The following is a 121,896-nucleotide window of genomic DNA, read 5'->3' as shown; positions in this document are numbered from 1 at the left end:
TACTGTAAATCCACATCTTGAATGCTACCCACACAATACAAGCCATGAGTACATTGGATTACTTTTCTTCAATTTATAAGGGACATAAAGTTGTTTTATATCCTGGTATATTCAATGTGGGTGGAATTATACTCTATCTAGAAATACATACAGCGCTGGCTCCCTTAAAGACCACCATTGATATAATTTTTCCACAGCATGTAACTGCAATCTGAAGCAGACCAGGGCGTCACCAATTTCTTATCCACACTGAATTTAATGTGATCAGTGGCATTTTCTGTTATTAAAATGCAGGTGACTGAAAGGGATATACAAAAATTTGTTGATCACTTCACAAAAACTGCTGAGCAAGAGGGAAAAGTGGGATAATGAAAAGTTGGAGGAGGAGCGAGGTGGCCAGCTTGAAAGGTTGTGGGATGGACTTCCAGAAGAAAGTAGCATTGTGGCTGATGGATCAGAGAAAGTAGTAGCCAGAAGTAGCACCCCGTGACAGAGGAACAGGTGGTGTATTTATGCAGTACAGCTGGAGGTTATTGCTGAGATAGAGTGCGAGGAAGCTGTGGAGTGATCTGAAAGTAAAAATAAGGATGTAGACCATGTTATGCTGAATGAGCTGAAATTTGTGGTACTGCTGGAGAGCATTTGAAAATTGAAGGCAGCAGGTGATAAAGGCATGGATTTGGGCATCAGCAGAGGGGGTACGTGAGGGCAATGTTATGTTGGTGAAAGGTGGCTGTCTTAGCAACGGAAAGACTGAAACTCAGCTAATGGTGAGCAGTATGCCAAGACTGCACGCCTCAAAACTGAACCAGAGATGCCAGCCAGGGACGTTAGTGGAGTCAAGGGCAGAATCCCAATTGCTAGCTTGAGCCAAAAAGGATGCTTTTGGTCTGATCACCATTAAGCTGGCACAAATATTGGATTGCCTAAAGTATTGGCAGCAGTGAATATGTAGCAAAAACCTTGGGTAAATAGAAGCAGAAAGGTCAATTTTTTGGGTGCCATCCGTGTACATGTGGAATCTGATCCTGTTTGGCCAGATTGGATCAGTAATGCATAGCATTTAAATAATGGAAAGGACAAAGGATGGAGCCATGGATACACCACAGTTTATGTTAGTATGAGAGGATAAATGTTTGGAAGAGATACAAGGGTTAAATCTGCAACTGCATGCTCCCAGCACAGAAGCATGTTCTCAAAGGGAGCCTGGGTCAGATATAGGGCTTCAATGTTTTAGCCCTGATTTTCTGTAAGCAAAACTCCCTGCTAGGTGCACAGGATTGTCAAGATACCTGTAATGTTTAGATTCCATTCATACCAGTCACATTGGTACCTTAAAAAATTAACACATTTAATACTTCAATTAAGAGGCCTCAGATATTGGTACTAGTCTGTACACTTTACTATCCATTACTGTAAAACTGAAGTCATCTTCTGGTAAATGGTTATATTACAACAAAATAAGTTATATTATTGCAATACATCAGTTATGAATGCTTACAATTAGAAAAAGTTAGGTGGATCAACAATTTGGTTTGTAGAATGCAGCTCTTCAACCCTGTTGCAGTGAATAAAAAATTAATTTTGCATTAAGTTTGCTTGTGTTACACAATTGGCCTTTACAGTAGAAAATTACAAATTGAAGACCACAGTCACTCAGCAAACAAATGAAACTAAAACTGCTTTGTTTCCTAATATCACCATATCCATGTCAAGATTAGATTAACATGATGGTCTTTTATTTTAATCTTTATTACCCATGGTTTTAAAATATATTACTCAAAAATATGCTGCACTGCAGACCGTTTGGTTTAAACCTGAATATAAATGTCATATTCCTTTACTACAGGAAGTTTTTTTTTTGGAAAGACAGTTCCCCACCTAGTTTTCTCCCCTCCCTGCTAGGTTATGGTCCCCTAGGTGTGGGGTATGGTTTTAATATCTCCCCTTGTGGCCATTGTTCTTGGGCAAGACTAGACAAGAAACAGCAAATAATGCTACCATGAGGAGGACCATAGGAGAGCCTGATCTGTTCACATTGCAACTAAATGAGATTGTCATCCACGAACGAGATGAATGGTCTGTTTTCGGGAGTGTTGGTGGACGTTAAAGGTTAGCCAGGACATCAGAAGAACTCTCCGCTTCTTGGGGGAAAAAAGCCATGGGATCTTCGAAGTCCAACTGAACAGGACCTTTGTTTAACGCCTCATCTAAAAGGTGACGCCTCTCACAACACACTTGCCCCTCAGTACTGCACCGAAATGTCAGCCTAGATGTGCTCAAGTTCTGGGGATTGCCCCTACAATCGTCAGACTTAGAAGTAAGAGTGTCACCACTGAGCCAAACTTACAAGTGCAAGAACTTTTGTTGCTTGAATAAAAATAGCACATTTATAAGAATTTTAAAAGGACATTCAGCCCTTTGAAATGCACAGAATTTGTAATTCCATCAAAATATTTTAAAAAACCACCTCACTTTTCCAACAATATTTCAAAATGGTTGTCCATGCCCCAAGAGGAAATCAGGTGTCAATTGGATTGGAGATCATTCTCAGTTGAATAGCTTGCCAGTACTCACCCTCAAGGCTGACAAATGAATAATGGCCACTTGGGCAAGGTACTGGAAGACATTGTGTCTATGGAACCATATTCCAAAATGAAAGATCAAATATATTCAGGAGGAAAGAAAGAGCAAAAACCTTCCAGATGTATTTGACCAACAAGTTTCCAACCACAGAAAAATATTGGTTAATTACTCAAACATTTTGATAACTGACTAACTTATGAAGCTTCAAAATATTCAGATACAAAAGGCAGATACAATATTAAAGAGTCTAATTATAAATGTTATATAAATAAAGCAGTATTAAATAACTTGCACCATTAAATGTTTGCACAATAGTCTTCATGTTTCAGTATATATAGATAGCCGATTCACCCTTCTGCAATGTACCAACCCCCCAGCAAATTTAAAATCACATTAACTGATTAAAGTCAGAAAGGGCAGTAAACATTCAAGTTAATAATAAAGCAGTTTATTTCCAATATTTTAACCTATGAGTCGTAGTCACCATATTACTATATTAAAATACAATGAAATTTGAAAACTGATCAATACAATTATTTTAATGTACAAATTTTTAATTACTGGAGCACATAAATCAGCTTCTCAATATCTGCTAGCATTAAAAACAAAGAAAAAGGCAGCCCTTTAGACCACTTTATTCAATTTAGCATTTAAAATATTAGAATGGTTGAAATTCTACATCTTGAATCTTGTCTACACAACACAATGTATGTTTACAGTCCATTGTGCACTGTATTTTAAGATTTTTTTTTTTTTTTTAAACCGAGAACAAAATATATTTTAAAGGAAATACGGTGTTGTTGTTCTTGGTGGAATTACGCGCTCGGAATCTGGAACTGCACGAAATAGCTTTGGCTCCCTGGAGTTTACGTTGTTGAAGACCATGATTGATGCAATATTTCCACAACGGTAGCAATAGTTAGGAGCAGACCACACAGTCACCAACTTTTCATCAAACATGAATTTATATCCTTCGTGAACTAGCTGATGTGCTCGGCAGATTAGTTTCAGGTTGTTGATGTGGACAAACTATAAAACAAAAGAGAAAAAAAAAGTTATAATCTAGAAAAGGAAATGCCCTTGGTTGAAATTTATTGTATTTAGTTAAAATACCAAAGTTGAAAAGCAGGAGAGGAGCAGAGCGCCACTTATGTTCCATTACTGAATTAAAGAAAAGTTTGAAGTAATGGCCATTGTAGACCAAGAGGTGTGTGCAGTGTTGTCACCAGGCTCATGGTGCATATTGCACTAATACATTTTGAAGGAGGGGGAAAAAAAATCCTTAAAGTAAATAAGCTTTTCCAACAAGCAGCCAATACATATAGACCAGAAAGTCTAATCTACAGCCTGTGCTGAGTCAACCTCGGCCAGGATAGCAATAAAGGTTAGTGTGATTTATTTCCGAGCTAAGTTTGGGAGAGGGGAGGGAAAGGGAAAGAGTAGAGGAAAGCAAAATCACTGTAGAGTGACCTTAAGGCATCCTGAATGGCTCTCATCATAGTGACACACCTGTATCGATCAGGACTGACCCTTTTGTTTTACAGTTCAAAATCTCCAGACACCTTTAATAGTCATGTCTCCCAATTTCAAAATGAAACCCAAGTTACAAAAACACTTAGTAGATTTCAGAAAAAGGATCCTTTTGAACTGTGTGAAGCAAGGCAGAGAGAAATGATAAAATGGGGAAAATAGAACAGTAAGTATGAAACTATAGTTTGAGCAGAATATTCTAATCTTCAGAAGTATTTTGGTAAAGCGCAGTTAATACTGGTAATTCTTTTTAAAATTGGCTTTCCTTCCTACCCCTAAAATACAGTAGTGTGACTCAGTTTGCATAACTTCTCAATACACAACGACTTTATTGAGAGTCTGTAGTTTGACAGCTTACCTCATTTGTAACCTTTGCCCCAAAGAGCCAGCCTGCTCCTCGAGGACTGATGGCCCAGGTGTCCACATCCTCAGGATCTGACCATACCAGGTCACAGAAGGCTCCTTTGTGTGGGATCTCCTGGTTACGCTCAATGGTTCGGATTTGATCTAGAGTTTTGATATCAGGAGACAGTCCACCATGCACACACAAGATCTGTTCATCTATCAACTGATATGGAAAAACACAAATTAATTGCCTTTGAAATTAACTGTCCGATAAAAATATTATGGGCAAATGTTCAAAGTATATACATATTTATCTATAAAGCCATGCAAATTGACAACACAAAGAAGCCATTCAACCCATATCCATGCTGGCTCTTCACTAGAGAAATCCAAACTAGTCGTACTGATACACTCTCCCCAGAGTCCTCCATCTTCCTCTGCTTCAAATATTTATCCAATTTTCCCTTCAAAAAGAGTGCGATAGACACTGATTTCAGGGTCCAAAAACCCCTTGAAGAAATTCCTCCTAACTTCTCTGCCCATTTTAAAACTGATCACCGCTCAATGATCCCACATTATTCACTCAAATCAAAACCTCTCAGAACTTTAAAAACTTGTTAAATCTCCGCTTAACCTTTTCTGCTCCTGTGCAATACCTCATAAGTATAGTTCCCCAACCCTGGCATCAACCTGGTCAATCTACATTGTGCACTATGGTTTTAACATCCTTTCTATAATAGGGTGCCCAAGGCTGCACATAACATCCCAACTGTAGTCTAACAAGGCTAGATTCAAAAGGAAAAGGGCAGTTCAGGTTGGGGATGGGGTAGAGTTGTGCTGGAGGAGGCCATGGAGGATGAATATGTTAAATTTGAGGCACTCTTGAGCCAATATAGGTCAGTGTGGACATGGATGATGTGTCAGCTACGCTTCCAAGCCTTTGTTCTTCTCTCCCTCCCAGAGTTCATAGCAACTGAAAATTAAAATTTTAGCTCAGTCAGCATAAAACTATACTGGCGCTTTTTTTTGCTGTTAAACATGCATTGAAGTACTGTACTAATTATACATTTGTATGCATAAATTTTGTTCAGATTTATTAGTACCATGCTTTGGAAATAGTACATTACACAGAACAGGCAATTCAGTCACAAGATAAAGCTTTTAAAAATGGTCTGATTAATTGAACCATTTCTTCTTACAAGCACTATTTTCCACACTCAAGTCAAAGGTGGTGACATCATCCTTCCTTAAAGTAGACATGCTCATCCCCTACACCCAATGCAGCAACTACAAAATCCTTATCCTAAGTTCAGTGTTGTCCAATACATTGGCTACTGGCCACATGTGGCTAATTGGGAAGCCAGATGCATTTCTGATTAGCAAATAAATCAAAGAGTAATCGACAATTCTTGGGCATATTATCTCAGTGCACACTTGCATGGCCTATGCATGTATAGGTCAACCTTTGTGCGTTTGTTGGTAAAATGGCAAGACAAAAAGCAGAGTGTGCAAATGTTTTGATCGTCAAGTGCTTTACTTCCTTGGTTACTGAATGGTGATATGTAAATATATACACACATGAACATTTACTTGTACCGTGCACGTGTGGAAGGCATTTCTTTTAAACGTAGTGCATGTGGCTAAAACGGTGTCGCTTTGCCACACCTGTTGCTAGACAGCAATTTCTACCCAACTTGTAGACAACTTTTTTTTTTATTAGTTTATGGGATGTGGGCGTCGCTGGCAAGGCCAGCATTTATTTCCCATCCCTAATTGCTCTCAAGGTGGTGGTGAGCCACCTTCTTGAACTGCTGCAGAGAGAGTGTGGTAAAGGTACTCCCACAGTGCGGTTAGGGAGGGAGTTCCAGTATTTTGACCCAGTGACAAGGATCGGCGATATACTTCTAAGTCAGGATGGTGTGTGACTTGGAGGGAAACTTGAGGTGGTGGTGTTCCCATGCGCCTGCTGCCCTTGTCCTTCTAGGCAGAAGAGGTCGTGGGTTTGGGAGGTGCTGCCGACAAAGCCTTGGCGCGTTGCTGCAGTGCATCTTGTAGACGGTACACACTGCAGCCACGGTACCCCGGTGGTGGAGGGAGTGAATGTTTAAGGTGGTGGATGGGGTGCCAATCAAGCTGGCTGCTTGATGCGCTATTAATTACTCATAAAAGACGGAGAGCTAGGAGAGTAACTAAAAGGCTTTTATTAACAAAGAACAGAGCATGCCTCTCGTGGTTGACTGGTATCCAAGGCGGCAGGGGGCTGCAGAGCAGTCACCTTTATACCTGGGCATGTGGGTGGAGCCAGGGGCGGAGCCAGCGGAGGCATGCATAGATACAACAGTGTGCAACAACAACGGTGAACAACAACAACAGTGGTTTACCACACTGCTTTGACCTGGATGGTGTCGCACTTGTGTTGTTGGAGCTGCACTCATTGCATGAAAGTTATCTGCCACTTATCAGCCCAAGCCTGAACGTTGTTCAGATCTTGTTGCATGCAAGCATGGACTGCTTCATTATTTGAGGAGTTGAACACTGCAGTCATCAGCAAACATCCCCATTTCTGACCTTATGTTGGAGGGAAGGTCATTGGTGAAGCAGCTGAAGATGGTTGGGCCTAGGACACTGCCTTGAGGAACTCCTGCAGCAATGTCCTGGGGTTGTGATGATTGACCTTAAACCACCACAACTATCTTCCTGTGCTAGGTCTGACTTCAGCCAGTGGAGAGTTTTCCTCCCCGATTCCCATTGACTTCAGTTTTACTAGGGCTCCTTGAGGTCAGTCAAATGTTGCCTTGATGTCAAGGGTAGTCACTCTCACCTCACCTCTGGAATTCAGCTCCTTTGTCCATGTTTGGACCAAGGCTGTAATGGGGTCAGGAGCCGAGTGGTCTTGGCAGAACCTGGGCAGTGAGCAGCTTATTGGTGAGTAAGTGCCGCTTGATAGCAGTGTTGATGACACCTTCCATCACTTTGCTGATGATTGAGAGTAGACTGGTGGGGCGGTAATTGGCCAGATTGGATTTGTCCTGCTTTTTGCAGACAGGACATACCTGGGCAGTTTTCCACATTGTCAGATGGATGACAGTGTTGTAGCTGTACTGGAACAACTTAGCTAGAGGGCCGGCTAGTTCTGGAACAAGTCTACAGCATGACAGCCGGGATGTTGTCGAGGTCCATAGACTTTGCTGTATCCAATGTGCTCAGCCGTTTCTTGATATCACGTGGAGTGAATCAAATTGGCTGAAGTCTGGTTTCTGTGATGGTGAGGACCTCAGGAGTAGGCCGATATGGATCATCCACTCGGCACTTCTGGCTGAAGATGGTTGCAAACACTTCAGCCTCATCTTTTGCACTCACATGCTAGGCTCCACCATCATGGAGGATGGGGATATTCATAGAGCCTCCTCCTCCAGTCAGCTGTTTAGTGGTCCACCACCATTCATGACTGGATGTGGCAGGACTGCAGAGCCTTGATCTGATCCGTTAATTGTGGGATCATTTAGCCCTGTCTATAGCATACTGCTTTTGCTTTTTAGCATGCACGTAGTCCTGTGTTGCAACTTACCCAGGTTGGCACCTCATTTTTAGGTACACCTGGTGCACAGGGTTGGTCCCCTGGCTTGATGGTAATGGTAGAGTGAGGGATATGCCAGGCCATGAGGTTACAGATTGTGGTGGAATACAATTCTGCTGCTGCTGATGGCCCACAGCGCCTCATGGATGCCCAGTTTTGAGCTGCTAGATCTGTTGAGTCTATCCCATTTAGCACGGTGGTAGTGCCACACAACACGATGGAGGGTGTCCTCAGTGTGAAGACAGGACTTAGTCACCACAATGACTGTGCGGTGGTCACTGCTGCCAATATGGTCATGGACAGATGCATGTGCGACAGGTAGATTGGTGAGGACGTGGTCAAGTAGGTTTTTCCCCTCGTGTTGGTTCTCACCACCTGTCACAGGCCCAGACTGGCAGCTATGTCCTTCAGGACTCGGCCAGTAGTGGTGCTACCGAGCCACTCTTGGTGGTGGACATTGAAGTCCCCACCCAAAGTACATTCTGTGCCCTTGTTGCCCTCACTGCTTCTTCCAAGTGGTGTTCAACATGGAGGAGTACTGATTCATCAGCTGAGGGAGGGCGGTAGATGGTAATCAGCTGGATTGACCTGAAGCCATGAGACTTCATGGGGTTTAGAGTCAATGTTGAGGACTCCCAGGGCCACTCCTTCTCGACTGTGCTGCCACCCCTGGTGGGACAGGACATACCACCCAGCGATGGCGATAGGGGAGTTTAGGACATTGTGTAAAACAGGAAAGATTAATAAACTAGGACAATCTTAATTTTGTAACGAAGCCATACATTCCAGCTTGCACCGCCGCAGTTCTAACTCCAGCCCAATATGCATTCTTCCCATTCCCTCTGCCCTGTGTGGCAGAACTTTCAGCCAGCCATTCTATTACACACTCGGGAGTTCTCCTCACCTTAAAAAGCCCCAAAGGGTCTTAAGTTTCAGCCGCCGACCTTGAACGCCTGTCCATATCTCCTTCTCCCCCCAACCCCTTTTTTGTTAAGTGTCTTGGCTTGTTTTGCTATGTTAAAGGCACTATACAATGGCAAGTAATAATAAAGCATAGGTTAGATGCAGTGTAATCTCCCTCCACATGTCCATGTGTCTCACATGTAAATTTTGAAATTTTACAATTTCCATTACTGGATCCTGCTGGCTGAAGTAGGATGGCATAAGCAGTGATGCAACTACAACCAGTACTAAGCGAAGACTGACTGTTACGGGTACTGAATGGTATTGGTTTGGATAGGCACATTTCATCCATCTGGGCTGGGTTTAACAAAAATCAATAAGACTACAACAGAACATGATGGACTAAAAAATCAATTTGGCTGTATTACAATTTGACAGTCTAAATTCTGTTTATTCTTCCATTACATAAAATGAGTTTTTCCACATGCAAGATCTGCCAACCTAATTTAAGTAAATTTCTCAAACATGGGCAATTCATAATAATCTTGGAACCAAGTACAGAGCAGAATTTTGCAATTCTTTATTTCTGGCAGTGACTAATAGCTTACATTTAAATTCTTATTCTGTGACGAGATTTGTCTCACAGGAACTGAACCGAAGTCCAGATGGCCTGAAAAGTGACCAACTTAACAACGGATCTTCCTGTGAAATCTCGAGTTAGTATCAGCATGTCAACTTCACTTTAAAGCGCAAATGTATCTTATGACCAAAGGATTAAAAACTACAATAGACTTGAATTACAATGATCAATTTTTTCAAGTGCACATTTCATCTTAAAGACTGATTAATATAGACTCAGATATTGTGATCAAAGTATGCGGTTCCACTTAAATATCCTTTGATCTCAAAAGTATCTTAATATTCTAAATTGTGGAGTTACCAGATGACACTGTTGAATGCACCAATGCACTAATGTATATTCAACATCTGCTCTGCTCATTCACCCTTTAGAATGCACTCATGTTTAAAGTGCCCAGTGAGAAGAGCACTTGCTGAATCTACAGTAACCTGCTGGCATACTCCACTCACCAGAGAGAACTCTAAGCTTCACTTAGAAGTTGTCTTCTTCTCAGCTAGTGGTACAGTACCTCTAAACATTTCAATTATATCAGCAGAGAATATTTTACAACCAGATCATCAAACCAGCTGTGAAGGGCTTTCCAGTGCTGAAATAGGCTGTTAAAAAAGGTATAGTACTACTCCTGCGAATAATGCAACGGATGTCTACTGATTATGAAACAAATGGAACCACAATTCTTTTGCAGGGGTGGGCAGGGAAATTTGAAGAACAGGCAAAGGAATCGATCATTTGGTGTCCATCACTGCTATTAAACTGATTAAGAATGCAAACGAGTTCAATTTGGGATTATCTAAATTTGTGTCTCTTCCTCAAAAATATAGCCTCCACTTGGTAGCTTCCCTGACAAATGGAACAGTATTCAGCAGAAAAAACCCACCAGCTTAGGTTATTCTTGCCAAACCAGGAGTTCAGTTCAGTTTCACTACTGTGGAGCCCCCTAGTGTTACCAAGTCTTTTGTGCAAGGGGTGCTAATTTCCTTACATCCAATTTTAATAGAATACATCCCAAGTACTTTACAAAATTTCTCAACATAAACATATCTACTTACAGCTGCTACTGTGAGCATGTCGAAGACTTTGGTACAGTACCGCCAAGCATTAGCATTTCCATACTTTGTTTGGCACTCATCTGTTAAAGCAAACCATGTTTAGTCTTGTTGAACATTCAAAATACTGGAATTTGACAAAACATTGATAAAGAAATCTTGGGTTTCTTTCCCCCCCAGCAGAGAAGCTAGTTTCTCCAAAACTTAAAAAAACCCCACTCAACTTTAAACTATTTACTAATTACCATAGAACCCGTAGACTTGAGTAATCTGTCTGCTTTCATGATTTCCTCGGAGGAGTGTGATGCGATCAGGCCATTTCGCCTTCAATGCAAGGAGGTAGGTGAAAGTTTCAAGACTGTAATACCCTCTGTCCACAAAGTCACCCTGTTAAAGTGGCAACGAGGTTAGTATTACAGGCACTTCATAAAAAGAGAGCAGGTAAATAGGACTATTCCTGCAATCAATAGTCAAGCAGTGCATCTGTACAATCTTTAAACAATGCACACAAATTTAAACTTTAAAAATCTTAGTACAATATGTAGTTTGAATAATCATTTTTCATGTTTAGGTGCACATTTAACAGCCCTTTTGTGTCATATAATATGAACAAGTTCTCTTGTTTTTGTAATGTGGTGTCTCAAAAAACCACCTGATCAATTTTAGACACAAATGCAAGATCAACCACCAAGGCCAGAGAGCCATTTTCTAAACTTTACAACTGAACTCATTTTTGAAAAAAAAAAAAAAGGGTTTTAAAACTCCAAGGAATTCACGGCACAATAACTTAAACACATACTTACCATAAAAATATAATTAGTGTCAGGAACCTGACCTCCAGTTCTAAACAGCTCACCCAGGTCATAAAACTGCAAAAGCATTTAAAAATGTGTTTGTCAATATTGAGTTGAACATTTTGTACATTCTAAACATGAAGTCTATTGCAAAAGAAGGGAAATAAACCAATAGTTGTACATTAAACATTAGTTCGGAATAGCCCCATTACTCCAACATGCATATCCTGCACATCACAAACTACTGCACCCAAATTACTAACTGCGCTAACACAAATATGTTAGCTTTTCACATGATGCAATCTGTAGGATTTCTATAAAACTCCTTCTCCAGGATACTAGTAAGCTTTTAGATGTAGATAATAGAATTAGATGCTCACAGCAGTAACCCCAATGGCTGCCAAGAACATTCAAACATTTACTCCCGTTGAAATTCTAGTTCAAGTACATCTAGCAATATCATTGGTGCTGCGGAATAAGGGGGAAATGATTTAGAGTAACCGCTTTGTTTCATGGGTTATACACTGGACTCTGGTAACCCTGCTCAAATCCAGCTCAGACTCACAGGGTATAAAGGGATGTTCCTTAGGGAAAAATGTCACACTGATGCACTGGAGGACTTCTTGTGGAATACACAGTACCCAAAAAATAGAAAATATTTCATTACCAAGCACCAATATCCCCACCTTGATGAACAGAAAACACCTTTAGGTCATACAAAAACCAAAATGAACCCAACTTTAAACAAATCTGCACCAACCATTAGTCACCGATGTGACATGATAAGCCACTATTTGCAGCTCTGAAGTAAACACCTGACTGCAGCCTAACTTGCGTTAAAGTGGGAAATTCTAAATTGGCATTTAAGAAACAAATTCAAAGGATAACTAAAAATTAAGCAGCTATACATTTCTGAAATCAGTTATGGTCAGCCTGGTGTAGCTACCCTTCAAGGAACAATTGATTAAATCACAAATCAATTAAAATAAACTCACTTGTCCATGTATGTCCCCACAGACAGTAACTGGTGTAGACACTGGCTGAACATTAGACTCTTCCAAAAGCAAGTCACATACATAGTCACACAGTCGCTAAAAGAGAAAATAAATTACTTCAAGCAATAAAATTAAAACCACCAAATTTCTAACTAGTCAAATACACAGGCTCTGGAAAATAGGTCAATAATTATTCAATATAATTATGGTTAAATGGATTACACAAACAGCTGTGCTGGAGTCTTTTATGGAAGTTAATTGTTAGTCTGCCTATCCCCATCAAGTGTCCTGCTTACAGATAAAAGTTACAAAACTAGTACATATTTTCTTCAGAATGACATAACTGCAATTCTTGACTCTTGCATAGTTAACACCACTGCCCTTATCAATGTAAATATTAAAGAGCATTTCTTGACTTAGTAAAACATCTACAACAGGGCTGGTTTATGAACTGTGGTCTCTCATAGCACCCCAACCTCATTTACAAGGACTCACCAAACGCCCTTTTGAAAACACAAGATTACATTTTAAGACATCTACATTTCTCTCCACAGCAGGAAATCTTCCAGTCCTCTGCAGGAAATCTTCCAGTCCTCTGCTAGTACCACAGAGATTGCAGTGACTGTGACCTGGAGTGACTCCTCTAGTCTCCCCACCCCCCCTTCAATTACCACATTGGAGCATACCAAAGTACAGAATGCAATACAATACAAACACAAATAAAGCAGCTGAATGGAAATTAAGCGGTTTTAAAAATAAAAAACTTTCCTAACCTTCATTCTGTCTAAATATAGAGGTCACTTTGATCAGAAAGTCGTCAAAGGAATCCATTTTGTGCACCAGTAATGTATGCACTAAAATCAACATCCCAACATTAACAAATTATTCAAGAATTGCCTTATAATTAATCTGCCTTCCTTCACCAAAATAAACCCTTTAGTTTTCCAACATTTATAATCTCAGTGGAATGGATAACAATCAGACCTTTTAACAAAGGAAAGAGGAAAAAGCTCCAAACCCAACAATGTCCCTGAAACTCTCGTGGATGGCTACTTGGCATGAAAGTGCTAGGTGTCATTAAGGAAAAACACCACTTAGCATGCCGCTCAGCTATACAGAACAGAAAGGTCCCAGATTCAATCCCTTGTCGGTTTTAAATTGCTGATCTCAGCTTGGGATGTAGGAAGGGTCACTGCCATTTTTCAGTGCCAAGCTAAGTAGGGAGCAAAGTTATGCTGCTTGAGGCTCAATTGCTATTCTGTAACTCCTGCTGCAAATGATTGACTAATGCCAGGTGAGGAGGGATCTGGTGTGGTTGTATTGGCGCCACTCAAAGCAATTTAGAAGCCTGCTGACACTTACTGAACCCATCCTCAGCACAAGTCACTGCCTTTAGGGCAAGGCAAGAAAAAGTAAACAAATGAAAAAATAAGGTGCATTGAATTCACTATCATTCTTGATTACAAGTTATTTGTAAGGTCAATGCATTCTGCAGTTACTCCCAGTCTCAAAATACATGACATGCAAGAGTACCAAAGAGAGCAGACAGGTTTTTTGGGGGGGGGGGGGGGGGGGGGAAATAGCAAGGAGGAATGTTTGAATAAACAAACAAAACAGCCTAGATACAAAGCAGCAAAGACAAAAATTAATTAATTAGCACAAAGCATCTATTGTTAATTATTGAAAATATTTAGTTTGATTAGCCTACAAGACAATATAAAAAAATATTCTTCTGCACAGAAATGTAACCAACTACCAGAACTGCAAGGTGAACCACTTCACTTCCTCCCCTTGCCTGTATTCCCCTGGATTTAAAGCAGAACAAGCAAATATCTAATTGAGAAAATAGCCATTATTGCTCCTATGTAAAAGGAAGTTACCAGCTAGAGACAAAATGCAAAATTGTTTCACATTACTAACAAGCAGTTGGACAACATGCAAAAATGAATCAGTAGTGCAATCCATAATCACCATGGGTGTTAAATTGCAACTGACATATTTCCTTGTGTGCAGCAAGGAAGTGCTCCACAATACATGTAGGAGTTGTGCTCAATGTTAGCCTGTAGCAAACCTCACTTTAAAAATGAAGATACTTGCATTTAAAACTGGAAATTTGACTTTGAAAGTATAAAATGTACTAAATTCAAATAAGGTAATTGAACTGTAATACACAACATTCCTCAGCATTTCTCTATTCACTTATACTCAAGTAGAGAAACCCCTTTTCTACCTTTACGTACTTATTTACCTGGCCTCATTTTTTGGCTAGTGTTTACACTAGTGCAAATAAGGATCACAATTATGATTTGTAGATACTCAGATTCCAATCACGTCTTAACAGGAATTGTTGTGTATGTACCTTTAAGAGAATAACTGGTCTCAGGCTGCAGTACCGGCAGTGACCACCCCTGTATAAAAGGCGCTAGAGAGCCTCTGTTTGTTAGTTTCACTATTGACTTCCACCAGTAAAGACTTGTTTGTTTTCACTCCTGCTGGTCCGTGTCTCAATCATTCACGGACTTAACACTGGCGACGAGTAAGAAACGTACCTGCAACTCGGCAGCACCTCAGACGACGTTGCTGAAGGTTGGAGCCAGAAGAAAAAAAAGAGCCCAAAGAAACTCGGGAAACGGGCGTCGACCGTCAATCATCGGTTTGAAAACTTGCAGGAGAGACTGTCCAGAGCCAGGCTGGGTTCCTTGGTCTGTGGTTTCCCAGCTAATCGGGCTGGTGGCAGGTAGTGCTCTGATCCTTCCCGGGCTGCGGCGGGCTGAAGCTCGATCGGGTGGCTTTTCAACGGGGCCGGGCAGCGAGTCGGGAAGCAAAGAGAGGGTGGAGCACACAGGGCGCTGCCGGTGCTTCGAAGCCGGGCAGCGTTCGGACCTAAGAAGAGGGAGGGAAGTGTCCCAGAGGGTCCGCTCCACGACGGGAAAAATAATAAAAGAAAAAGAATCAATATTTAACGCGCAAGAAACCGTGGAAAGCAGCGCTAGCAACAGCGGGAAAGAAGGTAAAGCGCAGGAGGCGCCATTTTAGATTTGCAAGATGCCGAAGACTGGCTGTATCACTGCTTTTGATAATACAATAGAGGACTGGACCACGTATGTGGAAAGAGTCGAGGTATATTTCGAGGCAAACGAAATAGCGGAAGGGAAAAAGGCATCGATATTGCTAAACTTAATGGGCGCTAGAACGTACGGCCTATTGCGGGACCTGATTACTCCAGCCAAACCGAAGGCGAAGAGTTTTAACGAAATTGTTGCTGTCCTACAGGAGCACTTAAACCCTGCACCGCTGTTGATAGCAGAAAGATTTAAATTCCACAGGAGAACTCAGCACAAAGATGAGAGCAATGCTGAGTATCTTACAGAACTACGCAAGCTATCAAAGCACTGCCAGTTCGGAGCAGGACTGGCAGATACCCTACAGGACAAATTTGTCTGTGGACTCCTGAGTGAAGGAACACAGAAGAAGTTACTCGCAGAAAAAGAGCTGACGCTAGATAAGGCTCTCAGCGTGGCAGTATCGTATGAAGCAGCAGCCAGGGGAGCTGCAGAAATTCAACAAAAACTACAGGAATACGGCACCCACGAAATGACACGGGGATTTGCAAAATGTTATCGCTGCGGCAGAACTAACCATGACCAGAAGGACTGCTGGTCCAAAGACAAAATATGCAGACAATGCGGGAAGATTGGACACATTGCACGAGTTTGTAGGTCTGGGAAGAAGACCAGCGACAACAAAAAGGCTACTAAGGAACCGTACAAGAAAGTACAAAAGATGACGGACAGTAGTTCCGAAGACCAGATGAGCGATAGTGAATCCGGAAACAGGAGACTAAGCTGTCTCAAACTTCACAATGTAATCGCAAAAGAGGATCACCGAACCATTTGGGTCACCCTCACGATAGCAGGGTCCCAAGTTAAAATGGAATTGGATACAGGATCAGCGCTAACCGTCATGAATCGACAAGACTATGAGCGGCTATTTTCACACAAACCCTTGAGAGAGACATCCATCGTCTTGACGTATACGGGGCAAAAAGTATACCCCAGAGGAAAAATAAGGGTGCCTGTCGAATACAACGGCAAGAAGATACGGAAATTGTATCTCTACATACTGCCAAATGGTGGACCACCGTTATTGGGACGGGAATGGATCAGGAAGATAAACTTAGATTGGCATTCCATTCATGCAATGACGGTGGACGGTAAAAAAGATGAAGACGTCACTCCTGGACGATTGTGAACAATCTTAGCTAACGCCAAAGAGGTATTTCAACAAGAACTGGGCACGCTTAAAGGCGTAACCGCCTCGATAAAAAAAAGAGAATGCAGTTCCCAAGTTTTTCAAAGCGAGACCGGTACCATATGCAATTCGCCCAGCCGTCGAGGCAGAGCTGGAGAATCTGGAGAAGGCAGGCGTGTTGTCTAAGGTCGACTGGGCGACACCCATCGTTCCTGTCATGAAGAAAACGTTAAGCAATAAGTCCGGAGAGCCAAGGAAGATTCGCATCTGTGGGGATTTCAAGGTGACGATGAACCCTGTCCTTCACACAGTACAATATCCTCTTCCAAGGATAGAAGACATCTTCGCCTCACTGTCTGGAGGGAAGCGTTTTACAAAAATTGACCTAGCACAAGCATATTTGCAGATTGAGGTTGAAGAGTCCTCTAGGAAGTATCTCATGATAAACACCCAAAGGTCTTTACCAGTATCATCGATTGGTATTCGGAGTAGCATCGGCTCCAGCGATATGGCAAAGAGCGATGGAACAAGTCCTGCAAGGGATTCCGGGGACTGTGTTACTTGGACAACATCCTTGTAACAGGTGAAGATGACAGTGAACACCTTAACAACCTAGAACAGGTGCTCACTAGACTACGGGAACATGGGCTGCGAGCCAACCGCCCCAAGTGCGAATTTTTTAAGAAACAGATATCGTATTGTGGCCACGTGATTGATGAAGAGGGGTTACATAAGTCCCCTGACAAAATTGAAGCGGTTGTTAAGGCCCCAGCGCCTGAAAATGTGTCGCAACTGAGGTCATTCCTCGGGTTGGTGAATTACTATCATAAGTTTTTGCCGAATTTGTCGTCAATTCTGCACCCACTGAACGCCCTGCTACAAACGGGGGTAGCATGGAAATGGAACGATGATTGTAAGCGTGCTTTTCAGAAGAGTAAGGACTTAATCACTTCAAGGGAAGTATTGGCTCACTACAACCCAGCACTGCCAATCAGGCTGGCGTGTGATGCGTCTCCCTACGGCATTGGGGCAGTACTGTCACATAAATTCCTTGATGGTTTAGAGGGGCCGATAGCTTTTGTGTCACGCTCGTTAACTTCTGCCGAGCGTAACTACGCCCAGATTGAGAGGCCCTCAGCCTAGTGCGGGGGGTGAAGAAGTTCAATCACTATCTGCACGGTCGAAAATTTACTCTACTAACCGATCATCAACCTCTTGTCTCCATTTTCAACCCTCAGAAGGGCGTACCAATAATGACGGCACAACGGCTGCAGAGATGGTCCCTTTTCCTAGGGGCACACCAATATGACATCGAGTACAAAGGAACTAAACGGCATGGAAATGCTGATGGATTGTCACGCCTACCGTTGCCGACGGTGGAAGAAGACGACCTTGCAGTGGATCCAATGGAGTTATTCCACTCGACCATAGTCGAATGTCTCCCTGTGACGAATGCAAACATAGAAAAGGAAACACGGAATGACCCGACACTATCACGGGTCTATGATTTAACGGTGAAGGGATGGCCAGCACATGGTAAACCACTGCTGCCAGCATTCTCGCCGAGAAGAGAACAGCTGTCAGTGTGCAGAGGAACCTTGATGTGTGGATCCAGAGTAGTAATTCCACCTAAGTTGACGGATAGAGTGCTCAATGAGCTTCATGAGGGTCATCTGGGTGGGGTAAAAATGAAGAACTTAGCCAGAGCGTTTGTGGTGGTGGCCGGGAATCGATAGAGAAATCGAAGAGATGACCAAGAGCTGTGCAGGATGCCAGAAGGTCCAAAACGCCCCACCACAAGCTCCTCTGCATCCATGGGAGTGGCCCTCATCTCCATGGCAAAGGGTGCACATTGATTTTGCTGGTCCCTTCATGGACTTGATGTTTTTAATTGCAGTGGATGCACATTCAAAGTGGCCAGAGGTAATAAAAATGTCCTCAACCACCACGGAAAAAACTATCACAGTTTTACGAACCATATTCGCCAGGAATGGGCTGCCTGAACAGATTTGCTCTGACAATGGACCACAGTTTGTGTCTGAAGAGTTCCGGAGGTTCTTAAAGAACAATGGTGTTAAGCATTACACATCTGCCCCATATCATCCAGCCACTAATGGATTGGCCGAGAGGTTTGTCCAAACATTCAAGAAGGCTATCAAGGCAATGTGTAATGAAGATATACCCCTACAACACAAGGTGGACAACTTCTTGTTTGCCTACCGGAATGCGACACATGCGGTTACCAACCAAACTCCAGCCATGATGTTCTTCAAATCGAAGACTACGATGCCGCTTGGATTTGGTTAAGCCAAACGTCCGAAGAGATGTGGAGAACAGGCAGTTTCAGAATATGAATGAAAGGCCGACCAGGAGTTTTAAGATAGGTCAACCAGTTTTGGCCCGGGACTACCACACTGAGAAATGGCAGCCAGGAACGATTTGTACACGGCAAGGACCTCTCATGTATACAGTGGACGTTGGGGAGAGCATTGTAAGAAGCCATGCTGACCAGATTCTAGAGTCACTGGAAAATGTCAACTCCGCAGCACGATCTGATACACCTGGTAATGAAATTGATGTTCCAATTGCAGCTACCGCAGAACCGGTAATATTGGAAGCAGATGAACCAAACAAAGACATTGATCCCGACGCAACATTGCCAGAAGGACCTGATACCCCAAAGAGGCGTTATCCAGACAGAATCAGGAAGCCTCCTCAAAGACTGAACTTATAATTGCTTAAACTTAACCAATGTATCTAGCAACAGTAATTGTGATTGTAATTCGTTATCGTTTAGTTGTTAAATGAATGTTATGTACTGTTTATCTAAAAAAAGGGGAGGAATTGTTGTGTATGTACCTTTAAGAGAATAACTGGTCTCAGACTGCAGTACCGGCAGTGATCGCCCCTGTATAAAAGGCGCTAGAGAGCCTCTGTGTTAGTTTCACTATTGACTTCCACCAGTAAAGACTTGTTTGTTTTCACTCCTGCTGGTCCGTGTCTCAATCATTCACAGACTTAACAGGACTAATACCAGCATGCCAATAGCCAGCTATATAGTTTGTGGAAAGTCATTTAATGCCTCGATACTATTTGCATCTGTACATCATACCTGAAAATTACAGCACCCCTTTGCTCGGTCAAGCAGCTGAATGCATTCAATGCTAGTGCGCACTATTTCACTTGGGAACCCACATGAAGTGTCTTATACCAATCTGTTACAAAACCTCTTGTGTACAACACATTGCTGTGCATGCCATTCCATATTAACGTCTAGTATAAAGTCAGAGAAAAGCCAATACTAAGAAGTAGATTTTTTTTTTTTTTTTTTTAAATAAACAGTGCATTGCCAGGAAAAGCAGGTCACACCTAAACATGCACAATCACATATGAATAACACTTCAAGTGATGCTGAGTTTCCGAGAGATCATATAACTTGGGCTGTAGAGAGGGCTTTAAACTAACTCGTGTGGGGGGGGGGGGGGGGGGGGGGGGGGGGAGGTTCCTAGAGAGCAAATAATAAAAATGACAACAGAGAAGGTCATCGACTTAGGTAGCAGTGGGGAAATTAAAAACCAGAGCGTGTCAGGAAGGGGCAGAAGGTATGGAGTAAAAGGTAAAGTAATAAAAAGGGCAAAAGCAGGAACTAAGTGTCACAAAACATATTTGAAAGTTCTCTATCTGAATGCACGTAGCATTCGTAACAAAATAGACGAGTTAATGGCACAAATAACTACATATGGGTATGATCTTGTGGCCATTACAGAAACATGGCTGCAGGGTGACAATGCCTGGGAATTAAACATACCAGGTTATTTAACAATCAGGAAGGACAGGCAGGAAGGAAGGGGAGGTGGGGTGGCTATGTTAATAAAGGAAGGAATCACTAATACAGAGAAATGATTAGGTCAAAAGATCAGGATAATGAAACAGTTTGGGTGGAGGTAAGGAATAATAAGGGGAAAAAAACACTAGTGGGCCTAGTCTATAGGCCTCCGAACAGTGGCAATTCTGTTGGACGGAGTATCAATCAGGAAATAGTGGAGGCTTGTAATAAGGGAACATCTATAATTATGGGGGATTTTAACTATCATTAATTGGACAAATCAAATTGGGCAGGGCTGCCTTGAGGATGAGTTCATTGAGTGTATTAGGGATGGGTTTCTTGAGCATATGTAACTGAACCGACCAGGGGGCAAGCAACCTTAGATCTGGTCCTGTGTAACGAGACGGGATTAATTAAAAATGTCCCAGTAAAGGATCCCCTTGGAATGAGTGACCATAACATGGTTGAATTCCATATTCAATTAGAGGGTGAGAAGGTTGGATCTCAAACAAGCGTGCTAAGCTTGAATAAAGGAGACTATGAAGGTATGAGAGCGGAATTGAGTAGAGTGGATTGGGAAAATAGATTAAAGGGTAAGACAATACATGATCAGTGGTGTACATTTAAGGAGTTATTTTACAACTTCCAAAAAATATATATTCCACTGAGAAGAAAAGGGTGTAAAAGAAGACAGCCATCCGTGGCGAAGTAAAGAAATTAAGGATAGTATTCGACTAAAAACCAAGGGCATATAAGGTAGCCAAATCTAGTGGGAGGATAGAGGATTGGGAAAACTTTAAAAGACAGCAAAAAATAACAAAAAGATTGATTAAGAAAGGGAAGATAGATTATGAAAGTAAATCAGCAAAAAATATAAAAAGATACTAAGAGTTTTTATAGTTATATAAGAAAAAAGGTGGCTAAAGTAAATGTTGGTCCCTTAGAGGATGAGACCGGGAAATTAATGGTGGGAAACATGGAGATGGCAAAAACACTGAATGAATATTTTATCAGTCTTTACAGTAGAAGACACTAAGAATATCCCAACACTGGACAAACAGGGGGCTAAGGGGGGAGGAGCTAAACACGATCAAAATCACTAAGGAAGGGGTACTCGGTAAAATAATGGGACTCAAGGCGGATAAATCACCTGGACCTGATGGCTTACATCCTAGGGTCTTGAGGGAAGTGGCGGTAGGGATTGTGGATGCATTGGTAATAATTTTCCAAAACTCCCTGGACTCGGCAAAGGTCCCGGCAGACTGGAAAACTGCTAATGTAACACCCTTATTTAAAAAAGGGCGGTAGACAGAAGGCTGAAAACTATAGACCGGTTAGCCTAACATCTGTGGTAGGTAAAATTTTGGAGTCCATTATTAAGGAGACAGTAACAGGACATTTGGATAATCATAATTTAATAGGACAAAGTCAGCATGGTTTTATGAAGGGGAAGTCATGTTTGACAAATTTGCTGGAGTTCTTTGAGGAAGTAACATATAGGGTGGATAAAGGGGAACCAGTGGATGTAGTGTATTTAGACTTCCAAAAGGCATTTGACAAGGTGCCACACAAAAGGTTATTGCTTAAGATAAAAAAATCACAGGATTGGGGGGTAATATTCTGGCATGGATAGAGGATTGGCTATCTAATAGAAGGCAGAGAGTTGGGATAAATGGTTCATTCTCAGATTGGCAACCAGTAACTAGTGGTGTTCCACAGGGGTCAGTGCTGGGTCCCCAACTCTTTACAATCTATATTAACGATTTGGAGGAGGGGACAGAGTGTAACATATCAAAGTTTGCAGATGATACTAAGATGGGAGGGAAAGTAGTGAGTGAGGAGGACATAAAAAACCTGCAAGGGGACATCGACAGGCTAAGTAAGTGGGCAGAGATTTGGCAGATGGAATACAATACTGGAAAGTGTGAGGTTATGCACTTTGGCAGGAAAAATCGTAGAGCAAGTTATTATCTTAATGGCAAGAAACTGGAAAGTACTGAAGTACAGGTAGACTACCCTTTATCCGAACTTCCGAAAACCGAAACCCTCTAAAAACCGAAGGTTTTTTCGGTCAGCGCAAGTCGTGCGCACGACATAACCAGAGTGGCGCACGACTTACGCTGAGCAGAGGGTCAGCGTAAGTCGTGCGCACGACCCCCCGCCGACTTACTTTGAGCAGAGGGTCAGCGTAAGTCGTGCGCACGACCCCCCCCCCCCCTGCAGAACCACCTGACTCTCTTCCAAAGGCTCGAAAGCAACAAGAGCTCTGAGCCCGCGGCGGTGCCGGCCCGTTCCGACCGAGCACGACGACCTGTTGGTGGAAATGCGGAACTTCATTGCATTCCAGGCTAGCAGCGACGGACAAGCCACGACTGCGGACCCCCGCCGACGCTGACCCCCCCCCCCCCCCACCACCTTCTGAAATCCGAAATTTTCCGAAAACCGAAACACGGCTGGTCCCGAGGTTTTCGGATAAGGGATAGTCTACCTGTACAAAGGGATCTGGGGGTCCGAGTGCACGAAACTCAAAAGGTTAGTATGCAGGTGCAGCAAGTGATTAAGAAGGCCAATGGAATGTTGGCTTTCATTGCTAGGGGGATAGAATATAAAAATAGGGAGGTATTGCTTCAGTTGTACAAGGTATTGGTGAGACCGCACCTGGAATACTGCATACAGTTTTGGTGTCCATATTTAAGGACATACTTGCTCTCGAGTCAGTACAAAGAAGGTTCACTCGGTTAATCCCGGGGATGGACATATATGAGGAGAGGTTGAGTAGATTGGGACTCTACTCATTGGAGTTCAGAAGAATGAGAGGCGATCTTATTGAAACATAAGATTGTGAAGGGGTTGGATCGGGTGGATGCGGGGAGGATGTTCCCGATGATGGGTGAAACTAGAACTAGGGGGCATAGGCTTAGAATAAGGGGCTGCTCTTTCAAAACTGAGATGAGGAGGAACTACTTCACTCGGAGGGTGGTAGGTCCATGGAATATGCTGCCCCAAAAAGCTGTAGAAGCTACATCATTACATAAATTTAAAACAGAAATAGACAGTTTCCTAGAAGTAAAGGGAATTAAGGGTTACGGAGAGCAGGCAGGAATTTGGACACAAGTCTAGGTTTGGATCAGTCATGGCCCTGTGGGTAGCGGAGCGGGCCCAGGGGCCGTGTCGCCTGATCCTGCTCCTATTTTGTGTGTCTAATTCTGTTAGATTCAGGAGATGGTTCTGTGATAGTGGATTGGCAGTTAGGATCTGATCAGCCATGATCTTATTGAATGGCGGAGCAGGCTCGAGGGGCCGATTGGCCTACTCCTGCTTCTTATGTTCTTATGTCTATAGCTATAGCAGTTAGCACAAGTGAAGCAATTTAACAAGCCCCTGGATGAATAGCAAAAAGCACAGGAAGCATCCAACTTTTCTACAATTCTCCCGAGCCTGGTTGTGTCCCCACAGCCTTGAATTCAAGCTGTCCATTATGCAGAATTTAGACATCTAACTTTGTATCTTTAAGTAGGAATTCAGTAGGTTTGCACTTTTTCTGCCCATAGCTTTTACAACATATGTCGTGACTGTCTACATTCTAACCAGCTCTCAGTTTCCAACAAAAGCTTCACTGTACAATTTACGACCAACATAAGCAGCAAACCAAAATGAAAGCTTTCTACACCTTGTGGGGACTGCAGGTTGGTCACTTGCATCATTTTAAGTAAACTGCACAATCGTCTCAGCAGCAATCCAGGGCAGAGGAAAAAGGAAAAGCATTGCTCACACTGCAGTGGTTTTTTAAAAATTACGAACATGCAAAAAATGACACAAGACCAACTGGTCATCAGGCCGTTCCCATGCAGGCATGGTGAAATTTCTGCACACTGCCCCCATCATCCCTTCTCCCCCCAAACCCTCCCATTGCTACAATCTCCTGGACAGACAACACCAGAGGAAGAAACTTATGCCATTTTCTTTTAAATAATTCATTCTCGGGATGTGGGCATCATTGGCATTTATTACCCTATTGATACATGCAGAGTGGCTTGCTAGGTCACTACACAGACGGCAATTAAGAGTCAACCACATTGGTGAGAGACTAGAGTCACATATAAGTCAGACTGGAAAAAGATGGCATGTTTCCCTCCCCACTGGATTTTTACCAAAAAAAACTTCATTGTCACTTTATACCAGTTTTTTTTTCAGATTCATATTCGCAAACTACCATGACAGGATTTGAACTCACGTACTCTGGATTATTAATCCAGGCATCTGCATTACTAGTCCAGTAACATCACTGGTACAGAAGTGTAGTGGTTATCGATCTAGTGGCCTCCTCATCCTCCAGAATGCAAGGGACCAAAACTAGACAATATTCTCTATGTGGCCTGACTACAGCCTTATTTGGAGGAATATTAGCACTTCTCATTTTATGGTTAATGTTCTTGCAAACATCCCAACAGCCTTTTTGCTTTTACAATTGCCTGTGGCACTGGTCGTGGACCTTCAATTACACTTTTAACGCCAAGTACTTCCCCCACTCAGAAGCCTTAAGCACGCAATCATGCTCAAAATATACAAACCATAACAAGCGGTTAGTGAACACAGCCTGGGCCCATGATCGCACTTTGGCCTTTAACTCATTGGCATTTAAATAAACATAAAATAATATGCACAGGGGTAACAGTCTTTCAGCATCTACCCTGTCAAGCCTCTCATTGAAATGTATCAGATTCTGAGATCACCTCTCATTCTTCTAAATTCCAGAGAGTATAGGCCCATTCTACTCAATCTCTCCTCAGATTAATTCCTGGGATGAGAGGGCTGTCCTAAGACAGACTTGTGTTTCTACAGCACCTTGCATGACCACCGGATTTGTTAACGGAAGGTCGTGCCTGACAAACTTGATTGGTTTTTTCAGGTGGTTTTTTCAGGTGGTAACAAGGAGGGTAGATGAGGGTAGTGTACATGGACTTTAGCAAGGCTTTTGAGAAGGTTCCACAAGGCAGACTGGTCACAAAGTTAAAAGCCCATGGGATCCAGGGCGAAGTGTCATGTTGGATTCAAAAGTGGGTCGGAGACAGGAAGCAGAGGGTAATGGTTGATGGGTGTTTCTGTGACTGGAAGGTTGTTTCCAGTGGGGTTCCGCAGGGCTCAGTACTAGGTCCCTTTGTGGTATATATCAATGATCCGGACTTGAATATAGGGGGTATGATTAAGAAGTTTGCAGTGATACTAAAACTGGCTGTGTGGTTGATACTGAAGAAGGAAGCTGTAGACACAGAAACATAGAAGATAGGAGCAGGAGTAGGCCATTCGGCCCCTCGAGCCTGCTCTGCCATTCAATCTGATCATGGCTGATCATCCAAATTCAGTACGCTGTCCCTGCTTTCTCACCATATCCCTTTAGCCTTAAGAAATATATCTAACTCCTTCTTGAATATATTTAATGAATTGGCCTCAGCTGCCTTCTGTGGTAGAGAATTCCACATGTTCACCACTCTCTGGGTGAAGAAATTCCTCATTTCAGTCCTAAATGGCTTACTCCTTATCCTTAGACTGTGACCCCTGGTTCTGGACTCCCCAGCCATCGGGAACACCCTTCCTGCATCTAGTCTGTCTAGTCCTGTCAGAATTTTATAAGTTTCAATGAGATCCCCCTCATTCTTCTAAACTCCAGCGAGTATAAGCCCAATCGACCCAATCTCTCTTCATACATCATTCCTGCCATCCCAGGTATCAGTCTGGTGAATCTTCGCTGCACTCCCTCCATGGCAAGAACATCCTTCCTCAGATAAGGCGACCAAAACTGCACACAATACTCAAGGTGTGGTCTCACCAAGGCCCTGTACAACTGCAGCAAGACATCATAGCGAGAGGATTCAAGTACAAGAACAAGGAAGGCCAACATACCATTTGCCTTCTTAACCGCCTGCTGCACCTGCATGCTTACCTTTAGCGACTGGTGCACAAGGACACCCAGGTCTCGTTGCACTTCCCCTTCTCCCAATCTATTGCCGTTCAGATAGTAATCTGCCTTCCTGTTTTTGCCACCAAAGTGGATAACCTCGCATTTATCCACATTATACTGCATCTGCCATATCGCCCAAATCATACTGGAATTTCTCTGCATCCTCCTCACAGAACACACGTCCACCCAGCTTTGCGTCGTCTGCAAACTTGGAGATATTACATCTAGTTCCCTCATCTAGATCATTTATATTGTGAATAGCTGGGGTCCTTGCACGGATCCCTGCGGTACCCCACTAGTCACTGCCTGCCACTCGGAAAAAGACCGGTTTATTCCAACTCTTTGCTTCCTGTCTACCAACCAGTTCTCTATCCAAGTCAGTACCTTACCCCCAATCCCATATGCTTTAACTTTGCACGCTAATCTCTGCAGGAAGATATCAATAAATTGATATCAGGAGTAGAGAATCTTAGCTATGAGGAAAGACTGGGTCTGTTTTCCTTGGAACAGAGGAGGCTGAGGGGAGACTTTATTGAAGTGTATAATCTACCAGCAGGAAGATATCAATAAATTGGTCAGGTGGGCAGAACAGTGGCAAATGGAATTCAATACGGAGACGTGTGAGGTAATGCATTTGGGGAGGGCCAACAAGGAAAGGGAATACACATTACACTACTTGGTGTCCTACCATTTAGAGGAACAAAGGGACCTTGGAGTGCTTGTCCACAGATCCCTGAAGGTAGCAGGCCAGGTAGATAAGGTGGTTAAGGTGGCATACGGAATGCTTGCCTTTATTAGCCGTGGCATAGAATACAAGAGGTGGGGGTGGGGGTTATGCTTCAACTGTATAAAACACTAGTTGGGCCTCAGCTGGAGCACTGCGTGCAGTTCTGGCCACATTACAGGAAAGATGTGATTGCAATAGAGAGGGTACAGGGGAGATTTACAGGATGTTGCCAGGAGTAGAGAATCTTAGCTACGAGGACAGACTGGATCTGTTTTCCTTGGAACAGAGGAGGCCGAGGGGAGACTTTATTGAGGTGTATAACATTTTGAGGGGCATAGATAAAGTGGATAGAGAGGACCTAGTTTCCTTAGCAGAGGTGTCAAAAACCAGGGGGCACAGATTTAAGTAATTGGTGGAAGGTTGAGAGGAGATTTGAGGGGAAATTTCTTCACCCAGAAGGTTTGAGGTCTGGAACTCACTGCCTGAAAGGGTGGTAGAGGCAGGAACCCAAACCACATTTAAAAAGTACTTGGATGTGCACTTGGGATGCTCTAACCTGCAGGGCTACAGACCAAGAGCTGGGAAGTGGGATTAGGCTGGATATCTCTGTTGGCCAGCACGAACACGATGGGCCGAAATGGCCTCCTTCTGTGCTGTAACTTTCTATGATTCTATGAAAGCTTTACAGCCAATGAAGTAGTTTTGAAGTGTAGTCACTGTTGTATTGTGGGGAATCTAGTGAGCCTTCCTTGCACCCCCTTGAAGCCAAGTATATCCTTCCTTAAGTATGGCACCCAAACCTGTACACAGTACTCCAGGTGTAGTCTCACCAAAGCCCTATACAATTGCAGCAAGACTGCCTTACTCTTGTATTTCAAATCCCTTGCAATAAAAGGCTTTGGAGAGGGTACAGAAAAGATTTACTAGAATGGTTCCAGGGATGAGGGATTACAGTTGCGTGGATAGACTGGAGAAGCTGAGGTTGTTCTCCTTGGAGCAGAGATGGCCAAGAGGAGATTTGATAATCTAAACCCTTCATGATTTTAAACTGAGTAAATAAAGAGAAACCGCTTCCAAAGGTTGAAGGGTCGATAACCAGAGGACACAGATTTAAGACGATTAGCAAAAGAACCAGAAGCAACGTGAGGAACAACATTTTTTATGCAGTGAGTGGGTAGGATTTGGAATGCACTGCCTGATAGGGTGGTGGAAACAGATTCAAGTGGTTTTCAAAAAGGAATTGGATAAATACTTAAAGAAAAAACTGCAGGGATATGGGGAAAGTGCCAAGAATGGGACTTGCTGGATTGCTCTTCGAATGAGCTGGTGCAGACTCGATGGGCCGCGTGGCCTCCTTCTGTGTTGTACTATTCTATGATTAACCACTAGCTACATGTGGCTAATTGGGAATCCAGAAGTGCCTAATTGTATTTTTGATTAGTAAATAGAGTGTAATAGACAGTGTCATTGAGCATTTGACCTCAATACTCATTTCACATGGCCAAAAAAGGTGACTCAACCGTGGCTAACAAGGGAAATTAGGGATAGCATAAGATCCAAGGAGAGGACATAAATTGGAAAGAAAAAGCAATAATCCTGAGGATTGGGAGCAATTTAGGATTCAACAAAGGAGGACAAAGGGATTAATTAAGAGGGGGACAAATAAAGTATGAGATTAAGCTTGCATGGAACATAATAACTGAGTGCAAAAGCTTTTGTTATAGATATGTGAAGAGAAAAAGATTGGTGAAGTCATGCATAGGTCCCTTGCAGTCAGAATCAGGGGAATTTATAATGGGGAACAAAGAAATGGCATACCAACTAAATACATATTTTGGTTCTGTCTTCACAAAGGAGGACACAAATAACCTCCCAGAGATGCCGGGGGGACATAGGGTCTGATGAAAGGGAGGAACTGAAAGAAATCAGTATTTGTAGGGAAATGGTGCTAGGGAAATTGACAGGATTGAAGGCCGATAAATCCCCAGGGCCTGATAATCTACATCCTAGGGTATTTAAGGAAGTGGCCCTAGAAATAGTAGATGCATTGCTGATCATCTTCCAACATTTGATGGAATCTGGAACAGTACCCATGGATTGGAAGGTAGCAGAGCAAAAACGGGGAATTACAGACCGGTAAGCCTGACATCGGTAGTGGGGAAAATGCTAGAGTCCATTATAAAAGATGTAATAGCAGGGCACTTGGAAAACAGTGACAGGATCGGACAAAGTCAACATGGATTCACAAAAGGTAAATCGTGCTTGACTAATCTACTGGAATTTTTTTGAGGATGTAACTGGTAAAATAGATAAGGGAGAACCAGTGGATGTGGTGTATCTGGACTTTCAGAAGGCCTTCGATAAGTTTCTGCATAAGAGATTAGCGTGTAAAGTTAAGGCACATGGGATTGGGGGCAAGGTATTGACTTGGATAGAGAACTGGTTGGCAGACAGGAAGCTAAGAGTTGGAATAAACAGGTCTTTTTCCGAGTGGCAGGCAGTGACTAGTGGGGTACTGCAGGGATCGGTCCTTGGACCCCAGCTATTCACACTATATATTAATGATCTAGACAAGGGAACTAGATGTAATATCTCCAAATTTGCAGACAACACAAAGCTGGGTGGGCGTGTGTGCCGTGAGGAGGATGTCGAGAAACTCCAGGATGATTTGGACATGTTGGGTGATTGGGCAGAAACATGGCAGATGCAATATAATGTGGATAAATGTGAGGTTGTCCACTTCAGTGGCAAAAAACAGGAAGGCAGATTATCTAAATGGCAATAGATTGGGAGAAGAGCAACGAGACCTGGGTGTCCTTGTGCACCAGTCGCTGAAGGTAAGAATGCAGGTGCAGCAGGCGGTTAAGAAGGCAAATGGTATGTTGGCCTTCGTAGCAAGAGGGTTTGAGTACAGGAACAAGGATATCTTGCTGCAGTTGTACAGGGCCTTGGTGAGACCACACCTTGAGTATTGTGTGCAGTTTTGGTCGCCTTATCCGAGGAAGGATGTTCTTGCCATGGAGGGAGTTCAGTGAAGATTCACCAGGCTGATACCTGGGATGGCAGGAATGACGTATGAGGAGGAGAGATTGGATCGATTGGGCTTGTACTCGCTGGAATTTAGAAAAAAAAAGTGACCTCATTGAAACTTATAAAATTCTGACAGGACTGGACAGACTAGATGCAGGAAGGATGTTCCCAATGGTCGGGGAGTCCAGAACCAGGGGACACAGTCCAAGGATAACGGGTAGGCCATTTAGGACAGAAGTGAGGAGGAATTACTTCACAAAGAGTGGTGAACCTGTGGAACTCTCTACCACAGAAGGCGGTGGAGGCCAGTTCATTAAATATATTCAAGAAGGAGTTGGATATATTTCTTAAGGCTAAAGGGATCAAGGGGTATGGGGAGAAAGCAGGGACCGGGTACTTAATTTGGATTATCAGCCATGATCGAATTGAATGGCGGAGCGGGCTCGAGGGGCCAAATGGCCTACGCCTGCTCCTATCTTTCTATGTATAGCCTGCTCTCTGGCTTGCTCCAGAACATGCTGTTCAAAGAAACTATCCCGAAAACATTCTATGAACTCCTCATCTAGGCTACATTTGCCCATCTGATTGTTCCAGTCTATATGTAGATTAAAATCCCCCATGATTATTGCCATACCTGTCTGACAAGCTCCCATTATTTCTTCCTTTATACTCCATCCTACTGTGTGGTTACTGTTAGGGGGCCTATACACCACTCCCACAAGTGACTTCTTGCCAGTGTCATTTTTTATCTTTACAGGTGCAGCAAGCAATTAGGAAAACAAATGGTATGTTAGTCTTTATTGCAAATGGATTGGAATACAAGAGTAAAGAAGTCTTACTGCAATTATATAGGGCCTTGGTGAGACCACACCTGGAGTACTGTGTACAGTTTTGGTCTCCTTACCTAGGGAAGGATGTGCTTGCCTTGAAGGAGTGCAGCAAATGTTCACCAGACTGATTCTTGGGATGGGGGGATTGTCCTTTGAGGAGTCTAGGCCTATATTCCCAGGAATTTTGAAGAATGAGAGGCGATGTCATTGAAACATACAAAATTCTTACAGGGCTTGACAGGGTAGATGCTGGGAGACTGTTTCCCCTGGCTGGGGAGTCTAGAACCAGGGGGTCAGTGTCTCGGAATAGGGGGTCAGCCATTTAGGACTGAGATGAGGAGAAATTTCTTCACTCAGAGGGTTGTGAATCTTTGGAATTCTCTGCCCCAGAGGGCTGTGGAGGCTCAGTCATTGAGTATAATCAAGGCTGAGACAGATAGATTTTTGGGCACATGGGGAAATCGAGCAGGGGGTGGGGGCGGAGGTGAGGTAGAAGATCGGCCATGATCTTATTGAATGGCGGAGCAGGCTCGAAGGGCCGAATGGCCTGCTCCTGCTCCTATTTCTTATGTTAAGAAAGCTGTTTGCTATAGCCTGCTGCACCACGACAAATACACAGAGGATTTCAGATACATGGAGAGGCTGCGATTGTTCTCCTTGGAGCAGAGAAGGTGCAGCGGAGATTTAATAGAGGTGTTCAAAACATGGAGGGTTTTGATAGAGTAAATAGGAGCATGGGAACAGGAGGAGGCCATTCAGCCCCTCCAGCCTGTTCCAACATTCAGTGAGATCATGGCCGATCTGTGTCTTAGCTCCACCCGCCTGCCTTGGCTCCATATCCCTTTGCTCCCTTGTCTAGCAAAAATCTATCACTCTCGGATTTAAAATGATTAATTGAGCTGGCATCGACTGCTTTCTGTGGGAGAGGGTTCCACACTTCTACCACCCTGTGTGTGAAGAAGTGTTTCCCAACTTTTCTCTCCTGAATGGCCTGGCTCTGATTTTGGGGTGATGTCCCCTTGTCCTCGACTGCCCCACCGGCAGAAAAGGTTTCACACAGAATCCCCACAGTGCAGGTAGAGGCCATTTCGGCCCATCGAGCCTGCACCGACACATATCCCACCCTATCCCCGTAACCCCACGTATTTAATCCCCTAACACGAAGGGTCAATTTATCATAGCCAAATCAACCTAACCCGCAAAGCTTTGGACTGTGGAAGGAAACCGGAGCACCCGGAGGAAACCCACGCAGACACAGGGAGAATGTGCAAACTCCACACAGACAGTCGCCCGAGGCTGGATTTGAACCCGGGTCCCTGGCGCTGTGAGGCAACAGTGCTAACCACTATGCCACCGTGCCTAGAGGTTTCTCTCTATCTACTCTACCAATTCCTTTTAAAATCCTCAATCACGCCTTAACCTTCTAGATTCCAGGGAACACAAGCCTAGTTTATGTAATCTCTCCCTCATAATCTAACCCTTGGAGCCCGGGTAACATTCTGGTGAATCTGCGCTGCACTCCTTCCAGGGCCAGTGTATCCTTTCTGGGGTGCGGTGCCCAGAACTGTACACAGTGCTCCTGGGAGTTAATGTGCTTAGGTCCCTGAAGGTGGTGGGACATACTGAGAGAGTGGTTAACAAAGCATATGGGATCTTGGGCTTCATAGGTGGAGGTATCGAGTACAAAAGTAGAGAGAGGTTGTGCTGAACCTTTATAAAGCGCTGGTTAGGCCAAAACTGGAGTATTGCATCCAGTTCTGGTCACCACACTTTGGGAGGGATGTGGAGGCCCTTGAGAGGGTGCAGAGGAGATTTACCAGAATGGTTCTGGGGATGGGGGATCTTGGCTACAAGGACATGTTGGAGAAGCCAGATTTGTTTTTATTAGAGCAAAGGAGGTTGAGGGCTGATTTGATAGAGGTGTACAAGATTATGACGGGTTTGGATAGGCTAGATGGGGAAAGGCTGTGCCCACGAGTTGACGGTACAAGGACTAGGGGACACAGATTTAAGGTTTTGGGCAAGAGATACAGGTTGGATGGGAGGAAAAACTTTTTTACGCAGCGAGTGGTGAGGACCTGGAACTCGCTGCCAACGGAAGTGGTGGAAGCAGAGACACACAATGTTTTCAAGGAGACTTCATAGGCACTGGAGGGAAATAAACTTGCAGGGTCACGAGGATAGAGCAGGGGAATGGGATTGACTGGATTGCTCTACAGAGAGCCGGCACAGACTCGATGGGCTGAATAGCCTCCTTCTGTGCTGTTATGACTCCATGACTAACAGATAAACTTCAACCTTTGTGTGTTTGTTGGCAAAATAAAAAGCAGACTGTGCAAGTGTTTTTTGATGGACGAGTGTTTTATCTCAATTACAGAATGGTGGTAGATGCTAGTTAAATAAAGACACCCGTGCAGTATATGTACCTGTATTGTCTAAGTGTAAACAAGTTGTTTTCCACTCAAATTAGTGCATGTGGCTAAATGGTGCTGCCATAACCATGCCTGTGGCTAATCAGCAACTTCGATTGGGCAATACTGGGTTAGATGCCAGAAAATATTCTATTTTCAATCATCTGGGACAGACCACCCAAAATATCCTGTGGATATTGCTCATCTAAAGTTCTTCACTCAGGAACATGTCAAGTTCCCTTCTAAGAGGTTATGTCCAGTTATAGAGGGAAAGTTGCTAGTTGGCTGTGATTATGAGGAGTTATTATAGACTAACATGGGCTGTTTTTCTAAACTGGCCTCAATTTCTATTACACCTCTTCCAGGAGATTGCATGGTCAGGGAATTAATCACCTTGGGCTGTTTTACTGCGTTAAAAAGGTTATAAAAATGCAAAAATGTAGTTGTTTATACTGGTTTGTGAAACTTTTTTCCAAAACAATACTTAAACCATTTAAATCAATAGCTGTTCAGGGTTTTTTTTTTTTTTTTTAAACTACAGTAATGGCTCATCATAGCATTTTTGAAGAACTCAAAACCGTTCCACACAACTTCGAAAGTTTTCCAGCCCAGTTACAACCAACACGTTAATACAGTCTTTCTTTTGGATTCAACATGCGGTAAAAGCGATCCATCTCGAATCATTTAAAACAAAAGCTAATAGCTCGGATGTGGATCGGAATTAACTGCCTGGTTAAACAGTCAAAAGTGACAAGACAATCTCCCAGCTGAACAAAACACCTGCGAACGATCTGAAAAACCGCGTCCCTTCCACCTTTCGAAAAGGATCCATTCCTTCCGTAACCATTGGGCACCGCAGCAAGTTAATTGTATCGTTGATAAAACACAGATTAATGATTTCGTGTTAGCTTATTGGTACATACCCAGTTTGGACGGGCAAGTTATGCTGGGCCAGTGATCTCCTCCTCCGGGGGGCGGGGGCGACACTTGTGATGTTTTTATTCTGGTAGCATTGGGTTAGCCCAGCGTCACTGCATTGTAATGGTCGGTCCAAAATAGCCCCAAGGGGTCCAGTTCCCCTACATTATATTTATAGATCAAACCCCAGAGTCCCGTGGAACGGAGTATACAAGACCAAAGGCCCCAAACTGCAAAGTTACAACCTACACTTGCAGTCCTGACAGCTCGCACTGCTCCGCGACCGAGGCATCTAACAGATTTAGCAAAACAAGGAGAAGGAATAAAGCTAATAAAAGGATAAAACCAGTCAGCACGTTACCTTCAGGTCATTTTCCGGGAGGTATTTGCACTGCCGAGCTATCTCCACATACTTATCCAGGTCCAGAGGCGCCATTTTGGGACACTGACTGAGCGGGGCCCCGGGCCAATGACGCGTTTCCGGTAGCTAAATGCCGGCCGCCAGTCCCAGTCTCCGGTTGAACCCTTTATCTCCGTCTTTCGACTCCCGCTAACTCTTTCCCGATCGCTTGTTAATGGCCGCTTTCCCTTTTTTAAGATGAACCCGGTTACGCACGTCACGCTGGGACGCTCATTGGCCCCTTGCTCGGGAGTTTAACCCCGCGCTGGCCGGGCGGTTCTCTCTTCCCATTGGTCGGTTTCGGGGGGTGAAGGTGAAAGTTCAAAGGGTCGCGGATTGCCCTTAGCAACGCCAAGGGAAGAAGTTGAAGGAAGAGAATCACAAAGCGCGTTCGTGTCACGGGCCTGCTGGTGTAAGTATAGCGAGTGAAAAGGTGCTGCATCTGTTGGCCACTGTCGTGTTGGAGATCAGTATGGGGGGGGGAAAGGGACCTGGAAACAGACCTGGAGCGTTTTCTGTTGTTATCCTGGAAACAGGTGTTGCCAAGCAAGTCCCTTCAGGTTGGATGCTGATGCGGCTCTCATTTGCTATCTCTCCAGGGACCCAACAGTTTCGAGGTCAATCTGAGGAATGTATGGATGTCAGGGCTGCTGTTGTGGTGTATGTAACCTGTTCCACCTTAAGAGAACTAAAGCCTGTTTCCACCTTAAGAGATGTACTACGTAATACCGGTGGTGACCACCGGTATATAAGCACTGTGTAGTAAGATTGTATTTCATATAGTCCTGACCTCCAACCAGTAAAGACCTGTTGAACTTTAATCTTGTAGTCTGTGTGTTATTAATTACAACTAGAACACACAGACTTTACAGCTGTAAAAGCTTATTCTAAGGGGACGCAACAAGGATTTAACAGTTAACTGGCTATTAAGAGGTAAATTGAAACCCACGGGTTTAAAAGGGCAGTGACTGCGTGGATACGAAATTGGCTGAGACAGAAAGCAGAGAGTCGTGATGAACGATTATTTATCATACTGGAGAGAAGTATACAGTGGGTGTCCCCCAAGGGTCGGCATTATGCATTTTGTGTTATCTGAGTAAGATTTTTATACGTTTGTTTTTGAAACTCAATCCTAAGGAATGATAGGAAAGCTCGAGTGACTGATAAAATAGGGATTCAAAACGACAAACAGCTTTTTGGGCAGGTGGTTTGCTACCTATAGTACATGCCTCGATCTCGATCTTAATGCCAGTGTCAGATTTCCTTAAAATTGTAAATTATTTTAAGGGCACATTAGGGCTCCAATATGCTGTGCCATGGATTGATTTAAGTATTCATGTTAATAAAGTTTAATGTGGATTAAATTATGAAGTAGTTTTTATACAGGACACATAATATGAAAGTTTAATTGCTCAATATCTGGCAGTTTTATTCCAGATTTATCAAGAGGTTATGGAATTGATGACTGTCTTGGAGCCAGAGGAAAGTCCCCAAATAGCAACATGGTAGGATCTCAATGCAGATGCACTATTTAATTTGACTATCAATGGGTATTGTAACTATAAAGTGGCCCTGTGAAACAGGAATAAAATGTTTCCTCTTAATTTATTTTAAACTATACACAAGTAACAAGTTTTTGAAAGATGATATACAAATGTGTACAGTTCTAGTCGCCATATTATAAAAAGGATATAGAAGCACTGGAGAGGGTGCAAAAATGATTTACAAGGATGTGAGGTTATACCTATGAGGAAAGGATGAACAGGCTAGGTCTATTTCTCTTGGAAAGAGAAAGCTGAGGGTTGACCTAATAGAGGTCTTTAAAATTATGAAAGGTTTTGATAGAGTAGACACAGAGAGAGTGTTTCCAGTTGTGGGGAAGAGCAGAACTAGAGGCCATCAATATAAGATAGTCACCAAGAAATCAAATAGGGAATTCAGAAGAAACGTCTTTACCCAAAGAGTGGTGAGAATGTGTAAGTAGTTGAGACGAATAGTATAGATGCATTTAAGGGGACGCGAGATAAGCATATGAGGGAGAAGGGAATAGAGGGCTATGCTGATAGAGTTAGATGAGGAAGGATGGGAGGAGGCTTAAGTGGAGCATAAATGCCAGCATGGACTGGTTGGGCCAAATGACCTGTTTCTGTTCTGTATATTTTATGCAATATGTAATGATAGTAACATAGAGGAGGATTGATGATTGAGTGATAGAACCCGCAGAGTGTTATAATGTCATTTTTTGCCATGTTTCACATTCTTCCTCTTCCCTGAATCATAACTATGTTGAAATAAAGATGCATTACATAGTCTTCTATGGATTAATTCGCAATCTTGTTGTGCGAGGCCCCTTGGGGAGGAGCGATCATAATATGATAGAAATCTTCATTTAAGATGGGGAGTGAAGTAGTTGATTCAGAGACTTGGGTACTGAATTTAAATAAAGGAAACTACGATGGTATGAGGCGCGAGTTGGCTAGAATGGATTGGGGAATGTTACTTAAAGGGTTGATGGTGAATAGGCAATGGCAAACATTTAAAGATCGCATGGATGAACTACAGAATTTGTTCATCCTTGTTTGGCATAAAAATAAAACAAAAAAGGTGACTCAACATTGGCTAACAAGGGAAATTAGGGATCGCATAAGATCCTAGGAGAGGACATATAAATTGGCCAGAAAAAGCAGCAAACCTGAGGATTGGGAGCAGTTTAGGATTCAGCAAAGGAGGACAAAGGGATTAATTAAGAGGGGGAAAATAGAGTATGAGAGTAAGCTTTTAGGGAACATAAAAACTGACTGTAAAAGCTTCTATAGATATGTGAAGAGAAAAAGATTGGTAAAGTCAAGCATAGGTCCCTTGCAGTCAGAATCAGGGGAATTTATAATGGGGAACAAAGAAATGGCTGACCAATTAAATACATACTTTGGTTCTGTCTTCACAAAGGAGGACACAAATAACCTCCCAGAGATGTCGGGGAACATAGGGTCTAATGAGAGGGAGGAACTGAATGAAATCAGTATTTGTTGGGAAATGGTGTTAGGGAAATTGACGGGATTGAAGGCCGATAAATCCCCAGGGCCTGATAATCTACATCCTAGGGTACTTAAGGAAGTGGCCCTAGAAATAGTAGATGCATTGCTGGTCATCTTCCAAAATTCTATAGACTCTGGAATAGTTCCCATGGATTGGAGGGTAGCTAATGTAACCCCACTATTTAAAAAAGGTGGTAGAGAAAAAAATGGGGAATTATAGACCGGTAAACCTGACATCGGTAGTGGGGAAAATGCTAGAGTCCATTATAAAAGATGTAATAGCAGAGCACTTAGAAAAAAGTGACAGGATCGGACAAAGTCAACATTGATTTACAAAAGGTAAAACATGCTTGACTAATCTACTGTAATTTTTTGAGGATGTAACTGGTAGAATAGATAAGGGAGAACCAGTGGATGTGGTGTATTTGGACTTTCAGAAGGCTTTCGATAAGGTCCTGCATAAGAGACTAGCATGCAAAGTTAAAGCACATGGGATTGGGGGTAAGGTACTGACTTGGATAGAAAATTGGTTGGCAGACGGGAAGCAAAGAGTTGGAATAAACGGGTCTTTTTCCGAGTGGAAGGCAGTGACTAGTGAGGTACCGCAGGGATCAGTGCTAGGACCCCAGTTATTCACAATATATATTAATGATCTAGACGAGGGAACTAAATGTAATATCTCCAAGTTTGCAGACGACACAAAGCTGGGTGGGCGTGTGTGCTGGATGCAGAGAAACTCCAGTACGATATGGACAGGTTGGGCGATTTGGCAGATGCATGGCAGAAGCAGTATAATGTGGATAAATGCGAGGTTATCCACTTTGGTGGCAAAAACAGGAAGGCAGATTATTATCTGAACGGCAATAGATTGGGAGATGGGGAAGTGCACCAGTCGCTGAAGGTAAGCATGCAGGTGCAGCAGGCGGATAAGAAGGCAAATGGTATGCTGGCCTTCATAGTGAGAGGTTTCGAGTACAGGAGCAAGAATGTCTTGCTGCAGTTGTACAGGGCCTTGGTGAGACCACACCTTGAGTATTGTGTACAGTTTTGGTCACCTTATCTGAGGAAGGATGTTCTTGCCATGGAGGGAGTGCAGCGAAGATTCACCAGGCTGATACCTGGGATGGCAGGAATGACATATGAAGAGAAAGTGGGTCGATTGGGCTTATATTCGCTAGAGTTTAGAAGAATGAGAGGGGATCTCATTGAAACTTATAAAATTTTAACAGGACTAGACAGACTAGATGCAGGAAGGATGTTCCTGATGGCGGGGGAGTCCAGAACCAGGGGTCACAGTCTAAGGATAAGGGGTAAGCCATTTAGGACTGAGATGAGGAGGAATTTCTTCACCCAGAGAGTGGTGAATCTGTGGAATTCTCTACCATTGAAGACAGTTGAGGCCAATTCATTAAATATATTCAAGAAGGAGTTAGATATATTTCTTAAGGCTAAGGGGATCAAGGGATATGGGGAGAAAGCAGGGACAGGGTACTGAATTTGGATGATCAGCCATGATCGCATTGAATGGCAGAGCAAGCTCGAGGGGCCGAATGGCCTACTCCTGCTCCTATCTTCTATGTTTCTTCTATTCTAACTCATTATTTTCCAGGACCTCAAATCTGCTGAAGTCCTTACCTACCTTAGTCTTTCCTTTCTCCTCGAGTCTACAGGCTTTTGAAACCCAAGCTTGGTGTCACTCGTTCTTGATTTAGCTTATCTTCAATCCTACCCTCTTCAACCTTGGAAATGTCCTGTGCTAGCACCTTTACCCAGATTTCTTGATACTAAATTTCTTGAGGCTTTTCATGCAAAACTACATATTTTTAATGAAAGCAAGAATCCAGGTTAATTATATTATCTGATCAAAAATTAATGGACCTTTCATTAGAAAGTGATATTACAGTATACAGTACAGCGGAGAAAGTACATATAGAAGTTTATACTTATAACATGAAATTTTGTAGCTCAATTATTTTTAGAAATAGGATGAAGAATTTGAAATCTCTTCCGTTTTCCTTCCTCTATACAGACTTACACTGGTGCATGTATCACATGTGTATCGTACAAAAGTTGTACATCATTTGTACAGGAAAAATCCTGGTGTAAGGTACAAATCCCCATAGAACTACCACTATAGCCCAGAACCAATGAGAAATGGGGTTTTACAATGGTTCAGTTGAAACAAATGTGAGCTTAACCCAGTATCTGTCATCAGCAAGAAAGGAGAAAGGATGACCAACCTTAGAGAAATTATATCTAGTCCAGTCAGAGAGAATGTATGGTCATCTCTGATTCAGCCATCCATCAAAGCCTGGGGAATGCCACCTGATACACAGTAGGAATGCATTTGTGAACTCCAATAAAGAATCAGATCCAGGAGACAACCCAAAAGTCTAATCAAGTGGTTTCTAGAGGCTTAATCTTCCCGTACAATAAATTGTGTACAGCTCTATTGGATGATCTCCCAGTATTGAACAACTGTTGGACAGTTCCAAAAGTTGCTTTTCTGTTTGTTCAGCAATGCTGTGCAATGGAGAGATTCCCCCCCCCCCCACTAGGACAACATTTAAGTGATGGTGAAAATTACCTAATTTTTATAGCTAAGTACTGACATTTTTATGGTAATAGCATATACATATGAAACATAGAATTTCCTCCATAATAAACTACAAATTGTAGTGATGCCACAATCATTAACCCTGCAATGTGAACATTATTAGATAGCAACAGTTTTGAACCGTGGCTGAATTGCAGCTAGCTACAGGGAAAAGTCAAAAATGCAAACTATTTGTAAGAAATTATGATCCACCATGAATGAAAATATGAAGAGGGTATGCAGAATTTAATCTGCACACTCCTCCTTATTAGTTTTCTGTGCCAATTTTCATCTCCTTCCCCAAAGCATTGCGCCCCACTGGGCTACTGTTCCACAGGTGCCAGTCGCCCTGTACTACCTCACCCAAGTGCCTACTATTCATGCATTTTTTTAAATATTCATTCCTGAGATGTGGGCATCGTTGGCAAGGCCAGCACCTATTGCCCATCCCTAATTGCCCTTGAGAAGGTGGTGGTGAGCTGCTGCCTTGAACCACTGCAGTCTCTGTGGTGAAGGTACTCCCACAGTGCTGTTGGGGAGGGAGTTCCAGGATTTTGACCCAGCGATGATGAAGGAACTGCGATATACTTCCAAGTCAGGATGGTGTGTGACTTGGAGGGCAACTTGGAGGTGGTGGTGTTCCCATATGCCTGTTGCCCTTGTTCTTCTAGGTGGAAGAGGTCACAGGTTTGGGAGGTGCTGTTGAAGAAGCCTTGGTGAGTTGCTGCAGTGCATCTTGTAGATGGTACACCACAGCCACGTTGTGCTGGTGGTGGAGGGAGTGAATATTTAAGGTGGTGGATGAGGTGCCAATCAAGCGGGCTGCTTTGTCCCGGATGGTGTTGAGCTTCTTGAGTGTTGTTGGAGCTGCACTCATCCAGGCAAGTGGAGAGTATTCCATCACACTCTGACACCTTCCATCACTTTGATGATGATTGAGAGTAGACTGATGGGGTGGTGATTGGCTGGATTGGATTGTGCCTTCGTAGTGAGTGTTAACAAGCTAATCTACCACAGAGGCTACCATAGCCAAGACCAATTCTTTCCTCACCTGGATTTCACCCACATGTACTATTCTGCAGGCCCTGCTGGTGTGAGAACATCACCATTTTTAATCCAGGGTGTTGTTACAATTTTAGGTTTTCATAGAACAGTTTCACAGGGAATCCCTTAATTGGATGTTATCCACTATGCCAGAAGATTTATCTTATTCAGTAATTTGCCCTTTTTCAGTGTTGTGAATTAACAAATACTCCCGTGTAGTGATCTTATTTGGTAGCAGTGCTACCAAATTGAATTCACATTGGAGGATACTGATCAGTTTTATGGACCAAAACTACTAACATTTATTTAGAAATTTAGAATTAAATTGAAATATGAAGTACAATATAATCAGACTAGCTGGGGGGGCCCGGCGTTGCCTAGGCTTTTTTGTAAAACGGCAGTTTACAGGGCCGCGCGGTTGATGGCCGGCCGCGGCCGCTGCCGCTCCCCCGCTCTGTGTCTCGGGCCGAGCGGTTGTCAGGCCCGGACCGAGTGACCCCAACTCACCTCCCGCTCCAGCGGGCCGCCGCAGCTGCCCCGCTCGCTGTTGAATAAAAGCAGTGAAAAAAATGGCGGCTACGTTTCGGGAGGCTGCAGGATTAGGTCCCGCCCACACATGGAATGAAACGCCCCCCGTGACGCACCGATTGGTCAACCATCAGGTCACTGAACTGTAGGATTGGTCAACCATCACGTCACTCAACGCTAATGAGCGGTAGGATTGGTCAACCGTTAATGAGCGGATTTTTGAAAGTTTTTTGTATACTGTCCGAACAATTTTTGTCTGACCAAAAAGTAAATACGCCTATGACACTCCCCTGATCATAACCTTTCTTTTGATATAGCATATGTGTAGGTACGCTCTATAACTTTTGAGTGTATAGCGGACACACAGACAGACAAACCAACTGCTTTTTTTATATATTATAGATAGATATTTAAAACGGTTGGTCTGCCTTTCTGTCTGTTTGTCTTTCCGTCTGTCTTTCTGTCTGTTCGGCTATACAATTAAAAGTTATAGAGCGTACCTACACATACGTTATATCAAAAGAAAGCTTATCATTAGGGGAGTGTAATAGGCGTATTTACTTTTTGGTCAGACAAAAATTGTTCGGACAGTATACAAAAAAGGTTCAAAAAACGGCAACATTCCACTCATTAGCGTTGAGTGACGTGATGGTTGACCAATCGTACAGGGCATTAACCTGATGGTTGACCAATCGGTGCGTCACGGGGGGCGTTTCATTGCGTGCGTGGGCGGGCCTAATCCTTCTGAGCTGAGGTGAGTGGCCGCCATCTTGATTCCTAACGATTTATTTTTCCCACTTTGTGTGTTTATTTTTCCCACTTTCTGTGTGTATGGAGGGGAAATTGTTTTTTAAAAAAGTAAATTAATTTGTAAATATTTTTTCTAAGCTGATTATTTTTCCTACCTTTCGCCCTCTTTTTTTCCTCTTGACTCGCTACCTCCGCCGGCCGCCACAACCTTGGAGGCTTACCCCACCTGCAGGCCTCGAAGCCTTGGCCTCTCCTAACCAGCCACGCCCGAGCTAGGCACCGCCCGTCGCGCCCCGCGATTGCCGCCTTCTTGGTAAAGGCTGGCGGCGCGGGAGTCAGCGCGCGCGACCTGAGCTAAGGTGAGTCCGGCCGGGCCTCACGCACTAGGCCGCGCACCGGCCGGCCCTGAGGCGCTAATCCGCGGAGAGGGGGAGAGGGAGGGAGAGGAGAGGGGGAGGGAGAGAAAGAGGAGAGGGGGAGGGAGAGTGAGGAGATGGGCAGGGAGGGAGAGGGGAGGGAGGGAAAGAGTGAGGGGGTGGGACAGGGAGGGAGAGCTCGCCTTCTTCCTTCGCAGGGGTCGATCGGGCAAGGCCTGAGGCGCTCCTTTCCCCCCCTCTCTCTCCAGGCTAATCCCAAACTAAATCCAGCAGTCTCTCTCTCTCTCTCTCTCTCTCTCTCTCTTCCCCCCCGTCTCTCTCTTCTCCCCCCAGTCTCTCTCTTCTCCCCCCAGTCTCTCTCTCTCTCTCTTCCAACAACAACATGCCCTCAAAAAACCCTCGGCACCGCCGGGCACTCCAGCTAGTAAAGTATAAAATGTAAATTGTCTTGCATACTACTTTTGATGTAAGGAACAACACTTCATGGAATGGAACAGAGTATTCTACAGGAAACTTTGTGCTATCCGGAAGTTGAATGTCCGGCAACTTTGATCTAACAGCAGAAATCAGCAGCCGTTTTGGTTAGGTTTTTTTTCTGCTTTTCACAGGCAGGCTCTGGAAAGCGTCTTTGTCGCTTAGCAACAGCTTCAGAGACGCTTCCAAGCTACTGGGCCGAGTGTTTACAAGCTGTTGCTGAGCAACAGTGTTTGTGGTCAGATACTGCGATGAAAAGCTCCTATCTGATAACATTGACGCTGGTCTATCCAGAGCTTTTAAAAAAACGGCAGTAGCTCGGTCCCATGGGTGCTCCCGGATAGCACAAAGTTTCCTGTACTGATCTGATACCAAAACTTAGAGAAAACTGCAATACTTTTTAAATACAAAAACCAAGTCCTGCACAATACCCTCTTAACCAATAGCCTTACACCAAAGATTGGATTGGGATTTACCATTTTTTGTTGTAGGTTTTCAAATATGATGCCCAAATTGTTTCATTTCAAAATATCTCATGTACTTTATGTCAAAAGTTATTGATAACCAAGCCAGATATGTACACAGCAAGACAGCAGTAAAACAGAATGAATTGCAGCTTTTACTTGGCAGAAGCATTAAATAATGTTAGACTACAAAGATGTATTACCTAAAATGATTTTATTTACCAAAATCTATGATAATACAGTTAATACCATCACAAGATTAAGTACTGATGACTACATCAAAAGTAGATTTATTTTTAATATTTAATAGCCATCATCTAGATCATCATGCACACAATAGTAATTTAAATGTATCATAATGTCTTGGCCATAGTTAGGTTTTACTTAGTAACAATGAAACAAAGTTACATTCATGTCCAAGATATCAGTACAAACCTAGAAAAATTAAGGTAATTGATAGGCTTCCACTGTTCAGGCTGCCACTTTATGACATGAATATAAAATCATACAACCTGTGTCCTTGAGTAGTAGGCTGCTGTGGTGGTCTGCTCTGGCTTTCATTGTTTTCTCAATCATCTTTTCCTAGTTTTAGCTAACTTTGCATATACAGTAGTTCTCTGTTGCTGTTATATTGTATTTCTCTGCTTAGAAGCTTATGCTATTGAATTAGCTGTTGTGACGCACTTTACTGTTTCCATTTTTATTTCTTATTTTCAATTCTTAAACACTGTCAACTACTGAAAACTGTCTAACCTTCTTCAAAAGCTCCCTGTAACTTCACAAAACCTTCTGATTTGAGTGGGAAAAGTTTGACCTAAAAAGAATATCCTATTTTCTTGACTAGTCATCACGAAACAAAATGACCAATTCAACCACCTAGATCAATTTCCAAAGCGTTATTCGACTAAGTAGCCCTGCCCGAAACGATAGTTGCCAAATTTTAATCAGTTGGTCAAAAATCAGGATCCCATTTCTTTTACATCTTCTTCCCCAGTGTCCAGATCACCATAAGGTCGCGAATGGTCCATTAAGTGGTGATTTGCTCAAAAACTACTGCGCATTAATCGATCTTTGCTCTTCACTTTTGGCAGGCCTGAGCTTGAGCTGGTAGAAACAGCAGAATGTGAGAATGCCGTAAAAATATCTGAGAATTCAATGGTTAACTCTTTAATGTTATTCTAGCATGCACATAGTATATCTTATCCCAGAAGGCATGTCTTATGACACTGTTTTTAACCATTCAATTTGTTTGAAATCAAGTTATGAGATGAAGTTAACAATATTACAACTCAAGGATATAAAAGCTATATACAACTATCCAAATATATACAGATGCGAAGGGGTGCTTGAAAGAATTCACGCATCCATCCAGGAACTTTTCATTTTTGTTTGTGACGATTCAGTCAGCATACACGTTCTCTATCAATAGGTTTCTATCAAGAAATGAACAACTGTCAACTCACCCAGAAATGGGAAACACTACTATTTACATTTTGCAGCCATTAACAATTTAAATCAGTGAAACAATCTGATCTAGGATTAAAGTACCACTGTTGATCTCTGAAGCAACAGCCAATTAATATAGAATGAACAAAATCCACACATTGTGATGGACACTACAGCCAAATGTAATACCTCTACCACCATCCCAGCTGAGATCAGCTAAGTCAGCACAGACTAGAGATTAAATCTTGGACCTTTCTGGTCTCTGTGACTTAGCTACTCGCTGCAGGTGTCCGCTGTGGCTCAGTGGTAGCAGTCTCGCCTCTTGAGTCAGAAGGTTGTGGGTTCAAGTCCCAGTCCATGGGACTTGAGCACAAAATCTAGGCTGACACACAAGTGCAGTATTGAGGGAGTGCTGCACTGTTGGAGGTGCTGTCTTTTGGATGAAACGTTAAACCGAGACCCCGTCTGCCTCTCAGGTGGATGTCAAGGATCCCATGGCACTATTTCGAAGAAGAGCAGGGGTGTTCTCCAGGCAATATTTATCCCTCAATCAACATCACTAAAACAGATTATCTGGTCATTATCACATTGCTGTGTGCAAATTGGCTGCTGCGTTTCCACATTACAACAGTGACTACACTTAAAAAGTACTTCATTGGCTGTAAAGCACTTTGGGACATCCTGAGGTTGAGAAAGGCGCTATAGAAATGCAAGTTCTTGTTTCTTTCTTGCATAAACTCGCTAATCTATTGAGGCATCAGTGGGGTAAATTCCAATGCAAATTAGAGTCTTACAAATGGGAGGTACTGTGAAACGTTTTCTCCTTCCCATCCAGGTTTAAAACAATGAGACTGGGTGTGGCTGTGCTGATGCTCTCCTGAAGTGAAACTGAATACTTTGTTAAAATGTGCCACATTAGTGCACCAATGTACTGTTGTAGAGAGGTTCAATATGCATTATTATGTTATTCCACACATGATAAGTTCCTGATCCTGATTGTAGTCTTCGGAGAGGCACAGAATGGAGGCGAGGCACTTGCCCTCAAGGAACAGAAGAAAACTGGTGCCCCTGAGACATCCTGAGCCACAGCCCGGAACAAGATTAGCAGAAATCTAAAAGCTGGTAACTTGCCTATCCTCTTTGCTGGTGCAACATCTTGCTGGCCAGTGGAGAAGAGCATCTCCAGTGAAAAGGCATGATTTCAGGAATTTTCCACTGCACCATTGGGGACCTGGGCAGAGAGTACTGGAGGGTGCAGTAGCTTCGAACATTCTTCTCAGCCACTTCACAGTTATCTGGCCTGCTTTCCCATTCTGCAGCTTGGATAAAGAAAGCTATCATTTTCATTTGCAGTGCCAGAGGTTGCAGCCCATTTCACTATTTAACAGGGCTGCTCCTCAACTTTTGATGCATTGTACTCTCGCACTCCTTATCTTCAGTCACTCCGTGCACAGAGGGATGAACAGGTTGGAGGACATCCTCGTGGGTCTGCTCCTGAGGCTGGCTAAAACTGCCATTCACTGTCCAGGATGTGAGAGATCCATGGAGAGGGTTGCCACAACTGCATAACTCTTCTGCGGACTTGTGTGCACCCAGGTGACCTTGGAGAAGGATCTTGTGGTGTTCACCAGTACATTTGAAGCCTTCCGTGACACTGAGGCACTGTGGGATGCCAACTGTATCTTTGATGAAAGAAACCAAATCGTGATTTAATTTTATTATTAAACATTTTAGTTTGAATGGGCCATACTTATTAGTGGTGCCCTTTTGGTAGTATTGGGCAACCCAGTGCCACGCTATTGGTCCATTTCAAAGTAGTCCTATCCTCAATGCTGTGGAATGACCTAGAGGGGAGAAAGTAAAATAACAGCAATCTAGTAGAGAAAACATTTTGTGCATTAAGTTTCACAATAAATGGTGATCTTTATATGATGTAGAGTCTGACAGAGAACAGAAGGCTGATAATGACACTCTTTTATAAAGTAGGGAACTATCCAGAGGGGCTTCAAGACTAATGCCTATTTTTCATTGAGAGTGAATTTAAATTTGTTGGATAACCATACAGCAATGTTTGAGTTTGTTCTTTTTTTCCCCCCTTTTATAGGTATGCTCTTGTACCAAGTGGGGAGAATCCAGGTGTTCGAGTTGGTCATACTCTCACATACATTCCAGATACCTCTGGGAAAGGGAAGGTCATTATAGTTGGAGGAGCAAACCCTAATGGGAGCTTTTCTGATGCCCATATCTTAGAACTGGGTAACAACACATATTTCTTGATTTTTTTTTTTGCTTGCAACTGATCAATTTGAAATTTTCAGTACACCAGTTTATATTAATATGCAATCCCAGAACTGACTTTGTCAAAGCTGTTATTTTCCCTTCTCTCTATACAAAGCCTAGATTTGCCACTGTAATTTAGTAATTTGTCCAGTAGGTCTGTTGAATAAAAAAATTAAGTGATTTCATTAATAGACTTTAAAAGTAACTGGAAAATAGTTTTATTTAAAAAGGCATGGTGGTGGTACAACACCAGATTGCATCAGCTCAGGACCATGATTCCTCACATTGTGAGTTCACAATCTCTGTTGTGTCTTTGCATTATTCTCAATTATGGGAAAGCACCGAGCAAGTCATGGAAAAGAAACTGATTGTGTCCAAGGTCTTACCCCTTCGTGGATTTGTGTACATTGCCGCAATAGGCCCTAGATGACACCATCTAGAGTGACACTGCAAAGGGATTCCAAATATGTTACAATGTCGGGTCCAGAAGGCCTGGGACATAAGCCGAAGGCCAGTGGATTGCGTAGTGAATATTGTTATCGGCTACTATCAATTGTGATTGATTTAAGCATCTGTGCACAAAATGTATGAATATTGTAATACCCTGTAATGTATAATATGTGATGTGTCTAAATTATTTTAAACAATAAAAATTAGCCATTAAGCTTGTCATTCAAAGATTCACATGCAGTCAGACTAACCTCAATGGGTAAGTTCCTCAAAAAATTCAGTTAGTTTATTGATGAAATGTATGAGACTCTGTGTAAGTGAGGAAAATCTGGATGGTAAAACAGAACTAACAGACTCCGGTGTTACCCAGATCAATAGTTTTATTACGAGTGCACACGGGAGAACCATCTCAGCTACCCTTAGCTAGAGGCATCGTTCTCAGAGGAAAAGTGACAATACAGCTTAGTTTATACAGTTTATTAGACAACACCCACTTATTACTAATGGGGTGTATACATGGGAATATTGATACTTCATTGGTTTACTTGGTTAATCAATCAACTACTAAGCCTGTCCTTCGAACTTGAGTACCCCCTGAATACATCAGTGAGAAACTGATGGGCTGCAAAGGCTTCATTCTAACTTCGCATTCATGAGCTTATCTCTTATTCTTGTTATCAAAATAGGGAGGCAGGCATCTTCAGCAAGATATGGCCTCAGTGAACAAAACCCTAGTCAAACTCTGCAGCCAGCTGACTATTCTCCAAGACCTGTCTGCAAAGGCCTCATCAATGTGCCTTTGTACCCTTATCTCTCAGGAGGCCTCCAAACATGTACTCGGAGTAATTTACAAGCGGAGCTTTAGAATGTCCTTGGTCATCTAAATCTATGTTGGTTTTAGTTTTTTTAAAAAGGGTTAACATAGTCAAGCATCCCATGGTGCTTTGTGTTTCGTTTTCTAGTTAACAAGACTAAATGGTACCTTTCAGACAGTTTTATACCGGTCGAATATTGAGGACCCCTTTATATCCCTTAAACCAAATTTTATCCTAACCCTCTGGAATGCCTCTGCAATGTCAGTGGGTGTTTATCCATTTCTCCAGTATAGAGTGTTTGCAAGTCTATTCATTGTCTGCAAATATGTGTGCATTTGTTCCATTCTCTTTCTCCTCCACATTTCCCTGTTTTATGAGGTTTTCTTTCTACTCCAACTGACTAAGTCACCTTTTGTGATGTTTGTTTTTAATAGCATGTTTTAGTGGCTGGGATCCGATAATGTAGTATTAAGGTAATGTGCTAATGATTCCTGTGTTGTCAGGGCATGCCTGATGCAATACTAATCTAGCGTCTATTCTTCCCGTTTGAAAACTTATTTGTACTGTTATTACCAGGTTTCCTTTTGAGATTAACTCTCTCTTTACTGCTTTGTATCCATAGCTGTACATTCACTGATTGATTTTGTTCCCCATGAAACAGACAGACATGAGTGGGATGTACCAGAGTGGAAGGGGTTACTGCCACGATATGAACACTCCAGCTTCGTTCCAGTGAGCAGACCTGGCGGCCTGTGGCTATTTGGTGGCGCAGATGAATGTGCAAACAGGAACTGTGTCCAAGCTTTGAACTTCGGTAAAGTTACATTAACTCGACTGCCATTAGTCTCATGTAAACAACCAAACCTTCAGGAGCCTAACCACTTTGGTGTAATGTCAGTGTCCTTTTGTGATTTACATGCATTAACATTTTTGAGCAAGAAGACACCTCCATGCTCAAGGTTTTTTTTTATACTTACAAGTCACCTATTCCCTCAAAACTCCATACTACAGGTAATAAAGTATTTATTTAGTAGGTTAATCCTTGCTCAGCAATATTTTATATTGTGAAAAATAGATCAGATTCATCTGTAAATTGTATTTTCCACATAGAATTTAATTGTATATGTATGCTGTTAATGTAATGCATTAAACAGACTTTTATCATTTTTGAACAGAAGAAAAAATGCCCAAAAGGAGCTCTTGGTTCAAAAATAATAAACCTGAAATAAAAAAAAGGAAAATGCTGGAAATACATGGCAGGTCAATCAATATCTGAAAGAGAAAGGTTAATGGGCCAAAATTTGCTGTCAAAATAACGGCGAGTTTAATGCGCACACCGTTATTAGTGTGTAAATAACGCAACAATCTGTGGCGAGAAGAGATACCCCATGAGTTACGAATTGCCACAAATTGCTGGACAATTTGCACTGCTCCGCCATTAGCCTTGCAAAATGACAGCTCACCATTAGCCTTCCTGTGAGTTTCAAGAAATTGCTGCATTTGCTCTGTTAAAACGAATTAAACTCGCTGCAAAAAGTTAGGGCTGGTAAAGACCCTTTTAATGAGGAGATTTATGTTCCTGCAATGCCACTCAACCTCTCCGTACTAGAAAGTGTGGAGTCTCATTCCTGCAGGTAGTAAATTGTTCTTGGAGGTTTTTTTAAAATTTAAAATGTTGACACTTTTCCTTTCTGTCTCTTTTTCTCTCAATCCAATCTTTCTTTCCCTCTCTTTATTTCTCTTTCTGTACCTAATTTGACACTAATTCACCTGATTGCCTTCTCCATCGTTTCTCTGTCCCTAAATCTCATTAAGGAGATAGACTCTTGGTCTTGTTGCTCACCAAGGTCCCAGATGCCCCATTGACCTCACATCCGCTTGCAATTCCAGCATTTTACAGCGCAAATTTTTTTCAAGCTGAAGCGCTAGGAGAAAAAAAACAGCAAATGGGGCACACCCCAAGATGCCTTGCTCCAGCAAATTCTGAGTCATTGTTTTGGGTGTAACTCTTCATCAAATTTTAAAAGATAAGTACGTTTATTTTGCTTCGACATGTCATGTGTTTTGCTGAAGATATACAAGTTGCACCAATTTTACTTGAATACTAATGCCTTTTATTAAAGCTTCAATTCAATTACTAGTTACACAGACTACAAACTTGAACTAACAATAATTGTTACTGGTCAGACATAATGTAATCGTTGCTCTCATCTGTGTGTGCTGTCTAAACCAGAAACTGGAGTGTGGAGAAGCCCAGCAGTAAATGGGACTCCACCAACACCCCGAACATGTCACGGCTCGACTGCAGCTATTGGAGACTGCCTATATGTTTTTGGTGGCGGAGACAAGGGAGCAGAGCCTGTACAAGATCCGCAACTCCATGTGTTTGATCGAGGTACAAATAAGCAGTTTGCCAAGTAAAAAATCTTACTAACAAAACAAAATTTATAAAAGTTATACCAAGGTGCTTTGCAAATGGACACTAATCAGGAATTCGGAGAATAGTTTAGGAGAGTTAAACAAATCTGTGAGTCAAGAGGTATGTTATGAAAAGGTTTTTGAAGATAAGGAGAGATGCAGCAAAGTGGCTTTAGAAGAGAATTTCAGAGTGTAGGGCCATAAAGGCTGTGCCGCCATGGTGGGGACTCACAAGAGCAGAGGGTGCAAGCTCAGATATGGGGCTGGAGGAGGTTACACAGGTAGGGTGGGGTGAGGCCATGAAGGGATTATAAATGAGGATTTTGAGTTTAGTGTGCTGGAGAGCAAGTGAAGGTCAGCTCTAACTAAGCACCTTGAGTATTGTGTGCAGTTTTGGTCGCCTTACCTGAGGAAGGACGTTCTTGCCATGGAAGGACTGCAGCGAAGATTCACCAGGCTGATACCTGGGATGGCAGGAATGACGTATGAGGAGAGATTGTGTCGATTGGGCTTATACTCACTGGAGTTTAGAAGATTGAGAGGGGATCTTATCGAAACCTATAAAATTCTGTCAGGCCTGGACAGACTAGATGCTGGAAGGATGTTCCCGATGGTCGGGGAGTCCAGAACCAGGGGTCATAGTCTAAGGATAAGGGGTAGGACATTTAGGACTGAAATGAGGAGGAATTTCTTCACCCAGAGAGTGGTGAACCTGTGGAACTCTCTGCCACAGAGGGCAGTGGAGGCCAGTTCATTAAATATATTCAAGAAAGAGTTGGATATATTTCTTGAGGCTAAAGGGATCAAGGGGTATGGGGAGAAAGCAGGGACAGGGTACTGAATTTGAATGATCAGCCATGATCTCATTGAATGGCAGAGCAGGCTCGAAGGGCCGAATGGCCTACTCCTGCTCCTATCTTCTATGTTTAAAGGGTCATCGACCTGAAACGTTAACTCTGTTTTTCTCTCTCCATGGATGCTGCCTGACCTGCTGAGTGTTTCCAGCATTTTCTGTTTCAGATTTCCAGCGTCATTGTAAGGTCAGGAGGGACTGGGGTGATGTGTCAGTGGTATTTAGTACAGAATAGCATTTAGCCTGCAGAAGTCTGGATGAGTGGGAGTTTCTGTAGGTAGAATTTGAGAGGCCAAGTCAGAGGGTATTGGGAAAGCTGAGCCTGGAGGTGGTAAAGTTGCCAGTGACAGTGGAGGCAAGGTGCAGACTATGTTATGGTCAGGATATTGGGCCAGCTTAGTTGAAGTAGACTTCAAAGATAGAAGAAAGAACTTGGATTTATATAGCACCTTTCACATTCACAGGATGCTCCAAAGCACTTCATTGCTAATTAATTACTTTTTAGATGCAGTAACTAGTTTTGTAGGCAAGTATGGTAGCTAATTTGTGCACTAGGTTTCACAAACCACAAATGTTCACGTTTTGTTGGTGTTGGCACCTCTGACAATGAAGCACTCCCTATACTACCACTGAGCCAAGTTGACAGTAATGAATGTCTCCCAGTACTTATTTAAAATGTATTATATTTTCCATGTTAAAAAGTGGTCACCCCATCTGTAGATGCCACACCACTCCCTTGCCAGAGGATGGGTAGGCAATTTGTTTCCAGAAATTTGCTGGTGCCACTTGCAAAATGTCGCAGGAGCTGGTTCAAGAGTCGCTTGTCTGTTCCTCAAGCTGGAAATGTGTGCAGCATTTGTTCACTTCCTCCTTCTGTCAGTCAGGAGCAGGAATTCACTTTATGGGCATTTTGGCACCAATCAGTACCGGTGTGCTGCACCACCATTTCATGAGAGAATCCAAGTATGACAAGTGCCACAGTTAAATTATAGTTGATATTTAGCAAATAACAATTTTCTCTCCCCATGAAAATGCTAATTTATCTATCTTGGCCCTTGCATTTTTTAGCCACACTTAGCTGGTCACAGCAATCAACTGAAGGAAGACCACCAGCCCCAAGACATGGCCATGTGATGGTTGTTGTTGGTAGCAAATTATTCATCCATGGAGGATTAGCAGGGAACAAGTTTTTTAATGACATGTATGTCATTGATACAGGTAGGTCATGTAAATAGACATTTATTTTAAGATATGAAAAATTAGTTTTGTAGAAATTCTTATTGTTAATTGAAGTATTTTTAAAACTTTACTGTCTTGGTTTCAGAAAATATATACAAGTATGAAAAGAGCAGCCAGTTACAGGACAGTACAGGAAGGGGACAGGGAGCAGGATGGCTGGCTGCTCTCATCAGATTACTAATCATCCTCAGCACTAGGGAACCTAAAGGAGGGGGAATTTAGAAAAATGTAGGAGATCACTACAAATGCAGCAGGAATTCAGTTCTAAGGGGGAAAAAAACCTGGATAGGAAATATATGGGAATTGATCACTACAAATGCAGCAGGAATTCAGTTCTAAGGGGGAAAAAAACCTGGATAGGAAATATATGGGAATTGAAGTGGTAAAATGTGCTACATTAAGGAGTACTTATCTTTTTTCACTGATACCATATGGTCTTGGAATTGTTTGATGCAGTTACCCATAGAAATTGAAAGCAAGCTAGTATTTTATTGAATGCATTTAAAAAAAAGTCTAGATCTATTTTCTGAAAGAATTTTTCATTTTTTATGTGTCTGTGATGTACAGCTGCAGTTAACATGAAATGGAAAAAAGTAAAAATGAAGGGTGATATCCCAGGAGGCTGTGCAGCTCACTCTGCAATTTCCCATGGAAAGTATATCTACATCTTTGGTGGTATGGATGTCACAGGAGCGGTGAACACCATGTATAAGTATCACATTGGTAGGTGCTTTCAATTCCCTCTGCATCACAGGGTTCTGTAATGGGGTTTGAAAATCTATCCAGCAACAGACCAATCCCATTAACTTTTTACTTCGATCTGTTAAAATGATGAACTATGGTTGATTTTCATTAAACCTCATAAGTGACTTCTCCTTGGACAATAGAAATCTCAAATAAGCTTATGATGAATTACCCATTTGTCCTGTTAAATAATCTGAACAAGGATCTCTCCATTCAATTGGATTTCCACCAAAATTTATCAGTGTACTTAATCAGATGCAAAACTCGTGAGACTTTCTTTGTTACCATACAAAAGAAATACATAAATACTGTGGCAACAAGAGCCGGTCAGAGACTGGGTATTCTGCGGCGAGTGTCTCACTTCCTGACTGCCCGAAGCCTTTCTACCATCTACAAGGCACAAGTAAGGAGTGTGATGGAATACTCTCCACTTGCCTGGATGAGTGCAGCTCCAACAACACACGAAGCTCGACACCATCCAGGACAAAGCAGTCCGTTTTATTGGCACCCCATCCACCACCTTAAACATTCACTCACTCCCTCCACCACCGGCGTACAGCGGCTGTAGTGTGTACCATCTACAAGATGCACTGCAGCAACTCGCCAAGGATTCTTCGGCAGCACCTCCCAAACCCACGACCTCTTCCACCTAGAAGGACAAGGGCAGCGGGCGCATGGGAGTCACACACCATCCTGACTTAGAAGTATATCGCCGATCCTTTGTCGCTGGATCAAAATCCTGGAACTCCCTAACAGCACTGTGGAAGCACCTTCACCACACGGAGTGCAGCGGTTCAAGAAGGCGGCTCACCACCACCTTCTCAAGGGCAATTAGGGATGGGCAATAAATGCTGGCCTTGCCAGCGACGCCCACATCCCATGAACGAATTTTTTAAAAACCATTGTTGTTGCCAATAGTCTTTTGGCATATTACTTACATTATGGCAAAACACTGGGTGAGCTGAATTGGCTTACTGGCCTCCTTGTTCCTTCATTTCTGTTCTTTAAATATTAAAGCCATTGTACTGTTTTGGTTACCATTTTCATTGGGCAATTTATTTTTATATTTTCCATCTATCCCCACCTTATTAGCACATTAAAAAAAAAATCCACCTCCTTTAGATTCCCTGCCCCACATGCCATTTACCAACAGGATGCCAGGCAACCTGTTGCCAGGCCTCTGCCAGTCCTGCTGTGTCATTAAAATAAGCACAGCATACAACTTGTTCCTCCAATGTGTGCCTAGTTGAGATTGGGTGGTTAGCAATGGGGCTAACCAAAGGTGTAATCCTGTCACCAGTTAGCTTTAAGTAGACCTGTTAACCACACATGAATATTAAAATGAAAGGAATACTTAAGGATATGAGTTAGCAGCTATCTTATTCATGTGTATATTAGTTTAAAATATGCCTATGGGGTCTTTTTTGACAAGAAATTTCTTTTTTTCTCTTGCAGTGGCTAGCTTCCTAACCACAGATGTCATTTTTATACCAGTTGTGGGAGTGGACATTTGTAGCATGATATTTAAGTTCTGCACTCCGTAGTCAAGGACAAAACTGAAGTACAGTGTCGTTATCGTACCCTGTTTTGAAGTTTTACTTTAGATTACCTAAGTATGTAACACGATTTAATTTCACCTTTTTACAGAAAAGCATTGCTGGACACTATTAGAATTTGATTCTGCTCTGCCTGCAAGAAGGCTGGATCATGCCATGTGTGTCATACCCTGGAAAATAAGGAGAGAATCTGAAACTTGTACTTCTGCAGCAAATGGTGGTGGTGAACATTCAGCAAAGGGGAACGCACACAAGGAATCTAACCAGCAAAGTGGGAATGATGAAAATCTTACTCCTAGGAATTGTTCAGTAGTTCAAAATCAAACAGAGAATATTGTGCACCTGTGCTTGATATTTGGTGGCATGGACACTCGAGGGGAAATTTATAATGACTGTTTTGTAACTCTAGTTGATAGCTATTAACTGCATGCGACTATAGGTTTTGCATCGGGCACATTGCATTCTACTCGTCTCCTTCGGTTACCGGTCCGCTGCAGCACAGCTCCTACACTTTGTCGGTCAGATGCAACAGCAAAATTGGTGAATAGACTTTGACAAAAATCATAAAATGCTGGAAATATGCAAGTCAGGCAGCATTTGTGGAGAAATAAATGTCAGTCTGAAGAAAGGTTAACAACCTGAAACGTTAACACTTTCTGCGTGACCTGCTGAATATTTCCAACATTTTGTTTTTATTTGATTTCCAGCACACTACAGGAAACTTTGTGCTATTCGGCACCGAGCTGTTGCTGTCCCATCAAAACTGCTGGGCAAACCAGTGCTAATGTTGAAGCATACGGAGATTTTGAGCTCCGTATCTGGCAACAAACCCTGTTGCCAGCTTCTGAACAGTCAGCTGTACCTTGCAAGCGTCTCTAGCTTAGCAACAGCTTCAGCGAGACCTTGCAGAGCCTGAATGGTGAAAAAAAAAAGCAACGAAAAGGAAAAAAAACCTAACGAAACAGCTCCTGATTTTTGCCGGTGGCTCGAGCATTCCGGACAGTTAACCTCCGGATAAACCAAAGTTTCCTGTATTTTGCTTTTGGCAAAATCATGTTGCCAATTCACGGGTTCTTTCCACCAACATATTGGGCTCTTGATGCCTAATATGGCAACATTTTTTGATACCTTTAACTGTTCCTTACCAACTCACTGACAAGAGTAGATGTTCCTATAAATTAGCATCATTTCCCACAATCAACCAGGATTTAACTGCTTTCAAGCTCGCAAGGAACAGTACTCCAAGTCTTCACTAAGGAGCCTTTGTGATAACACGTCCCAGATTGTTGAATCATGACCACTTGCTGAACTGCCACAAGCTGATGTAAAATGCATTAAGGTTATGCAATGTATATGAAGTAGGACATTAGTTAGAAAGGTATAAAAAAGGCAAGTAACAAAGTTAGTAACATATTTAGAAAGTTGATGTCTACATCAGAATCTGCCAGCCCAGGCCATTTATGCCTGTGCCAGCTCATTGAAAAAGAGCTATTCAATTTAATCTCACTCCAGCTTTTTCCCTGATAACCCTTCAAAGGCATCAGCTTGTGCCAGGGTGTTGATGTTCCTCGAACCCTCAAACTTGTAAAAATTTTGACTCGTGTCTAATTTCTGGTACATAGAGTAGGCCTGTATATCTCAAATAGCAATGAAATGAACCCTCAGAAGAAAATTGGTGTTTTGTATGCTTCTACATTTCTCTGCCACACATTGGAATAGTTGTAGGAAATACAAATGTTGCCCTTTGGTGATTCAGCTGTATCTTATGGAAGAGCTTAAACTTCAAAATTTAATTTTATTGCAATATGGTTAGTTTAAGATTGCTATCCACCAGTGTGGTTCATTTGGGATTTTAATATATAAGGAAGCCTTTATCACACCATTGTACATTGGTGAAATGCCTGTTTAAAGTTATCCAAATGTGATAAATGCCAAGACCATCATTGTGTAGATATAAAATTAGTCTCAGCATGTTCATATTACAAAGCATTTTATTGAAATTGTGGTGTTGTCTATACAGAGTTGTATATGTTAAACTTTCAAATAGTTAGTTTAAAAATGGAAACTCTGAATATAAAAGTTGATTGAAACTACATCCCACTTCTGTTCATGTGCCTGATGTTGACATATGTTTTCTATTGCTGGTGTTAATATTGGGAGAATAGCTTCAGCATCGCTTTAACTGAACATTCAAGTACTCTCAAATTGGCTTTAAATAACTGATGCCGAGGCAACTGCTTTCTTTTGTCTATGAAGCACTAGGTAAGAAAACCCAGTGACCAGATATAGGAAAAGCAGCAACCTGTATCCATTCATGGGAAAGCTAAGATATGGATAAAATTGCAAAGGGAACAAGAGCTTTTCCACTTATACTGTGGAACAAGAATCTCAAGGGATTAGTGAAATTTATCACTGCTGTTTTCTAAAGCTAAACATTCCTTTACAGATTTATGCATTAAGTTGTCACATTTAATTGGGTATTACAAGGAAACAGACTACATAATTGATATTTGCAAGTATCTGAAAAGGAATTGCCAGTGAAATGCACTAGAATCAGTGGATGACAATTTCACTCAGCTAATCAGTAATTGTACATTTAATTGTTCATACTGATAGAACTCATCTGTTACAGTTTCATTCAACAAAATACTTGACTTTCCAATGTTGAACTATTTCAATTCTTCCATTAGTAACTTACTGAATCCAATAAAGCAAAACTCTTCATTGGTGATACATCTCAACTAGTAGCTTTCCTCTTTGCTAACTGACAAATTGGAGAATGCAATCGAGACAACTGTTCCAGGCACTGCAATGTTTTATTCAACTGCCCAATACTCTTGGTAGCTACAAGGACATGAAGCTGGAGCATAGCTTGGTCCAGGGTGTTTAATTTTCTGGGTGTTAGTTTGAGATACAAAGCCCTTTCCATATCTCCAAACCCATAAAATGCAACCACAATAAATGAGGAAATTTATACAGTACTGAATTGCCTAGGTTGCCATGGCTTTGAGCACACGGGCTAGGCACCCCTGGCTTAATTACATTTCTAAAAAACATTTGGGGTTTTTGTTAGTCTCTTCCTCTTCCAAACTGAGTACAGAACACCTACCCCAATTTATTATATACTTGTGCTGCATACTTCAGTGATATACTAGAGAGAATTAATTAGAGCTCAAAACAATTTGAAAAAGTTACATTTAGTGAATAAACCTAACTGAAGAGCCAAGTTTATCCAACTTTACTCTGTGGTGTATTACTGCCGGTCACATTATTGATGGATTTTACAATACGCACTTAGCAATCCTGCAATCCCAACTCTGCTGCCACTCCACCTCACTCCGGAAGGATTGGGCAGCTTAGTGTCTTGTATTTCAAATGTAACACCATTTATTCTACAAAAGGCATTTTTAAACTAGCTTAATTCACACCAACATTAATTTAATGGCAAAGTCCAGTACAGGACTGTCATTGATTTAATCAAAACAGAGGTGGAACAGTATGTATTGATACTAGCTCACATCCCATCCGAGGACTGGAAGTAGCAGGGCAGCTAGTGCATGGTGGACCAAAGCGCTCTGAAAGTTCCAAACTGGTAAAATGTAGCAACGACTAAACTAATTTTAAAACTCAACAGCAAGACACATTAGTCATTGTGCTCATCAGTATTTTCTCTTGAAATATCTAAATCCTTAAGACAAGGAAAAGTAAAGTTCATATCAAACATAACATTTATTGGTCAATACAGTAGAAAATGTTTTCTACACTTACACAGACCAAACAAGGGATTTCAAATAAATAGAAAAATGTTGTGTACTTGGAGAACATTGTATTCATAAACCCCCCTTGACACCCCTAATCTCTCAATTCAGTTCTCCAATCTGGATAGTTCATGCTGAAACTGCAATGGAAAGTATTGAGCCATTAAGAATGTTCACTTCACTCAAGTGAAAATTCTGCACACATTCAAGAATTAAGTCCTTATCATTCAGAGAATTTCCCAAACAGTAAAGTTCAGTCCACTATTTACAAATTAACATATCAAGGGTCCATATGATTACAACTCATCCTTTTCAGTCTCCTCCTCCTCTTCTGGTTGGGATCCAGTTGCACTTCCATACAACTTACTAACAATTGGCTGAACAATCTCTTCAAGTTCCTTCTTCTTAGCTTTGAAGTCTTCTATCTCAGAATCTTGGTGACTTTCAAGCCATTCAATCTTTTCCTCCACAGCTTTCTCTATGGTTTCTTTGTCCTCTGCAGACAGCTTGCCACCAAGTTTTTCTTTATCACCAATCTGGTTCTTCAGAGAGTAAGCATAGCTTTCTAGGTCATTTCTGGAATCAATACGCTCTTTAAGTTTTTGATCCTCTTCAGCAAATTTCTCTGCGTCAGTCACCATCCTGTCAATTTCTTCTGGGGTCAGACGGTTCTGGTCATTTGTAATGGTGATCTTGTTTTTATTTCCAGTGCCTTTGTCTTCAGCTGTAACACGTAGGATTCCATTTACATCTATTTCAAATGTTACTTCAATCTGAGGAACACCACGAGGTGCTGGAGGAATACCAGTCAGGTCAAAGGTACCAAGAAGATGGTTATCTTTGGTCAGTGGACGCTCACCTACAAAACAAAAACAATGTAAGCCTGATGTTGCAAGGATAACTTTCAAAACAAACATCTTGTATATGAAGTTTTGAACTGCTTGGAACAGCCAGTACCACTTTAGCACTGGTTACATGCTGTACAATGCAGTCTGGGGCATAGGAACCCATAGTCATGGAACTCAGTTTAACTTGCATGTTAAGCAAAGTCATGGAAACATGAACAGAACAGAAGCATTAATTTTTTTTAAATGAACAGAAAATGCTTTGAATATGCAGGTCATGCATCTGTAGAGAAAGAAAGTTAACATTTCAGGTCGATGACCTCGAAACATCAGCAACCTGAAATGTCGACTGTTTCTCTCCACAGATGCTGCCTGACCAGAGTATTTCCAGCATTTTCTGTTTATTTCAGATATCCAGCATCTGCAGTATTTTGCTTCAGCGTTAATTTTTTAGTTAGGTAACGCTTAGAACATCTCCACATCTCCTGCTGCAAGTCAAACAAAGTTCAGCATGATCTCTTTTGACCAAACATGGCTATTGAATATCCAACATTAATGCTGGAGACACTACAATGAAATACAATGGCAACCATTCCCTTGCAGTATAATTCTATAATCAGAATCAATGTACAACAAAATCAAAACTTCAACGTCAGGATTAAATGAAGCTGCAATCTACCTTCATACACCTTGATGGTTACAGTGGGTTGGTTGTCAGAGGCAGTTGAGAAGATCTGAGACTTCTTGGTTGGGACCACGGTGTTACGTGGAATTAGCTTGGTCATGACACCACCAACAGTTTCAATTCCAAGAGTCAGAGGGCAAACATCCAGGAGCACAAGATCACCTAATTTTGGGTTCAAGTAGAAAGCAGCAAGTTAGGAAACTAATTAAAGTAAAATGGAATCAGATTCAGTGACATCTTCAAGTCGTCACAAATTAACCTTGTTAAGCCAGAGCACAAGATAATCCATGACACTTACCAGTATCCTCCTCTCCGGATAGGACACCAGCCTGTACTGCTGCACCATATGCCACAGCTTCATCAGGGTTGATTCCACGAGATGGCTCCTTGCCATTGAAAAACTCCTTCACTAGCTGCTGAATTTTAGGAATACGAGTGGAGCCACCTACCAGGACAATTTCATCAATTTCGGTTTTCTTCAGATCAGCATCCTCCATCACTTTCTGTACAGGTTTCATAGTTGATCGGAAGAGATCCTGTTGGTAACATTTTTAGAGCACATTAGCATGCCTTACTTTGTGATTCAATGCACTTACTTTGCACCTCCAGTTTTTACCAAAGTTTGTTGAGTTCTATAATGAAATAAAATATAACTGAGCCAGCATAACCAAATTGCTTGATTGAGAAAGCTGTATTTCTCACATTAATGGTCCAGTTCTCTACTGTAAGTCCCAGCCAGTAAATATTTGTGTTATGACTGAATTTTCATGACAGCAGTTGTCCACACACATCCCCACTAACAAAGATTGGAGTTCATGTTATATCCTAGACATAGTATATCAATAATGATCAGATGGCACCTTGCATCTCACACCCCCCCCCCCCTTTAAAATGAAAACCCTGAAGTTAGTTTACATATTTGAAAAAACATCCCTTTAAGCTCACCTTTTCTTTCTTTCACCTCAGCATTGGCCCATTGACCCAAGTACCAGAGAAGTTTATTTTAGGGCATCAGATTTTCAGCAGCCCTGCCAAGTTTGGACACTTGCAACAAATTCCAGAAACTAGACTTCTGATTTACTAGAAAACCAGGCCATCTCCAAAATGGGCAATGGGTGTAGGGAAGTAGAAATTTGAAGTGTCTTGATTGGGAACAAAGTCTAACACTGGGCATTTAATTTAAATTCCAGCAACCAAGAGTCCAGAGTAATATCTCATCCAGGCCATGTGACTGGTGAGTGTTTTGCAGGACTGGTCTTTTGAATTTGATTTGCTTTTATTACTGCAATTTTCAGCATCAAAAATGTTTAAACAAATATATAAACTAATCACTGTTCAAGGAACCAGGTGAACTTTACTTTGAGATTGTGCAACTGTTGGGTTCAATTTGAATCCAATACAAAAGTCAAAAAAGGTAGAAATATTAAAGAACACTCACCATATTCAGTTCTTCAAACTTTGCACGAGTTAAAGTTTCAGAAAAATCCTCTCCCTCAAAGAAAGATTCAATTTCAATTCTAGCCTGATGTTGGGCAGACAAACCACGTTTGGCTTTTTCAACTTCACGGCGAAGCTTCTGTACGGCTCGGTTATCTTTCCGAACATCTTTTCCAGTTTTCTTTTTGTACAACTTGATGAAGTGCTCCATCACACGTTGGTCAAAATCTTCACCACCTATTAAAGAAATTCTCTTTAGAATTTATGATAATTTAAACAAGTATAATAAATGTTAATGTAACTATATATATTGCCTTACCCAGATGTGTGTCTCCATTTGTAGCAACTACTTCAAAGACACCATTGTCAATAGTAAGCAGGGACACATCAAAAGTACCACCACCAAGGTCAAACACCAAAATGTTCTTTTCACCCTCTCGCTTGTCCAACCCATATGCAATTGCAGCAGCAGTCCTGACGAGACAAGGGGAAACAGTCCAAATGAAGTCTTTCAAACTCTGGATATTAAGAGAATTCCTATTCCTAATATTACACAAGTCTAAATATTAGACAAACAGCCAGGTTCACACTGGGACCATTCGACATTTACTATAGCACACAAGTTTCCAGTGAAAATACTTACGGTTCATTGATGATCCTCATAACATTCAAGCCAGCAATAGTACCAGCATCTTTTGTAGCCTGACGCTGTGCATCATTGAAGTAAGCTGGCACTGTTACTACAGCATGGGTAACCTAAAGATAAAAATAAAGTTAAGTTTCTTTACCAAATAGCAGTACCGTGTGAAATTTTAGCTGTCTGATTTTAACAAGTGCTTTATATTTAACAATATTTAAGTGCGTTATCCTACACCAACAGTGAGAAATGAGCACTTGTGCTTTCAACAATAGCATCTGAATTTAGAAACATAGAAGATAGGAGCAGGAGTAGGCCATTCAACGAGATCATGGCTGATCATCCAAACCCTAGCACCCGGTCCCTACACCGACAGCCATCCTACACAAGCCCGATCCCCGTAACCCCACGTATTTAATACCCCCCTAACACTAAGGGCCAATTTTTGTCATGGCCAATCAACCTAACCCGCACATCTTTGGACTTTGGACATTTGCACTGTAGGAAGATACTTCCCAAATACCAAGTATGCAGACACATTTTCGTGGCCCACTAAGAGTGTCAAGGGGCAACAGCACAACCCCAGCCCATCGGGAAGGGTGTGGCAGACTGAGGGAAGAGGATACAGATCTTAATTGAAACAGTTCAAATTGGAGTCAGATTTTTAAATTTTGTTTATGGACCCGTTCAAGTTTCCAGAAGCTGTGGAAGTAGCTTATTCTATACTTGCAATATTTACTAGTGGCCTTTGAATGCAATAGGCAATACAGTGAGATAGGAAAATGCTCTGCAGTCCAGATGAAGGACCTCCTAAGCAGTCATGATTTGCTTCAGAACGGAACTAGGTACTTCTATGTATAATGAAGTAAACAGCACAGAACAAATGTGTCTTTTCATCTGGTCAGGTTAGAAATTATCTTGAGTATCAATTTCAAATACCTTCTTGCCAAGGTATGCCTCAGCAGTTTCTTTCATCTTGGTCAACACCATAGCAGAGATCTCCTCTGGAGCAAAAGTCTTGACCTGACCAGAAATGTCAATTTGGACATGGGGCTTGTTTTTCTTTTCAATGACCTAAATAAAAAATTAATGTTGAGTTAGAAGACAGTAAAAGAACTTGCATTTGTATAGCATCTTACACAACCTCAGGACACCCCAAAGCTAATGAAATAGGTTTTGAAATGTAGCAGCCAAATTACACAGTATGGTCCCACAAACAAGATGCATGACCAGATGATTCTCTTAGTGCTGACTGAGGGACACCATTAGAACTCAACTGCTCTTCTTGGAAAAGTGCTTTTTTTTTCATCCATGAGGGAGGCAGGGACTCAGTTTAACATCTCATTTGAAAGAGAACCACTAGCAATACATTACACCCCCTGCGCCCCCCTCAGTGACACAATGAAATGTTAGTCTACATTAGGTGTTCAAGTCACTGGAGAGGGGCCTGAACACAACCTTCTGTCTGAGGAAACAGAAGATAGGAGCAGGAGTAGGCCATTCGGCCCCTCGAGCCTGCTCTGCCATTCAATGAGATCATGGCTAATCATCCAAACTCAGTACCCTGCCTTCTCCCCATATTCCTTGAGCCTTAAGATATATATCTAACTCCTTGAATATATTTAATGAATTGGCCTCAACTGCCTTCTGTGGTAGAGAATTCCACAGGTTCACCACTCTCTGGGTGAAGAAATTCCTCATCTGTCCTAAATGGCTTACCCTTTATCCCCATGTAGGAGCATGCTACAAGGCAGACACCTAAATTGAACAGCCACCTGTAAAACATCAAGTATCTTATGGTCTAACATCCCATTGATTACCAGTTAGTTCACAAATAGTCTCACACACACACACACACATACTCCTGCAGATCTAAATGAAGTTAAAATTACTTCACTATACAGGAAACACCCAAACTGAAAATGAAAACATATTTCAAACAATGGAGGAACTACACAATTTTCTTATTACCTTAAAAGGAAAATATTTGAGATCTTGTTGCACGGCAGGATCATTCCATGTGCGCCCAATAAGACGCTTGGCATCAAAAACAGTGTTCTCTGGGTTAGAGGTCAGCTGGTTCTTTGCAGCATCACCTATCAGACGTTCTCCTTCAAGTGTGAAGGCCACATATGATGGAGTGATTCTGTTACCCTGATCATTGGCAATAATTTCCACACGTCCATTTTTGTAGACACCAACACTAGAAAGAGAAACAAGTTAATATTGCCATTTCTTTTAAGTATTATAATTTTGCAGAAGACCACCACAGAAATCTCAAACTTACCATGAGTACGTAGTACCAAGATCAATTCCAACCACAGTGCCAACACTTTCTCGCTTGTCATCCTCATCAGCTAGGACACTGCTAACAAGCAGTAGAAGAAAATATCCTCTCATTGTGAGTCAATTTAGTGCCCTTTAATGTGGTGACTGATAAGCTCTAAAAGAGGGGGGAAATTACCAGGTCAGCAAATAATGCAAAGTATACCATCTTCTATAGAAAACTGCCGTTAAATGGCACTTTTACATCAAATTATTCCAACTTAACATCGATACGTTAATGCTATTAATAAACCCACCATTTGCAACCAAAACCATATACGGTATTGCCAATCTATCCCAGTGAAAGCTTAACACTTAATATTGAAATATAACGTAGAGTTTTCCCAGCGTGAACAAAAGATGATCTCCGTTACAGTCAATCTGAAGCGCCAACTCAACCGGTGCCCCGGAAGCCATTTTATATCAGCCAACGCTGACCTCCTTACCAACCCAACCCTACCGCCGAGCACGGCGGGCCTGCACCACTCTCCCGAGCCGGGGGGACAAATATTTAAAAAAAATTAACGCTCGGGTGAATAATTTTAAGTAGACATAAGCGTTTTGAACGCGCATTATTGTTCAGACGCAACAAGTAACCGGCCGTCGAGGAAAGTCGGCAGCGCCATGCGGCCGCCGCTTGGATCCCGGCCCAAAAACCATGAGCTTCTCGATTCATTCTCGGCAAAACAAAACAAAACAAAATCAGGATGTTGCCAGCGATTGTGCCGCTCTGGGTACGGGCCTATTGACAGGCTATAAAGGCAAGCGCAGCCACTATTATAAGACTAAGCCCCCACTTACCGTACAGCTACTATTGTCATCCCTCACAGATCTGTTACCGTTCAGCCTGCCGCTCCTGCCTTTATATAGAAGCTGGACTTCCTCGTCGTGGAGCGCCGCGATTGGTCGGTGGCCCTCGCGTTGGAGGCCGCTGATTGGGCAGAGGGCCCACGCTGGCCACTCCGGAGGGTGACACGTACGGGCTTTCGGGGGACTCGTCACCGGGGGAGCCCCGCCCCCTGTCCTGCCCCGCGCGCGTGCGCGCCTCTATTGGACCAGCCTTTAAAACCGCCGCCGTCCAATGGCAGCGGCAGCTGCCGCCCAGCTCGAGTGGCCATTGGATCGTTGGCTTGTCAATCATCAGGGACACCCCCCCCCCGCCCCGCTTCGGCCGCCTTGCGCAACGCCGGTTGCAGGCATGTTGCGTGCGTTGTTGTGTCATTCACACACCGCCCCCCCTGCGGTTGTGTAATATTCACCTCCTGAATTACGGTAAGCACTTGTCGCTTGTGAGCCAGGCCCATCTACATTTGGGGTGAACTGTCTAAAAAAGAAGTCTCTAAAATATTGGACATCAAGGGAACGGTAGCATAGTGATCATGTTTTTTTTAATTTATTTTTATTCTTTATTCAAGTACAACAGTACTTATACAACTCATCAATTACAAAGTAAATCCATTGACCACAATAAGAAAAGAATAAAGCCTTAAAAAACAGCTTTATGGTGAATATAAATGCAATGATAAATTTTTACAAATAAATCAATAATATTTACAGTACAAACTACCACTTTATTTCAATATAAACCAAGAAAAAAAACCTGTATCACGCCAGTCCTACTGGCATCATTTACCCATTCAATCGTTCAATCATTCGTTCGCTCAAACGTAAGTTCCATTGTGCGTGCGTGCGTGTGTTAGTGATCATGTTACTGGGCTAGTAGCCCAGAAGCCTGGACTAGTGATCCCGGAGACATGTAGTTCAAATCCCACCAGGGCGGCTGAGGAATTTAATATTCAGTTAATTAAATAAATCTATTATTAATGGAACTACCGGATTGTCATTAAAAAAACCATCTGGTTCACTGGTGTCAGCCGTGGCTCAGTGGGTAGCGCACTTGCCTCTTGAGTCAGAAGGTTGTGGGTTCAAGTCCCACTCCAGGGACTTGAGCACATAAAGCTAGGCTGAGACTCCCAGTGCAGTGCTGAGGGAGTGCTGCAGTGTCAGAGGTGCAGTCTTTCAGATGAGACTTTAAACCATCGGATGAGACTTTAAACCTGCTCTCTCAGGTGGATGTAAAAGATCCCGTGGCACTATTTTGAAGAAGAGCAGGGGAGTTATCCCAGTGTCCTGGCCAATATTAATCCCTCAATCAACATCACTAAAACAGGTTATCTGGTCATTATCACATTGCTGTTTGTGGGGAGCTTGCTGTGCACAACTTGGCTGCTGCGTTTCCCATATTACAACAGTGACTCCACTTCAAAAAGTACTTAATTGGCTGTAAAGCACTTTGAGACGTCCGGTGGTCGTGAAAGGCGCGATATGAATGCAAGTCTTTCTTTCTTAATGCCCTTTTGGGAAGGAAATCTGCTGTCCTTACCCTTACCCTATATGTGACTCCAGACCCACAGCAATGTGGTTGACTCTTAACTGCCCTCTGAAATGGTCCTAGCAAGCCACTCCGTTGTATCAAACTGTTAGGAAAACCTTCCACCTCACAGGCTCACATGTCCTGCATTCCAACAGTGACTCCACTTCAAAAAGTACTTAATTGGCTGTAAAGCGCTTTGAGACGTCCGATGGTCGTGAAAGGCGCTATATAAATGCAAGTCTTTCTTTCAAGGGCAATTAATGCTGGCTTTGCCAGCGATGCCCACATCCCATGAATGAATAAAGAAAAAGTTAAACTAAGAGCTAGAACATCTTTTTCCTTTCCCGTAGTGTTGCAGTGAACGTGGTCTTGGTGCCGTCCTGGTGTCGTTTCGCCTTCTGACAGTGAATAAAATTCTCTCTGATATCTGGCATTTAGTCTGAGATTGGCTTTCATATATTCCAATTTTTTAGGCCTTTCTGCCTTTTATGTAGTCTTAGGTGGTCTCTTTGAAATTTTTCAGCAACCTAATTCCCGAATGACAGAGATAGTTAGTAAAGGTAGCTATTCTACATCAACAGTTGCGTCGAGGTTGTCACGACCCATAAAAATATCAGGACATACCCCAACCAGAAACCCTGGATGAACGGGGAGGTCCGCTCGCTGTTGAAAGCACGCGACGTAGCATTTAAATCTGGCGACGTGGTGGCTTACAGTGCAGCTAGGACCAACCTAAAAAAGGGTATTGGGACTGCCAAAAGGAAACAGACACTGCGGATTGAGGATCATTTCCACAACAACTCGGACCCCCGGCGCATGTGGCAAGGCATCCAGTCGATCACTGACTACAAGAGTAAAAACACCAGCCCCCCGGTTAGCGATGCCTCCCTTCCGGAAGAGCTTAACAACTTCTACGCTCGCTTTGACAGGGACAACAGGGAGCCGGCTACCAAAGCCTTGCCACCCCCGGAAGACCAGGTGCTCACTCTGTCGACCTCCGACGTAAGGGGTGTTCTACGCGGAGTGAACACATGTAAGGCTGCTGGACCTGATAGCATCCCTGGACGGGTACTCAAGGAATGTGCTGATCAGCTGGCTGATGTCTTCACCGCCATCTTCAATCTGTCATTGGCCCAGGCAGTAGTCCCTACATGCTTCAAGACCGCTACCATTATTCCTGTGCCAAAGCAAACGGCTGTGACGTGTCTGAACGACTATCGACCTGTCGCACTCACACCCATCATAATGAAGTGTTTCGAGAGACTGGTCCTGGCTCACATCAAAGCCAGTGTTCCCGCCTCTCTTGACCAACACCAGTTTGCCTATCGTGCAAACAGATCAACAGAGGATGCAATCACAACTGCTCTACACTCTGCACTGAATCACTTAGACGGTAAAGAGACCTACATCAGAATGCTGTTCATAGACTATAGCTCAGCATTCAACACTATCGTCCCCAACAAGCTGGCCACCAAACTCCACACTCTTGGCCTGAACACTTCCCTCTGCAACTGGACCCTGGACTTCCTAACAAACAGACCCCAGTCTGTCAAATTAGGTAACCACACTTCCCCCTCCCCCCCCGACCCTGAACACGGGGGCCCCACAAGGATGTGTGCTGAGCCCCCTCCTCGACTCCCTCTTCACCCACGACTGTGTGGCTGTTCATGGTTCCAACACCATCATCAAGTTTGCGGATGATACCACGGTGGTAGGCCAGATCACCAACAACGATGAGTCAGCCTACAGGGAGGAGGTCCAGCATCTCGTGAAGAGGTGCGCCAATAACAACCTGGCCCTTAACATCAAGAAAACCAAGGAAATCATTGTGGACTTCAGGAAGTCTAAAGGCGGAAGTCACACCCCCATCCACATCCATGGGGCTGTGGTGGAAAGGGTGGACAGCTTTAAGTTCCTCGGAGTCCACATCACGGAAGACCTCTCCTGGTCCCTCAATACCTCCTCTCTGGTGAAGAAGGCCCAGCAGCGCCTATATTTCCTAAGGAGGCTGAAGGGATATAATCTGTCACCCCTGATCCTCTCTAACTTTTACCGCTGCACAATAGAGAGCATCCTGACGAACTGTATCACAGTATGATATGGCAGTTGTAGCTCCTATGACCGGAAAGCCCTACAGCGGGTAGTCAAAACTGCCCAACGCATTACCAGCACCCGGCTACCGACCATAGAGCACATATACCAGAAACGCTGTTTACGGAGGTCACTGACCATCATCAAAGACCCTACCCACCCCAGCCACAGTCTGTTCGCCCCCCTGCCATCTGGGAGACGCTACAGATGCATTCGCACCCGAACGACCAGAATTAGGAACAGCTTCTTTCCCAGGGCTATCATCCTACTGAACTCCACAAATAAACTCTAAAACCTGCACATCTGCCAATGCACTTTATTATGTTTATGTTAGTGTATTACAAGCCAAATGAATGTTGAATGTTTAAATGTCTTAATCTAAATGTACAATCTCGGGAGCCGCAAGCCTACATTTCGTTGTACTGCACTGGTGCACTAACAATGACAATAAAGTTGATTATTATTATTATTTAGCTGAGTTGTACAGGCCACAAAATCTCATGTTCAGTTTCAAATCTGTGCCGATTTAGCTTTTCACCTTGATTATTAGCGTAGGGGCAAAAGTTTGCCTTTGCAACAGGATCAGGTTTGCTCAAGGTGTCCCCATAATTGAGCAGCCTGCCAACACACTTGAAGAATGGTCACTTGGGTGAAATACCAGACCTCAAGAGGTGCGTCCTTGCACTGTACTGTAAACCAGAAAGACACAACACCATCAGGCGAGGAGCAGTGGGAAGAAAGGAGAGATCAACCAAAAGATTCAATCTGTGGAATCTCACAAAAGCTGGTTTGAACTTGCTCAGCAGAATGCAAACAACAAATCAAAGATGATGGGAAGCTCATACCAGGGATGGAAAGTTTTAGTTATGAGGAAAAGCTCGAGATACTGGGGCTCTTTTCGCAGCCAAAGTGGTAGAACAGATATAGGATGGTAGATGGGTTTACGGAAAGAGTTACAGGCTATGGGGATCAGATAGCTGAAGACTGTGCAACTGACTGTATAGCAGAGGGAGAAGGCACTCCCAAGTAGCCCAAAGTTCAAAGCTGTCAGAGACGGACAACGGCAAACTGGTTAAAACTGTTACTTGACCTTTAACTCTGGACTCCCTCCTATTGCCTCCTCTCTACTCCCCATTTACTACCAGGATATATGTATTCCAATCTTGCTATGCAACCAGGCCTATGTAACTTAGGAGTTTTCCCTGTGTCCATTCGCGTACGCATTTAGGCTGCCACTCCGGGCCCGAGCCCACTACTTCTATTTCATCTCTTTTCTCCCCTTTTTTTCTCTTTACCCCTCCTAGAGCCCTCTCTCCTGTCATCATGCCTCCTTTCATTTCTCCCCTCTTGGGTACTCTGCCAATACAAATTCCTGCTCCAACCCTTCAGCATTTCTCAACCTACCTATTCTCCTGCCACTGTCCCAGGCTTAACTACCTCTTAGATAAGCCTACAGCTTCCCTCTGTGCCTCTCTTGGCATACTCCTAAGGGCCCATCGAGGCACTCGTCGCTGCCTCCTTACGAGCAGCAACCCCAAATGCCCCATCTTACTCTGTCGCCAACCTTCCCGCCCAGCGCGCCCGCTGGAGGCTGATCTTTCCTACATCCTTCTCGTCCCACTCGCCCCTCCAAACGATGACCCTGTGGACTCTCCGCCCCCTCCGCATCTCTCTCCAGAATGTTGGTTCACTTGTGAACAAGGCCCTTGCTCCCCATGAGTTTATTATGAATGATTGTGTCAACATCATGGGCTTGACGGAAACCTGGCTGAGGGATGATGACATCTTCCCGCCTTCTCGCCTTCCACCACTTGCCTTGCCCAGACCGCCGCAGTGGCAGTGTGGCTCTTATCACCAAATCACACCTCGGTCTGTCCCCCTATTCCTCTGGCACCTTCTCTTTTGAGCAGCTCACCTTGTTCCACTCCTCTCGCCTCACGTTTAAAATCTTCGTTCTTTAACGTCCACCCAAGTACTAAGGCAAATTTCTCACTGAGACATCTTCACTGCTTTCCTCCGTCAGCCTCTGCACTGAGCGATTTCTCAGCCTTGGTGATTTCAACCTCCATCTCAACTCATCATGCTCTCTCCTCTGAATTCACTGCTCTCCTATCCTCCCTTAATCTTCCCCTCCATATAAACTCCCCTACCCATATTCCCCTCCTTGGCTTTGCCATGTCACGTGGCCAAGGCCATCTCTGATCACTTCCTCATATCACATCCCCGCTCCCCCTTCCAACCAATGTTTCCTTTAAGCTGCGCAGCCACGCAGCACTCTGGAGGTCCCGTGCAGCCGGCTCACTGGCTTTTAAATGGAAAAACTGTGCATGCGAGGAATTTTGATGGGCCGTGCAGCCCAATAAAGGGGCCATGTGGCCCCCCCCCAAAAATTAGAGGGAACATTGCTCCTAACCCTACTTCCTTCTGTGTCTGCCCCTGGAAAAAACTCTCTCCCAATTCACTTATAATTACATTTTCAAAATCCCAACTGTCAAGCCTTTGGCTCTCCATTCAACACAACATTTCTGCAGCTCTGCTCAACCACACCCGCATCTCCACCTTTGATGCCCTAGTCCCCATTAAAACCATTACTCTCTCTCACCCTGGTCGTTCCCCGTGGCACGGTCCTCATCTCCGCTCCTTTAAGTCCGAGGGATGCAGACATAAAAGTATATGGTAGGCAACTGGTTTAGCCATTCATCACCAGATCTGGCTGGACCATATAAAGCACAATTGGGTCCTGCTCCCCTCTGCCAAACTGCTCACTTCCAGGATCATCCTGGAATGCAAAGATAACCCTCGGCGTTTTTGTCTACTGCAAACTGTCTTCTTAAACCCCTCTCCCCTGCCTCCACCCTCACCTCCAACAAGTGTGAGGAGCTCATGGTCTTCTTTTCACCAAGATTGAGACTATCCATTCAGCTGCCTCTGTCGCTTTCCTCCCTTCCCCTAGCCCGCTGGGTTCCCCCTGCCCTAGCCCTGAACTCACATCTTTCTCTAGTTTTACTCCTATCTTCCCTCATGCCCTCTCCGAGTTCATCGTGTCCATGAGACCCATCTCCTGCTCTGACCTTATTATCACTAAACTGCTGACCACCCAACTCTTATGTTCATTAATAAATAGACATTCTTATTATGAACACTGCTAGCTTTTGCTAGTTACTTTATTGAGCACGTGGACTGATACAGTATCTGTAGAGGCTTCCATCTTGACTGCTGCCTTGTGGGTAGCCTAGTGCCTCATGGGTAATGTAGTCTTAATCTACATACAGCTGGGTAGTGTAGTCTTATACATACAGCTATATACAGCTCTACGGCTCCACCTAGTGTCCACTATAGAATGACATGTTATTGATCACTACATCCCCCTTTCTTTGAGGTTTAACAAAATCAATATCAATCAACTTTCAAGAAAACAATAAAGATAATATCAGTAACACTTTTGTTAGTGCTCTATAAACATTAACATTTTCAAAACAGTCAACACATTTTCAAAGCTTTACATTGTACTCAAAGATTAAGTCTATCAGGCTTTTTTACTTCATGTGTGGATCTTCTCAACACGGGTAAGTCTGATGTGTCTTCATGAGATTGTTCTGGCGGTGAATGACAAGATGCAGTTGCGGCATTGTCATCAATCTGCTTTTGTATAGATCGAGGTCTCCTTGCGATCTTTGCTTGGAGAGGGTTTCAGTGTTTCCTTCACTCTTCGTGCCATAACTCTCAATGTAGTCAATGCACTCTCGAAAAACTGCTGGCAGCTGGATCCCATTATACAGCATAGTCCTCTCAGCAGCCTCGGCTAATGGAACACCAAAGATTGGCCTGAGGGAAGAAGGAGTATCCACCGGAACTGCTTCCTGCTCTGGTGCAGGCTTCTTCTTTTTCTTTTTCTCTTTCCACTGCTTAACAACATCTGCTGCGGTTATATCTTTGGACTTTTTCTCCTTGTGTTTTTCCTCTTTGTGCTTTTCTTCCTTTGGCTTCTCTTTGACCTTAAAGTCTTTTTCTTTCTTCTTGGAGAAACTAGGCTTTTTGAAGACATGGATACCCTTTGGCCTTTTCATCCTGGATGGGCTCTCTGCTTCATCACCTGAGTCATCTGGTCTGCTTGTGGCACAGTTTATACGGTAGACTCTCTTGACCAGTTCTAAGTCTTCACAAGCTTTGTCACCTAGTATCGAATCAAGCCTTTCAGCCACAACAGAAAACATGAGATGATGCACTTTGTCTTTGACTGTCACTTTGAGTCTGCATACACCTAAGCTATCTATTTTCTGTCCATTATAGTCCTTCAGTAGTACTGACTTTTTCTGTATTTTGGGCTTTTCTTTCATATTTTTTATGTCACTCATACTGATTAAGTTTGCTTTTGCCCCAGTGTCCAGTTTCAATGTAACTAATGCTCCATTTATCTGCAGTGGGATCATCCATTTGTCCACTTTTACTGCATTGACTTTATGTTCAGCATTGTCCATTTCTGAGGGCTGCACATTTTCTGTATCTTTTTTGATATCGTCATATGACACCATTCCTACAAAAAATGTCTCACTTAAATCAGTGTCCTCAATCACATTAACTTGTTGCCCTTTCGTCGTTTTTACTTTTGAAAAGCATTGTTTGGCAAAGTGATTCTTTCCATTACACTTTGTGCACATTTTTCCAAATGCTGGGCATTGTCTTAGCTGGTGTTTGTAACCACAGTGTTTACAATTAAAAGTTTCATCCTCCGATTGCTTTTCATTTCTGTTCTGCCCACGTTTCTTCCCCTTGTAGGACACAGCACCGACAACAGCATTATCACTCATTACAATCGCATCATTATTGATTTCACTGAAAGTCTTCGCGTGCTTTCGAGCTAGCTCGCTGGCTTGGCATATTTTCACCGCATTTTCCAAATTTAGTTCGGTTTCTCTCAACAGACGTTCCCTGACTTTTTTATCATGAATACCAAACACAATCTGGTCACGAATCATGGATGCTTTGAGCTCAGAGAAATTACATGTCTGTGCTTTCAGTTTCAGATCAGTTATAAAGCTATCAAAAGTCTCATTTTGCTGCTGTGTCCTTGAACAGAACATGTATCTTTCATAGGTCTCATTCTTTTTGGGAGAGCAATGTGCATCAAATTTTTTTAGCACATATTCTAATTTTTCTCTGTTCTCCTCTGGATTAAATACAAATGTATTAAATACCTCTATCGCCTGTGGGCCTGCAACCGTAAGCAGCAACGCTATTTTTCTTGCATCTGGCTTCCTACCGAATCCGATGGCAGCAATGTAGAGTTCGAATTGTTGTTTAAAAATCCGCCAATTGTAGTCGACATTTCCCTCGAGATTCAAACGCTCTGGTGGCTTCAAATTCTCCATGTTGCTTTTCACAATTTTCAGCAGATCTTCACCATCCTGGTACCATCTTATGTTCATTAATAAATAGACATTCTTATTATGAACACTGCTAGCTTTTGCTAGACTTTTTATTGAGCGCATGTGGACTGGTACAGTATCTGTAGAGGCTTCCATCTTGACTGCTGCCTTGTGGGTAGCCTAGTGCCTCATGGGTAATGTAGTCTTAATCTACATACAGCTGGGTAGTGTAGTCTTATACATACAGCTATATACAGCTCTACGGCTCCACCTAGTGTCCACTATAGAATGACATGTTATTGATCACTACACCAACTTCCCTTCCTGGCTCCCATGTTAGCTGATATTGATAATGGTTCTCTGTCCTCAGGTATTTTCCCCTCTCCTTCAAATCTGCCATCATTACACCACTCCTCAAAAAAAGAGGCCTTGACCCTTTCATCCTTGTAAACTACCGCCGCATCTCCAATCTCCCTTTCCTCTCCAAAGTCCTTGAAAGTGTTGTTTCCTCCCAAATCTGTTCCCATCTTTCCTGGAACTCCATGTTTGAATCCCTCCAATCAGGTTTCCACCCCTGCCACAGTACCGAAACTGCTCTTACCAAAGTCACAAATGACATCTTGTGTGACTGTGATAGTGGTAAACTATCCCTCCTCATCCTTCTCAACCTGACTGCAGCCTTTGACATGGTTGACCACATCATCCTCCTCCAATGCCTCTCCTCCGTCGTCCAGCTGGATGGGACTGCATTCACCTGATTCCATTCTTATCTATCCAGTCGTAGCCACAGAATCACCTGCAATGGCTTCTCTTCCCACTCCGGCACCGTTACCTCTGGTATTCCCCCAAGGATCTATCCTTGGCCCCCTCCTATTTCTCATCGATATGCTGCTCCTTCGTGACATCTTCCGAAAACACAGCGTCAGTTTCCACATATACGCTAACGACACCCAGCTCTACCACCTCTCTCCACCCCTCCACTATCTCTAAATTGTCTAACTGCTTGTCTGACGTCCAGTACTGAATGAGCAGAAATTTTCTCCAACTAAATATTGGGAAGACCGAAGCTATTGTCTTCAGGACCTGCCACAAACTCTGTTCCCTAGCCACCAACTGCATCCCTCTACCTGGCAACTGCCTTAGCCTGAACCAGACTGTTCGCAACGCTGGTGTCATATTTGATTGTGAGATGAGCTTCTGACCACATAGCCACACCATCACTAAGACTGCCTAATTCCACCTCCATAACATTGCCCGACTCCGCCCCTGCCTCAGTTTATCCGCTGCTGAAACACTCATCCATGCCTTTGTTACCTCTAGACTTGACTATTCCAACACACTCCTGGCTGGCCTCCCACATTCTACCCTCCATAAACTTGAGGTCATCCAAATCTCTGCTGCCCGTGTCCTAACTCGCACCAAGTCCCATTCACCCATCACCCCTGCGCTTGCTGGCCTACATTGGTTACTGGTTAAGCAACGACGCAATTTTAAAATTCTCATCCTTGTTTCCAAATCACAGAAATCACAGAAACCACACAGTGCAGATAGAGGCCATTTCGGCCCATCGAGCCTGCACCGACACATATCCCACCCGATCCCCGTAACCCCTACACCAACACATATCCCACCCTATCCCCGTAACCCCACGTATTTAATCCCCCTAACACTAAGGGTCAATTTATCATAGCCAATCAACCTAACCCGCACATCTTTGGACTGTGGGAGGAAACCGGAGCACCCGGAGTAAACCCACGCAAACACGGGGAGAATGTGCAAACTCCACACAGACAGTCGCCCGAGGCCGGATTCGAACCTGGGTTCCTGGCGCTGTGAGGCAACAGTGCTAACCACTATGCCACCGTGCTGCCCATCCTTCCATGGCTTCACCCCTCCCTATCTCTGTAATCTCCTCCAGCCCCAAACCCTCCATAATATCTGCGCTCCTCTAATTCTGGCCTCTTGAACACCCCGATTTCAATCGCTCCACCATTGGTGGCCGTGCCTTCAGTTGCCAAGGCCCTCAGTTCTAGAATTCCCTCCCTAAACCTCTCCACCTCTCTTTCCTCCTTTAAGACGCCTTAAAACCTACCTCTTTGACAAAGCTTTGGTCATCTGCTCTCATATCTCATGTGGCTCGGTGTCAAATTTTGTTTTATAACTCTCCTTTTGAAGTGCCTTGGGACACTATTAAAGGTGCTATATGAATACAAGTTGTTGTTGTAGGAATTGCATTCAATTGCATATTGTCTCTACACGCTGAAACATGGTTACACTGTGCTTTCCTAAAACTTTCCCTTTAAGAAATTAGAGTCAACATATTTGAGTACTTAAATCAGTCACAGGACAAAGTTAGGACCACACATCAATTCAAGTGTTTTGTGCATATGTTGAGAATCATTTATATAACAAACTGACCCCTGTTTCTGTGCCTTACACGTCTTGAAACAATACTAGTTCAGACGTATTTGTGGTGATCCTCGCCATTTCTGATCAGTTTGCCTAATCCTAACATCTAACAATGACATGCCTATTATGTCCGTGTGTAATTGAGACACGGACTGCAGGAGCTGGTTACAACAGGTGTTTACTGAGTGGAGACAAAACTGGAACTACTATGCAAAGTTACTGCACAGGCTTATATACAGGGGTGGTCACTGTATACACTATATACAGGGGCTGCAGAATATAGTTCCTTCTGCAAAGTACATACACTACAATTCCTCCCCTTTTAGCTAAACAGTACATAACATTCGATTAATAATTAAATAACAAATTTACAATTACAGTTGCTAGATACATTAGCTGAAGTTAAGCAATTATAAGTTCAGTCTTTGAGGAGGCTTCCTGATTCTGTCTGGATAACGCCTCTTTGGGGTATCCGGTTCTTCTGGCAAAGTTGATTCGGGATCAACGTCGTTGTTTGGTTCGTCTGCTTCCAATATCACCGATTCTGAGGTAGATGCAGTTGGTACTTCGGTTTCATCACCAGGTGTATCGGATCGTGGTGTGGAATTGACGTTTTCCAGTGACTCTAGAATCTGGTCAGCATGGCTTCTTACAATGCTCTCTCCAACGTCCACGGTATACATTAGAGGTCCTTGCCGTGTGCAGATTGTTCCTGGCTGCCATTTCTCTGTGCGGTAGTCCCGGGCCAAAACTGGTTGACCTATCTTGAAACTCCTGGTTGGCCTTTCATTCATATTCTGAAACTGCCTGTTCTCCACATCTCTTCTGATGTTTGGCTTAACCAAATCCAAGCGGCATCTTAGTCTTCGATTGAAGAACATCATGGCTGGAGTTTGGTTGGTAACCGCATGTGTCGCATTCCGGTAGGCAAACAAGAAGTTATCCACCTTGTGTTGTAGGGGTATGTCTTCATTACACATTACCTTGATAGCCTTCTTGAATGTTTGAACGAACCTCTCGGCCAATCCATTGGTGGCTGGATGATATGGGGCGGATGTGTAATGCTTAACACCATTGTTCTTTAAGAACCTCCGGAACTCTTCAGACACAAACTGTGGTCCATTGTCGGAGCAAATCTGTTCAGGCAGCCCATTTCTGGCGAATATGGTTCGTAAGACTGTGATAGTTTTTTCTGTGGTGGTTGAGGACATTTTTATTACCTCTGGCCACTTTGAATGTGCATCCACCGCAATTAAAAACATCGAGTCCATAAATGGACCAGCAAAATCAATGTGCACCCTTTGCCATGGAGATGAGGGCCACTCCCATGGATGTAGAGGGGCTTGTGGTGGGGCGTTTTGGACCTTCTGGCATCCTGTACAGCTCTTGGTCATCTCTTCGATTTCTCTATTGATTCCCGGCCACCACACAAACGCTCTGGCTAAGTTCTTCATTTTTACCCCTCCCAGATGACCCTCATGAAGCTCATTGAGCACTCTATCCTTCAATTTGGTTGGAATTACTACTCTGGATCCACACATCAAGGTTCCTCTGCACACTGACAGCTGTTCTCTTCTCGGCGAGAATGCTGGCAACAGTGGTTCGCCATGTGCTGGCCATCCCTTCACCGTTAAATCATAGACCCTGGAGAGTGTCGGGTCATTTCGTGTTTCCTTTTCTATGTTTGCATTCGTCACAGGTAGACATTCGACTATGGTCGAGTGGAATATCTCCACAGGATCCACTGCAGGTGCTTCTTCCACCGTCGGCAACGGTAGGCGCGACAATCCATCAGCATTCCCATGCTGTTTAGTTCCTTTGTACTCGATGTCATATTGGTGTGCCCCTAGGAAAAGGGACCACCTCTGTAGCCGTTGTGCTGTCATTATCGGGACGCCCTTCTGAAGGTTGAAAATGGAGACAAGAGATTGATGATCAGTTAGTAGAGTAAATTTCTGACCGTGCAGGTAGTGATTGAACTTCTTCACCCCCCACACCAGGCTGAGGGCCTCTCTGTCAATCTGGGCGTAGTTACGCTTGGCTGAAGTTAACGAGCGTGACGCAAAAGCTATCGGCCTCTCTGAACCATCAAGGAGTTTATGTGACAGTACCGCTCCAATGCCGTAGGGAGACGCATCACACGCCAGTCTTATCGGTAGTGATGGGTTGTAGTGAGCCAATACTTCTCTTGAAGTGATTAGGTCTTTACTCTTCTGAAAGGCCCGCTTACATTCATCGCTCCATTTCCAAGCTACTCCAGTTTGTAGCAGGGCGTTCAGTGAGTGCAGAATTGTGGACAAATTCAGCAAAAACTTATGGTAGTAATTCACCAATCCGAGGTATGACCTCAGTTGCGACACATTTTCAGGCGCTGGAGCCTTAACTACCGCTTCAATTTTGTCAGGGGACTTATGCAACCCCTCTTCATCAATGACATGGCCACAATACGATATCTGTTTCTTAAAAAACTCGCACTTGGGGCGATTGGCTCGTAGCCCGTGTTCTCTTAGTCTAGTGAGCACCTGCTCTAGGTTGGCAAGGTGTTCACTGTCATTTTCACCTGTCACTAGGATGTCGTCCAAGTAACACTGGGTCCCTGGAATCCCTTGCAGGACTTGTTCCATCGCTCTTTGCCATATCGCCGGAGCTGATGCTACTCCGAATACCAGCCGATTATGCTGGTAAAGACCTTTGTGAGTGTTTATCGTGAGATACTTCCTAGAGGATTCTTCAACCTCCATCTGAAAATATGCTTGTGCTAGGTCAATTTTTGTAAAACGCTTCCCTCCTGATAGTGAGGCAAAAATATCTTCTATCCTCGGAAGAGGATAGTGTACTGTGTGAAGGACTGGGTTCACCGTCACCTTGAAGTCCCCACAGATGCGAACCTTCCTTGGCTCCTCAGGCTTATTGTTTAACGTTTTTTTCATGACAGGAACGATGGGTGTTGCCCACTCGCTCCAGTCTACCTTAGATAACACGCCTGCATTCTCCAGATTCTCCAGCTCTGCCTCGACAGCTGGGCGAATTGCATACGGTACCGGTCTTGCTTTGAAAAACTTGGGGATTGCATTCTCTTCTATTTTTATCGAGGCGGTTACGCCTTTAAGAGTTCCCAGTTCTTGATGAAATACCTCTTTAGCGTTAGCTAAGATTTCTGACAACCGTCCAGGTGCGACGTCGTCATCCTTTTTACCAGCCACAGTCAGTGCCTGAATGGAGTGCCAGTCTAAACTTATCTTTCTGATCCATTCACGTCCCAATAACGGTGGTCCACCATCTTGCAGTATGTACAGATACAATTTCTGTATTTCTTTGCCATTGTATTCGACAGGCACCCTTATTTTCCCTCTGGGGTATACTTTCTGCCCCGTATACGTCTTCAAGACAATGGATGTCTCTTTCAAGGGTATGTGTGAGAATAGCCGCTCGTAGTCTCGTCGATTCATGATGGTCAGGGCTGATCCTGTATCCAATTCCATTTTGACTTGGGACCCTGCTATCGTGAGGGTGACCCAAATGGTTCGGTGATCCTCTTTCGCGATTACGTTGTGAAGTTTGAGACAGCTTAGTCTCTTGTTCCCGGATTCACTATCGCTCTTCTGGTCTTCGGAACTACTGTCCGTCATCTTTTGTACTTTCCTGTACTGTTCCTTAGTAGCCTTTTTGTTGTCATTAGTCTTCTTTCCAGACCTGCAAACTCATGCAATGTGTCCCATCTTTCCGCATTGCCTGCATATTTTGTCCTTGGACCAGCAGCCCTTCTGGTCATGGGTTGTTCTACCGCAGCGATAACATTTTTCAAATCCCTGTGTCATTTCATGGGTGCCGTATTCCTGTGGCTTTTGCTGTATTTCCGCAGCTCCCCTTGCTGCTGCTTCGTACGATACTGCCAAGCTGAAAGCCTTATCCAGCGTCAGCTCTTTCTCTGAGAGTAACCTCTTCTGGGTTCCTTCACTCAGGAGTCCACAGACAAATTTGTCCCGTAGAGTGCCTGTCAGTCCTGCTCCGAACTGGCAGTGCTTTGATAGCTTGCGTAGTTCCGTAAGGTAATCAGCATTGCTCTCATCTTTATGCTGATTTCTCCTGTGGAATTTAAATCTTTCTGCTATCAGCAGCGGTGTAGGATTTAGGTGTTCCTGTAGGATATCAACAATTTCGTTAAAACTCTTCGCCATCGGTTTGGCTGGAGTGATCAGGTTCCGCAATAGGCCATACGTTCTTGCGCCCATTAAGTTTAGTAGTACCGATGCCTTTTTCTCATCGGCTACTTCGTTTGCCTTGCAATATACCTCGACTCTTTCCACATACGTGGTCCAGTCTTCTATTGCATTATCGAAGGCAGTGATATTGCCAGTCTTCGGCATCTTGGAAATCTAAGATGGCGCCTCCCGCGCTTTGCCTTCTTCCCCGATTTAACAAAATGGCACCTCCCGCGCTTTGCCTTCTTCCCTGCTGGATTAAGATGGCGCCTCCCGCACTTTCTGTCTTCCCCGCTGCTGCTAGCGCTGTTGCTGGCGTTTTTATGCCTTGATGGCGACGCCCTATGGTCTTCGCGCACTACCCCCCGCGCTGCTGCTAACGCCGCTGTCCGCGGTCCCCGTGGCAAACTGCAGCTCCTCGCGGCTTTCTGTGCTTCTAATTTCTTTAATTTTCCCGTCGTCAGAGCAAACCCTACGGGACACTTTCCTCCCTCTTCTCGGGTCTGTACGCTGCCCGGCTTCGTAGCACCGGCTGCGCCCTGTGTGCTCCACCCTCTCTCTCTCTCCTCTTCCCGACAACGCTGCTCGGCCCCGTTGAAAAGCCACCCGATCGAGCTCTAGCCCGCCGCAGCCCAGGAAGGATCAGTGTACTACCTGCCACCAGCCTAATTAGCTGGAACACCATAGACAGGATAACCAAGCCCCGCTCTCGACAGCCTCTCCTGCAATCTTCAAATCCGATGAATCAGGGGCGGTTGCCCACGGTCGACGCTCGTTTCTGCTGTTTGTTTTTTTTTCTTTCGTTCCTTCTTCCTTCTGGCCTCGACCTCTGACAACTTCGCTTCAGGGATGGATCCCCATGAGGTGGTGCAGACTGTAGGTAAGTTCGGATCTGCTCGTCGCCAGTATTATGTCCGTGTGTAATTGAGACACGGACTGCAGGAGCTGGTTACAACAGGTGTTTACTGAGTGGAGACAAAACTGGAACTACTATGCAAAGTTACTATACAGGCTTATATACAGGGGTGGTCACTACTGGTACTGCAGTATACAGGGGCTGCAGAATATAGTTCCTTCTGCAAAGTACATACACTACAATTCCTTTATACAAATAAGGTCATTTGCAACGTTATTACTTACTTTCGTGCACTTTTTCACAACATGCAGCTTCTTGTTTCCAGATCTGAGATATTCTGCACATGGGGTTGACGTTGCTAGTTGCCTCTGTCGTGCTCTGTATCTCCTCACCATCATGACGGGGTCACCCATCCGGAGAATCGCATCTACATGGCCTCATGGGTAAAATATGCCCTGTCACTTTGATGTGATAAAGTTCCTGGTATGCGCATTGCCCAGCTACACTGACAAACTCCAACAACTTCGGTTGGCCGTTTAGCTGCTACTTGTTGCTTCCGTGCTCCCTGGTTGAACGCTGAAACAAATTCGATCCACACGAATTCCCGCATTAGAGAAGCACGGACCATTCTTGACACTGGGCCACCGTTTTACGACAGAAACTGGACACATTTCTCACTTTAAATGGTAATAGGAAATCCTACCCACCGCAGATGAACTCCAGCATACTTCTTATGGTTTTAATGTCATCTCAATCCCTTGATACGTTACAGCCTTGAACGTACTTCTGTGTTTATTTTATATGTATAAAAACTTATGGAGTTAAAAGCACAGAAAGTAAAACAATGTATCAAAGTTCTTTGACATTTTGAAGGTGTAATGTTTTGACTTAAGCTTTTTTGTTGACCTGGTTCTGGACTCTTGAGTGTAATAAAATCCCCTCCCACCGAACAGTTCTACTCTCTACTTTCCCCTCTGTTTCTCAGTTTGTGACTTAGTTAAATCTAAAACTAGGGTCTTAAATCTATACAAAGCAAACTACGTAGGTATAAGGGGTGAGTTGGTTACGGTAGATTAGGAAACTACATTAAAAGATATGACAGTGGACGAGCAATGGCTAGCATTTAAATAATTAATACATAATTTACATCAAATATACATTCCTTTAAGGCACAAAAACCCCACAGGAAAAACGGTTCAACCATGGCTAACAAGAGAAGGTAAAGATAGTATTAGATCAAAGGAAGAGGCTTATAATGCTGCCAGAAAGAGTAGTAAGCCTGAGGATTGGGAGGATTTTAGAATTCAGCAAAGGGGGAACCAAGAAATTGATAAAGAAAGGGAAAATAGAATATGAGAGTAAACTAGCGAGAGACATAAAAACAGACTGTAAAAGCTTCTATAGGTATGTAAAAAGGAAAAGATTCGCAAAAGTAAATGTGAGTCCCTTACAGGTTGAGACAGGAGAAATTATAATGGGGAATAAGGAAATGGCAGAGAAATTAAACAAATACTTTGGGCTCGATTTTAATAGCCCTGAGGAGGCGGGTTTGGTGGCGGGTCGGCAGCAAAAATCGGAAAAAATGGCTTCAGACACCTAACCCGCCTCCATCCCGCCCCCACACAATTTTCATGTGTATCGGGTCAGCCGCTCCCAAACTGACCCGACTGGAACCGATGGGACAGGTAGTTAAGGCAGTTAACAGCCTGTTAACTGCCTTGCTAATCCTATTTTGATCGAGGTTTCCCATTTTCGTGCTTCTGGCTCCTGTTTCCCGTCTTGTCAGAAACAGGCCAGCTGCAAGGAGACGAGTTGCTGGAGGACATGATTTGTATTCATTGGTGCAGCACTTTAAAGGCGCTCCTGTAACATGGCTGACATTCAAATGCAACAACCTTGTTGGAGGTTTGGGATAAGATTTTGCAAATCTGTTGACCTTGTGACTGTTCAAGATGACAGCCATCTGCAGTGTGACCTGATTGGAATCATTTCAGGCCTCTTCGACTGTGCGCTTGCAAGCTTCTTGCCTCAAATGAAATCTATAGCAATGGGATGGGAACCATTTATATCCTCTCACCCTGGCCGTCAGATTTGGAGGAAGAGCAGCCGTGGCAGCTCCACAACCAGCCACAACAACAGCACCAGCACCAGGAGCGCCAACCTCCTCCACACCCACCTGATGATGCACAGGGCGGAGGGCCTCAGTGCAGGGCTGCACCGCGCCGCAGGAGATACCCCCAATACAGGGTGTACAGGCAGAGGATCAGCTTCCTCAGCATGACTGAGCAGCAGTGCCAAAGACTAGGCTGAGACTTTCGAGAGACGTAGTCGCTGACATCTGCGCAATGCTGCACCAACACCTGGAACCCAGAGGAGCGTGTGGACACTCTTTACCAGTTGCTGTCAAAGTCACCACTGCACTCAACTTCTTTGCATCAGGCTCCTTCCAGGGATCAGCTGCAGACATCAGCGGCATCTCCCAGTCGGCTGTACACACCTGCATCACGCAGGTCATCGATGTCCTCTTTGCAAAGGTGCACAATTACATCCACTTCTCCATGGATGACCCAAGTGTGACGGCGCGTGCAGTTGGCTTTGCCAATATGGCAGGTTTGCCAATAGTACGGGGCATCATAGACTGCACACATGTAGCCACTAGGGCCCCCTATCACAACCCAGCTGTATTTGTCAACCGCAGGGGCTACCACTCCCTGAACATTCAGCTGATGTGTAACCACAGGAAGATCATCATGCATGTTTGCGCAAAGTACCCTGGCAGTTGCCATGACTCCTTCATCCTGTGCCAGTGTACTGTGCCTCAGCTCTTCCATCCGCCAAACCAACTTTCCGGATGGCTTCTTGGCGACGAGGGCTATCCCCTGAAAAGTGGCTTATGACACCAATGAGGAGGCCATCAAATGATGTTGAGGAGCGCTACAATGTGAGTCACATATCCACCAGAAGCATCATCATCGAGCAAACCATCGGCTTGCTCTAATTGCGTTTCTGATACCTAGACAGATCTGGAGGAGCCTTGCAGTATGCACCAGCCAGGGTGTCCAGAATCATCATGATCTGCTGTGCCCTACACAACATCGCACAGCAGCGCGGGTTAGTGCCGCCGGATGAACAAGTGGCTCAGCACACAGCCTCCTCGGAGGAAGAGGATGAGGAGGAGGATGAGGAAGAGGACGGGGAACGACGCCTTGCGGGTCCGCATGTGGCCAATCCAGCAGCAGGCGACCACATTGCTGGCCGTCAGGCAAGGGATGCACTCATCCATGCCAGATTCGCATAAGGTTACACTTCAACCATAGGTGGCTGACACATGGAGATGAATATAAGTCCAACATTCTCAAAACCCCAGGCATCATCTGTCCAATAAACGGTGGTTTGCGCTCAGTGTCACCACCAATATTCTACATGGAATTCTCCCTGAGCCCTCACTCTTGAACTTCCATTTCCCAGAAGCCACACTTTAGGTGATCTCAGCAGATCAATAAACCTTTTTCGACACTGCGTCAGACCTGGAATGCACCTCCTCAGCAATTTGCAGCCAAGCTGCCTTGGTTTGCTGAGGAGGCCTCCTCCTTGCATTTCCAGGGAAGAGGACCTCCTGACGTCCTCTAACTCCCTCCACAAGGGCATGGAGGGAGCCCTCATTGAACCTGGGTACAGCCTTAGTTTTTGGGGCTGCCATTCCTGCAACAGCCAGAACCTTTAAGAGGAAAAACCTAATGCTTTTGCAAAGAGGACATGGCCCCTTTAAATTTTTATCTGAAATTACTTGTCATCAGAGGTGACCAATTGCCTGGAGGGACCCACACATCAGCCATAATGAGGCCAATCAAGCGAAAATAGTAACTGCTGGGAGGCGGCATCCGGGAGCGGGTCCGAAAGCTGCCACGCAGTGGACACACCTCCTCTATAAAGATCGCGACCTTTGTGTCTGTCTTCACGGAAGAAGACGCAAAAATGTTCCCGGAAATAGTGGACAACCAAGGGTCTAGCGAGAATGAGGAACTGAAAGATATTAGTATTAGTAAAAAAGTAGTACTGGAGAAATTAATGGGACTGAAAGCCAATAAATCCCCTGGACCTGATGCCTACATCCTAGGGTTTTGAAAGAGTTGGCTATAGAGATAGTGGATGCATTGGTTGTCATTTTCCAAAATTCCATAGATTCTAGAACAGTTCCCACAGATTGGAAGGTAGCAAATGTAACTCCACTATTTAAGAAAAGAGGGAGAGAGAAAACGGGGAACTACAGATCAGTTAACCTGACATCAGTAGTAGGGAAAATGCTAGAATCTATTATTAAGGACTTGGTAACAGGGCACTTAGAAAATAATAATAGGATTGGGCAGAGTCAACACAGATTTATGAAAGGGAAATCATGTTTAACAAATCTGTTGGAGTTTTTTGAGGTTGTAACTAACAGAATAGATAAGAGGGAACCAGTGGATGTGATATATTTGGATTTTCAGAAGGCATTCGATAAGGTGCCATACAAAAGGTTATTAAACAAAATTAGGGCTCATGGGATTGGGGGTAATATACTAGCATGGATTGAGGATTGGTTAACGGACAGAAAACAGAGTAGGAATAAACGGGTCATTTTCGGGTTGGCAGGCTGTAACTAGTGGGGTACCGCAAGGATCAGTGCTTGGGCCTCAGCTATTCACAATCTATATCAATGATTTGGATGAGGGGACCAAATGTAATATATCCAAGTTTGCTGATGATACAAAGCTGGGTGGAATGTAAGTTGTGAGAAGGATGCAAGGAGGCTTCAAGGGGATATAGACAGGCTAAGTGAGTGGGCAAGAACATGGCAAATGGAATATAATGTGGAGAAATGTGAAGTTATCCACTTTGGATGGAAAAATAGAAAAGCAGAGTATTTTTTAAATGGTGAGAGATTGGGAAATGTTGGTGTTCAGAGGGACCTGGGTGTCCTTGTACACGAATCACTGAAAGTTAACATGCAGGTACAGCAAGCAATTAGGAAAGCAAATGGAATGTTGACCTTCATTACAAGAGGATTTGAGTATAAGAGTAAAGATGTCTTACTGCAATTATATAGGGCCCTGGTGAGACCACACCTGGAGTATTGTGTACAGTTTTGATCTCCTTACCTAAGGAAGGATATACTTGCCATAGAGGGAGTGCAACAAAGGTTCACTAGACTGGTTCCTGGGTTGGGGGGATTGTCCTATGAGGAGAGATTGAGTAGACTAGACCTATATTCCCTGGAGTTTAGAAGAATGAGAGGTGACCTCATTGAAACATACAAAATTCTTACAGGCCTTGACAGGGTAGATGCAGGGAGGATGTTTCCCCTGGCTGGGGAGTCTAGAACCAGGGTTCACAGTCTCCGAATAAGGGGTCGGCCATTTAGGATTGAGATGAGGAAAAATTTCTTCAGAGGGTGGTGAATCTTTGGAATTCTCTACTCCAGAGGGCTGTGGAGGCTCAGTCGTTGAGCATATCCAAGACAGAGATTGACAGATTTTTGAATATTAAGGGAATCAAGGGATATGGGGATAGTGCAGGAAAGTGGAGATGAGGTAGAAGATCAGCCATGATGCTTATTGAATGGCGGAGCAGGCTCGAGGGGCCAAATGGCCAACTCCTGCTCCTATTTCTTATGTTCTTAGGTTCTGTAATGCAAATAAAGTTTCAACAGGACAGCTCTGCAAGTGTGACGCTGGACGCCAAGATGGAAGGTTGCGAGTCTTCGCCAATATTCAATTTGCTTTATTTGTATTTCACTGGCTGTAAAGCGCTTTGGGACGTCTTGAGGTCATGAAAGATACAGTACTATATAAATGCAAGTCTTCTTTCTATTGGCTCAACTTGATCAGTTCTCAGATTTGCCACGAGATGGAACACGGTATGGAGTGAAGTGTCAGACGGAAATTAAAACGTTTTAAAACCAAATGCCCTCCACAGAATGTGCGTTTTCTTGGAGGATAGCAGAGCAAGCCTGAGAACAGCAGTGAAGATGTTTGAATTTCAAAATGTTGTCTTCTTCACTGTAGAAATTAGCACGACCAGGGAGGTTTGGGACTAGAGGGGAAAAGCAGGAAATAAAAGAGAAAACATTACCAGAGGAGAAAGGGGAAATGAGAATTTGGGGTAGTGAGAAGTAGAAAAGACTGCTGTAGAATGGGCAAAGGCGATCAAAAAGTTAAATGAGAACACCAGGGAAAAAATAAAGATAGATCTTTCAAAAAATTGGAGTCAGGATTCATTGGTGTATATGTGATTACACAAAGCACTCAAAACAAAATTGGAGAATTAGAAGCATTAGTAATAACTATGGGTGGGGGGAGGGAATTAAGTATTAGCTATGACAGAGATATGGTTTAGGTTTGGACAGGACTGGAAATTAAGGGGTTGATTTTCAGTGTGCCGTGAGGCGGGCTTTTAGGTGTGCGGGGGGCAAAAATCCCGAATTCGGGGGTCCCAACACCATCCCGCCCAAAACCCGCCTCCACGTAAGTTTCAAAGGAGGCAGGTACCCACCCCGCACTGGGACCCGCCGATCCGAGGCAGGAAGGGATTAGTGCCAATTAACTACCTGTTAACAGGTAGTTAACAGGCAGTTTTTAGCCTAATCCCTATTTTGAGGGGTGTCGTATGGGATTCCCGACGGTTCCAAACCACGCCAGGTTAGAGCAGGCGGGCCGTCGGGTTGAAGGACTTGGAGGGGTTGCGATGTCGGTGTTCAGGTGAGTGATGGGTGCATGAGGGCAAAGGTAAGTGTGTTTGGTGTGCCTAAAGTGTGTAAAGAAGTTTAAATTACCTGCACTTACCTTTACAGCCTTTCTTCCTCTAGGTTTCGGGAGTCCATCACTCAGCCGGCACTGAAAGCAAAATGGCTGTGAGCTGTCAAAAGTGACAGCCTTCAGCTTTCATTGCCGGTGAGAGTTCTAACTGAGTCTCTGTAGAAGGACTCAGGTTAGAAGTCAGACTGTCAGTGTTTGACAGCTTCAAACAGCTGTGAAACACTGATATTTCATCTGTCAAGACCTCTTGACAGATGAAATTTCAGTCTGTGACATCACCTGTTGCCGGGTGGCCCTTAATTGGCCTGCTGAGCCCGCTGGGCGGGCTCAACAAGGTCAATCAAGGGAAAATCACGTGGATTGGCCGGACATCGATGTAGGCGGGACTAAAACCCGAAAGTTGTCGTCCCGCCTCCTTCCCGACTGCTGAAAGAAAATCGACCCCTAAGGGTTCGATTTTAATAGCCCTGAGGAGGCGTGTTTGGAGGTGGGTCTGTAGCGAAAATCGAAAAAAATGGCTTCAGACACCCAACCCGCCTCCATCCCACCCCCACCCAATTTTCGTGAGTGTTGGGTCAGCCGCTCCAAAACTGACCCGACTGGAACCGGTGGGGCAGGTAGTTAAGGCAGTTAACAGCCTGTTAACTGTCTTGCTAATCCTATTTTCATAGTGGTTTCCCATTTTCGTGCTTCTGGCTCCTGTTTCCCGTCTTGTCAGAAACAGGCCAGGTTCAAGGAGACGAGTTGCTGGAGGACATGATTTGTATACATTGGTGGAGCGCTTTAAAAGTGCCTCTGAAACATGGCTGATATTCAAATGCAACAACTTTACTGTTGTAGGTATGGGATAAGATTTTACACATATACTGACCTTGTGATTGTTCAAGCTGACACCCATCTGCAGTGTGACATGAATGGAATAATTTCAGGTCGCTTCGACTGTGCGCTTGCGAGCTTGTTGCCTCAAATGAAATCTAAAGCAAGGGGATGGGAAACATTTATGCCCTCTCATCCTGGTCCTCATAATCGGAGGAGTAACAGCCGCGTGGCTCAGCGCAGATCTTCCTGGGAAGAGGAGTAGGAGGAGGACGAGGGGCGCCTTGCATGTCCTGTTGTGACCAATACAGCATCCCTCCAGTTCACTGCTGCCCATCAAGCAGGGTGTGCACACTGCCATGCCACATTAGCATAGGTGGCTACCATATGGCTCTGTAATTGCAGGCGACACTTGTTCAACGTCATACATCATCTCTGCTCTACCCTGTTATTTCCTATCACTTTTACCATCAGCATTACAAAAGCAAGTCGCCCTGAGCCCTCAATACGCTTTTGCCATTTCCCATAACACATAGGCCACACAATCAACTGTTTGACATAATTTTTCTTTTACACATCACAAAAAGATAATAAACCAGCAACAGTCAGAAAAAATATATAAATCACCCAAGTGAGTCCCCTTGTGACTATAGGTGCTTAATCTTTCTCTTACGCGTGCTTCTACGTGGTGCTTCCCCTGTGGCTTCAGCAGATGTAGAGGCACCTTGCTGACTAGGATGCTGTGCCTGCTTAGACGCCTTTGGCGGGCGTCCTCTGGGTTTGGGAGCCTGGGGGGGCTCTTCAACAATCTGCTCTTCCTGCGACTGTGTAGGGGCTGAAACGGCCATCTCAGTTGTCTCCGCAAAGTGGGTCTCTGACTGAGGGCTCCTTAGTGGCATGGTCGTGTTAGCGCTTTGAGAGGAGCCCATACTTTCTCCTGTCCCGCCAACAACATCCCTCTCATGGGTCAGCCACATCTCAGTCCTGGCAAGTGGCAGGAGAGCACCTTGCTGCATTTCAGGGGGGACCATGAGGACCCGTATCTGCACTGGCAGTCCTCATCAAAAGGACATCCATGAAGCTCTGGTCTCTCTGCTCAATAGCTGCCCATCGCTCCTCCAGAGATTATATTTTAAACAGTCACCATGTTTTCCTGACTCTGGCGACTTTTTTCCTCCATGGCCATGGCCATCCTTTCCAGTGAGGTAGCCAGCCTTTCCACGGAGGTTGCCATCGTATCCATGGTGGTGCGTTCATGCGCCATTGCCTCCACCACGGCAGTGCTGATATTACAGATGGACTCCTCCATTCTCTCCACACTTGCACTAACCCTGGAGGCAAACCCTTCCAGAGACACCTGCACTTCTTCCTGTATTTCCCAAACCGCCCTTTTTCTGGGTGGCCCCAGAGGCACAGCGTCTGCATGCAACTCAGCAGAGCTAGGAGAGTCCTGCGACTTCCGCCGAGGACTCTCCACTGCTGTCACTGTCTCCACCATCTGCTGATGCCCACTTGTGCGCTGTGATAGACCAGGTGGCAACACTACTCTAACTCACAATGGCTCCACCGAGGTGTGTGTTGCTGTGCTGGTGCTGGGTGCACTGAATCCTGGTGATGCTGCTCCCTCAGAGGCTTCAGGTTCCTCTGAGGAATTGTCTGGCTCTTCATCCTGGGTCGTGGGGAGGGGGGCGCTCGATGGTCCTGTGGGAGAGTAAAGGCATGATTTAGACATCTGATATTGATGTAGCCGACACATCCTTTTGATCCGATGATACAACGCGATTCTCTATGAACATCATATGCCATTGCATTCTGAGAGGGATGAAACTCTATTATGTCACCAGCTTCCTCCAGTGTGCCCATCTCTCCATCGCCCACTTCCAGGTCCTCGCCACTGCTAACAATCTTGTTTGCAGCCTCCTCAGCACTGGTTAATGTTGCTAGGGTAGGTGTTCCTCCTCCAGTCAGTGCTCTCTCCCTCTTACTGTGGGCTATCTTTTCCTGCAAGGAGGGACACAAGCGGTGTTTCAGCCATGTGGTGTATGTAACCTGTTCCACCTTAAGAGAACTTAAGCCTGTTCCACCTTAAGAGATGTACTACTTTCTCTGGCTGCTGTATACGTAATACCGGTGGCGACCACCGGTATATAAGCACTGTGTAGTAAGATTGTATTTCATATCGTCCTGACCTCCAACCAGTAAATACCTGTTGAACTTTAATCTTGTAGTCTGTGTGTTATTAATTACAACTAGAACACACAGACTTTACAGTGGCGACGAGTCAGATTCTTACCCTGCGGCAGTTATATCCACGGCGGCTTCGTCCACAGAACGGACGTCGAAGAGAGGCTTCCACCCTCATCACCCTGCTGGAAGACACGTCGAGCGGCAGACATCGAGAAACCAGAGTGCAGAAGACATCCTGAACTCGAAGTCTCCGTCAGCGGTTGTCAGCTATCTTCTTTCTACCTCGGTAGTGGGTAAGCCGGGCAGCGACGCGACCAGAAAGTCGGCCGCGTTGGCTGTACAGACGGGGAGGGAAGACGGAGGAATAAGGGCGGTGAGATCGATCGCGACCGGAGATAAGGGCCGGGCCACATTCGGGCCGAAAGGCGCAGCGCGGGGACATCGATCGCGGCTGGTGATAAGGGCCGGGCCGCATTCGGGCTAAAAAGGCGCAGCGTCTGGGGGCAACTGAAGGCGCGAGAGCCGCGGTGAAGCGGAGACAGCGTCGGGGGAAGGGTGAAGACCGCCAAGCGCGGGAAAACCGCCATTTTGTAGGCGGAGGACGAAGACAAGAGCGCGGAAGCCGCCATCTTGGATAAAAATAAAAATAAATTAAATTGCAATGATGCCTAAACATGGGAACATTAATACCTTTGATAGCGACATCGAAGATTGGGCTATGTATGTAGAACGCATACAAAATTATTGTAAAGCAAATAAAATCCCAGATGAAGAGAAAGCACTAACATTATTAAACTTAATGGGTGCGAAGACATACGGGCAATTGAAACACCTTTTATCACCAGATGAACCGGCGGATAAGACGTTCGAGGAGATTGTTACTGTCCTGAAAAATCACCTAAACCCCACGCCGCTGATGCTAGCGGACCGATTTAAATTTTACAGCAGAAGGCAGCTGAAGGATGAAAGCAATGCTGAATATTTAATGGAATTGCGTAAGCTAGCAAAGTACTGTCAATTCGGAACGAGACTGACAGAGGCGCTACGAGATAAATTTGTGTGTGGTTTATTAAAAGAAGATACACAAAAGCGATTGCTCGAGGAGAATGAGCTGACGCTTGAGAAAGCGGTCACTATGGCAGCAGCACACGAAGCCGCAGCGAGAGGCATGGCAGTAATGCAGCTACGGTCACCGGAACTCAGTACAAATAAATTGGGTTTAAGTACTGTAAAATGTTATCGTTGCGGAATGACAACGCACGATCAGAACTAGTGTTGGTTTAAAAACCAAGAATGCAGAACGTGTGGCAGGCTTGGCCACATAGCTAAAGTATGCCGGTCAGGAAAGAAGACCAGCAACAAAAAGTCACCGCAAGGAAAATACATAAAGGTACACAAAGTGACAAAGAACAGTTCGACCGAACAGAAGTCAGATTCAGACGCTAGCAGTAATGAACCGGGTAGCTTAAGAGTACACAACGTTGGTAAGGATGCAGATCCCCAGACAATTTGGGTCACCCTTCAGATAGCAGGAGTCCAAGTAAAGATGGAATTGGACACTGGATCGGCATTGACGGTCATGAATAAGAAAGATTACAAAAGGTTTTTCCAACATATTCCCCTACGGGATACGGAGATTATATTGAAAACATACACGGGGCAAAGAGTGTACCCCATCGGAAAGATAGAGGTAAAAGTGGTCCACAAGGGCGAAGAAAGCCAAGTAATGGACTTATATGTGCTACCTGAAGGAGGTCCACCACTACTGGGACGGGAGTGGATTAGGAAAATGAATATGGACTGGCACTCCTTGAAGGCACTAACGGTAGATTCCGGGGAAACAGATGTCAAACCTAAACGATTGTCCAGAATATTGGATGATGCTAAAGAAGTGTTCCAGCAGGGACTGGGAACACTGAGAGGAATTACGGCAAACATCAAGATTGATGAACATGCACACCCAAAATTTTTTAAAGCCAGACCGGTACCCTATGCAATACGACCTACGGTAGAAGCGGAACTGGAAGCGCTAGAACGTTCAGGTGTACTGTCTAAGGTAGATTGGAGTGAGTGGGCTACGCCCATTGTTCCCGTTATGAAACGTCCTTCGAGCAACAAGCCAGGAGAACCAGGGAAGGTTCGCATCTGTGGAGATTTCAAAATCACCGTTAATCCGGTGCTTCACACGGTGCAGTATCCGCTTCCGCGGATTGAGGATATTTTTGCTTCGTTGTCTGGCGGGAAACACTTCACCAAGATAGACCTGGCGCAGGCGTACTTGCAGATGGAGGTTGAAGAAGAGTCACACCAATACCTCACGATCAACGCGCATCGAGGTTTGTACCGGTACAATAGGCTGGTTTTTGGAGTGGCATCGGCTCCAGCAATTTGGCAGAGGGCCATGGAGCAGGTATTACAGGGAATTCCAGGCACACAATGTTACCTGGATGATATTCTGATTACAGGTGATGGTGATGAAGAACACCTCGCAAACTTGGAACTGGTGCTCAACAGACTGAAAGAGTATGGACTTAGAGTTAATCGGCAGAAATGTGAGTTCTTCCAGAAGCGGATCTCGTACTGTGGTCATGTCATTGACCGGGAGGGGCTTCATAAGTCTCCTGACAAGATAGAGGCAGTTGTAAAGGCTCCCGCTCCGGATAATGTGTCTCAGTTGAGGTCGTTTCTAGGATTGATTAACTATTACCATAAATTTCTACCAAATCTATCCACGGTACTGCACCCGCTAAACGCTCTTTTACAGAAGGGGGTACCATGGGAATGGAGCGAAAACTGTAAGAAGGCATTTCGCAAAAGCAAAGAATTGATCACCTCAGAGGAAGTATTGGCTCACTTCAACCCGACACTGCCTATTCGGTTGGCTTGTGATGCTTCTCCATATGGTATTGGGGCAGTACTCTCACACAAGTTGCTAAATGGCACGGAAAGGCCAGTTGCGTTTGCATCCAGATCATTGACCTCCGCTGAGCGCAACTATGCGCAGATCGATAGGGAGGCTCTCAGCCTTGTATGGGGAGTGAAGAAGTTTAATCATTACCTGCAGGGCCAAAAATTCACACTTCTGACAGACCATCAGCCGTTGGTATCCATTTTTAACCCTAAGAAGGGTGTTTCAGTGATGACAGCACAGCGTCTCCAGAGATGGTCTCTTTTCCTAGGGGCACATCAATATCAAATAGAATTCAAAGGTACGAAGCAGCATGGCAATGCTGATGGGCTGTCGCGCCTGCCACTACCTGAAGAAGAAGAAACGACGAAAGTTGACCCTGTTGAGTTATTTCATTCGACCATCATCGAGTGTTTACCAGTCACCAATGCAAGTATTGAAAGAGAAACCAGGAACGACCCGACACTGTCCAGAGTCTACGAGGTGACAGTGAAAGGATGGCCAACACGTGGTGATCCTCTGTTACCGGCATTCTCGGCAAGGCGAGACCAGCTGTCCGTCTGCCATGGTACTTTGATGTACGGGACAAGAGTGATTATTCCTCCCAAGTTAAGGGAAAGAGTTCTAAAAGAACTGCATGAAGGTCATCTGGGGGGAGTTAAGATGAAAAGTCTTGCTAGGGCTTATGTATGGTGGCCGGGTATTGACCAACAGATAGAGGAGTTGACGAAAAGCTGCGCTGGGTGCCAAAAAGTGCAAAATGCACCTCCGATCGCACCACTACACCCATGGGAATGGCCTTCAGCCCCATGGCAACACGTACATATTGACTTTGCTGGTCCATTCATGGACTCCATGTTCCTAATTGCGGTGGATGCACATTCCAAATGGCCAGAAGTGATCAAGATGAATACCACTACTTCAGAAAAGACAATTGCGGTGTTAAGAACAATATTCGCAAGGAACGGATTGCCAGAACAGATCTGTTCGGACAACGGACCACAGTTCGTGTCGGAAGAATTCCAAAAATTCTTAAAGAAGAATGGGGTGAAACATTATACCTCTGCCCCATATCATCCGGCGACAAACGGGTTGGCCGAGAGATTTGCCCAAACATTCAAAAAGGCAATAAAGGCCATGAACGATGATCAGATTCCGCTACAGCACAAGGTGGACAATTTCCTAATGGCGTATCGAAACGCCGCTCATGCAGTGACTAACCAAAGTCCTGCCATGATGTTTTATAACAGGAGGTTGCGGTCCAGCTTGGACTTGTTAAAACCAAATGTGTGGAGGGAAGTGGAAAACAAACAGTTCCGGCATATTAATAACAAGTCCACTCGAAGTTTCGAAGTAGGACAACCAGTGTTGGCAAGTGGCTATGGAAACGAAAAATGGCAGTCCGGAACAATTCGGGCCAGACAAGGACCTCTGATGTACACAGTAGATATTGGTAACAATGTGATAAGGCGTCATGCGGATCAACTGGTAGAATCAAGAGCAAGGGTCGAACCCATGGTTGCGACAGAGACAACTGTGGAAGACGTTAATGAACCTGAAGCATCTACCTCGACAGGGACTGTACCTGATGATGACGTCCAATACATAGGAAACCAACAAGAAGAGTCACCTCAACAACAAGAATCAGAGACCACTGAAAGGCGTTATCCAGACCGAATCAGAAGGCCTCCTGAGAGACTGAACCTTTGAACTGTTTATACCTGAAGTTATATATGTATATATGTTATGATGTTATGTTAAATGGGGATATGACTATTAAGCTAAAAAGGGAGGATTGTGGTGTATGTAACCTGTTCCACCTTAAGAGAACTTAAGCCTGTTCCACCTTAAGAGATGTACTACTTTCTCTGGCTGCTGTATACGTAATACCGGTGGTGACCACCGGTATATAAGCACTGTGTAGTAAGATTGTATTTCATATCGTCCTGACCTCCAACCAGTAAATACCTGTTGAACTTTAACCTTGTAGTCTGTGTGTTATTAATTACAACTAGAACACACAGACTTTACAAGCCACAGTGATGGAGTGATGGTCAATAATCCCTACCATAGAAGCTTTGAGGGAGACGAAGATGGGGGAAGGTGCCAAGAGGAAGCTAGCTGCCTGTGCGTTGTTATTTGTTGTCACTGCATGACAGCGAGAGCGAGTCTAAGGGGTGCATAGGCAGGATTCTGAAGTGATTCAGTGCAGAGACAGAGTTGGATAGGTAAGGGTGCAAGGGAAGTAAGAGTAAGGTGGGATGTGGAGGAGCAGGCTTACAACGCAGCGTGCTGGTGATGAGAAGCGAAGGGGAGCAGATTGAAGGTAAGTGTGATGGGATATTCACTTTTGATGTTTGCACAAGATCATTAAACCTTTTTCAGCACTGGATCCATGAGCGTGCATATATGGACCTTGCGCTGACCTCCTCAGCAATGCGCAGCCAGGCTGCCTTGGTCTGCTGAGGAGGCTTCCTCCGGCCATCAGGAGGGAAGAGAATGTCCCTGCGCCCTCTGACAGCATCCACAAGAATATGGAGGGAGTCATCATTAAAACAAGGAGCTGCCTTGCCTCTGGAAGAAGTCATTGCATCAAAATCTATTTCAATGAGTTCAGGAATCCACAAGAGAAAGGCTTAGGCTGAATGGCAGCTCTAAAAGCAGCAGCTATGATGACGTCATCAGAGGCGGCCAGCCGACCTGATCCCACTCATTGGACCGGCCAGCGTGCCTCATTGAATCAAAATCGGACGTCAGCAGCTGATCCTGGCGGAAGCAGCTCCGGAACCCGCCCACCACTCAACCCGCCTCCAACCTGCCTCGGCAATTAAAATTGAGCCCTTAATATTCCTGGTTATAACGTTTTCAGCGGAGATAGGGGGTGGGTGGCAATATTAATAAAGTGCTATAATGTAAGATTGTATAGGGGTTTAAAATGTCCCTTCCTGCTGAGCTTTGCATGAAATAACAACAGAAAATGCTGGAAATACTCAGCAGGCCAGGCAGCATCCGTGGAGAGAGAAACAGAGTTAACGTTTCAGGTCTGGGACCCTTCATCAGAACTGGAAAAAGCTGGAGATGTAACAGATATTAAGCAGGTGCAGAGACAGCGGGGGGGGCGGGGGGGGTGGGGTTAGGAGGGGAGGAAGGAATAGAAAGAATACCCTGTGCTTTTGTAAGAGGCAGGAAAGATAAAATGTTGCAAATGGGAATGGCAAAAATCATACTGCATGAAAAATGGGGGCAGGGATAATTATCTGAAATTGTTAAACTCAACGTTGAGTCCGGCAGGCTGCAAAGTGCCCAATCGAAAGATGAGGTGCTGTTCCTCGAGCTTACGTTGAGCTTCATTGCAGCAATGCAATAGCCCGAGGACAGAGAGATCAGAGTGGGAGTGAAGCGGTGAATTAAAGTGACAGGCGACCGGAAGCTCAGGGTCACCCTTACGGACTGAACGGAGGTGTTCTGCAAAGTGGTCACCCAATCTGCGTTTGGTCTCCCCAATGTAGAGGAGACCGCATCGTGAGCAGCGAATACAGTATATTAAATTGCAAGAAGTACACGTAAATCGCTGTTTCACCTGGAAGGGGTGTTTGGGGCCCTGGACAGTGGGAAGGGAGGAGGTAAAAGGGCATGTGTTGCATCTCCTGCGCTTGCACGGAAGGTGCCAGGTGAAGGAGAAGGGCTGTTGGGGGCGATTGAGGAGTGGACCAGGGTGTCGCGGAGGGAGTGGTCTCTTCGGAATGCTGAAAGGGGAGGTGAGGGGAAGATGTGTTTGGTGTTGGGATCACGTTGGAGGTGGCGGAAATGGCGGAGGATGATCCGTTGAATGTGGAGGCTGGTGGGGTGAAAGGTGAGGACAAGGGGAACTCTATCGTGGATCCGGGAGGGAGGGGCAGGGGTGAGGGCAGAAGTGCGGGAAATAGAACGGACACGGTCAAGGGCCGTGTCAACCACGGTAGAGGGGAATCCTCGGTTGAGGAAAAAGGAAGACATGTCGGAAGCACTAGTATGGAAGGTGGCATCGTCAGAACAGACGCGGCGGAGACGGAGAAACTGGGAGAATGGAATAGAGTCCTTACAGGAAGCGGGGTGGGAGGAAGTGTAGTCCAGGTAGCTGTGGGAGTCGGTGGGCTTGTAGTGGATGTTTGTTGAAAGCCGATCGCCAGAAATGGAGACGGAGAAGTCAAGGAAGGGAAGGGACGAGTCGGAGATGGACCATGTGAAGGTGAGGGAAGGGTGGAAATTGGAAGTAAAGTGAATGAACTTATCTAGTTCAGGGCGAGAGCAGGAAACGGCACCAATACAGTCATCGATGTACCGGAAAAAGAGGTGAGGGAGGGGACCTGAGTAGGACTGGAACAAAGAATGTTCCACATATCCCATGAACAGGCAGGCATAGCTAGGGCCCATGCGGGTTCCCATAGCAACACCTTTAATTTGGAGGAAGTGAGTGGAGTCAAAGGAGAAGTTGTTCAGTGTGAGAACAAGTTCAGCCAGGCGGAGGAGGGTGGTGGTGGATGGGGACTGGTTGGGCCTCTGTTCAAGGAAGAAACGGAGCTTTGCATGAAGCTTGTTTCAAAGGGAAGGGATGCAGTGGCACATTTATTTTAGCATATCTGCTTGCCAATCCCTGCAGGAACCAAGCCCTAACTTCCTGTGGGGACAGGAAAGAGATGAACAAAGACCCAGATATTTACTGTCAGATTTTTAAACAGAGAGCTGTGATAGCTTTAGGCAGGCTCAAAAAAGTCAGAAATGTTGGAGGGACAGTTAGAAGATATCTTGTTTAGGTCAAGTAAGATGACCCATTGATGTGGGGAAGTGTGGCATGTTCTATATTTTGTATCAGCATGCAAAGGTAAATTGTACTGTTTAAATTAAGAAAGTCCAACCGTGACTGCCATTCTTAATGTTCACCTTGCTATGAATTAAACAGCTTATTGATTAACCTCACCTCACCAATGCTTTTGCCAACATTAAAGTAGCATTCATGGGAATGACACAAATAATACAGTTCAGACCACAAGGGAATACTATTGTTTTATCCATAGGTTATGCTATTGTGTAAAAGAAAGAAAGATGCATTTATATAGCATCTTTCACGACTTCAGGATGTCCCAAAGACCCACAGTCAATTAAGTACTTTTTGTAATATAGGAAATGCGGCAGTCAACTTGCGCACAGCTGAAACCTGGGTAGATATAAGGCGGTGTGAGTCAACTCCTATAAATGTAAAATGCTCAGCTCGCTTATTGGAGTGACTGATACCACTCGACTCAAGAAGGCAGCTACAGCAGACCCGAATTTGTAACAAGTGCCAATCGATTTAGTTCTGAAAAAAGAATTGCTGCTAATAGCTGGTGCAACGAGACCTGGGTGTCCTTGTGCACCAGTCACTGAAGGTAAGCATGCAGGTGCAGCAGGCGGTTAAGAAGGCAAATGGTATGTTGGCCTTCGTAGCGAGAGGGTTTGAGTACAGGAGTAAGGATGTCTTGCCGCAGTTGTACAGGGCCTTGGTGAGACCACATCTTGAGTATTGTGTGCAGTTTTGGTCGCCTTATCTGAGGAAGGATGTTCTTGCCATGGAAGGAGTTCAGCGAAGATTCACCAGGCTGACACCTGGGATGGCAGGAATGACGTATGAGGAGAGATTGGATTGATTGGGCTTATACTCGCTGGAGTTTAGAAGAATGAGAGGTGATCTCATTGAAACTTATAAAATTCTGACAGGACTGGACAGACTAGATGCAGGGAGGATGTTCCCGATGGTCGGGAGTCCAGAACCAGGGGACACAGTCTAAGGATAAAGGGTAGGTCATTTAGGACAGAAATGAGGAGGAATTTCTTCACCCAGAGAGTGGTGAACCTGTGGAACTCTCTACCACAGAAGGCGGTGGAGGCCAGTTCATTAAATATATTCAAAAAGGAGTTGGATATATTTCTTAAGGTTGAAGGGATCAAGGGGTATGGGGAGAAAGCAGGGACCAGGTACTGAATTTGGATGATCAGCCATGATCGCATTGAATGGCAGAGCAGGCTCGAGGGGCCGAATGGCCTACTCCTGCTCCTATCTTCTATGTTTCTATGTTTCTATGAGAGCAGGAGAACAATTGGAAAATTGCAATCACAATTCAAAGTTCAATGTGCAAATAAAAATGGATCATAACAGCCAAATATAAGGGAGCTTGCCTGAGATGGAAATCGTGAATCAGTTGACGTTTTACATCAATCAGGAGCTTCCATGGTCATTTTCTCCGCTGCTAGTCTACAAATGATCAGATTTATCAAATTCAATTTCATGACTTGTTAAGATGAGATTTGGAACTCATAGGCTGCAATTTTACTTATCTCAGTGGGTCCGGTTCGGCCGGAGTCGGTGGTGGATCCCGAACCCCACTGCTGGCTCCATCCTGCTCTGTGAAATGATTTTCCCTTGATGGGGCTTGTTAAGCCCGCCCAGTGTATGTCCCGGGCCAATTAGAGGAAGTGGGACTGGTGACGTCATTTCATGATGCGTCATCAGCCAGTTTCCTTAAAGGGGCCATGTCCAACTTTATTTTAACATTTGTGCTGTCCGTGTTCTACAGCAATGAAGTGCTGCAAACACTGACAATGACTGCACAGAGGTGCAGGGCTGCACCTAACTTCTCTGAAGACTCCCTCCATATGCTTATGGAAGGAGTCAGAGCACGCAGGAAGGTCCTCCTCAGGAGACCAAGACAGGCTGGTTGCACATTGCACAGGAGGGCACAAGCAAGGATGTCGTCAGGAGGACCTGGGTGTCGTGGCGCAAACCTTTCAACGGTCTCAACAACAACAACAACAACTTGGGCTAGAAATTGGGTTGCTTCGCGCCTCTTGTTAGCACCTCCAGGGGGCGCTAATGGGGTGCAACTGCCCTAGCACCCGGACGCAGCGCCGCTAACATCTCCCACAAAATTCAGCATGAGGTTAGCAGCGGCGGTCAACAGTAGCGTCTGCACTGCTGCGCCGGCGATGATGACGTCATCGCCGTGCGCAGCGCCCCATTTGCGCCCCGGCCACAAACTTCCCTTGCGCCCGGTAACCTATGTGCGACAGGATCAGGGGGCGGATTTGCAGCGGTGGTAGCGGGCAGCGGCGCAATTTAAAGGGCAGGAGTCGGGCGGCCATTTTTATTTTGGCCGACTGCCAGCACATGCCACCCTTTCACATTTGTATGCGGGGTGCCAGCCGCGATCGCTCAGCCCAGCACTCCTCTTGCGTGGCGGGCTGTTTCCACGGCACCCCGCTCCCCAGTGGTCTCGCAGGGCCCTGGTGCGCGCGGCACTAGGCCCCTCCCCTTTAATCAGGGGAGGAGGCCTGCAATGACGTGGCGCTATGTGGCGCTGCTGCACGTAGCGCCGCGACTTTGAGTAATAGCATCCAAGAAGAAGGTGGAGCGCTTCCAGGAGTGTCTCCAAAATGGGCGCTACCCAATTTTTCCCCCCTTATATTTATATAGCGCTTTTAACATAGTAACACGTTCCAAGACGCTTCACAGGAGTATTATAAGACAAAAAATTTGACACGAGCCACATAAGGAGAAGTTAGGGCAGGTGGTCAAAGAGGTAGGTTTTAAGGAGCTTCTTTAAGGAGGAAAGAGAGGTAGCGAGGCGGAGAGGTTGAGGCAGGGAATTCCAGAGCTTAGGGCCGAGGCAACAGAAGGCACGGCCACCAAAGGTTGAGTGATTATAATCAGGGATGCTCAAGAGGGCAGAATTAGAGGAGCGCAGATATCTCGGGGCGGGGGGGGGAGGCGTTGTGGAGCTGGAGGAGATTACAGACATAGGGAGGGGCAAGGCCATGGAGAGGTTTGAAAACAAGGATGACAATTTTGAAATCGAGGCGTTATTTAACCGGGAGCCAATGTAGGTCAGTGAGCACAGGGGTAATGGGTGAACTGGACTTGGTGCAAGTTAGGACACAGGCAGCCGAGTATTGGATGACCTCAAGTTTACGTCGGGTAGAATGTGGGAGGCCAGCCAGGAGTGCATTGGAATAGTCAAGTCTAGAGGTAACAAAGGCATGGATGAGGGTTTCAGCAGTGGATGAGCTGAGGCAAGGGCAGAGACGGGCGATGTTACGGAGGTGGAAGTAGGCGGCCTTAGTTATGCCGCGGATATGTGGTCGGGATCTCATTTCAGGGTTAAATATGACACCAAGGTTGTGAACAGTGTGGTTCAGCCTCAGACAGAGAGGGATGTTGTCAAGGAGTTTGTGGGTGGCGGGGACTGAAAACAATGGTTTCAGTCTTCCCAATATTTAATTGGAGAAAATTTCAGCTCACCGAGAACTGGATGTCAGACAAGCAATCTGACAATTTAGAGACCATGGAGGGGTCGAGAGAAGCTGTGGTGAGGTAGAGCTGGGTGTTATCAACGTATATGTGGAAACTGACGCTCTGTTTTCGGATGATGTCACCAAGGGGCAGCATGTAGATGAGAAATAGGAGGGGGCCAAGGATAGATCTTTGGGGGACACTAGAGGTAAAGATGCGGGAGCGGGAAGAGAAGCCGTTGCAGGTGATTCTCTGGTTACGATTAGATAGATAAGAATGGAACCAGGTGAGTGCAGTCCCAACCAGCTGGACGATGGTGGAGAGATGTTGGAGAAGGGTGGAGTGGTCAAAGGCTGCAGGCAAGTCAAGAAGGACGAGGAGGGATAGCTTACCTTTGTCACAGTCACAAAGGATGTCATTTGTGACTTTGATGAGAGCCGTTTTGGTACTGTGGCAGGCGCGGAAAACTGATTGGAGGGATTCAAACACGGAGTTCCCGGATATATGGGCATGGATTTAGGAGGTGACAACACGTTCAAGGACTTTGGCAAGGAAAGGGAGGTTGGAGATGGGGCGGTAGTTTGCAAGGATGGCGGGGTCAAGGATTTTTTTTGAGGAGAGGGGTGATGACGGCAGATTTGAGAGAGAGGGGGACAGTACCTGAGGAGAGAGAACCGTTAACAATGTCAGCTAACATGGGAGCCAGGAAAGGAAGTTGGGTTGTCAGCAGTTTGGTGGGAATAGGGTCAAGGGAGCAGGAAGTGGGTCTCATGGACAAGATGAGCACGGAGTGGTCATGAGACCTCATTAGATCACGAAACCTTAGTACAAAGCCACACTTACCTTCATCCTGCTGTGCCTCTCATCACATCCCCATCACTCTGCTGTCCCTACCCTACCCCTGCACATCCTTACTCACACCAACATACCTTGCACGTCCACCCGTCCCTCTCTGTCTATCTACATTATCACATCCCCATCTCACTAGCCACCCCTCACACTCACCCTCATCCTAGTGCAATCATACCGACTAACAACACACACGGGTAGCTACTTGGGTGTTTTATCCAATGTTCATGTAAAGTTTCTGTTAATGTGCTGTCAAACACTGAAACCTTTATTTTCAACACTTTGTGTTCTTGGACAGATTTGTGTGCACCTTTGGAAGTGGCTTAGTGAGTTGCAGTGAATGGTGAGACATAATGGTACCCCCCGCAATGGTGGTGAGTGTGAAAGGAATGGCTTGGACATTGTAGGGATGCTTTATGTTGTTGGTGTGGGGTGGTGCCAACCTGGCGCATCATGTGGCAGCCAGGGTGTACGGCGTCAAGTGAAGTAGATCTGGCCATGGTGAGGCCATCCCTGGCCTCCCGGGCAGCAATGTGCTCAGGTGCTGATGCCCTCCGTCCTGTGCAGTATCAGGTGATTGTGGAGAAGGTTGGTGTTGTTGTTGGTGCTGCTGGTGTGCCTGGTGCTGGGCTGATTGTGGTGGGATTCTGAGGATCAAGGTGAGACAGTATAAAGGGCACCCATGTTGATTGGAATAGATGGCAGGTGAAGTACAGATGACAGAAGCATTCTGTCAATGGTGAAAGAGTTCTTCCAAAGAGGTGATACTGGATGGAGAGTGGAAAGTGGAAAGCCTGCTGAATCTGTGCTGGAAATGGACTGAGAAACAGCTTGTGGTTGAGGAAAGTGAAGATCTGTCAGGTGAGAGCTGTTACTGTACATTTGAAGCTGGCAAGTTAGCAGCTGGAGCAATGACCACTGAACTCCCGCCTCAGGTTGACAGCCATGGTCCCCCAACAGCGTGGTTCCTGTGGCCGTGAAGTTAAAGTAAAAAGGTAAGTTAAAAAAGCCTGTTAATGATCTGTCAACAAAGCAATAATGAGGTTAATTGGGACCCCCGCCGTCGCCTGTCGGGTCTGCTCAGCGCTGACAGACCTGACATTGGGAAAGGCGTGTTGCGGCAGGTTGACAGCGGGGTCCCAACAGCTCTGTAAAAAAAACACACTTTCCCACCCAACCTGCCACCGATCCCGCCCGCTGACCCCCCAGAAGATTCCCCCATAGTTTCTAGGGTCATTAGTCCAGTACCATAGCCACTAGGCTACTGTACTCAACTGTATTGTCACCAAGCAGATGCAAATGAACTGAGGTAATGCTGTCTCTATGTACTCATTGCAGTCTGCAACCAATGGCTTATCAGTTGAGAAGGACAATTGTTTCTTGCATCATGAGCCCGGACTATAAAAACCTCACTATAAACTGAAAGGCAAATTCTGACTGTGCAATAATACAGAAACTGCTTTAATCACGGTATTGTGCCTTATTTTAAATATACTAACAGATCTCCTGTGACATTGTTCCCAATTTGTAGGAGGACACACATTTCTATCAGAACCGGAGCATTATACCATATCATGCACAATATATTCTGCTACTTTGGGGAGCTGTGTGTAACCTGGCCTATGAAGTCACAAGGTCTCAATGCTATAAATAGACACTGTTATTTTGGATCTTTTCTCAACTTATTCCAGATTACTTAGGCTCTCATATCTTAGATGACTGCGAGTCCCAAATTTTGAGAGTGTCTATCCTTGCCTTGAGATCAAGGTAAGCTTGCAGGAATGCGCGTGGTAAATGAACAGCAAATTTTGTCTGGGAGTTGATTTTTGCTACTGAACTTATCCTATGCCTCCATAAGATCTCACTCCAGTCTTCAAAAGCAGCAGACTATCAGATCAGACCTTGTTTTAAGTTTAAAATATTATGGAAATTTATTTGATAAAAGATGAACGAGCAAGAAAGCAACAGTTGGCAAATCCATTGGCAGGATAGGCGCACCAATGTCAATGTTCTCGCTCAGGCCAACATCCCCAGCATTGAAGCTTTGACCACGTGCGATTAGCTCCGATGGACAGGCCACATCGTCCGCATGCCCGATACGAGACTCCCAAAACAAGTGCTCTGCTTGGAGCTCTGACATGGCAGGAGAGCCCCAGGTGGGCAGAGGAAATGCCTCAAAGCCTCCTTGAAAAAATACAACATCACCACCGACACCTGGGAGTCCCTGGCCCAAGACTGCACAAAGTGGAGGAGAAGCATCCGGGAAGGCGCCGAACACCTCGAGTCTCTTCGCCAGGAGCAAGCGGAAGCCAAGCGCAAACAGTGGAAGGAGCGCACGTCAACCCAAGTACCCCACCCACCCGCCCCTTCAACCACCGTCTGCCCCACCTGTGACAGTGACTGTAGGTCCCGCATTGGACTCATCAGTCACCTGAGAACTCATTTTTAGTGTGGAAGCAAGTCATCCTCGGTTCCGAGGGACTGCCCAAGAAGAGAAGAACAGTTATATATACTAATATATTTACAGAATACATCCTTCCACCCAACTCCTCGAATGGAAAAAATAAAATGACAGGAAACTCTTTTTTATCCGTCACCGACGGGACCGGCGTGGTGCCGGTTGATCAAAAAGTCCGGATTACAGAGAGGTATACTTACCAAGGTACGAGAACCCCGTACATGGCCACAGGTGCAGGAGCCCCGGTTCCACAGCACTTGTGCAGGAGTCCCGGTTACACGACCACAGATCCAGGAGTCCCTGTTGCACGGCCACAGGTGCAGGAACCCCGGTTACACGGCCACAGATCCAGGAACGCCGGTTACACGGCCACTAATATATAGTAAAATACCTGAACCTACTCCTGAATTTTGCCGGTTAAGAGAGATTTCCTGTATTACCATTCTGAGAGCTGTTAACTCTTTAGAAATAACTTTTTAATACTACAGTACTATTTGATTTCCTTGAACTTCTTACTACAATGGGAGCTTAATTCATCAAAAGGGTTTCTTGGCAATTCAAAGCAATTTTTTCTGTCTTTTCGGAGTTTCAAATTGATTGGTTTCCCCCTTTGAGACTCACAAACTGCTCCTCCACCCACTGATTCAGACAGAATCAGTCCTTTCTATCCCAGAAGATTATATTGGAATATCCCATCACTCAAAATTTATAAAGGAACTTTCAGTCATATACAAACTGAACTAATAACACAGTATTTTTAAAGTTTGAATTATTCCTCTGTCCAACCTGTAACTTTTGAAATCAACAATATTGTATTGAAATAAGCTTGGTGCTGGAATCTGGGCTGCAGTTGTTTTTTAAAATTGCATTTATAGTATGACTTAATTTAAAGGAACAACCACTAAACCAAAACTAAACAAAGAAACCCCATTTTGTCATAGACACATCCCAAGGTCAGTTAGAGGATAATTACTCAGGCGTATTGTGAGATCAGATAGAGCATATTTTCTGTTGCTCGGTAAGTTGCTCTGAAATCAGCTGGAAATTACTCACTCTTTTTGTCTACAAAGCACCAGCTTTTCACAGGAGTTACGGCAGAAGACTGGCGGAACCTCCGTGGAATTTCAGCTTCTTCCCAGTTGCAGTAAATAGATTTTAATGTTACCAGCAAAAATCCATAAGTAGATATTAAAAACATAAATTATGTTATGATTTGATGGAATGCCCGATTTGTCTCCTAAACTGTGTGGTTGATGTCTAACTTGTTATATATGCTTTATCCAGTAGATGGCTCTTTCAGCTCCACTTCATAGAGATCTTAGATTTGAAACCCAAAAAGCAAGGATCCAATTAAAATAAATTTGGAAGCAATTTACTCACACCACACAACATAATAATTCACTTTCAGGCTAATGTTGTTTAGGTTATTAATTATGGGGACTGAGAAAGAAAGACATATTTTGAGAACGATTGCATTATGCAATTTATACTGGACTACAGGACTTGTGCTAAATGAAAATATAAATCTGCGTGTCACTTTCCCATGATGGTTCAGTGAGATTATCCATTATGGTTCAGTGACCAGGATTTAGATGAACTCAATGGAGCACCAGTACTTGACCGACAATTGGTCTTCGTGCTGCTGGGTAAGGAAGGGGAAATCAGCAAATACAGGGATTTCCTTTTGGAAATGCACGTGAATTGGAATGGGTTCTTTTGTGATGCTCCCCAATTGTGAACAGCCTGCAGACACTCACTATTAAACGCACGGATCAATAATGGCCATTTGGCAAGGTACTGGAAGACATTGAGCGGCCATGCAACCTTGCCCTACCATTGGGTCAGAGGGAAGAAATATGTGAGAAAGGAGGTAGGTAGGGTACTTTTTAGAAAAACAACAGATTAATTGAGTATACTGTGTAAGTTTGTGAGTTTTTGCTTTGAGAAAATACAACATAATGCAAGACTCTGATTTGTTTAGGTTGTGCTTACCTTTTGGCCAGCAGTTTTAACTTTTCATATTTAATTCCTAAAGCAGAATTTTTATAAAACCCAAGCAGGATTTCTGAGTAGAAATTAATATATTTCTTTACTTGTATTGTCTATCTGTCTGTCTATAATATAGTAAAAAAAATCTTATGTCTGTGCCACTTGACTTCCTGTTGTCACACTTTTTGTGTTAACATTTGTTCTATTATAAATTCCTCTGTGCACTTTTATAATGGAAATGCCCGTGTAAACTCAACACTGCACAATCTGGCCACCAGGTTGTGCAATCTGGTCACTGGGTTCCCACAATTCTCTCAAAATGCTTCCTCAATTTCACCCACCATTATTTTCCTCAGTAACTGAAAGGGTGAAGTCATGGGTTCTAAGACACATAAATAAGAGAGATGCCAGGTTCAAACCTTAGCTTGCGCTGAGTTTGCTGATTTCAGCCGGGGCAGTAATGGTAATGTTACAACTGGCACGGGCCAACAGCGAGGTTGGGAGGACCATAATGCATCCTACGAAACCCAAGCAGAGAGGACCTGCGGGAAGGAGGGAGGACAGTAGCATTATGTTTGTGTGTGTGTGCTAGGCCGTTGTAGCAGAGCCTGGTCTCCAATCGTCTTGTATCCCCTTGCCATTGGACCAAGACCTTGCTCTGTCAAGCCCGTGTGGTAGCTGGTGTGCAACGGCCACCCCACGTTAAAAGAATTCACGCACCGGCATCTTCCACCCTTTAAAATGAAGTTCGGGACCTGGAATGTCAGGACCCTCATGGACAACCCCAACAGTGACAGACCGGAACGCTGTACTGCTATCGTTGCCCGGGGAGCTCAGACGCTTCAACATTGACATCGCCGCCCTAAGTGAGACCCGGCGGGCAGGGGAAGGCCAGCTCAAGGAGCAAGGCGGTGGTTACACCTTCTTCTGGAAAGGCAAACCCGAAGAAGAACGCCGCCTCCATGGGGTCGGCTTTGCCATAAAAAATGAACTGGTCGGGCGTCTCAGAGACTCCCCAAGTAGTATAAACAAGCGCCTCATGACTCTTCAACTCACCCTAGCCCGAAACCAGTGCATTACGGTCATCAGTGCATACGCCCCAACACTGGAAGCCACAGACGAGACCAAAGAGGAATTCTACTCCAGCCTCGAACAAGCCCTGTCCCGAGTCCCAATGGGTGACAAGCTGATCCTCCTTGGCGACTTCAACGCCAGAGTTGGAAAGGACACAGACCTCTGGAGAGGTGTGATCGGCAGAGAGGGGGTAGGGAAAGTCAACTCCAACGGTACTCTCCTCCTGTCGAAATGCTTAGAACATGGCCTCGTCATAACCAACACCTTGTTCCGTCAGAGAGACAAGTACAAGGCTTCATGGCAGCACCCTCGTTCCAAGCACTGGCATCTGCTGGACTACGTCATCGTCCAAGTGAGGGATGCAAAGACGTCCGCATCACCCGCGCCATGACAGGAGCTGATGACTGCTGGACAGACCACCGCCTAATCCGCTCTGTCATCTCCATCAATGTAGCCCCAAAACAGCGGCGGCAACAGAAACAATGCTGCAGGAAAATTAACGCTGGAGCACTCAAAGACCCCGCTAAGAAAGCCCTATTCAGCCTGCGCCTCACAAACAGCCTGACGACTCCCAGTGATTCAGAGACACAGAGTGCCCACAACGTCTGGTCTGCACTCAAGGCCTCCATAATCAGCACCTGTGAAGAGACGCTCGGTCACTCAACCAGGAAACACCAAGACTGGTTCGACGAGAATGACCAGGAGATCCAGGAGCTAATAAGCCGCAAGCGCAAGGCATTTCTGATCTGGAAACAGCAACAGAACTCGAGAGCAAGAAAGCAGCTCTACAGAAGCCTGAAGGCCAAGGTCCAACAAAAAACTCGCGACCTAAAGAACAGATGGTGGGTGGAGAAAGCGCAGGAGATCCAGCAGCTAGCCGACAACCAAGACGTGCGTGGATTCTTCAGCGCAGTCAAGACCATCTACAGCCCAAGCACCCAAGGCCCTTCCCCACTGCGGGCCAAAAACGGAGAGGTACTCATCAAGGACAAGGAAGCAGTCAGTGCCCGCTGGAAGGAGCACTTCGAAGATCTCCTTAACCATGACCCTGTCTTCGACACAAGTGTCCTCAACTCCATCCCACAGCATGCTACCCGCCACCATCTCAGCACAACACCAGCCCGGCATGAGGCTGAAAAGGCCATCCGACAACTGAAGAACAACAAGGCCTCAGGAGCAGATGGAATCCCCGCTGAGGCACTAAAGCATGGCGGAGAAGCACTACTGGCATGAATTCATGAACTCATTTCTCTTACCTGGTAGGAAGAGAGCATGCCAGGGGATCTCAGAGACGCCGTAATTGTGACCATCTTCAAGAAAGGTGACAAGTCCGATTGCAGTAATTACAGAGGAGTTTCCCTGCTATCTGCCACAGGGAAAGTCATCGCAAGAATCCTCCTCAATCGCCTTCTCCCAGTGGCCGAAGAGCTCCTCCCAGAGTCGCGATGCGGATTTCGCCCACTAAGAGGCGCAATGGACATGATCTTCACCGCACGTCAATTATAAGAGAAATGCAGGGAACAGCACCAACCACTGTACATGGCCTTCTTTGATCTCACAAAGGCCTTCGACACTGTCAACCGTGAGGGATTATGGAGTGTCCTCCTCAAATTCGGCTGCCCTCAAAAGTTTGTCACTATACTCCGCCTGCTTCACGACGACATGTAAGCTGTGATCCTGATCAACGGTTCCACCACAGACCCAATTCACATATGAACCGGGGTCAAGCAAGGCTGTGTCATCGCACCAACGCTCTTCTCAATCTTCCTTGCTGCAATGCTCCATCTCACCCTCAATAAGCTCCCCACTGGAGTGGAGCTAATTTACAGAACAAACGGGAAACTGTTCAACCTCCGTCGCCTCCAGTCCAGATCCAAGGTCGTCCCATTCTCTGTCGTTGAATTACAGTATGCAGACGATGCTTGCGTCTGCGCTCACTCGGAGGTCGAACTCCAAACCATCGTAAACACCTTCACCGAAGCATACGAGAGCATGGGCCTTACACTAAACATCCGTAAGACAAAGGTCCTCTACCAACCTGCCCCCGCCACACAGTGCTGCCCCCCGATTATCAAAATCCACGACAGGGCCTTGGACAACGTGGACCACTTTCCATACCTCGGGAGCCTACTGTCAACAAGGGCAGACGTCGACGACAAAGTCCAACACTGCCTTCAGTGGGCCAGTGCAGCCTTCGGTTGCCTGAGCAAGAGAGTGTTTGAAGACCAGGACCTCAAACCTGGCACTAAGCTCATGGTCTACAGAGCAGCAGAGATACCCGCCCTGCTGTATGCCTCAGAGACATGGACCATGTACAGAAGGCACCTCAAAGCACTGGCGAGGTACCACCAACGCTGCCTCCGCAAGATCCTGCAAATCCATTGGCAGGATAGGCACACCAACGTCAGTGTTCTCGCTCAGGCCAACATCCCCAGCATCAAAGCTCTGACCACGCTCAATCAGCTCCGATGGACGGGTCACATTGTCCGCATGTCCGATACGAGACTCCCAAAACAAGCACTCTACTCGGAGCTCCGGCACGGCAAGAGAGCCGCAGGTGGGCAGAGGAAACGCTTCAAGGACACCCTCAAAGCCTCCTTGAAAAAGTGTAACATCCCCACCGACACCTGGGAATCCCTGGGCCAAGACCGCACAAAGTGGAGGAGAAGCATCCAGGAAGGCGTCGAACACCACCGTCTGCCCCACCTGTGACAGAGACTGTAGGTCCCTCATTGGACTCATTAGTCACCTGAGAACTCATTTTTAATGTGGAAGCAAGTCATCCTCGGTACCGAGGGACTGCCTAAGAAGAAGAAGACAACTGGCTGCATCAGTATCAATGGGATACGGAAGCGAAAATATGCCAGGGTTCCCGTTCCCAGGTCCTTATCGTTATACAGCAACATTCAAAGAGCTTGTGTGAGGACACCATGTGAGAACAGGATTGTGCTTAGGTGTGATGCCAGATAGGTTGCTGGCAGTCACTCTCAAGGCTCATACATGAATAATGGTCACTTTAACGAGGCAACCAAGAGTAACTGTCTCTTGGAGAGAAGGAGCAGAGAAAAAAACCTCACCCTCGGGAGAGAAAAAAATAGAAGAAATGAAAGAGACAAAAAAGAAAGCAGGGTTGGATTTTTCACTTTCCTCAAATAAAGCTGATCAAAGAAAACAATTCAGAGACAATTATTTCCAACACTGCAATTCTTTCACAAAGTTCAGTAGCAGTAAATCTACCAGTGGTAACAATTGGCAACCAATCAAATTCTAGTTGTAAGCTAGTCAATTGTGAAGTTAATGAGCTGCAAGTGACCCCATGACCTTATTGCATAAGTCTGTCCATCAGCGGAGAGGAGTGTGTTTTGTGGACAGACGTGGCCGTGACCTAATCACAGGATTTGACCGTTACAGATCCATGGCTATGGAAATGTGGAAAAAGGGGCAATCAGGTTCTGTGCCAGGCTCACTTGGACTGATACAATAGCAAAATACTGCGGATGCTGGAAATCCGAAATAACAACAGAAAACGCTGGAAAAACTCAGCAGGCCAGGCAACATCCGTGGAGAGAGAAACAGAGTTAACGTTTCAAGTCGAAGACCCTTCGTCAGAACTGAGAAAAAAGCAGGAAATGAAACAGATTAAAAAGCAAGTTTGGGGGCTGGGAAATGGGGGAGGGGATGAAAGAACAAAAGGGAAGGTCTGTGGGGGGTGAAGAGACATTAAGAGATATTCAAGGCGAGACGAGATGGTAATCGGACAGGTAAAGAGACAAAGGATGGCTCGAGATGAAGTGTGAAATGCGCTGGCAGAATTTGGACTGGCAGAATCACTTGGACTGATGTTGGATTCAGAGAACAGCAAGACAAAATTGTATTTATGTAGTGCCTTTAACATAGAAAATATCGTTAGTTGTTTTGCTTAGCGGGGAGACAAAAATAAATTAGAGCAAATAGGGAATGGACACCAAGCCATTAAGGGACAGGTTAGAAGGGGTGATTGAAAGACAAGTAGAGGGAAGTGGTGGCTGAGTTAGCTACTGGAAATAGATTTGTTCATGTTACAAAAGCAAAATACTGCAGATGCTGGAAATCCAAAACAAAAACAGAAAATGCTGGAAACACTCAGCACATCAGCATCTGTGGAGAGAGAAACAGAGTTAACGTTTCAGGCCGCTGACCTTTCATCAGAGCCCTTGTTGACCTTTGTTCATGTTATTCTTATCTGTGGTGGTGGGGCACTTTAGTTGCATATGAACTCAAAGGCAATGCACATCATTGGGCTTTCAGGCCACAACTGACCTGAGCACATCAGAAATAAACACTCAAAATAAATGAAAAATGACTCCTGAAGATGTTGGCATCTTTCCTGAACACACTGAGCTGCTGCCGGGCACGAGCCATCCATGAATCTAAAGAACGCATTGGATTATTTCCCAGACAGCTTTGGTATTCAGACAGCATGACAGCAATGCATTTCCTTGCTTCCTTCCGAAGCAATGTGGACAATCCCTGAGACACTGGCTGCTGACCAGCTCCTTGGTATGTGTAACACACCATAGATCACCCTCATAAAAAGGGAACAGTGTTTCTTTTCTGTCTCCATTTATCCCTCTTAGCAGCACAACTGACTGTGACACTGGTGCTCATTAAGGTGAGGGGATATAAGTATTGGGCAGTGGAATACTTTTAAATTTGGGCAACCAGTGTACGCATCAAGCGTTCCCAAGTCAATTATAGCAAAGACCAGGTGCAGAATAAAGTTCCCTGTACGCTTAATTGAATGACTATCGGATAGGTTCTGCAACAGGCACAGTTCATAGGGAATGGTAGCATAGTGGTAATGTTATTGGGCTAGTAATACAGAGGCCTGGACCAATGATCCAGGGACGTGGGTTCTAAATCTCACCATGGCACCCTTCAGTTAATTAAATAAATCCGGAATAAAAAGCTAGCATCAGTAATGGTAACCATGAAACTTATCGGATTGTCGTAAAAACCCATCTGGTTCACTAATGTCCTTTAGAGAAGGAAATCTGCCGCCCTTACCTGGTCTGGCCTACATGTGACTCCGGACCCACAGCAATGTGGTTGACTCTGAACTGCCCTCTGAAATGGCCTAGCAATCCACTCAGTTGTAACAAACTTCTACGAAACACAATTATTTTAAGAATAAAACCGGACGGACCACCCGGCATTGACCTCGGCATCGGCTACGGACATGACAACTCACCAACATCTGGGGACTTGTGCCAAAATTGGGAGAGCTGTCCCACAGACTAGTCAAGCAACAGCCTGACATAGTCATACTCGCAGAATCATACCTTTCAACCAACGTTCCAAACTCCTCCATCACCATCCCTGGGTAGGACAGACCCACGAGGGGTGGCAGCACAGTGGTATACAGATGGGAAGGAGTGGCCCTGGGAGTCCTCAACATCGACTTCGGACCCCATGAATTCTCATGGCTTCAGGTCAAGCATGGGCAAGGAAACCTCCTGCTGATTACCACTTACCACCCTCCCTCAGCTGATGAATCAGTGCTCCACCATGTTGAGCACCACTTGGAAGAAGCACTGAGAGTAGCAAGGGCACAGAACATACTCTGGGTGGGGGACTTCAATGTCCATCACCAAGGGCTTGATTTTGCCGGTGCTAGGAGGGTGGGTTTGGAGGCGGGTCCGCTGTCAAAATAGCAAAGATTTCCTACCCGCTGGGAGACCTGGCTCCACGCGAGTCTCCCAGGTGTTGGGTCTGTCAGCGGAGAACTGACCCGACACCAAGCGGCAGGGAGACAATTGAGCTCATTAAATGGCTTGTTAACAGCCAATTTAATGGTATTTTGAGGCTTCCTTCCCATTTTAGCTGCTCCCCCCACGGGTTACCCGCTGCTCGGGGAACACGCCAGCTCACCCTGGTGTGAGTTGAGTCTACTCTGATGTATCTGATAAGCTGACAACTGCAGAAGTGGTGTAAAGGATGCCATGTTGCAAATGGTCCGTTTCAGAGCACATAAACTGTTGGTTACTGCATTTGTAAGACATAGAGAGATTTCTTTAGCTTGCAAGTGTTTAGAGGCAACTGTATGTCAAGTGCCACCTCATTGGAACAACCTCTCTCACCATTGACAGATTGCTCTTTCATCTCACCTGCATCTGCCATCTATTGCAGCAACATCGATGCCCTAGAAACTATCTCACCTTGCTCCTCTGATTTGTTCCATGCCCAGCCCCAACCCCAATATCACCAGGCACACCAGCAGCACCAACAACAACACCAACCTTCTCCACAATCACCTGATGCTGCACAGGACACAGGACATCAACCCCTGACAACATTGCTGCCCGGGAGGCCAGCAATGGCATCACCATGGCCAGATTAGCTTCACTTGACGCTGTAAACCCTGGCTGCCACATGATGCGCGAGGTGAACACCATCCCACACCAGCACCGTAAAGCATCCCTTTAATGTCCAAGCCATTCCATGCACACTCATCACGATAGCGGTGGGGTGGGGCAGGGAAGTTATGTCTCAACATTCACTGGAGCTCAGTAAGACACTTCTCAAGGTGTGCACAGATCTGTCCAATAAGGGGCAATGTTGAAAATATAGATTTCACGGTATGACAACACATTACCAGAAACTTCACATGGACATTGGCTAAACCTCTCAAGTGCCTACCCTTGTGAGTTGTTTGTTGGTATGTGTAGTGCATGTGCCTTTAAGAGCCCCCTGTGTACTGTAATGCCGGTAATGGCCACTCGGGCTATATAAGCCTGTATATTGTGTTGTATCAGTTAGTTCCCCTCCAGACTTTGTTCAGTAAACACCTGTGAAACCAACTCCTGTCTTCAGTGTCTCTATTAACACACAGACACAACAGTGGCGACGAATTGGAAACGGACTTACCTGCAATTCGGCAGCACCTCAAGGACATCGATTCCTCTGACGTCCAAAGTCGAAGAAAAGCAAGAAAAAGAAAAAGCTGTGGTTTCACCAGCTAGCCGAGCTGGTGGCAGGTACTGCAATAATCCTTCCTGGGCGTCGGGCTGGGGCTCCAGCGGCTGGCTCTGCAGCGAGGCCAAGCAGCGAAGGCGGAGGCAAGCAGTAACAAACGGGGAGGGAGCACTCGGGAGACGGCCGGCGCTGCAAGCAGGTCGGCGTTCAGACCTAGCAGAGAGAGTCTGGCGGGAACGAGTCTCCACCTGTAAATAATTTTTTTTTAAAAACCACGGAAAACAGCGTTGTCATCGGCAGCAGCGGCAGGGAAGCACGGGAAGCGCCATATCTTTTCTGCAGTAAAGAAAGAAAAGCGCGGGAAGCGCCATTTTTTTTCCAGGATACCTAAGGCTGGCAATATTGATGCTTTTGATAACGATATAGAGGATTGGACCACATATGTGGAAAGAGTGGAGGTATATTGCACCGCAAATGGAATAGAAAATGATAAAAAAGCGTCAGTACTTCTAAATCTAATGGGCGCAAAGACATACGGGCTGTTACGAAACTTAATCACTCCAGCCAAACGAAAGGACAAGAATTTTAAAGAAATTGTTGATACCCTACAGGAGCACTTAAACCCAACACCGCTGCTGATAGCGGAACGATTCAAATTCTTCAAGAGGAATCAACATAAGAATGAAAGTAATGCTGATTACCTCACCGAATTAAGAAAGCTATCAAAGCACTGCCAATTCGGGGCAGGACTAGCAGATTATCTTCGAGACAAATTCACCTGTGGTCTCCAAAGTGAAGGAACACAGAAAAGGCTGCTTTCTGAGAAAGATTTAACACTGGACAAGGCTTTCAGTATGGCTGTATCATACGAAGCAGCCGCAAGAGGAGCTGCAGAGATACAACAAAAGACACAGGACTTCGGCACCCATGAAATGACACAGGGTTTCGAGAGATGTTATCGCTGCGGCAGATCCACCCATGACCAGAGGGACTGCTGGTTCAAGGACAAAGCATGCAGGCAATGCGGAAAGATCTGACACATTGCACGGGTATGCCGATCTGGACAAAAAAAATCCACGGACAGGAAAAAAAAAACCAATAAAGAAAAGTACAGAAAGGTACAAATGATGACGGACAGTAGCTCCGAAGACCAGAAGAGCGATAGCGACTCCGAAAACAAGAGACTAAGCTGTCTCAAATTACATAATGTAATTGCCAAAGAAGATTACCAGACCATTTGGGTTACCCTCACGATAGCAGGGTCCCCAGTTAAAATGGAGCTAGATACAGGATCAGCTCTGACCATCATAAATCGACGGGATTACGAGCGGCTATTTCCGCATATACCTTTAAAAGACACATCCATTATCTTGAAAACATATACGGGGCAGAAGGTATACCCCAAAGGAAAAATAAGGGTGCCTGTTGTATACAACGGCAAGGAAATACAGAAGTTGTATTTATACGTTCTACAAGATGGTGGTCCACCGCTGTTGGGACGTGAATGGATCAGGAAAATACGTTTAGACTGGCACTCCATTCAGGCACTGACGGTGACCAGTAAGGAAAAAAATGATAATGACGTCATACCTGAACGATTAAAAGACATCTTGGCCAACGCCAAAGAAGTGTTTCAAGAGAAACTAGGAACCTTGAAAGGCATCACCGCCTCAATAAAAGTGGAAGATGCGGCAATTCCCAAGTTTTTTAAGGCAAGACCGGTGCCATACGCAATTCGTCCAGCAGTCGAGGCAGAGCTGGAGAATTTGGAAAAGGCAGGCGTATTATCCAAAATAGATTGGAGCGAGTGGGCAACACCCATCGTCCCAGTCATGAAGAAAGCGTTGAATAATGATAAATCTGAAGAACAGAGAAAAATTCGCATCTGTGGAGACTTCAAGGTGACTGTAAACCCGGTCCTTCACACGGTACAGTATCCTCTTCCGAGGATAGAAGATATTTTCGCCTCACTATCCGGAGGGAAACGTTTCACCAAAATTGACTTGGCACAGGCATATCTACAGATGGAGGTTGAAGAGGCCTCTAAAAAGTATCTCACGATAAATACACACAAAGGCCTGTACCAGTACAATCGACTGGTTTTCGGAGTAGCATCCGCTCCAGCTATCTGGCAAAGAGCTATGGAGCAAGTCCTCCAAGGGATTCCAGGGACTCAATGCTACCTAGACGACATCCTTGTAACAGGAGAAAACGACAACGAGCACCTTGCCAATTTGGTGCAGGTGCAAACTAGGCTGAGAGAACGGGTCCTACGAGCAAATCGCCCCAAGTGCGAATTTTTCCAGAATCAAATATCATATTGCGGCCACATAATTAATAAGGAAGGGTTGCATAAGTCACCTGAAAAAATTGAAGCGGTCATAAAAGCCCCAGCACCTGAAAATGTTTCACAATTAAGGTCGTTCCTGGGATTAATAAATTACTATCATAAATTTTTACCGAACTTATCAACTCTTCTGCACCCTCTTAATGAACTGCTACAAACAGGAGTAATTTGGAAATGGAGCGAAGACTGTAAACGTGCCTTCCATAAATGCAAAGACTTAATCGCGTCCAAAGAAGTTTTGGCTCATTACAACCCATCACTGCCAATCAGACTGGCGTGCGATGCATCCCCTTACGGCGTAGGAGCGGTATTATCGCATAAATTCCCTGATGGCTCGGAACGGCCGATAGCTTTTGCGTCACGCTTATTGAACTCAGCTGAGCGTAACTATGCCCAAATCGACAGGGAAGCACTCAGCCTGGTATGGGGAGTGAAGAAATTCAACCATTACCTACACGGACAAAAATTTACCTTGTTGACTGACCATCAACCCCTCATCTCCATATTCAACCCTAAAAAGGGTGTTCCCATTATGACAGCGCAAAGGCTACAGAGGTGGTCCCTTTTTCTAGGGGCACACCAATATAACATAGAATACAAAGGATCAAAACAGCATGGGAATGCTGATGGTTTATCGCGCCTACCGTTGCCGACGGTAGAAGAGGCACCTACCGTAGACCCAGTGGAGATTTTCCACTCTACCATAGTCGAATGTCTACCAGTAACAAATTCTGCCATTGAAAGGGAAACTAGAAATGACCCGACTCTCTCACGAGTCTACGATTTAACAGTGAAGGGATGGCCAGCACATGGCGAACCACTGCTGCCAGCATTCTCGCAAAGAAGAGAACAGCTGTCAGTGTGCCGAGGAACCTTGATGTGTGGATCCAGAGTGGTGATTCCACCCAAACTCCAGGATAAAGTTCTAAAGGAGCTTCACGAGGGACATCTGGGTGGAGTGAAAATGAAGAACCTGGCCACCATACAAACGCCATGTATCGATGGAGACATCGAAGAAATGACCAAGAGCTGCCTAGGATGCCAGAAGGTCCAAAACGTTCCACCACAAGCCCCTCTACATCAATGGGAGTGGCCCTCATCTCCATGGCAAAGGGTACACATCGACTTTGCTGGTCCACTTATGGACTCAATGTTCTTAATCGCGGTTGATGCACACTCCAAGTGGCCGGAGGTAATAAAGATGTCCTCCACCACCACGGAAAAAACCATCACAGTATTAAGGACCATATTTGCCAGGAATGGGCTGCCTGAACAGATCTGTTCTGATAATGGACCGCAATTTGTGTCCGAAGAATTCAGGAAGTTCTTAAAAAACAATGGGGTTAAGCACTACACGTCCGCCCCATACCATCCCGCCACCAATGGATTGGCTGAAAGGTTTGTCCAGACCTTCAAGAAGGCCATAAAGGCCATGGGTAATGAAGACATAAAACTTCAGCATAAGGTGGATAACTTCTTGTTTGCATACAGGAATGCAACACATATGGTTACAAACCAAACTCCCGCCATGATGTTCTTCAATAGAAGCCTAAGATGCCGGCTGGATTTGATCAAGCCAAACATCAGAAGGGATGTGGAGAACCGACAATTTCAAGGCATGAATGAAAGGCCAACTAGAACCTTCCAGATAGGTCAACAAGTTTTGGCCCGGGACTACCGTACCGAGAAATGGCAGCCTGGAACTATCTGCACACGACTAGGACCGCTGATGTATACCGTGGACATCGGAGAAAGCATAATAAGGCGCCATGCTGACCAAATCATAGAGTCATCCGAAAAGGGACAAACTACACCACAACTCTATACGCCTAATGATGAAGTAGAGATACCCATAGTATCTACCTCCGATCCGGTGATACTGGAACCCGATGAACCCGACACTGGCATTCAAGCCGAATCAGCCTTGCCAAAAGAACCTACTACACCACCAGAAACTACTACACCACCGAGGCGTTATCCGGACCGAGTCAGGAAGCCTCCAGAGAGACTGACTTATAATTGATTAACTGCAGCAATGTGTAGATTATTTTTCTTGTAACATGTAATTAATGATTACTTAAAATATTATGTACTGGTTGGCTAAAAGGGGAGGAATTGTAGTGTATGTGCCTTTAAGAGCCCCCTGTGTACTGTAATGCCGGTAATGGCCACTCGGGCTATATAAGCCTGTATATTGTGTTGTATCAGTTAGTTCCCCTCCAGACTTTGTTCAGTAAACACCTGTGAAACCAACTCCTGTCTTCAGTGTCTCTATTAACACACGGACACAACAGTATGCTTGCAGTAAGATGAGGGTGAGTGTGAGGGGTGACGAGTGAGATGGGGAAGTGATAATGTAGATAGAGAGGGATGGGTGGAGGTGCAAGGTAAGTTGG

General features: G+C 44.6%; 3 protein-coding genes across 4 annotated transcripts; 1 reads left to right on the top strand and 2 right to left on the bottom strand.

Annotated features, from left to right (window-relative positions):
• Positions 1-3,012: 3,012 nt before the first annotated feature.
• On the bottom strand, positions 3,013-34,947 carry ppp6c (protein phosphatase 6, catalytic subunit). Its single transcript, XM_085965641.1, has 7 exons — positions 34,730-34,947; positions 12,417-12,512; positions 11,431-11,496; positions 10,873-11,014; positions 10,631-10,710; positions 4,475-4,684; positions 3,013-3,615 (listed from the first exon to the last, which is right to left on the bottom strand). The coding sequence occupies exons 1-7, from the start codon at positions 34,802-34,804 to the stop codon at positions 3,367-3,369; spliced, it is 918 nt and encodes a 305-aa protein (XP_085821767.1). The 5' UTR covers positions 34,805-34,947; the 3' UTR covers positions 3,013-3,366.
• A 101-nt stretch (positions 34,948-35,048) lies between these two features.
• On the top strand, positions 35,049-57,932 carry rabepk (Rab9 effector protein with kelch motifs). Of its 2 annotated transcripts, none has more exons than XM_085965639.1 (8): positions 35,049-35,180; positions 36,206-36,273; positions 47,587-47,738; positions 49,689-49,841; positions 51,261-51,422; positions 53,367-53,516; positions 54,105-54,260; positions 55,929-57,932. In XM_085965639.1, the coding sequence occupies exons 2-8, from the start codon at positions 36,221-36,223 to the stop codon at positions 56,258-56,260; spliced, it is 1,158 nt and encodes a 385-aa protein (XP_085821765.1). In that variant the 5' UTR covers positions 35,049-35,180; positions 36,206-36,220; the 3' UTR covers positions 56,261-57,932. The 2 variants fall into 2 exon arrangements, with proteins under 2 accessions (XP_085821765.1, XP_085821764.1); XM_085965638.1 differs by having other exon boundaries at positions 36,195-36,273.
• Positions 57,933-59,547: 1,615 nt separating this feature from the next.
• Positions 59,548-66,433, bottom strand: hspa5 (heat shock protein family A (Hsp70) member 5). The gene is made up of 10 exons (XM_085965637.1): positions 66,326-66,433; positions 65,487-65,642; positions 65,171-65,402; positions 64,139-64,273; positions 63,206-63,318; positions 62,882-63,036; positions 62,564-62,799; positions 61,424-61,661; positions 61,120-61,287; positions 59,548-60,454 (listed from the first exon to the last, which is right to left on the bottom strand). Exons 2-10 carry the CDS (start codon positions 65,597-65,599, stop codon positions 59,892-59,894), a joined length of 1,953 nt encoding a protein of 650 aa, XP_085821763.1. The 5' UTR covers positions 65,600-65,642; positions 66,326-66,433; the 3' UTR covers positions 59,548-59,891.
• Between the last annotated feature and the right edge of the window lie 55,463 nt (positions 66,434-121,896).

This window comes from Somniosus microcephalus, chromosome 23, assembly GCF_052327205.1.
Source record: "Somniosus microcephalus isolate GS21.2 chromosome 23, FLI_Smic_1.0, whole genome shotgun sequence".
Lineage (NCBI taxonomy): Eukaryota > Metazoa > Chordata > Chondrichthyes > Squaliformes > Somniosidae > Somniosus > Somniosus microcephalus.
Note: the sequence above shows the minus strand (reverse complement) of the source record. Positions and strands in the feature narration are given on the sequence as shown.

Excerpts from the sequence above, each read along its gene's own strand:
- hspa5 (XM_085965637.1), bottom strand. The coding sequence starts at position 65,599 with ATGAGAGGATATTTTCTTCTACTGCTTGTTAGCAGTGTCCTAGCTGAT. Across the intron at positions 65,403-65,486 it reads CTTGGTACTACGTACTCATG|TGTTGGTGTCTACAAAAATG; the intron begins GTAAGTTTGAGA and ends TTCTCTTTCTAG. Across the intron at positions 60,455-61,119 it reads AACCATCAAGGTGTATGAAG|GTGAGCGTCCACTGACCAAA; the intron begins GTAGATTGCAGC and ends TTTGTTTTGTAG.
- ppp6c (XM_085965641.1), bottom strand. The coding sequence starts at position 34,804 with ATGGCGCCTCTGGACCTGGATAAGTATGTGGAGATAGCTCGGCAGTGC. Across the intron at positions 11,497-12,416 it reads GTGGGGACATACATGGACAA|TTTTATGACCTGGGTGAGCT; the intron begins GTGAGTTTATTT and ends ATGCTTTTGCAG. Across the intron at positions 4,685-10,630 it reads ACATGCTCACAGTAGCAGCT|TTGATAGATGAACAGATCTT; the intron begins GTAAGTAGATAT and ends TTTCCATATCAG.
- rabepk (XM_085965639.1), top strand. The coding sequence starts at position 36,221 with ATGGAATTGATGACTGTCTTGGAGCCAGAGGAAAGTCCCCAAATAGCA. Across the intron at positions 36,274-47,586 it reads AGTCCCCAAATAGCAACATG|GTATGCTCTTGTACCAAGTG; the intron begins GTAGGATCTCAA and ends CCCCTTTTATAG. Across the intron at positions 49,842-51,260 it reads TGTCCAAGCTTTGAACTTCG|AAACTGGAGTGTGGAGAAGC; the intron begins GTAAAGTTACAT and ends TGTCTAAACCAG.